At 38.9% G+C, this 105,020-nt stretch overlaps 5 protein-coding genes and 2 pseudogenes across 8 annotated transcripts; 3 read left to right on the top strand and 4 right to left on the bottom strand.

Annotated features, from left to right (window-relative positions):
• Nucleotides 1–14,555: 14,555 nt before the first annotated feature.
• Nucleotides 14,556–19,198, bottom strand: LOC132173562 (elongation factor 2). Its single transcript, XM_059585077.2, has 4 exons — nt 19,086–19,198; nt 17,962–18,040; nt 17,778–17,865; nt 14,556–17,216 (listed from the first exon to the last, which is right to left on the bottom strand). Exons 2-4 carry the CDS (start codon nt 17,962–17,964, stop codon nt 14,776–14,778), a joined length of 2,532 nt encoding a protein of 843 aa, XP_059441060.1. The 5' UTR covers nt 17,965–18,040; nt 19,086–19,198; the 3' UTR covers nt 14,556–14,775.
• Nucleotides 19,199–23,308: 4,110 nt separating this feature from the next.
• LOC132176631 (Per1-like family protein) lies at nt 23,309–59,953 on the bottom strand. Of its 3 annotated transcripts, XM_088514650.1 has the most exons (7): nt 59,833–59,953; nt 59,049–59,111; nt 57,506–57,600; nt 34,541–34,802; nt 34,255–34,451; nt 24,064–24,251; nt 23,309–23,811 (listed from the first exon to the last, which is right to left on the bottom strand). In XM_088514650.1, the coding sequence occupies exons 1-7, from the start codon at nt 59,833–59,835 to the stop codon at nt 23,525–23,527; spliced, it is 1,095 nt and encodes a 364-aa protein (XP_088370776.1). In that variant the 5' UTR covers nt 59,836–59,953; the 3' UTR covers nt 23,309–23,524. The 3 variants fall into 3 exon arrangements, with proteins under 3 accessions (XP_088370776.1, XP_088370777.1, XP_059444874.2); XM_088514651.1 differs by lacking the exon at nt 59,049–59,111 and having other exon boundaries at nt 34,537–34,802; XM_059588891.2 differs by lacking the exon at nt 59,049–59,111.
• Nucleotides 37,795–39,034, top strand: LOC148586869 (uncharacterized; annotated as a pseudogene).
• Nucleotides 59,954–63,409: 3,456 nt separating the features above from the next.
• Nucleotides 63,410–74,311, top strand: LOC132174247 (F-box protein At3g07870-like). Of its 2 annotated transcripts, XM_059585935.2 has the most exons (4): nt 63,410–63,498; nt 69,087–70,332; nt 70,447–70,490; nt 74,224–74,311. In XM_059585935.2, exons 2-3 carry the CDS (start codon nt 69,773–69,775, stop codon nt 70,460–70,462), a joined length of 576 nt encoding a protein of 191 aa, XP_059441918.2. In that variant the 5' UTR covers nt 63,410–63,498; nt 69,087–69,772; the 3' UTR covers nt 70,463–70,490; nt 74,224–74,311. The 2 variants fall into 2 exon arrangements, with proteins under 2 accessions (XP_059441918.2, XP_088370640.1); XM_088514514.1 differs by lacking the exon at nt 63,410–63,498 and having other exon boundaries at nt 68,998–70,332.
• Nucleotides 74,303–82,412, top strand: LOC148586868 (UDP-arabinose 4-epimerase 1-like). The gene is made up of 10 exons (XM_088514515.1): nt 74,303–74,385; nt 74,681–74,805; nt 76,878–76,991; nt 77,088–77,195; nt 77,293–77,384; nt 79,116–79,257; nt 79,512–79,602; nt 80,789–80,922; nt 81,559–81,703; nt 81,805–82,412. The coding sequence occupies exons 1-10, from the start codon at nt 74,325–74,327 to the stop codon at nt 82,029–82,031; spliced, it is 1,239 nt and encodes a 412-aa protein (XP_088370641.1). The 5' UTR covers nt 74,303–74,324; the 3' UTR covers nt 82,032–82,412.
• Nucleotides 82,413–85,253: 2,841 nt separating this feature from the next.
• Nucleotides 85,254–92,143, bottom strand: LOC132176573 (coatomer subunit epsilon-1). Its single transcript, XM_059588822.2, has 6 exons — nt 91,819–92,143; nt 91,427–91,578; nt 87,135–87,270; nt 86,905–87,060; nt 86,402–86,481; nt 85,254–85,560 (listed from the first exon to the last, which is right to left on the bottom strand). The coding sequence occupies exons 1-6, from the start codon at nt 92,071–92,073 to the stop codon at nt 85,467–85,469; spliced, it is 873 nt and encodes a 290-aa protein (XP_059444805.1). The 5' UTR covers nt 92,074–92,143; the 3' UTR covers nt 85,254–85,466.
• Nucleotides 92,144–103,181: 11,038 nt separating this feature from the next.
• LOC148586867 (uncharacterized) overlaps nt 103,182–105,020 on the bottom strand; it is a 2,100-nt pseudogene continuing 261 nt past the window's right edge.

Below are 105,020 nucleotides of genomic sequence, written 5' to 3'. Positions count from 1 at the left end.
CCACTACTTGGTGGTGTCCCCATCAGCCATAAGCTCAGCTTTAATCCGAGAAGAACAAGGAGTGCAAAAACCCATCTACTTCATTAGCAACTAGGGCTGTTAAATGAGCGAAGCGTCTCGTGAGCAAGCTCGGACTCGGCTCGCATAAGCTCGGTTCGTGCTCGACTCGAATTTTAAATGAAGCACTTCATGAACACAAATCCTGGCTCGAATATTAAACGAAGCAAGCTCGGCTCGACTCGGCTAAGCTCGTGAACAGCTCGTATAAGCTCGAGTGTGTGTGTATATATATATATATATATATATATACACACACTAAGTAATAGATAATTAATTATAAATCTCATAATTATTAAAACCTTAAAATTGCATTTATATTTAAGCGTTAGAGAATGAAAATTTCTAGCATCTTCGTGATGAAAGAGAGAGAGAGAGCAATCATTAAAAAGACCTCGATTCAATTAAAGCAGATCCAAACGAAAGGAAGAAGAATCAAGTAGAAACTATTGAGAGAGATTGCGAAAGGCATAAACTATTGATGAATCAAACAGACCCAAATACTATCACTACATGTCTAGTGAGTGAGAGTGAGAGAGTGGGAAATGAGAGTTCAGGTGGAAGATCCGTTGTGACTAGTGAGGGGGATTGAGAGAGAGACGTTAAAAAAATATTTTTTTGTAGGGGGCGTTGTCCCAATGTAGTCTGAATCCAACCTGTTAACTTGTCCCACATTGTTAACAAAACATCAATCTCCAAGTTTGCTTATATATAAAAGGATGCATATCCTCTCTCTTTGAAACCAAATGCCTTATTGTATTAACTCAGGCTCCATACTCGACTAGCCAGGCTAAGCAAATACTCATATGCAAACTAACTTCTTAAGTCGTTTAAGAGTACTTGAAGTTAAAAAAATTATTTAAAACAAAAACATTAAATATAAGAGCCAGCTCGCGAGCTGGCTCGGCTCGACTTATTATTAGCTCGAGCTCGAGTAAAATTTAAACGAGCCAAGCTTGAACAAGGGAAGCTCGCTCAAGCTCGGCTCGTTTACACCCCTATTAGCAACGCCCTCCACAGTGCTTAGGAACGATACCCATGGATCGAAAAGCTAGCTTTCGCCTTGGTCACGTCCGCCTGGAGATTAAGACCATATTTTCAAGCGCACACCATCAAGGTACTAACTGAATATCCTTTGAGGAAAATCTTGCAAAAGCCAGACTTATTAGGAAGGCTGATCAATTGGGCCATAGAACTCGGGGAATTCGACATAGAGTTCCATCTGAGAACATCTCTAAAAGGGCAAGCAGTAGCTAACTTTTTGGCCGAATTCTATGATGCCTTCGAGGAAGAAGAAATACATCCAGAAGAAGCATGGGTAGCGTTTGTAGATGGGTCCTCAATTCAAAAATACAGCGGGACCGGGGTTGTACTCAAAGGACCAAGCGATGAAGAATGCGAAGCAGCTGTGCAGTTGAAATTCACCACCACCAACTACGAAGCTGAATATGAGGCCATGATTGTTGGAATGAACATGGCAAGGGAAATGGGAGTGAAAAACCTAGAAGTCAGAAGTGACTCCCAAGTAGTGGTTGGGCACGTTTGGGGAGAATATGAGGCTTGGGGAAACAAAATGAAGAAGTATTTGGCGAATGTAAAGGAGATCATGGAGTTCTTCGACATAATAACTTTTACGAAAGTACCAAGAGAAGAAAACTCGCAGGCGGATGCCTTAGCTCATATGGGCTCCGCTACCGAGGAAGAAATCACAGAGGGTTGACCATCCAATTCAGGAGCTAACCGAACCCTCGATTGTCCAAGCGAAACAAGTGGCGTGCATTGAAGAGAGGGGGCAATGTCCAGAATTGGGCCACGATATATTCAATTTCTCAAGAAGGCCAAGCTGCCATCCGATAACAAGTTAGCACGGAATATTTGCATCCAAGCAGCACGCTTTACACTAGTTAACAAGGTCCTATATCGGAGGGGTTAGACCCTTCCTCTACTAAATGCCTATCAAAGGATGAAGCCACATACATACTCAGAGAAATTCACGAAGGGGTGTGCGGCAGCCACTCGAGAGGAAGAATGTTAGCTCACAAAGCTATCTGAGCAGAGTATTACTGGCCAAGAATGAATTGAGATTCCCATGAAATGATAAAACATTGCGACAAATGCCAATGGTTGACAGAATATTAGCCAATCCGCCCGAGGAATTAAGCCCGATTTCGGCCCCATGGCCCTTCGTACAATGGGGGGTCGACATAGTAGGCCCACTTCCAATTGGAAAAGGAGGATGCCGGTTTGTCGTGGTCGCCGTTGATTATTTTACTAAGTGGGCAGAAGCTGAGACGTTAGCTACTATAACCACTGGGAACATAAGGAATTTTCTTTGGAAAGTAGTCGTTTGGCGATACAGCATCCCGCATGCTTTCGTGATCGACAACGGCAAACAGTTCGATTGCGAACCTTTCCGAAGTTGGTGTGTCGAGCTTCATATCAGAAACTACTTCTCGTCTCTCGGACACCCTCAGGCCAATGGTCAAATAGAGGCAACAAACAAAACTCTGATGAAAACTCTGAAGAACAAGCTCGAAGACAAGAAAGGAGCATGGGTAGAAATCCTTCTAGAAGTACTATGGTCACACAGAACGACCATCCAAACGCCGACGAGAGAAACCCCTTTCTCTTTGGCATTTGGATCCGAGGTAGTCATCCTGGTAAAAATCTGATCGATCAACTTCCGAGTGAAGCATTACAAGCACGAGATGAACGAAGAAGGAATGAAGTTAAGCTTGGATTTGCTCCAAGAGAAGAGGGACAACGCTCAGACGATGATGGCAGCCTATCAACAAAGAACGGTCAGATATTTCAATAAAAAAGTCAAGCCGAGATAATTCAAGACTGGGGATTGGGTCCTCCGGAAGGTTAGCATAGCCACCCGGGACCCAGCAGTAGGAAAACTCAGACCAACATGGGAAAGACTGTACAAAGTCATTCGAAGTCACCAACAAGGAGCCTATTACTTACAGGATGCGGAAGGAAAGCCACTGCCAAGACCCTGGAATGCCAATCATCTGAAAAAATATTATCATAGCCTCGGAAACAAGGGAGTAAACCCTTAAAAAAAAAAAAAAAAAAATCCTAGCCTCGGAAACAAGGGAGTAAACCCTTAACGAAAAAAAATCCCTAGCCTCGGAAACAAGGGAGTAAACCCTTAACGAAAAAAAATCCCTCGCCTCGGAAACAAGGGAGTAAACCCTTAACGAAAAAAAACCCCTCGCCTCGGAAACAAGGGAGTAAACCCTTAACGAAAAAAAATCCCTCGCCTCGGAAACAAGGGGGTAAACGCTTAACGAAAAAAAGTATCTCGCCTCAGAAACAAGGGAGTAAACCCTTAACGAAAAAAAATCCCTTACCTCGAAAACAAGGGAGTAAACCCTTAACCAAAAAAAATCCCTCCCTTAACAAAAAAAAAATCCCTCGCTTCGGAAACAAGGGAGTAAACCCTTAAGGAAAAAAAATCCCTCGCCTCAAAAACAAGGGAGTAAGCCCTTAACGGAAAAAAAAAAATCCCTCGCCTCGGAAACAAGGGAGTAAACCCTTAACGAAAAAAAATCCCTTGCCTCGGAAATAAGGGAGTAAACCGTTAACGGAAAAAAATCCCTCACCTCGAAAACAAGGGAGTAAACCCTTAACAAAAAAAATCTCTCGCCTCGGAAACAAGGGAATAAACCCTTAACAAAAATCCAACCAAAAAGACTGAGGATTCATCAATAAAGACATTCAAGCATGGCAAAACAAACAAAAAAGCCAAGAAGATGATTCATCACATAACTCCAGCGAAAATCATGCTAGAAAAGCAGTATGCAACACAGCAAAGGAGTCCAAGTAAACGTTTCATTGAAGATTTTTACATTATAGGAAGATTCAATTACAACAACCACAAAAGATCAAGCCAAAATAGTTACTTGAAAAATCAAGCTACAACAGGCATTCAGCTGCTTATGAATCCAACTATCACATCCGGGCTCCATCTGGTACTTTACGTCCGAAGAGACGTACAAAGAATCGCATTTGGGCAAACACCCAGGAATATGATGAACAAGAAATTTAAGGCCTTGGAAGGGTCATTGCCATTTATATCGATGGCTACTCTCGGTGACCTTCACTCGGTGGACCATGTTTCTCAAAAGCCCTAGCCTTCCATAACCGATATTTTCTACGAAGTCTCCGGTACTTCTCCTCCTCCTTCAAAAACAATCAAGTGGAAGAGTAAGTGTCAGAGGCTTTCTTCCGTCTATTTTCATGAATACTGACAAGATAAGCCTCGAGATCCGTGTTGTGCAAATTTATTTAACTCGCAAGTGCACGGATCAATTGTAGTTAATGGATTACAAGTGCGAGGTCGAACCCACATGGAATTATATTCTTGAAAGCAATTTTAAATCTAAATTAATTAAACCGTAATCTAGTTCCAAATTTTTGAGATATTTTTTTGTTTTAATGAAAAAGCAAAAGCATGAGCAATTGAAAGTGATTGAAATCTTATGACGAGACACTAAGGTTTTGGAATCTGCACTCACAAATTCATAACAACATAATTTCATGGTCTATAATATTTCCCAAAGTTCTCACATATAAATCTTAAGTTTGTTTTACTATTGCTTCAAAGAATTAATCAAAAGGTCTCATGTATCCATTCATAACCCAAATCACAAAATAAATCCAATATTCGATCAAATCATTAACTGTATCTGTAAATCACAAGAAAATATCCAATCTTTATCAAAACATTAATTGTATCCAGAGAATAAATCACAAGGAAAATATAATTTTTAACATAGAAAACCAAGCAATCAATTGCATTGAATAATCTTAAATCATCAAGTGTATTCTTGAATCACAAAAGATATCCAAGAATTATTCAATCCAATTGATTAGAAGTAAAACAATTAGAGCAATTAAACCATTAAATTGGAAAATATTACATACATGAAACAAAATTGCTAATCATAAGTGAGGCTTCATCTTCAACCTTAATTGAAGGTTTAGCCTCTCATGTTATTGAAAGACAAAACAAGATTAATTGAATTCATAATGTAAAATTGAGTACTTACAAATAAGAATCACAAAGTTGAGATCCAAAAGGTAGGAAAACCTTAAACTCTCTTCTTTCTCCTATGCAATCTTGAAATTTGTAGCCTCCCAAAACTAATATAATAATTCTCTATTTATAAGCCGAAAACAAGGGTTTACAATTTGAAATAGACTTAAATTCGTTGCCAGATTGGACAGTGCGCTCGATCGCACACCTTTTGCGCTCGAGCGTACTCGGACTTGCCACGCATGCATATGCGTGCGCTTAGCTTTTAAGAGGGCGTGATTGCGCTCGATCTTGGGGCGTTGGCTCTAGCGCATGTGCGCTCGAGCATAGTAATCTGCGCTCGGTCGTGCTGACATATTTGCAAATTCCTTTCAAATGCAACTTTCACATAAAAACCTCGGCTTTCTTTCAGCAACCTATGAAATACTAAAAACACAAAACTAACCCAGAACATTATATAACAACACATTTAAAGGATTAACGCAAGTAAATTTTGGGGTCCAAATATGCAATATTTGACATACATCGAACACCCCCAAACTTAAACTTTGCTAGTCCCTTAGCAAAACAAATCGAAAAAAAAAAAACAAAAAACAAAAAACAAAACATAAATCCTCTTTCGTGGGAGAGACGGTTGCATTTAGCATACGCAACAAGCCTTTTAAACTCCTAGGCATCCCTAGAGGACGAGTGAAGTCTCGTGAGGGCTTAACATGAATGATACCTACAAACATTGTGCACTATGTTGTTAACAAGAAATAAGTTTCACATAAACCATGGTTCTCATTCATGAACAAACTTAAAAAGACAAATACCATCATCACAGCCAAAAGGAAATCTAGAGTCAAATCACTCACAAATGGACAATTTAGACCTCATATGTTCTGAAAAGTGTAAAGTATAATTAGCATACAATCATGAAGCTTTCAGCTTAAACTCAAGACAAGTTCCATAAAATTTGTAAGACTCCCTAACAAATGAAATAACAAAGGCAAGATATGCCTTTACTTCTCATAGGCTCTGCAATGTCCAACTCCCTTAAGCTTTCTAATTGATCCATTTAACAAGTGTTAGGCTAATGACTCCCGAGCCAGGTGGCTTTAGGGCACTAAATGTAAAACATCCGTAAGGGCTTATAACCTTAAGTTAAAAAGGCTACAAAGCTAGACTAGCCACATCATAAATCAACACTGAACTTCACACCTTTTGACTCGAACACTCAATGCTTAATGAGGCAAGAGGTCCAGTTACTCAGCGGAAAACTTAACATGATCTTTCTTTTCTTTTTCCTTCCTTTTTTTTTTTTTTTTTTTTCTTAATATCTTCCAAGTCAATGGTTATTCATAAATAGATCATCCAACAAATCTCAAAGAGAACAAGCTTAAGTTCAAACACCAAACCTCACAGAAAACATGCTAATGTGCTCATAAAAATTTATATCAAAACAAGTGAAATCTCTTTTACCCAAAAATAAGTCAAAGGACTGAGACTCCTAATGACATAGTGATGTGTTTAACCCTTTAAGCACGCTAATGAAATGCCAATCACAGTTACAGTTTAACTCAAACTTGACAACAACAAAGCACAAATATATATATATATATATATATATATATATATATATATATATATATATATATTAAGTTACTATATATATTAAGTTATATATTATGTTATAATAAAAAATGTGGATTTTGCCACCTTTTTAAACCACTTTATTATTATTATTATTATTATTATTGTTACACATAAACCCATCACTTGAACCCACGAGTCAAATGCCCAACGACCCAAGAAAGTCCGATACATCCGAATGAGCTCTACGAATGCAACCCAGCATAAAACAATGGATACATCGTCGTTTCTTACACTCTCGGGCGACCAAAGACCGACTACTTTATCACAATGAATCTCCTACACTTAACATCCAGATGCATCTATCATAGTCAGAACACAACTCGGCTATATGAACAACTCACACATAGCAAGAACATCGGAACGGTTATGATCTTGCTCTTAAAAGACTCCTCACAAATACGCGCCATCCTCGGAATCCTATCAATATATGTAATGGCCTCTTACCAATCATAATGATAGGAGATACGAGTATTAACTCTGCCGGCTGTTACGCCCAAATCCCGGATCCTCCACCTAGTCATCACAGCCACCTCCGCATGATCAACTATAAAAGACCTCACTCCAAAAGTACAAGGACTCTAAGAGATATATTGAGTTTACATAAACATTGCATTAGAGGAGGAACCGCCGGCCAACACCCGGCACATCCTCTTAACGTGTGCTCTAGTTTTGTAGGTCTGGCAAAAAGCGTGAAGAAGAATATTGTAGCTTGGAGGCTTGGATCCCCTTGAGTTCATCGTACCGGAAATTGCTTCAACAGTTTGGTGCCGTCTGAAGTTGAACATTGGCTGACTTTGACTCACTAAGCCTTAGCTTGCTCTCAAATAGCTCATTCTCCTTCTCTGCCAGCAGACGGCGAAGATTCTCCACCTTAGAATTAGGATCCTGAGAACCAGAGGCCTCTTGCTGATTGCTCATCTTCTGAACTAAATCTCGAAGAGTGGCTCTCTCATCAGCATACTCCCGCTAGCCTTCCTGAAACTCTTTGTACCAACTCGCAATGAGGGTGGAGCACTACACAAAAGAAAATCATGTTAGAAACAACAAAGATACTCAAAAAAGGAAATGCAAACAACTTACCGAATAATGACAATGGATCAGCTTGTCCACAAACATCTCTGGAGCAAGCCGACCTTCTCATCGGGTATAATCCGCTGGAAGCAACCTGGTGACGGCCGACAAAGGGTTTCCTCCCAAACCCGAAGCCAAGGACTTAATTATCGGTGAACTCCTCCCAGAATGCCCCCTAAGCGGTTGTCCATGATATACGGGAGCCTGGTTGGATGGTTCAGCTGAGGGGTCAATAGGCCTATCCTCGGGAGGAGATGGAGCGTGGGTCTCACGTCGAGTGGTCACTGGCTCCCCCGACTCTCGAGGCCGCGCGTCCAAAGGAACTATGTGGAAAGGAGCAGCTTCCGCTACAGAAACGGGTTCTGAAGCTTCATCTGAGCTGCGAGGAGAACTGAAAGTTATCAGTACAGAATCAGACCAAGCAGAAGACAACACACCTAGGAGATCCCTCGATTTGCCCACACACCCTTTATTCGAAAGCGGCTCCAAGGGCACTTTGCCTTTGTCAGCTTTTCTCTTGGACACCAATGGGTTTGCCTTAAATATGGAGATGCGATGGCTTAGAAGCCAAATCCGAATCTAGAGAATCAGGAACCGCGGCAGCAATCGGCTTGCCCGAAGAGGAGACATTCTTGTGTGCTCGACTCTTTTTGCTTGGGGGCCGAGCAGGCAACTTCGGAACCATTTTGTCGCTTGTTGAATTTGGTCTCTTAGGATTCCCCTAACGATCCCATATAGCCTTGTCCTCCGGAATCTGGTACCCTAGACGTTCACGAAGAGTGGAATCAGTAACAATGTTACCAAAAAGCATCCGGTTCGCATTCTCTAGAAGGTGAGAATATTCTAAGATGTAATCAACTTGGCCTTGCTACTCCGAGTTCAGCATGGGTCACTCCTTCCCTGCCAAGCAAAAGGAAATAAGGGCGTGTAAAGCAGGACAAAGAAGAAGAGAGGAAGAACCGAGAACACTTACAGCTCTCTCGGGAGACACCCCACTCTCTGGGAACAGAATGCTGCAGAGGCAGAGCCTCGGATGTTGACACCTCCCAAGCTCCGAATATGTAATATAACTGCTCCGCCCAATGCTTGTTGTTGGAATATGTCTTCCCGAGCTATATAAATTGGTTCTTCCTGCGAACCATGAAAGTAACCGTCTCGGAAGTAAGGTAAAAATAAGGCCCATATATGTTTAGAAATTCGGGGATCAACAGGATCTTCCCTGGAAATACAGAAGGCCATAACAGAAGCGTAGCCATGAAATAACGCCAACCGTTTGACATCAGTTGTACAGGAGCCACTCCTAGGAAAGATAACATTTCTCTCACTATGGGAGAAAAGGGTAGGCGAACCCCTACCATGAACATACGTTCATGAACGCATACGTCTCCAGGCCCGCCAACCATTCTGGTGGAGCCATCTGGAAAATGCAGAGAAACCGACAAGGGAATGTCATAGTTGTGGCAGAGCACCCTCTCATCCTCCACCGAGAAATAGGATCTTTGCCGACGCAGAAAGTCCAAGTGCAAGGATGAAGGAGACGCTTCACCAACAGGATGCACTCTGACGGAAGAACCACCTGAATGGCGAATCAGAGGAATCTCCGGTGACTGCTTGTCGACGATCTCACCAGCCTATGTTGGAAGTTTTTTAGAAGACATGATCACTAGAAAAATCAAAACGCACTAAGCTTCGGTAAGATGGATGGAGATCTAGAAGACTTAAACAATGAAGGTCAACAACGAAATCTTTATAGAATGGGAAACCTCAGACAAGGCGTAGGGTATTTAATACAGGGACATCATGAGCCTGCAGTCACGCCCGAACCGAAGAGACTCAAGCCATCTTTCCTTTCAAAAAAACGCAACCAAAGGCGCCGTTCACAAATCGACGCCTGTTTTGTCAATTTTCAAACCATGTCCAGAAGAACACGTGGACAAACGACGGTGCATTTACGTGGATAGAGACAAAAGATTTGGAAAATTGTAAGATTGCAATAGATCTCAGAATATCCAGAACGTGCAAGTGTCAGGTTCCATAAATGGTTAAGACGCTAAAAACAACGGCTATAGGGAACCGAGCAGGAAAAAGCACTTAAACGGTCTATCCTCGAGAAAAGAACACTATAAGAAGATCGAAAGTTTGAATTCTCTCCTCCCGAATTCTCGACAGAAGGAATTCGGGGGGTAACTATTACACATAAACCCATCAGTTGAACCCACAAGTCGAAGGCCAAACGACCCAAGAAAGCTTGATACATCTGAATGGGCTCCATGAATGCAACCCAGAATAAAACAATGGATACGACGTCATTTCTTACACTCTCAGGCGACCAAAGACCGACTACTTTATCATAATGAATCTTCTACACTTACATCCAGATACATCTATCACAGTTAGGACACAACTCGGCTATATGAACAGCTCACACATAGCAAGATCATCGGAATGGTTATGATCTTGCTCTTAAAAGACTCTTGACAAATACGGCCATCCTCGAAATCCTATCAATATATGTAACAGCCTCTTGCCAATCATAATGATAGGAGATACGAGTATTAACTCTGCCGGCCGTTACACCCAAATCCCAGATCCTCCACCCGGTCATCATAGCCACCTCTGCATGATCAACTATAAAATACCTCACTCCAAAGGTACAAGGACTCTAAGAGATATACTGAGTTTACATAAACACTGACTTAAGCATTGGAGGAGGAACCGCTGGCCAACACCCGGCGCATCCTCTTAATGTGTGCTCTAGTTTTGTAGGTCTGACAAAAAGCGTGAAGAAGAAAGGTGTAGCTTGGAGGCTTGGATCCCCTTGAGTTCATCGTACCGGAAACTGCTTCAACAATTATTATTATTATTATTATTATTTTCAAATGGATGCCCAAATATAACACTTTCCATGATTTTGTTTAAAAAATTTATGTGAAATTTGAGGTCAAATGCACTTTAATAAACGAATTTTATGCACCAAATGACCTAAATAACCAACAATACATTTTCCTCTATTTTAACTACTCACTTTTTTAGAGCACCACAGCAGCCTCACTATTTTAATTAACAATTCATTTTAATTAACTATATATTCCATTCAAATATTATTTTTTTAAATATTTGTTTATTTGTTCTCTAACTATTAAAGGAAGAGGGGAGGAAATAAATCATTTTTCATTCAATTAGCGAGTGAACAGTATTTACTATTTTTTTTCCCAACAAATTGGTGAGGCTAAAAAATAGAGTACGTTTTCAAACATTTTCAACAAATTTACCAAAAAAAAACAAACAAAATGTTGACATGTGATGCGGCTAATGGTCATATTTTAGACAGCCATTTATCATATTTTAACGGTTATAACAGTTATATTTTTCAAAAAATTTCTATCAATCATTTTTTTTTTTTTTTTTTTGGGTTGAAAAAAAAAATGGTACATGTCAAATTGACATGTCACCACTCAGTGACGTGTCAAAACTAACACGTTACCAATTACCAAAGAGTAACATGTCAATTTGGCACATTACCAATTTGACACGTTATCAAAAGGTAATGTGTTAGTCCAACACGTTACCAAATTGGTAATGTGTCAGACTGAGTTAAAACGACACGTGACGTTACCAAAGGGTAACGTGGCATTTTCACACGTTACCACTAGGTGATGTATCGATTTGACACGTTACCAATTAGGTGACGTGTCATTTTAACACGTCACCTAGTAGTAACGTGTCAATTTGACACGTCAAAAAAATAACACTATATTGGATTTTTTTTTTTATTATTATTGTTGAATTAGTAACATGTCAAATTTTGACACGTTACTACTAGGCACGTCACCAAATGGTGACGTGTCAGTTTTGGCACGTCACCAAATGGTGACGTGTCAGTTTTGACACGTCACCAAATGGTGACTTGTCAAAATTGACATTACCTTTTTTTGGTGATGTGTCAGCTACTACCACGTCACAAAATTGTGACGTGGCAAAAAATGGTGAACAGTCTACACGTCACTAATTCTTCAATTTTTTGTAGTGTATAAGGCATGGCTAGGAAGGGGAACACCATTTGTGTGTGGGATGCACACGCCGATGCATGAGAATCATGTGCTAATGCGTGGTGGTGCTTGGACATCAGGTGGAGGCGCGGAGACCAACAATGGAGAGCTGAAAGGCTAACGAATGAGGTGGAGTGGTGCGTTGGTGGACGAGAGCGACAAATACGAACATATTTGACTTGGAAGGAAGGGGCGACACTGGGTGGAGGTTTCCTGTGGAAAAGATGACGCTGAGTGGAGGACCGGGGTGATTGTATAGAAAATGAAAGACAAAATTAATATTTTGATTATAATGGTTTTTGGTGTTTTTTTCAACTATTTTCATTTTTTTTTTCTCTGGAATAAAAAAATTAATAAATTAAATTAAATATATTAATAAATAAAAAGCTCTTCACTCATCTCTAGCTTGGAGAGAAAGGGGGCTTTTTTCAGAGGCAAGGTAGTTTTGTGAGAGATATTCCCGCTCACATTCTCATATCTTTTAGAAACTTTTTAAGGGGTCAAACTTTTGAGTTTTTTTTTTTTAATAAAATAAAATAAAAAATATTTGAATATTGCATATATACCAATAAATCCATTTACTAGGACTATATTAACAAAACAAAACCAAATATATGTTGAAGAAAAAAGAACATCTTTCACAAGAGTAATGCTACATACCCATGACACCATAGTTTTTATCTGATAATTATCCCACAATGATGATGTGATACCATAGTTTTTATCTAATAACTATCATAGAATGATAATGTGACACCCCAACCAGCTATTAAATAACTCATTGTTAAAAAAATTAAAAATAAAACACTAAAAATTGGATGAAGATGCTACATCACTGCATAAGATAATTGTGAAATAAAAATATATTATATAACATTGCTTTTAGGGTTAAATACTTTATTAGTACCTGGGTTTGCACATTTATATTTTTTTCCACCTAGTCTCCAAATCCTATCATAAATGGTACTTAACGTACGGAAAAAGACCAACTTAATACCTCTGTTAGTCCAAACTAATGAAATGTCGCGTCCTAAAAAATATTAAAAATATATATATAGTAAAAAAAAAAAAAAAATTGAAAATTTATGAGGGTGGCCGAACCACGCCCAAGGCCTTTGGCCACCCCCCATATAAATTTTGAATTTTTTTTTTTGTTACGTTTAGTTATTATTATTATTATTATTATTAATTTTTTAGGACACATGGCAATTCTATGTAATGACACGCGTGACAGAACCTAATGGAAGTATTAAAAGTTGGTATTTCCCGTAAATCAAGTACGATTTATGATTTAATGTTTAGGTGGAAAAAAAAATATGTGCAAATCCAAGTACTAATAAAGTATTTAACCTTTACTTTTAATCAAAGAGTAAACTGAAGCATCCCTTAACACTATGAAATCCTTTCTTGTTCTTTTAAAAAAATTACGAAAATTTTACAATTAACCGTGTATTTGTTGTATCAAATTCACATCAAAAAACCAACTAATTGTTCTATCTTATGAATGTAAATAACAGTTATGTTTTTTCTAAATCCTCTCTATTTGTAAGTTTTTAGTCCAATACAAAACGAAAAAGACAAGGACAAAAAACACCCAAAAAAAAAAAAAGAAGCATATTTTTTTTTGTCCTTTTCCTTGCCACATGCATTTGTAAGGATTTTTTTAAAAAAAATTCTTTGTTAAGTGTAGCAATTCTCAAAAGTCAAAATGTTAGAAGTTGTAATATACAGCTCGCTCCATACTTCCATAGCAGAGATCTACACGATACAAAAGAAGGCACCAGCCCTAAGAATTTATAGAATTCGTTGCCGACACAACAGGCGGGCAAATTAACCGCCTACCACTACGACTGAACCGAAATTAACCGTCAACCAACTTATATTAATCAAAAATCAGTATGAATTTTTTATACCAACATCAGTTCAGTTTGATTAATCGGTATAACATCTTGTTGTCAATTAACCGAACCGCCAAATTTGACACAGAATAAGTCTTTAACGGATTGGCTTTGCAAAGTGATGTTTTGTTAAGTATTTGGTAAGTTTTTTGCATCTTATGTTCAATAACTTATTTTAGCCAAAAAAACAAAAAACTAATTAGGACCCCAAAATAAGTAAATTTTGGCCCATTTAAAATAATATTAACCCAATTAAAAAACCCTACAGTTAACCAATTATCAAAATTAATTGAAAATTTTGAAATAATTTGTTATCAAAATGAAATTGGTGATCTTGTGTTCCTCTAAAAATGATATATACCTTTTAAAATCATCATTAAACTGATCACACTATTAAATTTTTGATCAAATAGTAATTTTAAAAGTCAATCTCATTTTTCAAGAAACAGACTTCTAAAATTATTCATTCCAATAGTGTGAGTTAGACACAACTCGAGAAGAGATAACTCCTACCAACCACGCAAAGCTCAAATAGGCATAGATACCAGTTCAAAGGAAACGATTCTTCTGCTCATCTTATGTTCGAAGAAGCACACTAGATTGAGTAATGCTATATACATCACCTCCATCCTCCTATCATCACATTATCTGTAGTGTGGTCGCGGCATAGAATTATGTTTCTTGGTGCATGAAAATTGGTTTATTTGTTGTGGAGACCACGCCACATTAGATTGGAGGGATAGGAGGGAAGGTGACGTAAAATTACTCTATAGCAAATCATAGATACCCCATCCATAAAACAACATATTTGAAGATCAAAAATAGCATATCTCAACCATCAGTTTAAATAGTTCAAAACATAGCAATGTAACACCAAAGAACAATTACATACTCCTTGCAATGCACGTTAAAAACAAAACTAAACGAATATGATCCCGTGCAATCTTACCCAGACTATAATATAACCGTCTCCCTGAAGTAAATCGACTTGAACAACAATGATCACATGAATTTCTTACAGCTTGTCCTCAAACTCGGAAAGTGGGGTCATCTGCTCCTTCAAGCCCTTTCTCTTGCGGATGTCTGCCACAAGTTGAGAAGCCTGGGATCCAGCTTCCAATGGATCCGATGCCATCATGTCCCAGTGATCAAAGACACATTGAGGGAAAGCTTGCCCTGAGGTTGCAGCCCTCAAAGTGCTTGAGAATCCGAAAGATTCAATGACAGGAAGGTATGCCTTGATGTTGTACAGTGGGGTACCAGGCCTCTGAATTTCCTCAAACACATGCCCACGTTTCTGGTTAAGAACACTGTAGATACCACCAAGTGCCTGCTCAGGAGCTTGGATCTCAACCAGGTATACAGGCTCAAGAAGCCTGGGCTTGGCTGTAATCTGGGAAGCATAAATAACCCTCCTAGCAGTTGGAATCACCTGACCACCTCCTCTGTGAATGGCATCAGCATGAAGAACAACATCACAGACTTCAAAGCAGATACCCCTCATGTTTTCTTCCGCCAATGCACCTTCCTTAGATGCCCACTGGAACCCTGCAACAACAGAATCCTTAATTTCATTCAGGTACTGAACTCCCTTACACATATCAACCACCATGTTAGGGCCAGTGGTCTCAGGGCCAAAACACCAGATTTTCTTCGCTAGATCCTTATCCCAGCCAAACTCCTCGGACAAGATTTTGGAACGAGCTTTAGGATCATCCCTTGGACCGATGCGGCCATCATCAATGGCCTCTGCAAGCCCCTCTTCCATGGGGCGTGCTTCCATGTACAAACGGTTGTGCTTGTTGGGTGACTTGCTCATCACAGTACGACATGACTTCTCAAGGACTGTCTCACGGAAGGAGACAACAGGATCAGACTTGATAATCTCCGCTCCACCCATGAAATCATCCTGCAAATCCTTCAAACAGATCTCAAGGTGGAGCTCTCCAGCACCGGCTATGATGTGCTCCCCAGACTCTTCAATAGTACAGACGACCATAGGATCTGACTTGGCCAAACGTTTCAGGCCCTCAACAAGCTTGGGAAGGTCAGATGCAACCTTGCATTGAACAGCCACACGAACGACAGGTGACACAGAGAACTTCATGGCTCGAATTGGGTGTGCATCAACTTCTTTCTCATTTGTCAAAGTAGCGTTCTTGGTGATATACTGATCCAAACCAACCAACGCAACAGTGTTACCACAAGGCACATCCTCAACTGTTTCCTGCTTCTTACCCATCCAGATAACAGTTCTCTGCACGCTCTTAACATACAAGTCCTTCTTTTCCCCAGGCACAAAGTTGGGACCCATGATTCTGACCTTCAATCCAGTTGAGACCCGTCCAGCAAAGACCCGACCAAAGGCAAAGAACCTACCCTTATCAGATGCAGGAATCATTTTTGATACATATAGCATAAGAGGCCCCTCAGGATCACAGTTCCTGATAGCATTAGCATAAGCATCATCAAGGGGACCCTCGTACAAGTTTTCAACACGATACCTTTGGGCCTTGGATGGGGAGGGAAGGTGAAAGATCATCATTTCCAATAAGGCACTACTTGCTGGGAGCCAGGTCTGCATCACACGTTTCATCAATGCCTTCCCCATTAAGTCCTTCTCTTCCGACTTCATGGTGACACCAAGTTTCGTCAACATTGGCCACAGTTTGTCCTTCTGGTCATTCATGCAAGTGGTGATAATCTGCTTGATAGGTTCGTAGCAAAACTGAACAAAACCACGCTTGCAGGAGGGAGAGCCAGTATTCTTGCTGGTCCATTTCTTTGTAGCAGGGTCAAAGAAGTTCTCACCCCATAGCCGTTCCATCATTTTTGACTCGTCAACTCCAAATTTGGACGCATACATCTTTGCGAAGTTGGTCAGTGTAAAGGCCCAGCCATGCAAACCAGCAGAGAAGGCAACTGTTCCTTTCTCAGGGTAAACCTGGACATCACCAAGGAGGGGATCTTCATATGTAGCCATGATGACATTAGCATTCTCAATAACCCTCTGGAACGTTTGGTAAGCCTCCTCTCCATCAACCTGGAGCTCAAGGAAACACCTGTCCATCTTGTTAACGGTCAAGACAGGCCTAATCCTTTCTCCCAAGGCCTGTCGAAGCACAGTTTCTGTTTGGACACAAACGCCTTCGACACAATCAACCACCACAAGTGCACCATCAGTAATGCGAAGAGCAGCTGTAACCTCCGATGAGAAGTCAACATGCCCAGGAGAATCGATGAGATTGATAAGGTACTCATTCCCATGTCTCTCTCCCTTGTAGCTCTTCAGAGCCTCATCAGTCATCTCATAGTAGAGGGAGATACCAGTAGATTTAATTGTTATGCCACGCTCCGCCTCGTCCGCACGAGTATCTGTCATCCGGACATCACCTGCAGTTTCTTGTGCAATGATACCAGCAGCAGCCACAAGAGAATCCGTAAGTGTAGACTTCCCTGAAATTTTATAATTAAATACATCATTAGAACTTGAAGCACCAAAACATTCAAATAACATTATAGAAGTAGCATAAGGCATACTATAGAAAGACATAGAACAAGTGCTAAAGTTACATCATCAAAATTCCGGGACTTCAACAAACAAAACAAAAGATGTTGCATAATAAGAGGCATACAAATAAAACTAAAAGTACATTCATTTAACAAGCACTAAATTAACAAAAGCAATTAGCACCACTGCACAAAGTTTTACAGCATCCTTGTTATACATACACCTAAAACTTGAAGCTAACATCAGATGACTTTTAGAAAACAAAAAAACAAAATCATGTCCATCTTGCCCCCTAATGGATGTAAAAAACCTCCTACTTATGCATACAGTCAACTGCAATGCCTCTGATCAACAAAACAGATTTATTGCTAGACAAGTCCTCTCTTGCTAGAGACAAATGTTTAGTCAGATATGCAGATACAAATTTTCACAAATGCAAAATTTACATACGAAAAATTTGATAAATAAAAATAAACCTAATAAGACAAAGGGAAATAGAATCATACCATGATCAACATGCGCAATAACAGACATATTACGAATATTGTGCTTGTAGTCCATAATCCTACGCAGCTCATCTGCTGTGAACTTCACCTGAACACATCACAAACAATTCCTCACCAATCATAAACAGAAAATGGAAAACAAAATCAGCAACCAAACAAGCCATATAAGATATAAATGACGTACCATCTTGGCTAGCCTTTAAATGACACGAAATAAGAAAGGTATTTGCACGGAGATCTTCCTCCAAGAATCAAATTAAAACCTGCCCACAAAAACAAATTTTAGTCACGGTTACATTGACACTTTATAGTTTAACCCGTATTTTATTATTTTTTTTCTTTTAACAGCCATAAGACAATTTATAGGGAAAAAAACACATTTGCTGAGAACATGGTCCGCAGAAAGTAATGAATTCTATTCAGACATGTAGTTCTCAGCAGTCACCAATCAACAATCTAAACCACCCAAAACTTCTCACAGCAGTCATATTTGTTTCAAGGATATAGCATACACAAATATATATATATACCCATTCAAAGAGAAAGAAGAGAAGAACATTGAGGAAAAATTAAAAATAAATAAATAAAAAAAGAACCAATTAGAATCAAATGAAAAAATGATAAATAAATGATATAAGAATTTTGTCATACACACGTATATATTCCACCCCCACTAAAAATCAGCAAGAAAGACAATACCATACCTTTTGACTTTTGTTAATGTGCGGCCTAAAATCTGAATTTAAAAGACCACTTACGAATCCAAAAAAGGTCAAAGAAACGAAGGTTAAAAGAAAAATGGGTACAATTAAAAATGGGTACGATTAAAAAAAACAAAAAATTGATTCTCAATAATAAGTCTCGTCCAGATCTCCATACGAACCACACACGAAAAACAGGATTATATACAAAAGAAGCGCAAAAAAAAAAAAAAAAAAGAGGCTGAAACTGAGGATTAAGGAGGAAAAAGGACATTCAAATCAGAAAACGATGCAAACCATCTATAAACATATTTATCAACAAATACAAGCAATTTCCAGCTGACCCATAAGAGAAACAATTGTGTTAAATAGTAAAACTATTTATCGGCTGAAACAATATAATCCTACAAATAAAGCCGAACAAAACAGCGAAAAAAAAAACAAAATCAACCATCTACTTCCAGATCTTCCAGAGATGATATCAGATAAACACAAATCATAGGCTCTGTTTGGTAATCAGGAAAAGAAATCGAGAACTAATTCGCAAAAATATGAGAAAAAAAGAGCTAAAATTTCCCTGATCCAATACAAGAAATGAAGCACTAACCTCAAGAAATATTGCTACAAAGCAGCGCGCGAGAAAGACAGAGAGAGAGAGAGAGAGCAGTCTCAGCCGTCTACGAATGTGAGGCAGCGAGACTGAGGAAAGGATGTACGTGAGAGAATAATATATGATGCTCAGAGGTATATGCCGTTTGTGAGACTCACCTAGGGTTTTTCATTGGGCTGGGCTGGGCTTCCAATTTATCGACTTCAGCCCATTTATCTAGTGTAGACAACATTTTTGGCAAGCATTTCTTCCACTTTTTTCATTTTTTAATATTTTTTTTTTAAAAAAAAAAAAAAGAAAAAAAAAAGTCAAACTCACAAACAATTTTGTTTACTTTTGCTCAAAAAAAAAAAATCCAAAGTCTATTTCACATTTGTATTACATCAATCATTCTTATTACTATTTTATTTATAAAACAAAAATTTGCCAAACATACCTATTACTTTCCTTTTTGTATACTAAAATAATTTCCTTTTCTTTTTCTTTTTCTTTTTTAATACAAAGGTTTTATATATATATAAAAAATCTAGGGTTGCACAAGCGGTTACGGTATTATTGGTTATAACTGCTAACCACAACTGCCTTGGGCAGTTATCAATTTGTAATAACAGCCACAACCACCTAGGCGGTTAGCAGTTATTTTATAGGGTTAGTAACTTTTTTGGTACTTGAGTTTTAACTTTTTATTTTTTTTACCCCTTAGGTTTTAAAACATGACAAATTTAGTACCTTACATATGAGAAAAGATGGAATCACTAACTCTATTAGTTTCCATTAGTCCCCCATTAACAAAAATCCACACATCACTCTCATAATACAACACGTGTCCTAAAAATTAAAAAAAATTACCAACATTGCAATTCACACAGAGCTAGACCACAATAAAATTTTACCTAAATTATTACCTCCAATGTTGCGAATAGGTGTAGCATTTGGCATCGAGGGTCTCAATTTTGGACTTCAGGGCCGAGATCTAAAAGCTCTATGACGCGATCTTTTGTTCGAGCACCAACGTTGCTCCATGAACCTAATGTTTGTGTGCTTCGATGCCAACACCTGAGACTTGTTTGCTTGTCATTCTTTTCCTGCCTACAAACATTTTTCATTCCATTGAACACAAGTTCAAAAATTAGGGTTTTCTGTAGAGATTAAAGAGATTTCGCTCTCTGTTTGGTTGTTAAACTAAATGAAACTAAAAAAGGAGAGGATGAGATTATACAATGTGTTAGATTTATTTTATTTTCCTCGATTTTCTTAACAACCAAACAGAGGAGAGAGAGATTAGTGTTTGTATTAGAGACCTAGAGGAGAGAGAGATGTTGGGGGTGGTTCTTTCTCTGCCTGCAAGCATGTTTCATCCCATTATACACAGGTTCAAAAATTAGGGTTTTCTGTCGAGATTAAAGAGATTTCGCTCTCTATTTCATTTTTTATTTTTTTAGGTTTAATTTTTTTTTATTTTTAGGACATGTGTCGCGATATACATGTAGATGACGTGGACTTCCATTAATTGGGACGAACGGAAACTAACGAAGGTAGTGATTCCGTCTTTTCTTATCTGTGAGGTACTAGATTTGTCATGTTTTAAAACTTAGGCGAAAAAAAATAAAAACATTAAAACTTAAGTATCAAAAAAGTTATTAACCATATTTTATAATCGGCAGTTAGCGGTTATTCAAAACAATTATCGGTGGTTTTATATGGGCTTTTAGGCTTTTTAAGTGTTATCGAGCAATCATTGGGCCTATTGTTTGGGCTTATTTTAAACATTTTGGGTCAAAGTCTTCCAAAAAAGATGAAAAGAACATATTGTTTTTTGGGGCATGTAATGTTTTTGAATAATGTTTGTCCAAAGCATCACATACCACATTATATTTCGCATACATACAGTCATACACGGCCAAAACGGCATTATTTTGGTGTTAAACACTACAACCGCGTCGTTTTGGATGTCATATTATAATTATTATTAATATAAAATATATATAATATACATTTATATTATTATATATAAGGGTAAATTGTTAGCGGTTATTAACCACTTTTCTCTACCCCTAAAACCGCTAACCACAACCATCCTAGACAGTGGTTAGGGTTTTTTTATAACTGCCTACCATAGCGATTAACGGTTAGCGATTAAGAGTTAGTGGTTATAAGTGGTTAACGATTGGCGGGGCGATTATAACTGCCCCGTTTGAACACCCCTAAGAGAATCCACAAGTTTTGTTTTACAATGGATATATATACTTTTGTGGGTTTATGAAAGAGAATTAATGTTATTTTTTGTTTTTTTTATATAACTGATAGAGGTATAAACTATGGCACTCCTGCTTACTTCCAGTGAAAAAATTATTGAATATATCTTATATATAAATTAATTATTTTTTCACTGTTTATTTATTTGTGTATAGAAGATTTCTAGTGATTTTTTCAGCAAAAGGAAGCCAACTTTTCTTGCACCCCACGGGTCAACAAACATAGCGAAGAACGGATAAAAAAGAATACCACTTGTTTATTCTTTGGGGTGAGAATTTCAACGTTAATAATTCTTTGGAGATTTCTTTTTGACATTTTAGAGATTAAGTTTGAAGAGTTAGAAGATCCACATGCATCCAATGCTTTGAGGAGCCATCTTGTTCAAATTTTTCCATATCGATCCTTCGTTTTAAAAGATACGCTACAATGATTCTTCAGCCACTTTCATCCTTTATATCTTATTTTATTGATTTTTCTCTCGTTTTAACCTATTAAAAAACTAAACTTTCTCTTATCTCTTCATGATTTCTCACTCTGTGAGACTCCAAAAATAAATAAATAAATTATTTTTCAAAACAAAGAATGATATGTACGTAGTGTTTTTATTTTTTTAGTTTTTATTTAAAATTTGAAGAAAATCTTTAAGGATGGATGGTAGATTCCCTAACACATCATGGAGTTATCCAAATGCTTAATAGTTGTGCACCAAACACAACAACTATGCCACTGTTATCCTCTTCATCACTACCTCATTAACTTTTTACTTTTCATATTTCATCATTAACTTTTTTTATTACTATTCAAACAAAAAACCGACTACGAGCATTCACATTAGTTTATGCATATTTTTTTGCAAAATGACTAATCAAAACCCACTTTATCTAGTTTAGCTAATGAGTTTAAATATTATACATATGTTATATGCGTTTTTTAGTGTTTTTACTAGCCATTTTGGTTAAAAGTTAGAAATAGCAATCCAATGTGACATTGTGACTGCTCTACATAACTTTTTTCATTTTTTTTACAAAAAATTTGAAAACTTCTCTCTACTTGTATCATATCAATCACTTCTTATTATTATTCAAACAAAAAATCTACCAATAAACATAACTTTTTTTCATTTTTCTTTGCAAAAAATTCAAAACTTCTCTCTACATTACATCATATCAATTACTTTTTATTACAATTCAAACAAACTAATCCCTGCACAATCCTTTACCAAACGAAACCCTTGTTCTTGAAATAATATCGTATGGGATTCCATGGTGAAAGCCTCCATTCATCTTCTTCTCCTACTTTATCTGGTCAAATCTTGCCATTCATTATTGTTGTTATCTTTTTTCTTGTTTATGATATGATCTTGTTGGGTCCTCAGCGACCTTTCTGGTAGATAAAGATTGTACGCAACACAATAACACATGATGGAGATGAAAGAGAAACTTCTGGCTAATACAATTGCCTGGTAATCAGAATCCTTACCTTTGAAATCAGAAGATCAAAACAATTCCAAATCGTGTAAAGTTTTTTTTTTTTTTTTTTTTTTTTCAATTCAGGTGATGCAAAGATCCCACTTTACTCAAAACACCTAAAGAAAATCTGATTAAAAGAGATGAGGTGTTTAGGACTCTTTAAGCACCCAACTAAGCACGACACATATAGTTCCCCATCCTAGAGGATCATGACAACGATATTTGTGAAGGTAAGAGTCACTTTATATACCCACTCCTAAAAGACAAACCCCGATTGTGTAAAGTACCATCACCATACGAATCAATTAAATTTAACTTTCGCCAGGAGTGTAACCTCAAAGAATTGTTTACACTCAAGAGATTCGAAACCTTATACCTAATAGGTATGCCCCCAAAGTTTAAAGCCTTTACCACTTATGCCAACCCTTTGGGTTAAAAGACGATGATATCTATTGAGATTACAACATACAATATCCAGGAGTTGCAACAGTATCTAAAAAAAAAATCAATCACTAGGCTCCTCAACTTTATGTTCCATTACACGGTCCAATCTACCAAAAAATCAAAAGAAAGTTCAGCCGAGTAAGATTTTAAGCTAAGCATTCTCCTGTTCTTAAATAGAAGAAAAAGGAACTGACTACATTAACAGAGACTTCTGTGTGGTCAAAGCCTTAGAAGCTCATAATGAATAACATGTCAATTTGAAAGAAGCTATTTTGCCTTCTTAAGCAGGTTAGCAGTTAGAAACTCAGCATCATCTCTTATGAAACTCCACCAGATGTAGGTTAATGGGATAGTAGTGGCATGCCAAAGAGCATGAGCATCCAGAAACCCTTTATATGGAGGGAAGTCATAAATTTCTAGGAGCATTGCAAGGCCGCCACCTACAACCACCACCCACAACTTCTGGCGAGAAGGATGGCGTGAAACACCACCCCAAATCACCCAAAGCAGAAGCTGGGCCACAGCCATTACAACACAAACCTTCATGTTCCATCCTGTCAAATTAATTTACAACAAAAGGTTAAGACTAGGAAAAGAAAAATGAATCCCACCATTAAACAGCTAGAGCAACTTCGTTCAATCAGTTGTTGGGGGAAAATACCATGGAAGCTAGAAACAATTATGTGGTAGATAGTTCAAGATAGACAAATATCTCTTTAGGAAGATAAAAACATATACACATAAATTTCACAAAAATATTAGCTTTTATGCCCAAATAATAGACATGTAAAAGTCAGATGCAATACCATAGTCTAGCTTATAGAAGTTCAGGTACATTATGTGGGTGGTCACAAAAGCGAGCAGTGGAGCAGCAACCATAACTCTGGCAGCCTCATTCCTCACATTGAAAATTCTTAGGATGGCCAGAATGAGGGAGTACCCAAGTAATGCCACTACAGATGAGTAGTCCAGTTTCTCTGTCAAATCCACATCTCTGCAATTAAATAGAACACCTTCATGACACTGAGTAATAAAGAGGAAGAAGAAAATTTAAAAATAAAAATAAATAAATAAATAAAGCAGGAATCCAAAATCCTACATTAATGCATTTATTTAGTTGTAGATAGGAGTGGCTGCTTTTTTGTTTTTGGTGGATGAACGAGGGAATTAGCAAAGTTTCTTATCCGTTCCTGTTGTCTTATGAATGATCAGCCAGAAAATTAAGGTTTTAACAGTTTCATAAATATCTAGCACCTAGAACATGATTAGCTTTCTATACTTTTGGGAGGCTGTTCAACTTTGCCTTATGTGGACAATTTGGGGAGAAAGGAACATTCGAGCCTTGAAAAATCCATTATTGAACTCCAATCTGCCTTCTTGCATTCTTTATACGAGTGATCAGTCATCATGGGAAGGGTATCTCTTCCTTCTTTTGTTGAATTCATAGATTACACTAATCTTTGATTATGATTCTTTTAGAGACTCTTGTATTTTTTTTTTATAAGTAATAATGATATAAAAAGCGCAGAGGGGCGCAACCCACATACACGGGAAGTATAAAAGAGAGCGCCTAAGAGAGAGAAAAATGAAAAAGGAAATCAGAGAAACTGATCCCTATAGGAGCAAGCCAAGCGGCTGTCCAGGAATACAAAGTAAAGAAGAAGAAATTGGTCAATTCCTCTATGGTCCTAGTGGAGTTCTCAAAGCATCTAGCATTCCTTTCATTCCAAATACACCACATAAGACACAGAGGGATCATCTTCCACACTACCGCACTTCGGGACCGACCTCCCGACCACCAGCAATCGAACAAGCCCCTCACCTGGCAAGGCATGACCCAATGCAACCCAAAACGATCAAAAATAGTATGCCAAAGAATGCTCGCTGTCTCGCAATAGAGAAGAAGATGATCGACTGACTCTCCATTCTTCTTGCATATACAACACCACTCCACTATCACAAAGTTCCTCTTCCGTAGGGTGTCGTGAGTCAAAATCTTGCCTAAGGCAGCGGTCCACCCGAAAAAAGCCACTCGCATAGCACCTTAGTACGCCAAATGCTCTTCCAAGGAAACACCTCACGATCTAAATTAGACAAGGCCTTGAAAAGTGACTTAACCTCGAACTTGCCTTTCTTAGACGATGACCATCGAATACGATCCTCAGAACCTGTGGATATCTTGCAAGAGTACAACCGGTCCAAGAAAGCAGAAATCAAATCCATCTCCCAGTCCTATACGGGCCGCACAAAAATGACATTCCACTCGACCACTCCACTCCTCCACATGAAGTTATCCTTCACCCAAGCTTCTTTCTGTCTGGCAATGTTGAACAAGGACGGGAAAGCATGCTTCAAAGCGCAATCCCCACACCAAATATCATGCCAAAAACGAACTTTTGAACCCACCCCCACCTCAAAACGGATGCCTTTGGCAAAAAAATCCCAACCTTGACGAATGTGTTTCCATAAGCCCACACCATGGGAACCCGAGACCTTCTTTGTGCACCACCCACCATCCTGATCTCCATACTTAGATTTGATAACCTTATACTACAAAGCCTCACTCTCATTCGCATATCTCCAAAGCCATTTACCTAAGAGAGCTTGATTAAACTGATGCAACTTTCGAATGCCAAGCCCGCCGTACCGAAGGGGACAACAGACTTGATTCCAATTGACAAGATGCATCTTAGGCTCGTCTCCCATCCCTCCCCATAAGAAATCTCTTTGAACTTTCTCAAGTCTTTTGGCTACACTCATAGGGATCGGAAACAGAGACAAAAAGTAAGTCGGTAGATTAGAGAGCGTACTCTTAATGAGGGTTAAACGACCTCCTTTAGAGAGATACATTCTCTTCCAACCTACCATCTGACGCTCCATTTTTTCGATCACATCATTCCACATAGCTGTATCCTTATGCGCCGCCCCAAGAGGGAGACCCAAATACTTCATAGGCAAATCGGCAACAATACACCCAAGGATATCTGCTAAACCCTCAATGTTCTCCACCTCCCCAATAGCCACAATTTTAGACTTTCCAAGATTCACTCTCAAACCCGAAACAACTTCAAAACACAAAAGAATGAGCCGCACATACCGGATTTGCTCGATCGAAGCTTCACAAAAAATCAAGGTGTCATCAGCAAATAAAGAGTGAGAGACCACCAACTCCGATAAAACCCTATTTCCCACCGAGAAGCCGGTCAAAAAGCCTAAGTCAACCGTCGCATTCACCATCTTACTCAATGCCTCCGTAACAAGCACAAAAAGTAACGGAGAAAGCGGGTCCCCTTGCCGAATTCCCCTCGAGCTATTAAAGAAGCCTTCCGGAGAACCATTCACAAGAATGGAAAATCTTACCGACGTAATACACCACTCTATCCAAGCCCTCCACCTCTCGCCAAAACCACATTTATGCAGCAAATACAACACAAAGTCCCAATTAACATGGTTGTAGGCCTTCTCCAAATCTAATTTGCAAAGAACACCTGGCACCTCTGACTTCATACAACTATCCACACATTCATTTGCAATAAGAACCGAATCTAGGATTTGACGACCCCCAATAAAAGCATTCTGAGAGTAGGATATGATCTTACCCAACACAGTTCTCATCCTGTTGGCAAGAACCTTAGATACAATTTTGTACACCCCTCCCACCAAGCTAATGGGCCGAAAGTCCTTCATCTCCACCGCTTCCGCCTTTTTTGGGATCAAGGAAATAAAAGTTGCATTCAAGCTTTTCTCCAGCTGACGTCTACAATGGAACTCGGCAAAAACAGCCATAACATCATTCTTAATAACACCCCAACAAGCTTGAAAAAAAGCCATGGAGAAGCCATCCGGACCCGGAACCTTATCCCCATCCATACCTTTAACCACCTCCCAAACTTCCTTTTCCTCAAAATCTCTTTCTAACCACCTTTTATCCTCCTCATTAATGGACAAAAAAGGCTGGTTGTCCATTCTAGGTCGCCACGTGCTTTGTTCCGAATATAAGTTTTGATAATACCTCACAATGTGATCTTTTACCTCAGCCGGATCATCGGATAAAACGCCGTTAATACGAAGCACTTCCGCACGATTATACCTGCGATGAGAGTTAGCCATTTTATGAAAGAAACGAGTATTGCGGTCCCCCTCCTTGAGCCACAAAGCTCTCGATTTTTGGCGCCAATGAATTTCTTCACACAATAAGGTGTTCTCCAAATCTTTCACCATATCCGCCTTTTGGGCCTTCTCCTCTTGGGCTAAGCCCCTTACCTCTGCCAACTCATCCAACTCCTGAATACCTCCCAACAACTCTTTTTTCTTCCTCCCAATGTCCCCAAACACCTCCTCATTCCACTTTTTCAAATCCAATTTAAGGGATTTCAACTTCTTAGCTAGCACAAAACTAGGTAAACCCTCCACCGAATAAGACCCCCACCAAGACCTAACCTTGTCAACAAAACCTTCAGCTTTAAGCCACATATTTTCAAATCTCAAGCATTTATTACCTCCGCAAGGAGCCCCGCAATCCAATAGTAAAGGGAAGCGATCGGAAATCAAGCGCTGAAGTCTTCTTTGTGACACTGCAGGGAAATGATCTTCCCAATCCGAGGATATCAAGAATCGGTCAATCCTAGACCAACTCTCATTTTCTTGATTATTAGACCACGTAAATTGACCCCCCATCATGGGCATGTCCACCAAGTTGTTCTCTGAGATGAAGTCGGAAAACTCCATCATGCTAGTGGAATAGTAAGAAACACTGGAACGCTCACTAGGAAACCGAACAATATTAAAATCCCCTCCAAGACACCAAGGAACCTCCCACACATTCATCAAACCCGCCAGTTCTTCCCAAAGGGCCCTTCTTTCCCCATCCTCATTCGGACCATACACTCCCCCAAAAGCCCACTTCCAATTGTCCTCCACATTTTGAAAAGAGCAAGCCAAGGAGAAAAGCCCCACACAATTCTCCTTACACTCCACCACCCTCTTATCCCACATCAATAAAATCCCCCCTGACAAACCATTAGACCCTTTAAACTTCCACCCCACATGTTGACCTCCCCAAAGACTATGAACCACCTCTCAGGAAATAACCTCCATCTTAGTCTCAATTAAACACACAATATCTACACTCCATTCTTTCAAAAGACCCCTAATACGCAACCTTTTCTTGAGGGCATTCAATCCTCTCACATTCCATGCTACGATGTTAAGCTTCATTGATCCACCAATGTGCCCCTCTCACACTCCTTGAGCTCCTTAATTCCTGTTGGGGCTGGAACATAGGCAGAGATGCCTCCCAAAACAGAATCACCCTGCATTCTAGAAGCTTCAATAGAGTTGAATAAAAACTCCAAATCCCCTTTCTTCCCTCCATCAGTTATGCCAATTTTAGGGCAAAAATTGAGACAATTATTAACTACCCAGCTGGAAGAAATCATCCCTGGCGCCAAGTCCTCCAACCCAGCTGTCTCTGAGGTACTATCCTCTTCCAAACCAGAACCAGGCCCAATTGGCACCATTGCCGGCATATATTCCACTCCTTTCTCTCCAACAAGAACCTGCCGACTCAAACTGCTTGTCTCCCCCCGACAAAACTCCCGCAAACAGCCCCCCCTACCATTCCTATATTCGGACGAGAGAGTATCTCCGCCGGAAACTGGACTGATCCCTCATCCGTACCTGCCCCAGCAGCTCCAGGCCCCACATGACAAATCGGCGACCTCTGAGGATTTTCTGGCAAAAATTGCGTCTCCGGCACCCTCTGGGTTGATTCCGGCGTCGACCCCAAAATCCCTTTCCACTGCCGACAAGCCACAACCGAGACTTCTACCGAGCCCATCGCGACCTCATCCCCTTTTTGCGACCCAAACCTCCTCCTCCTATAAGTCAACACCTCCTTACCCTTACCGGCAGACTGAAACTCCCTCGCCAGGATAGTACAAACCTTGTTGCGTGGCTTCTCTCCGGCCATAGTCCCATCGCACCCCCACGCAGAATTGCCGAAGACCTCTGTGGGTATATTTTTTTTCGCTGATCCAACCCCCCCCCCCCCCCCCCCCGGTAGATAGAGCCTTCTCAGCCAGCGACGACGAGGTCTCCGATTGTTCCATGCAAGGTCTCGGTTCTGTCGAGTTTTTCTCAACAACTGAAAGAGAAGCTTCTTTCGGTCCAGCTCTCCCTGGGCTATTGAGATAACCCGCTCCTAAGCCCAGCATCCCTTTGGGCTTAAAAACTACTTTTTTATTCACCTTTATCCAGCTGTTGGGCTTTGTGTCTTTACTCCCCAGCCCATACTTTTCCTTCCTTCTCCAGGCAAAAACTCGCTGGTGACCTCTAACTTTCTTATCCCCCCTGCCCAAGCCCATTTCCCTCCACCTGTTTGATCACCTTGTCTAGTTTCATCAGCCCCACATCACACTCCTGTTTCAGACGGCACAACGTCTCCCTAACATTGAGGAGCTCGAGACTTACTGCAGAGTAGGTCTGCCTAGCATGGTTCACCTCTCCCTCCCATCCCTTCAAGTGCTCAGAATCTGACGTCGACTCCTTCTGCACTGTATAAAGCCTATAAACTCTTAATGAACTATATAACTCCTATGAGGAGGATGTTCAGATTACGGAGCACCCTTGATGGATTTCATTTATATGAGCACGGGAATGGGAATGCTCCATATGAGAACTGAGCTTATTTTCAAAATACACTAATGAAAACTAGGATTAATACAGACTGAAATACATTAAACTAGTAAATGCAAAATCAGTCTTTGTGATTGCCCATAATTGCAATTAGCTCCTTGTGGTATAAAGTGGCAGTGAGCTCTATGTGGTAAGCTAAAAATACAAACAAGTCCCTGCACCCAACTTCTGTCCAATTTTTTTATGAAAACCGTCAAATGTCATGTCAACATCAATCATATTGTAGCATGTCACATACAATAAAAAAATATAAATAATAATAATAAAAAAAAAGAATCAGAGGGTGGTGACCCCCCCTTTGGCCAAATGGGGGATGGCTGAACCACTCCTAATGGCCGTCCTCAAAGGAACCTTAGACATCCCAAACACTTTTTCAAGGAAACCGGCAACCTTCACTATAAACCAAAGAACAATTGAAGGATCTAACCTTAAACAACCCTCTTTTGGAGGGGACCCACCACAACTATCTTCACTTACTTGTCTCACTCTAACTGAATACAACACCCTGAAGAAAGAGGTAAAGACATACACCTCCCAATCAAGAGCCGCTCTAGCAAAACTCGCATTCCATTGATTGAAACCACCATAAAGCTCCAAGTGAGCCGCAACTAAGGCATCCTTTACATAGAGAATGCCATAAAGATCTGGAAAGCTTCCTTAAGGGCCACATTCTCACACCATTGATTATGCTAGATTTAATCTTAGAGCCATCTCCCACCTCAAATCTGGTGTGACAAGAAAATTGCCCCTAATGTTCTTCCATAACTCCACTGCCAACGCTCTAAAAGGCTCAATAGAACACCACCCACCCCACGAGCTACCAAATTTAAGAGTCCACCACCACTCTCCACCTAGCCTGTTTCTCGTGCACATACCGCCAAAGCCATTTCCCTAAGAGAGCACGATTGAACACCAACAAGTTTTGGATTCCCAACCCTACCACTAACGTGGCATTTGACGCAACAAATTTGGACAGAAGTTGGGTGTAAGGACTTATTTGTGTTTTTGGCTTACCACAGGGAACACTTAGCCACTTTTTATATCACATGGAGCTAATTGCAACCATGGGCAATTACAAGGATTGATTTTTCAATTATCCCTAAAACTTACATCAATACTTTGATTGTTATGTATGAATCGCGATACCATATTTCCCTTAATCTAAGACCAATACTGATTTTGAAGCAGAGAGATTTCATTTCACTAAGTGAAGATTCAATGCAGAAAACGTCCTCATGAGACCTAATGACCCTTCTTTTCCTTACAAATTCCTTTTTTTCTTTTTTTGATAAGTAATGTATATTAAGAAAATGCGCAGAGGGGCGCAACTTGAGTACACAGGAAGTATACAAGCGGAACCCCTACGACGTAGAAAATGAAGCACATAACTCTAAGAAATCAAAACACGTATACACAGGCAAATGAGACCACATCCCTCTCCATTGGAATAGAGTATGTAGTGCCAACTTCTTCAACTCGCGCAAGCCACACTCACGATCTTCAAAACTTCAAGCATTTCGTTCTCGCCATAAACACCACATCACACACAATGGAATCATCCTCCATATGTGCAAAGCAAGCCGGTTACCCCTTTGTTCCCTCCAAATTCCCAAACAATCACTCACCTTTCACGGCATAACCCAAACAACCCCAAAAGGGATGGAGAAACATGGTCCACAGCTCGGTTGCAACCTCACAATGCAGGAATAGATGGTCAATGGACTCACCACCTTGTTTACATATATAGCACCACTCCAACACCACAATATTCCGCTTCCGTAAATTATCCAAAGTCAGGATTTTGCCTAGAGCCGTTGTCCACACAAAGAACGCCACCATCGGGGGAGCCTTCACCTTCCAAATACTTTTCCATAGGCCAAACACCTGTGCCGGCATAGATAAAGCCTGATAGTACGATTTTACTTCAAATACATTCCTTTTTGAAGGAATCCAACACATTTTATCCTCACCTCCAATCCTAATTTTTTGGGAATACAACACGTAAAAATTCGCGAGATCACTTCAAGTTCCCAATCATGCACAGAGCGAATAAACAAAACATTCCAATGAAGTATACCATTTGGGGTCTCCATATTCTTCTCCACCCACGCATCCTTATGACATGCAATATTGTACAATTCTGGAAATACTATCTTCAAAGGAAGTTCCCCACACCACATCATGCCAAAATAACACTTTCGAACCATCAGCTATATCATGCCACACAAGACGCGCAAAATCCTCCCACCTCCTTCGAATACTTTTTCACACTCCCACTCCATAAGTTCCCCCTATCTCCTTAGAACACCATTCACCCCTTTGATGCTCATATTTAGTTGCTACTAATTTCCTCCACAACGCATCCTATTCTGTTGCATACCTCCATAACCACTTGCCCAACAAAGCTCGATTGAGCTGAAGAAAGTTGCGCACCCCTAATCCCTCTAACTTCATTGGAGTACAAACCCTCGACCAATTCACCAAATGAAACTTAAATTCATCACCAATTCCTCTCCACAAGAAATCTCTCTGCTTTTTTCTATTCTATTTGCCACTCCCACTGGAATAGGGAAGAGGGAAAGAGCATATGCGAGTAAGTTGGACAGAGTGCTTTTAATCAACGTTAACCTGCCTCCCTTAGATAAATACAACATCTTCCACCCTGCCAATTTATTCTCCGTTTTCTCAATAATGTTACACCATATGTTGGAAGCCTTATATTGTGCACCCAAAGGAAGACCCAAGTATGTAATTGGTAACGGCGCCACCCCACAACCAAGAATTCTAGACAGCCCTTCCACATCATCTACCTCTCCTACTGGGACAATATTAGATTTTGCCAAATTTATCTTCAATCCCGATACTGCTTCAAAACAAAGCAACAAACATCTCAAGTTGCGAAGTTGTTCTACATTAGGCTCACAGAAAATTAACGTATCATCTGCAAATAACAGATGTGGTACTACTATAGCCTCTTGATTTCTCAAACCCACAAAAAATCTAGACATGAGTCCTCTCTCCACCGTCACCATCATCACCTACTAAAAGCCTCCATCACGACCACAAATAATAAAGGAGAAAGAGGGTACCCTTGGCGCACTCCTTGAGAGCTACTAAAGAACCCCTAAGGTGATCCTTTGATAAGAATAGAGAATCGAATTGTGGATATGCAATGTTGTATCCAACCTTGCCATCTTTCACCAAAACCACAACGCTCGAGCAAATAAAGAAGAAACTCTCAATTGACATGTTCATATGCCTTCTCCAAGTCCAAGCTGTTAATATTAAAATACACCAGAATTCCATACGCCTTCTCTTTTAATATTAATATTAGAATGAGGTGAGGGAATTTTGGTGTATTTTAATATTTATCAAAAAAAATAAATAATTAACTTTTAGTTTTTAATATAATAATATAGGTTAAAGCAGGTTACTGAATAAAAAGATATGAGGGTTTTGATTAGTTAGTGGCTTACGCTCTACCTCCCATTCTTTAATTTCAAAAACTCCCAACATGACAATAATGGACATGGTATTTATTTGAATAAATGGACTATAATTCTCATTAATCTAAAGAGATCCTACAAGCCTATAAATAGATCCATTTGCACAATCTTTCAATACAATATATAAATATACCAAGTCATTTATTTATTGTTCAATAATATATTCGAGGATATTAGGTCAAAGAAAGATGTTTCTTCAACGGACTTCAGGCTCAACTATACGGTACAGAGGACTTGAATCTCCTTAAAAAAGCGAAATTTGCAAGTCTCAATTGACTGGTTTTATTCTAGTAATGGTTAGTGATAATAAAAATATAACTTGATTGTATTATCAGTAACTGTTATTACATTCACAATCTAAAATACTACACCCATCTTTCTTGCATTTACCCGCTCGTACAGCTATATAGCAATCTAATAAGCAAACTCTACAGTCCTATTCTAGCAGCCTTGATGGGGTAGGCACATTGGATTTATGTTAGGACTAACAGTGACCTATGTCTTTATACTTGGTACCTAAATTTTATAACAGATTACGCGTGGTCAGCAAAACCGAATCCACAACCGAGTTTTATTCCTATATTGACTGGTTGAGAGCCTCAGTAAAGAGTAGAAATATCAAGACAGATTGTCCACGTAGCTTCCAGGAATTCATCATGTTTGTAGGGCCAGTAAACCTTTCTAACAACTGAAAGCGCAATCTAAAATACTCATATAGGGGTGTATTTATGTGTGTCTCTGTGTGTGTATTGTATACAGAAAGAAAAAAGAAGAAACTGAAAACACAAAGCTTACCGACTGTGGAATACAGCACTCCAGAACCAGGAGTTCATCGACAAAAACCCATAGATATGCCACAAACTGGCATATTCATAGTATGCCTTTTTATCTTTATTCAGAGGCAACTTATAGTACAGAAGGATGAAAAAGGATAGCCAGCCGTGAAAATGTATTGCAAGGTTGAGCGCAGAGAAGGTAACAGAAACAGGCTCCTGATACATTGAGTAACATTAAGCTATAACTATAATAGTGTCTAAACCAACTCAATGAAAATATTTAGTTACAAAATCAGAAAGCAAACCTGAATCCCATATACACGCTTGAATGGCCATTTACCATGATATTTGACTGGGCCATGACCAAATGCTTCTCTTTCTTTCTCTCTGTCAAGCATACAATAGTAACGGCAATCACTTTGGCAATCCCATTGTTTCCACTGCAAGTAAAGGGGTTCTCGCATGTACCACGGAACATCAATGGAGACACCTTCCATAGAGAACTTGCACTGTGGAAAGCATCTTTGCCCAACACATCCAGTTTCTTCACAGTTTTTAACACAAGCTCTAAAAATCAAAGCAAAAATGAATTTAACACTGGTATCAAGGAAGAAGAAAAAAAAAAACAAAACGAATCTATACCCATATGAGTGATCATGACATGAGTATGACATCACCAAAATAATAACAGTGATAAAAAAATAAAAAAATAAAAAAAGAAAAAGAAAAAGTGGTCATACTCAAGGCTGACAAGTCCAGAAATAAAAGACAAGCAGAGAAAGTCTTTTCGAAATATAAGAACCTGCTCATAGGAAGCTCTTGATGACACGTGGCTATTGAATCAAGGATGCAAAGATAAGAAGGAAATCCGCTAAAATATCTAGGACATCTATTACCATCCTATCTATCTGGTTTCTGGCCAGAGTAGCAAATGGTTTAGATGTACTGCAATTATAGAAAGCAGAAAAGCATCACTAAGGAAAAACGAAGTGCTCTGAGTCCCACATTCGGCATACACTAGATGAATTTATATCCTATCCTATTCAATTCATTCATTATTCAATTGTAAGTCACATGACCTTATTCAATTCATTCCTTAACTTCTTATCACTATCTAACAGACACTGATCAATAATAAGTTTGATTTACACAATACACTTCCCTGCTTCTGGTTGCACAGACCAAAGTCTATAACAGCATAAGAAATTACATCTCATCTATATCCTGGAAACAAAACCACACCACCCAAGACCTAATTTGAGGATACTGCTACTTATTTCCAAAAGGCCATCTCCCCATGTTTTTAGAAATAGGGAATGGAAAGTAGGTTTAAACGACAGAAAAAAAAACAAAAAAAAAAAAAAAAAAAAAAAAAAATTGTTATTAGCTTTGACTAGACCTGAAAGCAACATAATCATATCTCCTAACCATCAAAATGTAAAGAGATACAATAGAGCCCAGGACATTAAAGAGATATGGTAGAGCCCATGAACATTCTATGTTTTAAAGCAAAACAAGCCAAAATGGACAAAATATTAGAACACAAAATACAGAGAACACCTTCTGAAATCTCCAAAATGGGGAAAGCACCACAAATATATAAAAGGGGTTATTTCCAATATTCCCAAAGAATACAACATTTCAACATCTAAGCATTCTCACATTCAAATCAACACCAATCAGAATTTCGTATACATCTGGCTGTTTTGCAGTTCACCTTTTGAATAATCAATAACATGAAGAAGAAAACATTTGATGCACACTCAAAGTATCACAAGGCTATTTTGTGACTGAGAGTAAGAGAAAATGAAGAGAATTCGGATAGACATTGTGTAAGCCTTCGAGAACCTTTTGAATCACTACGAAGGTGAATAAGACCAAGAAGCAAAAGTAGAACATTGTTTCATGTCTTTGTGAGTGATTGTCCATTGGAAATGGAAAATTATGCTCAAAGTTTGTAGTGTTTGATTTATCAGTGATGGGATATTTAGGCTATTTTTAGGTCGAAGCAAAGGCATTTGATGTTCTGTCGGAATTTGGGAATATTGGAGTTTGTTTAGCCGAGAGGAGTAGAAGAGTATATCAAGCAGTGATTCTAGGCAAGTTGAGCATGATATGTTTGTTAACATGGTGGAGGAATTGTGTTAGAAAAATATATTGTATGGGTATTTTTGTCTTTGTACACTATGTTGGTTTATATATATATGCAGTATGAGGGGAGTGTGGCAGTGTGATGATTGACACAGCCCCATATTCCATTCTGTCCACATGGTATCAGAGCAGTAACAATTCTCTCGTAGCTGCTCCATATTTGCCATTTTTTTTTCTTCACTTTTCTCAAAAAAAAAAAAAAAAAAAAAAAACACAATTGAATCCAGGAATACAGGATTCTAGTTGGGCTTCATGCCCATGAACGGGGGTAGATGACGTCGATATCATCGTCCTTAAGGGTGTTGTAACACCCCGATCCCATATTGGGAAGATGAGTAGAAGCCCAAATAGAGTGGATGATTTATAGAGATAGTCATGGGTGCTAAGTTCCACATTGCCTAGTTACTAGATGAAACTGGGCTTTATAATGAATTATAAGGAAACTCTAAATTGACTAGTCCTTTTAGAGTAATAGCGCAGATGTGGCTAGCGCTTTTCCCTGGGTCGTTACAAGTGGTATCAGAGCCACCTAGTAACGCCAGGTCATGTGGTACTAGAGCACTGCATGACGTGGACCTGACGAGGATGTCAGGAGTTTAAGAGAGGGAGTTTGTAACACCCCGATCCCATATTGGGAAGATGAGAAGAAGCCCACATAGAGTGAATGATTTATAGAGATGGTCATGGGTGCTAAGTCCCACATTGCCTAGTTACTAGGTGAAACTGGGCTTTATAATGAATTATAGGTAAACTCTAAATTGACTAGTCCTTTTGGAATAATAGCGCAGATGTGGCTAGCGCTTTTTCCTGGGTCGTTACAGGTGTGATGTCGTCGTCATCGCCGCCGTCAAGCTTTTTGTCGTCTGTGTTGGGGTGTTCGTTCTGCCAGGAAGTATGAATGTGGGTCTCGGCGTGGTCTGTGCTGGTCAGTGATGCACAAGGTGGCCGGCGTACATGGTGGTCATCGAAAAAAAAAAAAATTCTTGGAGTTGAAAAACAAAAAAAAAGGTACTTTTTGTCATCAATTCATTCTGTGGGTTCAGTTTTGGTATTTTCGGAGTGGTCTGCTGCTTCCGGTGAGTGTGGATCGTCTCCGGCGAAGCTCCGGCGAATTTTTTTTTGCCGTATTTACACTGGTTCCTCTCTCTTTCTCCCTATTTTACTGATTGGCATTGGTTGAGCTGGTTTTTGCCATTTTCCAGCATTGTTGCTGTGTTGCATTGGGGTCTTTCAATTAGTTTTGAGTGGTTGTTCTCCTACTTATTTGTTGTGTTACTGTGGTGGAGTCTTTGCTCCTTTGTTGATTGATATTATGGCTGCTAAACCTGAGACTACCTTAGTTAATACTCCTATGACTTATGTGAAGCTCAATGGGAAAAATTATAGTTATTGGGCAAGGTCTGTTGAAGTTTTTCTCAAAGGCAAGGGCTTGTTTACTCACTTAACCTCGGGTATACCCAAGGACTATACTCCTAGCCTTTGGGAGCAAGAAGATAATCAAATTATCTCTCTTATGTTGAACAGTATTGAGCCTCACCTTGGATCCTCATGCATCTACTTACCCACTGCCAAGGACATTTGGGATCATCTCAGTCACATGTACTCTGGAACTGGGAATATCACTCGGATTTATGAAGTGTGTAAACAATATTTTGGGCTTGAACAAGGTACTCAAACTGTGGATGAGTATTACAACCATGTTGTGGCCATTTTTGAGGAGAGAAACTTGTACCAACCACTCTCTTCGGAACTGAAGAAAATGGAAAAGCAACGTCAAGATGTGGATGTGGTTCGGTTCCTTCTTGGTTTGAAACCCGAGTTTGAGTCGGTTCGTGCGCAGATTTTGGGTGGTTCTGAACTTCCCTCACTTCCAGAAGTCTTTTCTCGGATTCAGCGTGCTACTCTCACTAACCATGGCTCTCAAATGAGTTCTGAGCGTACTGGTGAGCGTGTTGCTTTTGTTGCTACCCATGGCATTTTGGTGGGTATCGAGGTGGTCGTGGTGTTCATGGTGGCCATGACTCTCGAGGCGGTGGTCGACTTGGTAGTCGTGAGCATCGCAAATGTACTCACTGTGGCCGTCCTAATCATTCGGTGAATTCTTGTTGGGATTTACATGGCAAACCACCCGGTTTTGCCAATCAGGCTATTTCTTTCGAGGATTCTCCAGCTATTTCTGGACCACCTGCTAGTTCAAGTTCTACTCCGGATTATGATCTCATCTCCATTCCGAAAGATGAGTATGCTCAGTTTTTGGCTCATAAGCGGGCCACTTCCACTTCCACTGCTACTCTTGCTCAGTCAGGTACTGCATCTCACTGTCTCTTATCCTCCACTCACGACCCGTGGATTATTGATTCCGGTGCCAATGAACATATGACTGGTTCGTCTACTTCTCTCTCTGATTATCATCCTGTTACTGCACCCCACAGTGTCACTCTAGCTAATGGTTCCCTTTCTACTGTAGCCGGCTCTGGCCATACACATCTGAGTCTAGATATTGAGTTGTTGTTCGTTTTACATTTTCCCGGTTTTTAGTTTAATTTATTATCCATTAGTAAAATTACCAAAGCTCTTAACTGTTCTGTTAGTTTTTATCCTTCTTTGTGCATTTTTCAGGATCTCAAGACGCGGAGGATGATTGGTAGTGGGCATGAAGTTGGTGGCCTATATTATCTGGATCTCTCATCTTCATTTCCCTCTCGTGCTTTGCAGTCGTCAAGTTCAGCTCTTCAGTGGCATTGTCGCCTTGGTCATCCTTCCCTTCCTGCGTTGAAGCATCAAGTCCCAAGTCTCCGTCATGAGTTGTCTGTGTCGTGCGAAGCGTGTCAGCTTGGCAAACACCATCGTGTTTCTTTTCCGTCAAGAGTTGTTAGTCGAGTTTCTCGTCTTTTTGAGTTAGTTCATTCTGATGTATGGGGTCCTATGAAGATCGAGTCCAATAAATTTCATTATTTTGTAACATTCGTGGATGATTTTTCCCATATGAATTGGTTATTTTTAATGAAAAATCGTTCCGAGTTATTTTCTGTTTTCCAAATGTTCCGTAATATGATTAAGACTCAATTTTCTCAAAAAATTCGTATCTTGCGTTCTGATAATGCCAAAGAATACACATCTAGTTCTTTTGCCACTTATTTGTCTGATAAAGGCATTATCCATCAAACCTCATGTGCTCACACTCCACAACAAAATGGTGTGGCTGAACGTAAGAATCGTCATTTATTAGATGTTGCACGTTGTCTCTTGTTTCATATGCATGTCCCCAAACATTTTTGGAGTGAGGCAGTCCTCACTGCTTGTTATCTCATTAATAGGATGCCCTCCTCGGTCTTAGATGGTGTTTCTCCTCATTCACTCTTGTACTCTTTTTCACCTCAGTTTGCCTTACCACTAAAGATTTTTGGGTGTGTTTGCTATGTTCATAACTTGGGTCCTGGCTATGATAAACTTGATCCTCGCTCTACTAAATGTGTCTTCCTTGGTTATTCCACAACTCAGAAGGGATATCGTTGTTATAGTTCTGTTCTTCGTCGCTACTTTACTAGCGCTGATGTCACATTTGTTGAGTCTCTTGCCTATTTTCCCGTTGATGCATCTTTCGAAGCGTCTACCCTTGAGCTCAATGTCACGTCTGTTCCGCTGCCTGTTCCATATCTCTCTGAGTCTGTCATGTTGCCTCCATGCTCTTCTGCTCCTCTCCAGGTTTATACACGTAGGCCACGTCCATCAGCTCCTGCACCTCCACCATCATCCATCCCGTCTTCGGATCCGCTGCCACCTGCATCTAATTCCTTGCCCATTGCCCTAAGGAAAGATACATGTTCTTGCACTACTGTACATCCTATCAGTCAATTTGTATCTACTAGTTCTTTGTCTCCTTCCTATTCTTGCTTTATTTCCCATCTTTCTACTGTTTCCACCCCAAAGACAGTGCATGATGCTTTATCTGACTCTGGTTGGTGGCAAGCTATGGAATTGGAAATGAAGGCCTTGCATCAAAATGGTACGTGGGAGCTTGTTCGATTATCACCTGCTAAGAAGCCTGTTGGTTGCAAATGGGTTTACACGGTTAAGTTTAATCCTGATGGTTCAGTTGAACAGTTGAAAGCTCGTTTGGTTGCTAAGGGTTATACACAGACATATGATATTGATTATGATGAGACATTTTCTCCAGTTGCCAAAATCTCCTCCGTCCGTATTCTCATTTCTTTGGCTTCTAATTTGGCTTGGCCCTTATTTCAATTGGATGTCAAAAATGCCTTTTTACATGGGGATCTGCACGAGGAAGTTTATATGGAGCAACCACATGGGTTTGTTGCTCAGGGGGAGTATCAGGGTTGTGTCTGTAAATTGAAAAAGGCTTTGTACGGTCTCAAGCAATCTCCACGGGCATGGTTTGGGAAGTTCTCAGCGGCAGTTATGGAGTTTGGTTTTCAGCAATGTCAGACAGATCATTCAGTATTTCACTTGCATACAAGTGCTGGTCATATTCTCCTTGTGGTATATGTGGATGACATCGTGATTACAAGTAATGATTCAGGAGGCATTGCTCGATTGAAATTGTTTTTACAACAGAAGTTTCAGACAAAAGATTTGGGAAAACTAAGATATTTTTTGGGGATTGAAGTTGCTAGATCCCAAACAGGCATCAATTTATCTCAAAGAAAATATGTACTTGATTTGTTAGAGGAGACGGGTCTTTTGGGTGCTCGTCCTGTTGACACTCCAATAGATCCTAATCAGAAATTAGTAAAAGATGAAGGGGAATTGTTTGAAGATCCTGGTAGGTATCGTCGCTCAGTTGGAAAGTTGAATTACCTGACCATTACTAGACCAGACATCTCATATGCAGTTGGTGTTGTCAGTCAGTTTTTGGAGGCTCCTAGGGTTTCACATTGGGAAGTTGTTACTCGTATTATTCGAGATTTGAAAAGAGCTCCTGGCCTTGGGATATTGTATAGACCGAATGGACACCTTCGGGTAGAAGGGTTTACTGATGCAGATTGGGCTGGTTCTCCCTCAGATAGGCGATTTACTACAGAATATTGTACTTTCTTGGGTGGTAATCTAGTAACTTGGAAAAGCAAGAAACAGACGGTGGTGGCACGGTCCAGTGCCGAGGCAGAATACAGGGCAATGTCTAACACTACTAGTGAATTGACATGGTTACAACTCTTTCTCCAAGAGATCGGATTTGCCGCTCCTACTCCTATCCCATTATTTTGTGATAATCAAGTTGCAATACATATTGCATCTAACTCTGTCTTTCATGAAAGAACCAAGCATATTGAGGTTGACTGTCACTTTGTTCGAGATAAGATACTCAATGGCGATATATCTACACCGTTCGTGAAGTCTGGAGATCAGTTAGCTGATATGTTTACAAAACCCTTGTGTCGGAAGCAGTTAGAGTTTATTTGTACCAAGCTAGACTTACATGATATATATGCTCCAGCTTGAGGGGGAGTGTTAGAAAAATATATTGTATGGGTATTTTTGTCTTTGTACTCTATGTTGGTTTATATATATATGCAATATGAAGGGAGTGTGGCAGTGTGATGATTGACACAGCCCCATATTCTATTCTGTCCACAAATTGATTAAAGGAGAGAATTTGAGAGAGTTTTGTAGAACTCATTGAGATGGTAGTATAGCACATGTAGTGCAGCGGTGGGCAAACAGTTATGGAAGGTTTTTGGACTGTCAAAGTACAGTGTAGAGGGTGCACAGTTCCATTATCATCCCGGAGGGTTGAGAAGGTAAGGGGCGGGGCAACTGCGTCTCTCATATGAGGAAGGTGGTGAAATATTTTGAGCAGAAAAGCATTGTTGGGTGTAGAAATAGGGAAGGTGTCAATGAAACTAAGGCAAAGCTGCAGATGGTGACTTATCAAAAAAAAAAAAAGTTGCAGATGGTGGAGTAAGGAAGGCGGAAGGGGAATAAAAACACAAAATTTCCATCAGGTGGCAAATTCTCATTGAAGAAATTACTTGGTGGACTCTTTAGTTATTAATGGGTCTATGAATTCTAACTCTACAGAAATAAGGGAACATATAGTGCAATTCTACAAGAGGTTGTATGCTAAAAAGTTTAGTTGGTGACCCAAATTAGATGGGCTGTCATTTCTTTCCATCGATGAGGATGAGAGAAATTGATTGGAAAGGGATTTTGAGAAGAATGAATTGTAGGAGGTGGTAAGGGATTGAATGGTGACAAGGCTTCGGGTCCTAATGGTTTCTTTATGGCTTTTTTCTAGAGTGCTGAGAGGTTGTGAAAAAGGACATCTTGGCAGTTTTTTAAGGAACTTCATAGTAGATGGTAGATTGAGAAGGGTTCTAATGCAACATTCGTCTCCCTTATCCCAAAAAAGGCTGGTGTTGTGGACATTAAGGATTTCTAGCCTCTTAGTTAGTGGACGTGCATATAATTTTTTTTTTTTTTTTTTTTTTTAATAAGGAAAAGAAATTCATTAGACACACCAGGGGCGCAATCCAAGTACAGAGGAAGTATACAAAAGAAAACATCAAGCAAATCAAGAATAATAAAAAAGACAACATAAATCTACATAGCTAGAGAGACGGGATAAAGCGGTAGCGAAGGTTTTTGGAAGATAGGTCCCCCCCCCCCCCCCCTTCCCTCCCCAAATGCACCAAAATAAGAAGGAATTGCATTTCAAACAATAATGTTGTCATTCTGACCGACCTCCCTATTCCAACACGCCGAAAGGTTCACCACCTATTTAGGCATAATCCACTCTACTCCAAACATTTGAAAAACCATAATCAACAGCTCTCCTGACGATAAGACAATGAAGAAACAAATGATCCAGAGTTTTCCAACTTTTTTTACACTTATAACACCAATCTATCACTATGATATGACGCTTGCAAAGATTATCTCCACGGTCCTGGTGAACAAGTTAAAATCAGGAATGTGTTCATCAAAGGTAGACAAATTTTGGATTCAGTTCTAGTTGCTAATGAATGTTTGGATAGTCAGATTAAATCTGAAGAACTAGGAGTGCTGTGTAAATTGGACTTGGGAGAAGGTGTGTATGATCATGTTAATTTGGAGTTCTTGATATATTTGTTGAAAAGATGTGGATTTGGAGAGAAATAGAGAGATTGGACAGCGCATTGTATTTCTACAATGTGGTTTTCCATTCTTATTAATGGTTCACCACTTGTATTCTTTAGAGTTCTCGTGGACTAAGACAAGGGGACTCATTATTTATCGCCATTATTGTTTGCGACTGTTATGGAGGCACTCAATCATTTGCAAATTGAAAAACGTATAACTTACACAAATAATAAGTGGGACACTAACAGCTCTTCATTATTCCTCAACCCTACAGAAAAACTAGACAGTGGATAGAGTATTTGTGTCTTCCATTATTTGAGATCACCCACCCGTGGTTTTACCACATGGACCATATTAGAAAACTATAAACATGGTTTGAAATCCCTGTTTGCAATTTCTTTTTATAGTTATTATTTGAATACCTTATGTGGGGCCTAGGTTTTGGTCAATCTTCCACTCACAAAATTGTTTTATGCTTCGTAATATAGCTATTGAAGAGCATACTTTAGGTGAGAGGGCCATTAAAGACCAGCTATGTCCTTCAGGGATTCATGAAATTATAGATCAGGAGCCAATGTTATATTTTGGCCCACACATAAGTCCAGACAAGGTAGCAAGATTTCAAAACTCTAGACTAAGCCACCACAACATAAAGGTTTCATGAAATTATTTGTGAAGCTGCCTTTCATCTTAAGGAATAAATAGATTAACAGTTGTTTCTCCACTAAATTATTAACCTATAAACTATGACATATAAGGCTGCGCTTGTTTTGCGTAGAGAAAAAAGGCTGCGTTTGTTTTGACACACAATGATTTCTATAGGTAAAATTTATAGTCAAATATTTTTGCGGAAAATCACTGATTTTTCATTATTTGATTGAGAGCCTGAAAATATTAAAAATGTTTTCCGTTTGGTCAGTGCAAATACTATTTCCTATTGCAACTGAAAACCACTCTTAATTGCCTAACACAGCGAAATACTGTCGTCAATAATTCGATCTAAAAGAACCCATAAACGGGAAAGGTGGTACTACAATGGGAGAAGGAGAGCCTTTTTTTCTTCTTTTGGAATGGGGGAGACCAAGGGAGGGTGGGGGCACTGTGAGGGGCTACAATACTAGAGGAGACTAGTAGACAAACCCACAAGACTTCAGATAATCAATAGATATTGTAAGATATACGTACGCTGGTACCCACCTAGAACCAAAAGATGGCACCCAAAAACAGTGGACCACATGTACCAACCGGTGACTGCAGAATCGCCGGCGACTGATCGGAGTGGGACACTGGAGCAACTGAAGGAGTTTCTCAGCACAGAACATGCCAATGAGAAGGACCACACGTACCAACCGGTGACTGCAGAATCGCCGGCGATTGATTGGAGTGGGATGCCGAAGCAACTAAATGAGTTTCTTGGCATAGAACACGCCGATGAGAAGGAAGGACAAGATGGGCAGGTTGAAAACAAGACAGAGATGGCCGAAGATGGCATTAGAGAAGGCCCAAACCCTATCGACTTCGTTTTCATGGCACCAGAGACGGCGCCAGGAGGCAAGGCGGCAACAGGGGTAGCTGAGTAAGGTGAGACTGACGCAGACAGAGCCGAAGAAGGGAGCACAAAACTGTTGGGAGCTATTGAAGCTATGGGTCAGTTCATGAGTAAGCTTTTGAAAATGCCCAAATTTGCCGGAAAGACCGCCAGAGACATACAAGCGACAGCTAAGGAACCCGGCAGCGCAAAAACTACTAGTGAGGCGGGTTCGGTTGTGGTGACACCTACGGAGCAGTCAAAAGGTGGGGAAGTTGAAGAAATGGTAGAGGCGAGGGAGGCCGAGCAGTGTCTGGACAATGGTGAGGGGGTTGGTGCAGTAATAGAAAGGGTCGGACTACTAGATGAAATGGGGGAGGCAGAAGATATTCCACCCCTAGCCATTATGGAAGCGGGAGAAACTCAATCTATCTCTCCGGATTGGGTATTAGAACGGGTGCTAGAATTTTGTCAAGAATTGGGACTCAAGTGTGATGGGCATGAGGAGGAGTTGCTGGCACTGTTTACTGCCATTGAGACCAATAGAGCAAATGGGCGAAGGGGCAGTGGTCAACAAGGGAATGATAAAGTGGGTTATTGAGGTAATCGTGAATTAAAGCGATTGGAAAGCACAGTGAACTATGATGTGAAGGGATCGCGTAAAGTGAATGTAAAAGGGAGGGCTGGAAAATCTTGTTAATGAAGCCAAAAATAATTTCGTGGAATGTGTGAGGTATGAATGAGCCGGAGAAAAGAGTAAAGATTAGGAGGAGACTAAGAGAGTGGAAGGCGGATATTGTGTGTTTACAGGAGACAAAAATGGAGGTAATTAATATTGAGGTGATTCAGAGTGTGTAGGGGTGTAATCATGTTGGTTGGCTATACTTGAGAGCTACGGGTGCATCCGGAGGTATTTTATTAATGTGGGATAGACGAGTGGTGGAGAAGGTTGAGGAATGTGTACGGCATTTTGAAGTAGCATGTGTCTTCCGAAGTGTCACAGAAAATTTTGAATGGGCTTTTGCGGGTGTTTATGGGCCAAATGATGCTAGTATCCGAAGCAATTTTTGGGATGAACTGGGAGGTGTAATGAATGTGTGGGATCGACCTTGGTGTGTGGGAGGGGATTTTATTGTCGTGCGCAACCCTGGAGAACGATTATGGGCTACAAGACAAACGCAAGCAATGACCGCTTTTGCTGATTTTATTTTCAAGCATGGGCTTACCGATCTTCCAATGGTAGGAGGGCGGATCACATGGTCTAATAGGCGTGCAGGGTCCAGACTTGATAGATTTTTGATTTCTGCAGAATGGGAGGAGCGCTAGCCAGATGTTGCCAAAAAAGATTGCCTAGAGTATTATCAGATCACTCTCCAGTGATATTGGAGTGTGGAACTGGAAGAAGGGGTCGTATACCCTTCAGGTTTGAAAACATGTGGTTACAAGCGGAGGGGTTTGTGGAGCAGGTTAAGAGTTGGTGGACCTCTTCTTCTTTCGAAGGTAACTCCAATTATGTGTTGGCTCGTAAGTTGAAAGCTTTGAAAGGGGATCTCAAAAAATGGAATGTGGAGGTTTTTGGAGACATAGGAAAACGTAAAAAGGAGTTGGAGGTATTGGGTGGGTTGGATAGCATAATAGAAAGTAGAGATTTAACGGAGGAGGAGACATTTAGGCGAGATGAGTGTTCCCAAAACTTAGAGAAGACACTTTTTCACGAAGAAATGAGTTGGAGGCAAAAATCTAGAGCATTGTGGCTAAAAGAGGGCGATTGGAATACGAAGTTCTTTCATAGGTTGGCAAACTTGGATAAGAGAAATAACACGGTTACGGCAATGATGGTGGGTGGGAGTAGGACCAAGGATCCGGCAGCTATACAAGATCATATTGTTCATTTTTATAAAGCTCTGTATTCTGAGCAGTGTCAGGGGAGACCAACCACATTCTTAGATCCATTGATGGAAAATCTTAATTCCATAGTGGAAGGGGAGAGATTGTGGATGGAGAGAGATTTTGAGGAAGAAGAGGTTTGGGCGGTGGTGAGGAAATTGAAGGGTGATAAAGCATCTGGACCAGATGGCTTTACTATGGTGTTCCATCAGAAATGTTGGGGGGTGCTTAAGGAGGACATGATGGCGGTCTTCAAGGAATTTCATGATAGTGGTAAATTTCAGAAGAGCATTAATGCTACATTTGTTGCACTTATTCCAAAGAAAGCTGGGGCGGTGGACATAAAGGATTTTCAACCGATTAGTCTGGTAAGCGGGGTGTATAAAATAATCTCAAAGGTTCTGGTTAGTCAGTTGAATTCAGTATTGGGGAAGTTTGTATCACATACACAAGATGATACTATTATCTTTTACGAGCCAAAGGTGGAACAACTTCAGAACTTGAGATGTTTGTTGTTGTGTTTTGAAGCGGTTTCAGGGCTGAAAATAAATTTATCAAAATCTGTGATTGCTCCTATAGGTGAGGTGGAAGATGTAGAAGGATTGGCAAGTATACTTGGGTGTGGAGTGGATTCGACGCCGTTTATATATTTGGGGCTACCTTTGGGGGCTCATAATAAGGACCCCTCTATATGGAATAAGGTCATAGAGAAGATGGAGACGAAGTTGGCAGGGTGGAAGCGTATGTGTTTATCTAAGGGTAGGATACTAACGTTGATCAAGAGTACGCTATCTAGCATACCCACATACTACTTATCGCTGTTTCAAATTCCAGTGACTGTGGCGAAGCGGATTGAAAAAATACAAAGAGATTTTCTGTGGTGAGGTGAAGGTGACGAGTTCAAGTTCCACTTGGTAAATTGGTCAAAAATTTGCATGCCTACAGAGGCTGGGGGATTAGGGGTAAAGAATTTGATTCAATTTAATCGAGCTTTATTGTGTAAATCGTTGTGGAGATTTGCACATGAAAGAGATGCGTGGTGGAGGAAATTAGTGGAGATTAAATATGAGGTGATGAGGGGTGATTGGTGCTCCAAGGAGGTAGGAGGGTCGTATGGGGTGGCATGTGGAAAAGCATCCGAAGGGGGTGGGATGAGTTTAAGCAACATGTGCGTTTCGAGGTAGGAACCGGGTCTTGAGTTTTGTTTTGGCAGGATGTCTGGTGTGGGGAGGTATAACTACAGAATTTGTTTCCCGCCTTGTTCAATATAGCATGTGTAAAGGAGGCATGGGTTGAGGAGAATATAGAGATGGTAAATGGTGCTATTTATTGGAATGTAAGGTTTATTCGGCCTGTTCATGATTGGGAACTGGAGGTTTCGAGATTTTTCGAAATGCTGTATTCCCAACAGGTAAGGCATAGTTGGGTAGATAAAATTAGTTGGATTCCCTCGAAGAGAAAATTTTTTGAGGTGAAGTCATTCTACAAGGTGAAGATTAATCCAGCCCCGGTGGACAGCCCGTCGAAGCTTGTTTGGAAGAGTAAAGCTCCTCCGCGTGTGGCTTTCTTTGTATGGATGGCGGTTATGGGGAAAATTTTAACATTGGACAACCTACGAAAGAAAAACATCATTGTGACGAAGTGGTGTTGTATATGCAAGAAGAGTGACAAATCAATTGATCACCTTTTAGTGCATTGTGAAGCTGCTGTAGAGGTATGGAATATGATTCTTCAGCTATTTGGTATAACATGGGTGATGCCGAGGAGTTTGAAGGAATGCTTGGGGAGTTGGAGAGGGCAAAGGGAAAAGCGGACAGTCATGCACCTTTGGAGGATGACCCCTTTGTGTGTAATGTGGTCCTTATGGAGAGAAAGGAATGGGCGGAGTTTTGAGGATCATGAAATGGGAACTATAGAATTGAAGAAAATGGTGCTCCAAACACTTTTCTCATGGAGGGTCTTGGGGTATTCTTCGCAAGCTTCAACGCTTACGGAATTTACAGATGTCTGTGCGTCATTTTCAGTTTAAAGCTTGTGTAATAGGCTCTTTTGTATATGTTGTTACCGTGCACAACAATGATGAATAATATACAATTGAAAAGAGAGAGTTGAGACACAGATTTACGTGGTTCGGCAATGTGCCTGCGTCCACAGGAGAGAGTGCGGCTATATTTTTCTATTCAATGATTTAGGGTTGCAACATAACACATTTATAAGAAACCCCTAATTATAAATACTTTGGAAATCCCCAAAATACCCCCCAACTACTTATTTGTCCCCAGGCCCACATAAACTAATTACACACAATGGGCCAGTAGTAGAATATGAACCACTTGTTCCAACAATCTCCACCTTAGCGAGTATTCACCTCTTTGAAGATAATCAAGTATTGGGCCTACGCCTGGAACTAATAGGTTTAGGGATGCCGCCTTCTCTCCTCTCCTTTCTAGCACCTGGAGACATTTGTCAAGTCCAATCAGTGCTTGAACTTGTCTGCGCTAACAGGCTTCGTCAACATGTCTGCTACATTCTCAGAAGTGTGAATCTTCTCAAGTAACAATTCACCTGTAGCAACCAATTCCCTAATCTTGGGAAACCTCACATCAATGTGTTTGGTTCTAGCATGATACACTTGGTTCTTTGCCAAGTAAATGGCACTCTAACTGTCACAATATAATGGAACTCCACCTTGTTGAGTACCCAGCTCCCTGACTAACCCTGTAAGCCACAAAGCTTCCTTTGCAGCCTCAACCGCCACCATGTACTCTGCCTCAATCGTGGACATCGCAACCGTAGATTAGATCATAGACCTCCAACATATGGATCCTCCTACAAAAGTGAACACATAACCCATGGTCGACCTCCTGTCATCCAGATCCCCTGCATAATCTACATCCACATATCCGACAACTGACAAATCACTCTTCTGTCTGACAAAAGTGATGTCATACTCTGTAGTACCTTTCAAGTATCTGAAAATCCATTTGACTGCATCCCAGTGCTATCTCCCCGGATTCGCCATGTACTTGCTCACCATACTGACTGCATGAGCCAAATCTGGCCTGGTACATACCATAGCATATATCAGACACCCCACTGCACTGGCATATGGGACCTTAGACATGTCTTCAGTTTCTTCAACTGTCATTGGACACTGTGAGGCAGACAAACGGAAATGATTCGCCAAAGGTGTGCTTACCGGTTTCGCATTCTCCATGCTAAACCTCTCCAACACTTTCTTCATATAGCCGGCTTGAGATAGCCACAATCTCTTGGCATCCCTGTCTCTGCGAATCTCCATCCCAAGAATCTTCTTGGCTACGCCCAAATCCTTCATGTCAAATTCTCTACTCAACAAAACTTTCAGTTTGTTAACTTCCACTATACTCTTAGCTGCAATAAGCATATTATCCACGTACAGTAACAGAAAAATAAATGAGTTATCATCAAGGCTCCTCACATACACACAATAGTCATACTCACATCTCCTGTAGCCAATTCTAATCATATAGGAGTCAAACCACTTATACCACTACCTTGGAAACTGCTTCAGCCCATAAAGTGATTTCTTCAATTTACAGACCAAGTGCTCCTGTCTAGGTTGACTGAACCCTTCTGGCTGCTCCTTGTAAATTTGCTCCTCCAAATCACCATGGAGAAAAGCTGTCTTCACACCCATTTGCTCCAATGCCATATCATAAGGAGCTACCAACGCCAATACCGCTCTGATGGAAGTATGTCTGGCCACTGGAAAAAATATTTCCTCATAATCAACCCCTTTTTGCTGTGAATAACCCTTTGCTACTAAGCGAGCCTTGAACTTTTCTCCCCCTTTTTCTGATACTGCTTCTTTTTTCTTGAACACCTATTTGCACCTTATCGCCCTCTTCTTCTATGGAAGCTTCACCAAATCCCACATTTGGTTTTTATGTAGAGACTCCATCTCTTCCGCCATAGCACCCACCCATCTGCTCTACTCTTGGCTATTGCTAGCCTCTTAAAAAGTAGTAGGATCTCCACTGCTGATGACAAGAGCATAAGAAACCATGTCTTCAAAACCATACCTGGTTGGTGGCCTGATAGTGCGTTTAGGCCTGTCTGTGGCTATAGTGTGATGCTCCTTAACTCCTGAAGTAGAGGTCTCTGTACCCTGAGAAGTGTTCTCCTACACAAGAGTCTCTAACTCCACCTGCTTATCACTGCTACTGCTTTCTAGCACCTACTTCTCTTTACCCTGAGTACTCTTCAACATGGAATTTTCATCAAATACCACGTCTTTACTAATCACCGTCTTGTTTGCCTTTGGATCCCAAAACTTGTAACCCTTAACCCCTTTCCCATATCCGAAAAAGACACACTGTCTAGACTTTGGATCAAACTCGATCGTTCTTCACTAGGTATGTGCACATAGGCTAGAAAACCAAATACTCTCAAACCAGAGTAATCTTGTAACATCCCTGCTCCAAGTGGTATGATATTGTCTACTTTGGGCCAAGCCCGCATGGTTTTATTATTGGATTTACCCCCAAAAGGCCTCATACCATTTAGAGAGAGTAAATTATATATAAACACATCATTTTTTCCATGCCCAGGCAATATGGGACGTCACAATCACCCCCTCTTAGGACCCAGCGTCCTTGCTGGCAACTCTCATGTGGGCTTGTGCACACTCCCCCCATCTCAGGTTGGGCTATGGCTCTGATACCATATGTAACATTCATACTCCAAATGGTATGATATTGTCCGCTTTTGACCAAGCCCGCACGGTTTTATTATTGGATTTACCCCCAAAAGGCCTTATACCATTTAGAGAGAGTAAATTCCATATAAACACATCATCTTTTCTATGCCCAGACAATATGGGACGCCACAAATCTACCTCATTACCTGTCCACACCTCCTCTGCAACTTTCCCATCAAGTGCTACCCTCGATGACCTGTTGATCAAGTAGCATGCCATACTCACTGCATCTGCCCAGAAAATCTTTGCAAGTCCAACATTCAACCTGAGACATCGTGCTCTCTTTGCAATAGACCTATTTATCCTTTCCGCCACACAATTTTGTTGTGGTGTCTTGCGTACTGTGAAATGTCTCTTTACACCATGCTGCTCACAGAAATCTCAGAACTTGTCGTTTGTGTACTCAGTTCCATTATCTGTCCTTAGGCACTTAACCTTTTTCCCAGTCTAGTTCTCCACTTCAGCTTTCCACAAATTGAACTTGGCAAACGTTTCTGATTTGTGCCACATGAAGTAGACTCAAACCTTTTTGAAAAAATCATTAATAAAGATCACGAAATACATATGTCCTCCCTGTAACGCTGTCCTCACTGGTCCCCAAACATCAGAATGAACATAGTCAAGAATGCCCTCTGTCTTATGTGTGGCTGTCTTGAATTGTACTCGATTCTGCTTTCCCAGAACACAGAATTTACAGAATTTAAGCTTGCACGTTTTAACACATTTCAACAAATTTCTCTTATAAAGCTCCAACATGCCCCACTCACTCATATGACCCAACCGCATATGCCACAAAATAGTACAATCAAACTCAGACTCCACAGAGGCGACTTCACCTACAACTGTACTTCTTAACAGTTTATAGATATTCTTTAAACTTTTCTGCCCCTTCATCACTACCATCGCACCCTTAGTCACCTTCATTACTCCACTTTCAAACTTATAACCATAACCGTTTGAGTCTAAGGTTCCTAATGAAATCATATTCTTTTTCACTTCTGGTACATGTCTAACATCACATAACGTTCTAATCACACCATCAAACATCTTAATCATGATATTACCTATGCCAGTAAGTTTACAATATGTACCATTACTCATAGTAACTATACCAGAATTAACTGACATATATGTATCAAACCAATCTCTGTTGGACGTCACGTGAAACGAACATGCTGAGTCCAGAATCCAAAGAATCCACAGGATGCTCTGAATTTGATGCAACAGAAAGCATATCACCATCAGCATCATCTGAATTGTCTTCCACTGCGTTCGCAAATTTTGAGGAACCTTCATTCTCGTCGTCCTTTTACTTCTTCTAGTCTGGACAATTCCGCTTCATGTGCCCTTTCTTTCCGCACTTATAACAGATGATGTCCTTCCTCCTCCTGGACTTTGACCGAGAATTCTTGCCATTCGAACCACCCTTGTTAATGCTTCTTCCACGCTCTTGGTTACCCTTTACAACTAGCCCTTCTCCTTGAGAACTTTCATCATTGATTTTCTTCCTCTAATGAAAAGCCAACAGGGCTCCTGTAACGTCCTCTAACTCCAAGGACTCTTTCCCCCATGTCAGAGTTGTAACCAAATTCTCATACGTAGGAGAAGTTGGGAGTGAATTCAATAGCATCAACGCCTTGTCTTCGTTTTCGAAATTCACATCAACCCTCTTCAAATCTCCAATTATCTAATTAAATGTGTTGATGTGTTGGCTCAGATCCGAGCCCTCCACCACCTTCAAGCCGTACAACGGCTGCTTTAGATAGAGCTTGTTCGTCAACGACTTTGACATATACCGACTTTCCAGTTTCAACCAAACTGCCGTCGAAGATTATTCGTCCATGATATAATACATCACGTCATCTCCTAGACAAAGCCGAATAGTAGCCACCGCTTTCGCCTCAAGCTCCTTTCAATCTATGTCTGCCATCCCTTCTGGTTTCGTCCCATATAATGCCTTCACCATCCCTTGTTTCACCAACAAATCCTTGACACGTCTCTGCCATAACCCGAAATTACCGGATCCATCGAACTTCATCACTTCAAATTTCACAGAAGATGTGCCAATCCCAGCCATCGTATAATTAGGCTTTGATACCAATTGTTGTTACCGTGCACAACAATGATGAATAGTATAGAATCAAAAAGAGAGATCAAGAGAGAGTTGAGACACAGATTTACGTGGTTCGGCAATGTGCCTACATCCACAGGAGAGAGTGCGGCTATATTTTTCTATTCAATGATTTAGGGTTACAACATAACATATTTATAGGAAAACCCTAATTACAAGTACTTTGGAAAACCTCAAAATATCCCCAACAACTTATTTGTCCCCAACCCCACATAAACTAATTACACCCATTGGGCTAGTAGTAGAATATGAGCCACTTGTTCCAACAATAATAAATAAATAAATACTAGAGGAGAGGGCAAAGTAGAGAGGGGGTGGGGTGGGCTACAGCCTACAACACAAAATGGATGGAGGCAATTGCAGCGGGTGGTGGGGGCTCGCGGGTTCCTTTGTGGGGCTGGGTGGTGCTACAGTTCGAGGAGAGGGAGCTAAGGGAGAGGCAGAGACAATCTTTAAAAAATGGCCAACACCTTTTTTTTTATAAGTAATAATGATATAAAGTAAAGCGCAGAGAGGCACAGCCCACATACACGGGAAGCATATTTGACAAGGTTGTGAAACCACCAACTCCGAGAAGACCCTATCTCCCAGCAAAAATCCAGTCAAAAGGCCTTCGTCAACCGTCGCATTCACCATCTTACTCAAAGCCTCCATAACAAGCACAAAAAGTAACGGAGAGAGAGGATCCCCTTGCCGAATTCCCCTCGAACTGTCAAAGAAACCTTTCGAAGAACCATTCACAAGGATGGAGAATCTTACCAACGTAATACACCACTCTATCCAAGCCCTCCACCTCTCGCCAAAACAGCACTAATGCAGCAAATACAAAACAAAGTCCCAATTTACATGGTCATAAGCCTTTTCCAAGTCCAATTTACAAAGAACACCTGGCACTCCTGATTTCATACGACTATCCACACATTCATTTGCAATGAGCACATAATCTAGGATTTGACGACCCCCGATGAAAGCATTTTGAGAGTTGAAAATGATCTTACCCAAAACAGTTCTCATCCTATTGGCGAGTACCTTAGAAACAATTTTGTACACCCCTCCCACCAAGCTAATGGGCTGAAAATCCTTCATCTCCACCGCATCCGCCTTTTTCAGAATCAAGGAAATAAAAGTTGCATTCAAGCTCTTCACCAGTTCACGTCTATGATGGAACTCAGCAAAAACCGCCATAACATCATGTTTAATTACACCCCAACAAGCTTGAAAGAAAGCCATGGAAAAGCCATCCGGGCCCGGTGCCTTATCACCCTCCATACCTTTTACCACCTCCCATACCTCATTTTCCTCAAAATCTCTTTCTAACCACCTATTATCCTCCTCATCAATGGACAAGAATGGCAGGTTATCCATTCTAGGTCTCCAAGTGCTTTGTTCCGAGTATAAGCTTTGATAATATTGCTCAATGTGATCTTTTACCTCAGCTGGATCGTCAAATAAGACACCATTAATACGAAGCGCTTCCACACCTTCGATGAGAATTAGCCACCTTGTGAAAAAACCGAGTATTTCGATCCCCCTCCTTGAGCCACAAAGCTCTCGATTTTTGGCGCCAATGAATTTCTTCACACAACAATGTATTCTCCAATTCTTTCGACATATCCGCCTTTCTAATCTTCTCCTCTTGAACTAAGCCTCTCAATTCTGCCAACTCATCCAACTCCTAAATTCCACCCAACAACTCCTTTTTCCTCCCAATATCACCAAACACCTCCTCATTCCACTTTTTCAGATCCACTTTAAGGGATTTCAGCTTATTAGCTAACACAAACCGAGACAAGCCTTGAAACGAATAAGACCCCCACCAAGAACTAACCTTGTCAACAAAACCTTCGGATTTAAGCCACATATTTTTAAATTTGAAACACTTATTACCTCTGCAGGGAGCCCCACAGTCCAGTAATAAAGGGAAATGATCGGAGAGCAGGCGTTGAAGTCTTCTTTGTGACACCGCTTGCTAATGATCTTCCCAATCCGAGGAGAGCAAGAACCGGTCAATTCTAGACCAAATCTCATTCTCTTGATTATTAGACCAAGTAAATTGACCCCCCATCATCGGAATGTCCACCAAATTGTTCTCTGATATGAAGTCCGAGAAATCCATCATGCCAGAAGAATAATAAGAGACTAGAGCGCTCACTAGGAAACCGGACAATATTAAAATCCCCACCAATACACCAAGGAATCTCCCATACATTCATCAAACCAGCCAGCTCTTCCCAAAGGACCCTTCTCTCCACATCATCATTCGGGCCATACACCCCCCCCAAACGCCCAAACCAAATTATCCTCCACATTTTGAAAGGAGCATGCCAGGGTGAAATGCCCCACACACTCCTCCTTACACTCAACCACCCTCCTATCCCATATCAGTAACATCCCCCCCGACAAACCATTAGACCCCTTATACATCCACCCCACATGTTGACCTCCCCAAAAACTATGGACCACTTCACGGGAAATAGCCTCCATCTTAGTCTCAATCAAGCACACTATATCTAGTTTCCATTCTTTCAAGAGACCCCTAATCCTCAGCCTTTTTTTGAGGGCATTCAACCCTCTTGCATTCCATGTGACGATGTTAAGCTTCATAATCCACCAATCGACCCCTACCTTGCATAGTTTCCATCTGGCCCCTGTCAATAATACGAGAACAACCGGACTCCTTTAGCTCCTTAAATCCTTTAAGAGCAAGATCATTGGCATAAAAGCCTCCCAAATTAGAATCAAACTGCACTCTAGAAGCTTCAATAGAATTGAACAAACCCACCAACTCCTCCTTTTTCCCCTCATCAGATACACCAATTTTAGGGCAAAACTTGAGGTAGCTTTCAACTACCCAGCTGGAGGGATCCTTCTCTGACCCTAATTCCTCCATCCCATCTGTTTCTGAGGTACTGTCTGTGCCTAATCCAGGCCCAATAAACTCCATCACCGGCACACATTCAACACCTTCCTATCCAACAGGAAGCAACGATCCCAGACTCATTGCCTCCCCCTGGGGAGCCTCCGGCGAACAGCCACCTTGTGAGAGGCGTAAGCCATTTCACCCTTACAATGACAAATTTGTAGTTAGACACAAAAATCATTTTGTTGATCAACATTTTTGTGCCCACACCAAACACTAGAAAGTGGGGGAATGTTTTACGCCAAAACAAACACAACCTAAGATAATATATATTCCATAAAAGATTTTTTCTCTACTCATGCTCCATTTAGTTGGCCAATCAAGCCTTTCTCTTTTTTTCCTTTTTTCTTTTTTCTGGGCGCTAATCAAGCCAATTGATGCTTTGGTTTGGTTCTTTACCAATTTTTGAAAAAATCGAGTCATCTAGTTATAGAAGGGTTTCAGGTAGGCAAAATAAGTCTAACAAGGCTTATATATTAGGGGTTCTAAAAGAATGATGAGAACATGTGGGAACATTTTGGTTATCAAGCCTCTTATTTTCATTATATCTAGAGAATAAAATGAGTAAGGAAATAAGCGTGGATGAACGGCACAAAAACAAGGGCATAATTACATGCAAATAGAAAGCTCCCCCCACCCCCCACCCCTCTCTCTTCCTGCAGCAAAAGAAGAAAAAGAACACGGGATCTTAATGTAAGAACCTCAAATGAACCTCAAAGAAAAAGAAAAAGAGATCTTGATTGATGAAGCTCCACATAAAGAATACAATAAAGCTATAGCACCATAAAACCTTCAAAGAAAATTTAGGAGGAAATGGAAAAAAAATTACCTATACTGCAGATCAGCATCACCAGCACTGGCATCTAAAACTCCCAAAAGCCATGAAACCACCATAATGAAAGCAATCCAATAGTGATCTATCATCTGATTGAAAAGGACTCAAAACCAAAAGGTTAGAATTAGATAAGTGAGCTTTAAGGTCAATGAAATGATGGCGGGAGGTCTTGACAAGAGAGCACTTATATAAGAAGAGTAGAAGACATAATAGTGTCATTCAATTCATCCAAAACTATCACCCTTTCATTGCTAACTGCTAATGATTTGGAAACTATCACCCTTTTTCATTGCTAACTGGTAATGATTTGGAGCTGGGGGGAAGAAATTATCGCAGGCAAGGTGCATGCCTAAAGAAACCAGGCAACCAGATACATGTATTCATCAAAGCGATTCTCAACTTGCACCCACTTCTACAAGATATAAGGTGCTTATTAAAGCCAAAGGTCTCAATGAAAATCTTACCCAAGGGTGTAATAATATTGACATTAAAGTTGCATTATAACAATAATAGTATATTCAACTAACAGCATGATTTCTCATTGGTGATTAAAATCAAAGCAGAATATTGTTTCAAAAGTTCAAAAATAAAACACAAATAGTGCCTTTATCTTTTTCTTTTGTCTACAGATTCAATTCGAACAAGGTACTAATTTCATTTAAACAAAATTATTTGCAAACATCCGAGCAATTATCTGAAGACCCTTGAATCAGTTACCGAGTTAACGAAAATTACCCAAAATCTCATAATCATATAGAGAGAATCATTTTTCGTTGTCACACAACAGGTACGGGAGCTAAGTAGAACTTACTGCATAACAGATACCAGAACTCTGCATTCAAACATATTGTGAAAGCATAGCAAAATTATTCAACTATTACCTATATGCTCAACATTTGTTCTGATTCAGTTACATATATGCTCAACATTTGTTTTGATTCGGTTACATATATGCTCAACATTATATGATAGCACCATGATTGAAGGCAAATGAAGGGGAAAAAGAAAAAAGAAGATAAATTATATCCAACTTCTTCCTTTTTATCCATCTCCTATTCTCAATTCCGTGTACAACTTATCAAGAGTTGCTAATATGTCAAAAAAAAAATATATATATATATATATATTGTTCTAAAAGAAAAGGAAAAAAAAAAAAAGCAGCCATTGAAGCCATTTTTTAAAATCATTGCTTCATTTACAGTTAACCAATATGACTGAAATTTCAAATTAATGAATTGAATATCTCATTCAAGCAAAATAAAGCATACCAATTTTTTTAGATGGTTCAAAATATAGCTGAGCAAACATAGAAAAAATAAGAGGGTCAATTAGTACTCTTCAATGAACCATGTTCAGGTGTCAATTTCAAGATTTTCAACAAAATGAGCTTAACATAGCATACCAATCCAAAAACCTAGGAGCAAACTGCAGGCAAGCAACATTTACACTGTTAACATAGCATTCAGATCCAAAATCACTCAAAACTACATGCAACCCAATCCCTATATCAGATACTCTTTAGGTAAGAAACTCTAACCTCTTTTACAACATCACCTCCTGCTATTATGACCCTTTTACAGGCTTGACACCTCCCCTCGAACTGCCATAGCCATTCCACTTAAAGGGTATCATAAATATGAATTAAAGGCTTTAACCCAAATCATCCATGATTGTTTCCAATAAAATCCTTTTTTTTTTTTCTTTTGTTCCATGGTGGCTCCTTTCTAAACAATGAAATTGTAACTTAACGTCATTCCAAACACAATATACACCATTTGCTATCCAATGGACAAGAAATATACACCAAATCTATTAGATTAAGCGACCAAAAAGCCCATAACACAAACTTTAGAAGTAGCTTCAAATGCAAGTGCCTGATTATCTTACTTTGCATCTACATCAAATAATCAAGAAATTAATGACACAACAATTCTCATTTTCCTGTGGGTAACTATAAAATCCTATCATGAGCAAAGGCCCATACAAAAAGGAACCATGAAGCACCAAATTGATCATTACACAATCAACCAGTCTAAACAGTACCAAGAAACGGAGGAGCCCAGAAAAGTACTAAAACAATCAATAAGCTACAGAAGCTAGTCTGCAAGATGTAACCCAAAGTCGGGGAAAGAATAGCATCAATGCACATTGAAATTCACAGCTTAACTGCTCTTTTTTTTTTCTTTTTTTTTTTCTTTTTTTGGGAAGGAAAAGATATACAAGATGCAGCATGAAAGATCACAGATTTATGTCTGGAGATTAAGAATTAAATATACGAGTAAAAAACCCAAATGGGTTTGAAAGAGGGAGGGATGTTTTACCATCTTGCTTGGCCGACGAAGCCTTTAGACTTGAAACGATGGAAGAGAGAGAATTTATTCGAAATGCGGAGGGAGAGAGTACAGTACTGTACAAAAGTAACACAACGAGCTTGGAGACCAAAAGAATGGTCTGCAATTCAGACCCTTTGTTTTTTTTTTTAAAGATATATAATTTTTTTTTCTCCAATTTTCAGTGTATTTTTCTCATTTTGACAATAATTTATTTTCTTTTTTGTCTTTTTGTTGGCCATAAATATTGATAATTTTTGATAATTTGAGGAATACATTATCACAATTAAAAGTTTTGAAGAATATTGTTAATTGAATTGTAGTTTGAGTAAAATATATTAACCTCTTTTTTATTTATTTTGTAAATTAACTATTAAATTTGTTAACCGATATATAGCATAAGGACGGCAGAGAGGGCAGAATCATTTGTAACATTTTTCTTATTTTTTAGGTTTATCTTTAAAAAAAAAAAAAAAAATGGAAGAAAAATATGTTTCTTAATTTTGAGCCAATAATTTTGGATTTTTGGACCGTAGCGCATCCATTTGAATGATCTTTATGCTACCACCATTTTATCAAATTGGTTTGTTACACTGCTTCGCAGTACACTACATCTAGATATGTTGCATTGGAGTACTGGACAAAATTTCCACATTCTCTTCGTTTGATCAGCACATTAATTAATGGGTTAAATATATCATGATTTGCACCGAAATCACATAGCCACTTAAATTTTTAAAAATATTACAAATAGTATTTATAGTAAGCAAATAAGTTCACTTGGTATCTCCGTCAAGATTCTGTTAGATTTTCTAACAGAGCACCACGTCACCTAAAAAAAAAAAAAAACTGGGTGGCCGAACCACCCAATAAATGGTGGCCAGCCACCCCATTTGACTTGGGGGTGGCTGAACCACCCACCCCCAAGGGCCAATTTTTAAAAATAAATAAATAAAAATTATTGAGGGTTTGGCCTTTGGGGATAGCCGAACCACCCCCATGGGCCATAGAGGTAGTCACCAACGGCTAGACCCCCCCCCCCCCCCCCTTTTTTTAAAAAAAAAAATTGGCCATTGGGGGTGGTTCGGACCACCCCCAAACCGACCGGCCTAGGGTGGCCGAATCACCTCTAGGCCAAACGAGGTGGCCGAATCACCCCCCAATATATATATGGGTTTTTTTTTTTTTAATTTGACGTGTGACACGGGTGTGTCCAGCAAGAGTCCATTAACAATCTCCCAAACTTCAGCCCAAATAAGTCCACAAGCCCAACAGAATGTCAAGGCCCAAATTGAAGAAATCCTGATGCAGTCTAGAGGGTTCTAGTGAGTTCAAAAACATCATAGCCGTCCAGTACTTCATCATTTCGAATGCATGCCTAGGTCTAACTTCAAGTTCAGAATCTTATCTTTCCAACTAAAAACGTTTCAGATCATTTGGAGTTGGGAGCCAAAAGTTATGACTGTTTCAAGTGGAGTGGTCAGCCTTCTCGGGAATACGCATTAAGTAGGCTGTTTTGTCCCCTTGTCTGCTGCCCACGAATTAAAGATTGTTCTATGCCTTTATTACTTGTTTTATTTCTTTAGAGACTTATCCTATGCTTAGAGGGCTGTTCTAAGCTTATATAATACTTGTCTGTGCAAGTGTAGGAATCAGACTATTGTGTTAATTTAAAACCCAGCCTTTGGCTTTTGAGAGGAGAGTTCTCCTTGTATCTCTGTATCTCTTTGGTGTGAGCCTTAGAGTGGTGAGTTTTCTAGTTCTGTATCCCTTATTATAAGCCTTTGGGTGGTGATATTCTATATCCCTTGGGTGTTATCTTTTGGGTGGTGAACTTCTATCTATCATTTGAGTGTGAATCTGTGTACTTGTTTTCCATCCTTTTTTCTGTCCGGTATCAACATGGCACCTTGAAACCCGGGTACCACACCACGTATAAGGGTGACGTGGTGCTCCGTTAAAAAACCTAACAAAATCTTGACCGAAACTAAATGGGTTTATTTGCTTACCACATGTACCATTTGTGACATTTTTGAAAACCCAGGTGTCTATTTGATTTTTGAACAAACCATAGGTACTAGAAACGTATTTAACCCTTAATCAATTAAAAAAATCTAGGGACTACTAGATAGGAATAGGATCCTCTCAATTTTATTTGAAAATAGAGAATATCCATTTAGTGTAAAATGATAAGTAATATTGTAAATTTTGTGTTTCAACTTTAATGTTTATTTATACAATATTACCTCTAATTTTACACTAAATGGATACTCTCCATTTCAACTGAAATAGAGAGGATCATTTTCCTACTAAATGACCGTATTACATATCAACAAGCCTTTAAAGCCTGATTGTTAAGAAAGCCCAAGACAACGCTAGGACCAGGACCAAGACCAATAGTTGGATGCACCTTAGTCTCCATAAGATGCACCATATGTTATCGTCTCCTTTAACTAGGGTTTTAGCCAGGCACTCGTCTATACATCTCTCACGAATGCCACACGGAGGGGGAGTGCCTCCAGTTTCCAAACCACCTTTCGACGATCATTCCCTTTCTTCGCTAGTGGTGCTCCTCCCTTGGAACCCGCTGAGGTCGCTGTGGATGATCCATAGATCAACAAATGTCCAATTGATTTGTTACACTAACTAAAAAGAAAAGAATCTTAATTAATGCATGAAGATAAACTTGTAAAAATGCAAGCTGATTAATCTGGACAAGAAAATTAATGAATTGTCCATTGCCAATTCAATTGGTTGAAGTAACTGATCAACCTTTACTACGAAAATTAGAATCAAATAATTATGAGAATTTAAAGTAATTTAGACGCGGCAACGTCAAACATATTTATTATTCGGAGATATATATATATATAATTGTATAATATGATGATATTTATCAGGTAAAAGAAATATATAATTTTGTTAAGTAAGAGTTGGGCCTATTTAATTACCATTTTATCCGTACGTGTACACATTGCCAGAACTAGGATTTTAATTGCAAGGGGATGAAACTAAAAAAAAAATAACTTATAAAAATTTTAGAGAACATGCATTTTGGTGCTTAATTAATGGGGCTTTAGTCCCCAAGCCTTTTAGTAATTTCACTCTACATGCATGTAGAGTTTTTGATTAAAGTCTGTTTGTATTAGAAAATAAAGCTTTTGTCTAAAATAAAATAAAATAGCTTTTGAGCTTAAGCCTCATTTTCAAAACATAATTTTTGAGACCAAAAAAGTAAAATAATTAAGTGGTTTTATAAGTGGGTCCTACATTGGAAAAAAAAAAAACAAATAAACAAACAAACAAATCCTCTCTTTATCTGGTCTAGTTTGTATTATTAATTCAAATTTAGGATATGTTTGATTATATATATATATATATATTTTTTTTTTTTTTGAATTTTAATTTGATAAAATATTATAAACGTGAAAAACATTAGATCAATCACTCATCCGATCCATATCTACGAAATTAGTGAATTTTCATTATTGTCAATTCACCAATTATTTTTTTTCTGTCTAATAAAGTTTGAAAGGTGACACGTGCCTAACATTACACACGATACCAGTTCCTCCTCTTTCTCGATCTGTTGTCTTTTGTCGCGTCTTCAGCTCCTCTTTCTTTGAGGCTTCCACCATGATCAGTACTATAGTTCAGGTATCTATGAAAAATGTTAGAATATAATCAGAATATATTCTGATTATATTCTGCCAATCACCATAATTGTTGATTGATATACTACCATAATTGCTGATTGATATACTTTCCCTGTATATACATTGATATTATTCTGTAATATTGTACATTAATTCCGTGATTGTATTTCCTATTCTGTCTGGCCGTATTCAACTATAAATAGGCCTCATTGTATACAGTTCTAAACACACAGAAATACAATATTCAGTTTATCCCTATATTCTCTAGTCTTCTTTAGTTATTTTAACATGGTATCAGAGCCAAGTTTTGGCCTTCTCTAGAGAAGTAGGAAGTCAGTTCGTTCAAAAGCCTTTTCGATCTTGTTTTGGTATAATTATTATACCAACAGGCTCAAAAAGGTCCGATAAATCCTGTGGAGTTATCAGATCACCGTTCTGAGGTTCAACGTGCTCTCACGCGTCGCCTGAAGTTTCTGTGTCACTATTCACGCGCCTCACGCGCCGCCTCCGGCCACCACGCGCCGCCCAAGTCAGCCGTTCTCAGAAAACTCTGCCAGAATCCAGATCGGAGGCTGCCGACCTACTGACCTACCGAAAGAACGCGCCACCAGGAGTCCCCACGCGCCGCCACAACTTTCTGTGGAATTTTGAACACGCCCCGCGCTGTTTCCGGCCACCACGCGCCGCCATTCTCAGCCGTTTTCAGAAACGAATCACAGATTCGTGATCGGAGGCTGCCGATCTGTCGAACCAGCCGTCGCACGCGCCACCCAGAGCTGCCACGCGCCGCCATGCGCCGTCACGCGCCGCCCCCTTTGTAAGTCATTCTTGAGCTCACCTATTTACTCTACAATCGGCCACACCAGATTTTTCTTTGATTTTTGAGCTCACACACTTATTATACACTCAGCCACACCAGATTTCAGCCTTTTAACCAAGCCTATATTCCTTATTATATACTCAACCACACCAAATCCTAACCTTTTAAAACAAGCTCATATTACCTATCATACACTCAACCACACCGGATTCAACTCTCTCACCAGGCTCACAGAACCTATCCTACACCCAACCACACCGGATTATATCCAAAAAAAAAAAAAAAAAAAAAAAAAGGCCGTACCTCCTACCACTCTCCCAAACACCAAAGATATTACCCAACCTATTCCTACTATTCTCGATGGCTCCAATTACCCGGCTTGGTCTCAAAATATGAGTAGGTGGCTCAAAGGACATTGTCTCTGGGAATATGTTTCTGGTGAAGAATCTAAGCCTCTTGCTGGAAAAGAGGAACCTGCTGCGGCTTTCTCTACCCGCCTCCGCACATGGAAAAGTATCCATTACAGGATTATTTCTTGGTTCTCCAACACTTGTGCTGTCTCCATCAGCATGACATTTGGCAATCTTGACAATGCCAAAGATGTTTGGGACATGTTAGCTCAGCGCTACAGCACGACTGATCTTGCTCAGCGGTTTCAGATTGTGACCAAGCTCCATCACATGCGCCAGGAACCAGGTCAGAGTATTACTGATTTTTATTCACAAATGACTTGTCTTTGGAATCAATTAGCACTATGTGAGCCAAAGTGGAGGGATAAGGTTGATGCCTCTGAGTACATCGCTTTTCGCGATAGCATGCGCCTAGCCGAGTTTCTTGCAGCAATTCGAGATGAGTTTGAGCATACTCGAGCTTCTCTTCTTCACCGCTTACCACTACCATCTTTGGAAAGTGCTCTTAGTGAACTTGTTTCAGAAGAGACTCGATTCTCTACTATGAAGTTACACACTTCTGAGATGGTCATGACCACTGCATCCCGCAATGCGCGCGCTCCTAATTCTATTCCTGCCGGATCTTCCTCATCCAATCGGAACATCCAGTGCCACTATTGCCAAAAGTTTGGCCACAGATATAGTGAATGCAGGAAAAGACTTTCTCGTGGGAATGGGAATCATCGAGCTCCTAGTCATAAGGCTGCTGCGGTCGCTCATACTGATACATCAGATATGCCTTACACCGATACTGCACCCCAACCCAGTACTCTTTCTCCTGCAGAAATTGAAGCTCTCATTCATCAGGTTTTATCTAAGTCCAATCTTAATACCGCCATGTCCACCACACTAGGTAATTCCTCTTGGTATATTGATTCTGCTTGTTGTAATCATATGATACCGAACTCTTCCATATTTTCTGCAAAATCTGTGTTACCTAAGCCTACCACCATTTACACAGCTAATGGTTCCCATCTTGCGGTTAGTCATGTCGGGTCTGTTTCTACTAATCAACTATCTGTGTCTGATACATACTTAGTGCCTAATCTCTCATTAAATCTTTTATCTGTTGGTCAACTTTGTGAACTTGGCTTAGAATTGCACTTTTCTAACCGAGGTTGTGATGTGCAGGATCCACAGACGGGACAGCTAATTGGGACCGCCTGTAAGATTGGACGTCTGTTTGAGCTTTCATCACTCCATCTTCCTCCTGCTGTGTCAGCTGCCACTCCATCTCGGTCTTCCTCTACCACCCTCAGTTTATGGCACTCTCGTTTAGGACATGCATCTATTTCTCGTATTCGTTCTATAGCTACAAGTGGTCAATTAGGGTCTGTTGAGTCTGAGTCATTTGATTGTGTTGCTTGTCAACTTGGAAAACAAAGTGCTTTACCTTTTAATAATAGTGCATCTGTTTCTTCTGCTCCTTTTGATTTGGTGCATTCTGATGTATGGGGCCCTGCGCCTATTCCCACCATGGGTGGATCCCGCTATTTTGTCATTTTTGTGGATGATTTTTCTCGATACACATGGCTTTATCTTTTACAAAATCGGTCTGAACTTCCGAAAATTTACTCTGAATTTCAACGGATGATTCAAACCCAATTTTCTCGAAACATAAAAATTTTTCGTTCTGATAATGCCATGGAATATCGTGAATCTACCTTCCTTACTACTCTCAAACAAAATGGTACTCTTCCCCATCGCTCATGCCCAAATACTTCTCAACAAAATGGTCGAGCTGAACGTAAACACAGGCACATCTTAGACACTGTTAGGGCTTTACTCCTATCTGCTTCTATCCCTGAACACTTTTGGGGAGAAGCCGCTCTTACCGCTGTTTATACCATTAATAGGGTCCCGTCTCCCACTACCTTAAATAAGTCCCCCTATGAACTCCTGTATGGATCTCCTCCTGATTACCAATCTCTCCGCATCTTTGGTTGTGTCTGTTTTGTGCTCCTTCCACCCCATGAACGAACAAAATTAGAACCTCGTTCTCGTCTATGTTGTTTTCTTGGGTATGGCATTGAACACAAAGGATATCGTTGTTATGATCCTATTTCCAAACGGCTCCGCATCTCGCGGCACGTCACTTTTTGGGAACATAGGCTATTTAGTGATATGGAGTCTTTTCCTACTCGTCCCTCTAGTTCTTCTCCTATCTTCACTGATATCTCGGTGGATTTGCTCCCCGACACTACTGATCTTGATGCAGGGATGACAAGCTCTCCAGACGACATTCCGACGGTCGACCCCAATGACACTGCCCTGCCTGTTGATCCATCTACTCTTGAGGCTGCTCCCTCTATCCCTCGTCGTTCTACTCGGGTAACATCTCTTCCTTCCCATCTTCATGATTATCATTGTTATTCTGCCCTTGCTACTCTCCATGAACCTCACTCATTCCGTGAGGCTCATGCTAACCCTCTTTGGCAGAATGCTATGTCAGAAGAACTTAATGCCCTTTCCAAAACCCATACTTGGGACTTAGTTGATTTACCTCCAGGCAAAACTGCGGTAGGGTGCAAGTGGGTATACAAGATTAAGACAAAATCTGATGGGTCTATTGAGCGATACAAGGCACGTCTTGTGGCAAAGGGGTTCAATCAGGAGTATGGTATTGACTATGAGGAGACCTTTGCACCAGTGGCTCGTCTTACTTCTGTTCGATCACTCCTTGCTGTGGCTTCTGTGCGTCGTTGGGATCTTTTTCAGATGGATGTGAAAAACGCATTTCTTAATGGTGATCTTAGTGAAGAAGTTTATTTGCAGCTTCCTCCTGGGTACGATCATCCGCCACACAAGGTTTGCCGACTTCGCCGGGCATTGTACGGTCTGAAACAGGCTCCACGGGCTTGGTTTGCCAAATTCAGTTCCACTATTGCGCAGATTGGGTTTGTTTCTAGCCCCTATGACTCTGCTCTTTTTATCCGGCGATCTGATGCTGGTCTCATTCTCCTCTTACTATATGTTGATGATATGATTATTACTGGAGATGATACTGTTGGTATTCGTAGCCTTCAACAGTTTTTGAGCCAACAATTTGAGATGAAGGATTTGGGTTTTCTCAGCTACTTTCTTGGATTGGAAGTGTCTTCTGATCCAAATGGTTACTATCTCTCTCAAGCCAAGTATGCTTCAGATCTCCTCTCACGAGCTGGCCTTACTGACTGCAAAATTGTTGATAGTCCTCTAGAGACAAATGTCAAACTTCGTGCCACTGATGGTGAGCTACTTTCTGATGCCACTCTCTATCGACAGATAGTTGGCAGTCTCATCTATCTTACTGTGACACGACCGGATCTTGCCTATGCAGTCCACCTTGTTAGTCAGTTTATGACAGCGCCACGCTCAGTTCATTATGCGGCTGTTCTTCGCATCCTTCGCTACGTGAAGGGCACCTTGTTTCATGGTTTGCATTTCTCTTCTCACTCATCATTAGACTTACATGTATATTCAGATGCTGATTGGGCAGGTGATCCCACTGATCGTCGTTCTACCACGGGTTATTGTTTCTTACTTGGTGATTCTCTCATCTCTTGGCGTAGTAAGAAACAATCTGTTGTTGCCCGCTCCAGCACCGAAGCTGAGTATCGTGCCCTTGCTGACACCACTTCTGAGCTCCTCTGGCTTCGCTGGCTCTTACATGATATGGGTGTTTCTCAGACCTCCAGTTCTCCTATCTTTTGTGACAATCGAAGTGCGATTCAAATTGCGCATAATGATGTATTTCATGAACGTACTAAACACATTGAGATCGACTGTCATTTTGTGCGCCATCATCTTTTACAGGGAACTCTTCGTCTCTGTCCCATTGCTTCCGCTGATCAGTTGGCCGATGTGTTCACCAAAGCACATCCACCTGGACGGTTCCGTGATCTTGTTTCCAAACTCAAGTTGGCATCTACATTACCACCTTGAGTTTGAGGGGGGATGTTAGAATATAATCAGAATATATTCTGATTATATTCTGCCAATCACCATAATTGCTGATTGATATACTACCATAATTGCTGATTGATATACTTTCCCTGTATATACATTGATATTATTCTGTAATATTGTACATTAATTCCGTGATTGTATTTCCTATTCTGTCTGGCCGTATTCAACTATAAATAGGCCTCATTGTATACAGTTCTAAACACACAGAAATACAATATTCAGTTTATCCCTATATTCTCTAGTCTTCTTTAGTTATTTTAACCAAAAAAAAAATAATAATAATTTCTATTTTTCAATAATAATTAATAATAAAAATTGGCTGAATTTTATTTTGCATCCTAAAACAAAACAAACCACTCTCTCTCACTCGAGAGAAGAAAGAAACACGATGTCAGACAGTCTCCCAAACGAGGTTGTCACCGAAATCCTCTCACGACTGCCGGTGAAGTCGGTGATCAGATTCAGGTGCGTTTCCAAGACATGGTGTTCTCTCATCTCCAGCCCCCATTTCATCGCCACCCATCTCCGCCGCGCTCTCTCCAACCCCCATTACCCATCCATTTCCAACCTTGTCTTGCGCCATTTCGACTACCGACGCAAGGAAGACGGCTCCCTTGCCGCCATACTAGTCCACCTGCTTTCTCTTGGTGCAGAAATAGAAAAGAGGAGCTTGTTCATAGGAGACGCTTCGGATTTCAGAAGAGACCCATCAGATTCCATTGGATCGCCTTGCTTATCCAATTGCTTGAAAGTAATTGGTTCATGTAACGGCCTATTTTGTCTCGCCCAAGGTATCGATTTAGTTCTCTTTAACCCTTGTATTCAGAAAGCCATATCCCTTCCGCGCCCTAACATTGGCTGTGGGGGATGCGGACGCTTTAACTCTTGTTGTCTCCATTCTCTTGGCTTTGGTTATGACCCCAAGACTGACGATTACAAGGTGGTGAGGCTTGTGTATATCCAAGGCATTACTTTTTCTCTGGTTGAGATTTATACGCATCGAACCGGCGCATGGCGCTCTTTTACGGCCTCCGGTCCTCCCAACAACTTTACACTAGATGAGAATGTTTTCTTTAATGGGGCAGTCCACTGGCCAGCTCGCACTCCACCGGACGAGCGCCCATTTCGCAATTTCATTCATGTCGTTCGACATGGAGGATGAGGTGTTTGGTGAAATGCCTATGCCAGAGAGTTTACAGGACGTGGAATACTTTGAATTTGATATGGCGGTAGTTGATGGGTTGCTTGCTCTTGCCCCCTACGGGGACAATGAAGATATTCCCGTGTGGGTGATGAAAGAGTATGGAAGAGTGGAATCTTGGACTAAGCAGTTTGATATTAAATTTCAGGGTGGATCCTGGTATGTGGATTGCTTCAGAAAGAATGGTGACGTTCTACTGACGGAGGGGGTTGGACATTTGTTTTATTACGAGCGTAATGGCGAACGAACCTGGGATCTTCACCTTAATTACACAACGGGGTGGTCTTATTTCGATAATTATGTGGAGACCCTTGCTCTACTGGATGTAGCAGATGGAGTTTTGGGAGTGCAGGCGACTTCGTATTGTGCTAGTAACCTCAAGAAGAAAGAAAGGAAGAGAAAAAGGAAGATACAGAGGTAAGCTTTGCTCCATTGTTTCACAACTTGCAAAATTTTCAGTTTTTGTGATTGATAGGCTTATGCCAAAATCAATTTTCTGCATTCTCTCACGTGGGTTAAATGTCTTTCCAGTTTGGGACAAATGTAAGGGATCAATTGTGAGCAAGCAGGAAAAGGTAAGATATCAGTAATCGATTGTAGTAATACGTTTGTTACCCTTCTTCTTCTTTTTTCAATGACAGGGCTCATGTGATTCATAAATGTAGAGAAAATAGAAGAAAATGTTTTTATGTTTGTGGTTGGTCAAATGACAAGAACCAGAACATCTAATTGTTCTGGAACTTGGAAGAAAATTAACGGTGCACGTATGCTCAAAGCTTAGAGTGTGTCATGTGTGTGTATCCCCATATAAGAAATAAAAAAGAGAAGAAAAGATAAAGGAAAAAACTTCCAGTAGCAGAGCATTTGAAGTTTTGCTGCCATTAGTTCATGCTGCAGCTACCTGTTTGTTTATTTGAGTATAAGTTGGGTATGAAGGAATGAAATAACTTGGAGCTAAAGAGTGAAGCAGAGGTTTTGTCTTATGGCAGCTTTAGTCTAATTCTTCTTGATCATGTTTGTAGGGTTAATTTGATACTAAAGAGAAAACTTAGATTACCTAATAGCAAGTCTTAAGAAACTAAAGGCAAAAATACTCTTAACCCTCTTGAACATACATTCTACTTGCACTTGGTCTAAACTTTAAAATGTGATACTCCATTTCCTAGAACTACCTCTTCACTATAAGTTACACTCTCAGTTAGTATCTGACATTAAAATGGATGAAGAATGGCGTCACCATAAGCACTTGGGATAATTCCTTGTAAGCAAATTGTAGATGGATAATCACCAACTAGATAATTAAGGATTAAGGAATTGTTCGCGCCTGCGATATAATTTTTGAGCTTTTAAGTACTGTGATTTGACACATGGTAGCTTGTGTAGTAGGTAACTCATAAGACAGGTTCTCAAAGGGTAGTTCTCTATTGGAGAAGTTCATGTAATTAGGAAGCTATGGATGACCCTTTCTGCAACTGTGGTATTCATAAGTTTTGCAGCCAGCATTATAAAATTTTGACTGTTGAAATTTCCACTTAAATGTTTTGCTATTTAGCTCCATGTTTGCAATGATTTATTATGATATAGTTCACCACAATTTACAGAAACCTTTGTGATATGCACATGCGAAATTTTGGTATACTTCTCCAAATTTTATTCTTTACTCCAGTATTTTCTTGATTTCCAATTCAATTTTGGTGTGAAAGTGAAATGAAGCGGATTAGTATGCAAGAGTTTGGGATGAAAGGGCCTATGTTTTACCAAGACACTTGCAGAATAGGAGATAATTAGCAACCTGGGAAACCAAGACATGACCGACTCCTTTTGAAGTTATGGGAGTGAGCAGAAAATTTTACTTTTGTGATGAAACGAAAATTAGTCTTCACTTAAAGGATCTCACCACATCACTGAAACAACAAAATGTCCAACCCCAATCTAGAAGAATTGCTTAGGCGATATGTCGAAGAAGATTTATTGATATGCAGAACATAGAATATCTGTTTGTGTGTGTAGCATGTATATTTGTCTGGATACAATATCTCCAACCTTATTCTTTATTGGTGCTATGTATCTTGCTTCTGTCATAAAAGCTGCTATAATTTTTTTCACGTGTATCAAACCTCCTTCTTTCCAAGTTAGACCTCTTTATATAGATGAAGCCTTGATGTCCATGTTAACTGGAATTTCTGCAAGTGTAAACAATTTCCTTTGTCTTTTTCACAGGAGGTTTTACTGATCTAGTCCCAAGCCTCATCTATTTAATATCCAATCAATGGAAGTCAAATCATGCTTGGTGGTAGTAGTTTTTTTTTGATTAGTATGGTTGGTGGTAGTAGTTCAAGTGACTTGAAAAGGAGTATTATCATGTACTGGTCGTACTAAAATTATTGGGTAGTTTGATAGTTGGAAGGCTTTTAATGGGTGGTAATTACAACTTCTATGTTTAATTTTGGATCCTACAACATTTGTAATCGTTTTTTGTTTGAGCAGCATTATATTATAGCTCTAACCCTACATTTGCTGATACAGGATTGTCTTGTGTCTTTGTGTAATTGTGTATGTGTGTTATGTTATTTTTCTGTTTCATTTAGGCTGCGGTTGCATTTGCGGTTGCTGTTCTTTTGTTTGTTCTACGAAATCCTTGCTTTTCGGTGTAGAAGTATGGTAGAAGGTGCTGTACTTGAGTAGAACGCGTATGTATGAGTGTGCTTGTCATGCTCATTGTGTGCGGGGCAAAGAATGTATCCATATTTTCCATGTGTTTGAGTAATTATCTTCGGCTAGGGCTGGCAAAATGGGTTAGCATGTCGGCTTCGTGTTAACCCGATTGACCCGCGAACCCATTTATGCCAACCCAAACGTGTCGAACACCTAAACTCGAACACGACACATTTTCTTAACAGGTAACACGGCTGTCCCGCAATGTTCGCTCCCAAAAAGCACATAGAAAAATTACAAATGGAAGCCGATGATTGGACAGAGACGGCAAAGAAGAATCAAACAGAAGAAATTTATAAAGAAAAAAAAAAAAACACAGAGGATTGTGAATCCTCGTCTGTCGTTGCAACACATCGACAACATGGATGCAGAGAATTCTCCGCCTAATTAACCCACCTGTCTCTCTTTCTTATTCTATATATATAGATTTATGTGCGTCCTTTTCAGTTTAAAGCTCGTGTAGTGGGCTCTATTGTATACTTCCTGTGTACATGGGTTGCGCCCCTTGCGCTTTTTATACAATGACTTTTACTTATAAAAAATATATATATATATATATATATATATATATATTACATATGCAAACACACCACTCACAGGACTCGGTCGTCCCTCTGTGTTTGTACGTTTTCCTCCTCTTTCCTTTCTCTCTCTCTCTCTATTTCTCTTGTTTCTTTCTATCTCTTACGTTTTCGATCGTCGTGGTTTCCACTCAAGTTATATGGTGGAATTTCGCTTTTATTTTTATTTTATTGTTGTGGGAATGCATGGAAGCCTTTAAATTTGATTCATGCTCTTCTTTCTCTTTCTCTTTCTGGTGAGCAATCTTCTCTCGCGCTTTCTCTTTCTCTGTCTCTCTGCTACTTCTTCTATTCACACAATGATTTCCTTCCTTGATTCCTTGATTCCTTGTCATTTTTGTTAATTGTGGGTTGCCCTCCTCTGCTATCTCTTTCTCTCCCACTCTCTTGTAGTTTGTTACATATTTTTTTTGTTATTGTAATCTGGGATGGATACTGCTCATGGGTTTTTTTGGATCTTGTAATTTGAATTGTTCTTCTTCATTTGTTGTTTCCTTTCTATGTTACATGGGTCTGTTTTATTTTCAAATTTTGATTACTGGGTTTTAATTTGTTCAATTTTGAAAAATGGTTTTCTGAATGTCTTTTTCCTCTATTTTATTTATTTGGCGGACATCTGCATGTTCTAGTTTTATATTTTGAAATATTTAGCTTAGACCGAAACAGAAACTGAACAAAAAATGTTCAAACTTTTGGGTGTTTATTTGTTTCCAATTCTTATTGGCATTTCATTTTTTTATGGGTTTTCTGCTTCTGGGTCTCTCTGGATCTAGAAATTTTTTATCTTTTTCTCTTTTTCTATCTCTGTAATTTGGGAATTGAGTGCTGAACTTTCCAGGCTATCAGTTGCATAAAAAGTTTTGATATTTCTAACGTTAGAACTTTTTGTAAACCTTTTCTTCTTTGATAGGGCCCAGTAATACCGACTTTTGGGCTTTAATTTTTCATAATTTTTAGTTTTTACATTTCTATTGTCCAAAAATTACTGTTCACTCTTCGGTTTTTATTGCAGCACGTTAAACCAAAAGAGGGGTTCTGCTTTGATCTTTGGTATTGAGGCAAAGGATTAGATTCCTGTTCGTACAAGTTGGAATTGTGGGGGCGATTTTCTCAATGCTAAATTTTGTCAGGTCCAGAACTCAGCAAAGGTCCACTAGATCTATGTCACTTGGAGGTAGGATTTCCTTTATATCTGTGATTCAAATGAATGTGTTTTGACATAAAACTGCTTGTTGATGGTTCTTTTATCTAGTCAAATGTAGGTCACTCGAAAAATATATATATTTATGATTTCATGACAAATATGTGCAAATTGAGATGTTATGGTTTCTTTCTGGTTATGCATTGCTTATTGTGTAGGTTCATTGCTTGAAACACACACATATATATATATACTTGAATATCCTTGCAGAGCTTCGAGGATTTCTATATTTATGTTTGGGTTTTGTCTGACCTTGTCATGCTTGTAGGCATGGATTACCCAGATCCGAAAAAGAAGAGCAGCTTTGTAGGAAAAATTATTTTGGCTGCTGTCCTCACAGCATTATGCATTCTGGTGCTCAAGCGATCTTCCAGTTTCAATGCTCCAAGCCCGGTAACTTCTTTGTCATATATTTTAGTATCCTTCTAATTGTCAAGTACAGTCTATGATGGTTGACTCATTTTCTATGAAATGTATGTGTTACATATATTATCCTAGGTAAAGCTCAATGCTTTGAGAATTGTCAATTTCTCTTCTTGCTATGATGTGATATCAAACCTAGGCAATGTTTGGTAACTTTTTTGAAAAGTCTTTTCGTGTTTTGATTCAAAAAGAGATTTTGATGTGATGGGAGTTGAGAAGTGTTTTTATTATGTGGGGTCCACAAAATAAAATTGTTCGGTAAACTTTTTAGTATTTAGTGTTTTCAAAGAAACAAACACTAATATACTTATTTTGAGAAAACACGTGCATATTTTTTAGGCGTGGAGGTTGAATTTTTACTTATAAGAAAGAAAAGGAGATGGGGGAGCCACTCTGACCAGGATAGAGGTGGCCTTGCTGTTACCTCTTCCAAGGATAGAGATGGTCGTGTGACCACCCTCTACAGGAGTAGCCACATGACCATTCTCTCTTTGTAGGGGGTGGCTGCATGGCCATCTCTGACTTGTTAGGGTGAATGTGCGGCAACCTTTGACCAGGATAGAGGTGGTGATGCAGCCTGACTTGGTGGTAAGCAAATAAAACAGCACAAGAAGAAAGATAGATAATTCTTAGATCTTGAGTTTATAAAAAACCTGAGAATCATTCTCAAAACTATAGCGTCTATCTATGGCTTCAAGGAAAAATATGAAAAAAACTCACCTTGGAGTAATTCTTATTAGAGAAAACTGATAAGTCAACATAAACTGTTTTTCTAGAGGCTATAAGCATATATTTATAGCCCAAAACCCTAAACCTAATAAAATACTAAATAAAGACTCTCAAAACCCTAAGCCTAATAAAACATGGAATATAGGCGGTTTAAATAAAATAAAGCTACGGCGCCCGTCCGGATGGGACATATGGCTGTCCGGATGGCCTCGACACTTAAACGACAAAAACATGAAATAACATATGGGTTCGGACTACACTCTGATCTACATCAGGTGGTTGTGTGGCCACCTCCCTAATTTTTTTTTAATTTTTTTTTCAGTAACAGGTCAATCTCTACACTTGAAAAAATAAGCATGTAGTTTCTCAAAATATACCCACAAGGTGTGCAAAGTTTTTTTAAAAAGTGTGTTGCGTTTTGTCTTTTAAAAAATGTTTCGTTTGGTAACTATTTTCTAAAAGGTGCGTTATGTGTTTGAAAAGTGAAAGCTTTTCAAAACACTTACCAAACATAGCCAGCAACCATTTGTTTATTTATTTTCTTTTGGAGAGGTTCATGGAAGGGGGCAGGTTTCATATTGCTGTAGGAAGTTGTTGAACTTTGTATGACTAAAGGCACCGATGGAACACCTATGGCTGATTGCTGCCATCATTCAGGCTATAATCCACAAAGTTAAGCAAGTCCTGTTTGATAACTTCATCCTCAATGAAGTGTGCAAAGTGGGGCTCATGATAATTGTATATCTGTGCTATACTTATGTAGTATTGGTCAAATATAAAAAATTTAATTATATTTACGTGGCTTATAACAACAAATTCATATCATAGTTTGCTCTTTTGTTTGGAGTTTATGAATTAGCATTTAATTTTAGTTCCTAAGATATATAAGACATCCCTACCAATAAGTAAGATGTTATTGACTTGTACACGACACCTGTCCTTCATGTTTCCGACCAGTTTGGATGACCACATAAGGTCTTTAATTGATTGTCACCAGCATTGTCTATGGTGCAAACTTTTTGTGTTTAAGAATTGTGTCTGGTCAAATTGTTTTTTCTTATCTAGATTTGCCTTTCACTTAATCATTACAAATTTATACACTAAAACTTTTAAGGACTACAATGTTTATTTATTTCTTGTTTGTTTGGATTTTGTTTTAACAGCTCTGAACAATGTTGTTTGACTGTTTTGGGACTGCTATTTCCTAAAAAAATGTAAACTTGGATATAAATGACTTATTTGGGTTATCTTCTCTTTTCAATTTGACATTTCCAAATCTGAAATGGTCTACAATTTTTATTCATTTCCTTCAGTTCTCCCATCATGAACATGGGGTAACACATGCCCTAGTAACAGGTGGTGCTGGCTATATTGGTTCACATGCTTCCTTTTGTCTTCTGAAGGACTCATACCGTGTAACTATAGTGGTAGGCCTTTTTGCAGAATAAGTATGAATTTATTTTATAACTATTTTGTATTTTAAGTGTCAGTGACATATCTTTAAGATTTTCCCTTTTTGACAGGACAACCTCTCACGGGGAAATCTAGGTGCTGTAAAGGTTCTCCAAAAATCATTTCCAGAAGCTGGAAGGCTTCAGTTTATTTATGCTGACTTAGGGGATCCAAAGGCTGTATCCTTATCATGCTCTCTATAAGATATATTCCACTTGAGAATTGTTACTTAATATAAACAGCCACACCTGAAGGTTTCCTTAACAGATTTTTCAGGTTCATAAAATATTTTCAGAGAATTCGTTTGATGCTGTTATGCATTTTGCAGCTGTTGCATATGTCGGGGAAAGCACCCTTGATCCACTCAAGTAAGTATTGTCGTTTGAGCAATATCTAGCCTTTTTGAAATAGCTCGCAATTGTGAGATTTGATTGGATCGAGTTTAAGCAAGTTCAAATAAAGTTAAAAGTTAGAGTTCAGTTTTTCTCCTTTTTCTCCTTTTTTTTTTTTTTTTTTTTTTTTTCTTTGGAGTTATAATATAATTCAAAAGGAAAAAGGCCTGAGCCTAGGGCATGCGGGGTATCTTTGTTTGCTTGCCTCCTATTCTTCCCCTTTCCACTTTGAAAAAAAAAATGAAAAGGGGTTGCTGTGATGTTTAGGTGTTGTGGCTGGCTTCATTATAACTACAGCTCGAATGGGTTTTTTTTCATTTTCCAAACAAACCCATCTTTTTTTATTACTATGACATGATTTTTTAATCATGTTGTGGCTGAAATAACCAAAATGATTATTCAAACATGATATTTTAAACATATCTCAATAAATTAACCAAAATGACCATGTTTGGATAGAATGGAATTCTATTTTCAGTTCAGGAGTTGGGTCCTTGAAAACAACTAACAAAGAGGAAAAAAAACCTGAATTGTAGGATTGATTTTGGAATTTTATAAGTTCATTAAATAAAAAATTAGATGACATTTCTGTATGTTTAGAGTGCACAACCATTTTGCAAATCATCAAAAGTTGGGAAATTGGAATTATCAATAAAAAATAAATAAAAAAAAGAATGAGAAACACTTGCAAAAATAGCAGAAAAATCTAGAAAACTGAAAATGTATTATTTTTATTAATATGGCTTAAAATAGGGGGAACAAAAAAAAAAAACTGGAGTTTGTTTTTCTTTTTTGACTGGAAAATCTGGTCACTAAATACTTGTGTTGGCCAGATTTTGCTGATTGCTCTGTTTGAGTTTATGATGGAAAACTCCTATTGATTATGTAACTGATGAAACTCTGAAAACTTGAAAAGTTTATCTATGAATTCATCCACATGTAAAAGAAAGTCTGTATGTAATGTTCTTTGTAGAACAATAAGACCAATGTTGTCAGTTTTTGTAGAAATGTTTCTTTGTGTGAAAATTAGTGATTGTTAATCATTATGATACTCTTTCCTTTCGATGACAGAAACAAATGATCCAATAAGTAATTAAAATAACTATATGTTTTTTGTTTGTTTTGTTTAATAAGGATAATAATGTAAAAAAGGTCATTTTGCTTGTTCAATAGTAATTTTATGTTTTTTTCTTTTAGATATCCATCCATGTCAAGTACTATAGTTTTCAACATAATCTCAAGAGAATTTGATAGATGAGATTGGGTCTCAATAGATCTTATTGCCATGTTTATATATAATTAATTTCTTAATAAATAAGCAGGATCATATAAGATTTGATCTGAAATGTCTGGTTGTGGAATGGAATTTCAGTCTGTAATTAGAAAAGCAACTTTGTATTTTAGCTTGTTGTGGATGTGCTTTATCAACCAACTATGCATGGTAGTGACATAGGAATAGTGATCAACTTCAGATCACAGGCATTTTTGGTTTGCACATGATATTAGCCTGGTATGTAAGAAACTGGTTAATCTTGTAACTCTCTCTACCTAAGGTTTTATTTCATTTTTATCTTTGCTTGATCCCCTTTCAAATGAGCAAGTAAAATGGTGCTTTACATAGTGGTAACTTGTAAACTATTTTTAAAAAGAACATAGTGGTAACTCGTATATTATGCTGCTAATTATATCTGTGACCTTGTTCTGCAGGTATTATCATAACATTACATCAAACACCTTAGTTGTGTTAGAGGCCATGGCTGCACATGGTGTGAAAACATTGATATATTCTAGTACATGTGCAACATACGGGGAACCTGAAAAGATGCCCATTACCGAAACAACTGTGCAGGTGAGGGTTCTGAAACTTGGTTTTCATTTTTGTTTCAGTTCTTATTGTAGTTTTTATTGGGAGAAAATGGTTGTGTTATTGTTAGTGATATTCTTTGTTTTGTTTACTTTCAAAATAACAGAGAAAAATATTCTTGGTTTTATTTTTTGTTTTCCATCTGAGGCAATAAAATTTATGTGGCCTGCTACAGCTATTTTTGATGTGTATAGGGTTTTATAGCTACACAGCTGATGAACCTTGTTGCATGAATACAGGTCCCCATTAATCCATATGGAAAAGCTAAAAAGATGGCAGAAGATATAATCCTTGATTTTTCTAAAAATTCAGATATGGCAGTCATGAATCATGATCCTAAGGTTGGTGTTAGCTGTATGCTTATTTTATATAAATCTGTCTACGTTTTTTTGGGGGGGAGGAGGAGGGCATGGAATCAGACGAGCAGACGAAAAGACAAGCACATGACATGAATGTATATATTTTTTATGTGAAATGACAAAAAAATGCCTTGAATTAAGATAGTGCATTTACTTAAATACCTTCCAAATGAAAAAAAATCCAAAAATATATATATTTTTTTAAAAAAGGGAAAAAAAAAAAGAGCGGTGGTTGCCATCCCTAGGGTGGTGGTTAGCGAAGCATCCGCTTGTGGTAGGGGTGGCTAAGCTACTTCAAAGCACTTTTGGGTGGTTCGAACACCTCTGAGGCACTTGGGGGCTGGGTTGGCTGGACCACCCCAAAGGTGCTTCATCGATTCTGGTAGTTGGTACTTGTCAGCATCTTGGGGCAGCATCCAATGGGAGAAGCAGGTCCGCTACTTTGCCTAGATCCATCGGTCTGGTTGCATGCCGGTCCCAGTTACTGATTCTTTCAGTTTCTTCTGGTTGAATGTGTCGCTCACGCTGATGAGGCGCAGAGACGGCATTGTTGGGCTGCCCGTCATTGAAGAAGGCCTGCAAGTCCTTGCTCAACACATATGACATCTTCAATGTGAACCAGGCAAGGCTCTTGGATGTGGTGACCTTCACGCACGTGATGCTCTTGGCAGCTTGGGCAGGCGTGAGGTACGCCATGGAGAGCCCACAGTTGACCACTTCCGTTTTTTCTAAAATGTTTTTCAAGTTTTTTTTTTTTTGGCTTAGTTTTTACTTGGAGGGCATTTTTGTCATTTTGAGTAAAAAAAAAAGAGCAAATGCATGTCTGTTGCTCATTTTTCCGTTGGATGTAACACCCTCAACTAATGAAGGGGGCTATTTGCATCTAAATGGCAGTTGAAGGAGGTCAAGTGTCACAAATGATAATTTCGCAGGTTATGAGGTGTTAGTTCATAGGAAGTAGAGTATTTTCCCTTTTTTTGTTTTTTTGTTTATTGTTTTTTACTGCTGAACTCAATAAGGGATGGCCAGACTATACTTCACCTGCCCCCATCCCCCTTTCCCCCCTGCTTCCCAACACCTCAAAACAAGTTTTCCATAAGAATTAAGAAATTTGATAAACCAGGGTTGTAACGGATCTCTTTTCCTTTTTGAAAATATCAGATATTTCATTGTGATTGGGTCAGATCCAGAAGGCAGACTAGGTGAAGCTCCGAGACCTGAACTACGTGAACATGGAAGAATCTCTGGTGCTTGTTTCGATGCAGCTCGTGGTATTATTCCTGGGCTGAAGGTACGCTGAATTCTTATTGCATGACATGTGGGTAAAGTCATAACCAGCCTGCTAAATTCAAATAATGGACACAATACTCATGTTAACTCCATCATCCGAAAGTTAGTAGAAAAAATGAAAAACAAAGAGCTGTTGGGGGATGTTTTGGTGTTAAACTTTAGATTTTTTAACTTCATCTCCTTAACCAATGGGCTTTAGCTCAAATGATACCTCTTCCCTTTGTAGTAAGGTGGAGAGTGAGGTCATGGGTTCAAGTCCCACCGGTGCTTGTCTAACTTACCAATAAAAAAAAATCATCTCTTTAAAAAGAAACCCTCAAATTCAAAGAATTAGTTAGGCCACTTTTGAGAAATCTGTCAGACTTGGACGTGGTGAATAGAATCTGTGGAGAGGTTTTGTCCATAAATTTCATCTGTTTAGGGTTTCGTCTTAACATAGTATTTAATGTTTAAACCTGTAATTCACAAGTTGACAGCCATGCCTTTTTGGTTGACAATATATCATTGTTATATCATTTGATTTCCAGAGTCGGTGTGAGAAAGTCACAATATATCTGTTTCAAACTATCCGCATTAGTCTTTTTATAATTATGCGTGTGGTTTGATTTGTTCTAATCTAGTGTTTTGCAATTTGCAGGTCAAAGGAACAGACTATGATACACTTGATGGAACTTGCATACGGGATTATATTGATGTCACTGATCTGGTGGATGCTCATGTGAAAGCTCTTGAAAAGGCGGTGCCGAAAAAAGTTGGAATTTACAATGTTGGCACTGGAAAAGGTAGGATAAACAGAAAGAACACTCATTATGCATATTGTATTGTCTTGTGAATTTAGTAGGAATCTGAGGCTGCTTGCTTCTCTTGGGATGACCTTTTTCAGGTAGATCTGTGAAGGAGTTTGTGGAGGCATGTAAGAAGGCAACAGGAAAGGACATCAAGGTTGATTTCCTACCCCGCCGGCCTGGTGACTATGCTAAAGTGTTCAGCGACCCGTCTAAGATCGCCTGGGAACTCAACTGGGCAGCGCGATACACCAATCTTACAGAGAGTTTGCAAATTGCATGGAGATGGCAAAAGTCGCATCGTGACGGATATGGAACTGCTTAGGGCAGTTTCTTGCTGAAAGGGCCACAGATTCACAGCATCATTCCAATAGCAGACCCCATGCATTGCTGCTGATTTCAGCTGCTGCGTTCTATTGCTCTCTTAGAATGGTGGGGGTGTTCATCAAAATTAAGATTTTTTTTTTTTTTCCCTGGTTAGAGTATTTCACCATGGGATAGTAGTAGGATGGGCGGTTATTCATTACATGTATTAGAACAGAGAAATAGTTGAATAATGATTGTTATTGCGCCAGTGATGGGTGATGGTAGTAAAAGCTCTGAAGGCTGTAAAATAACTGTTATAACTGTCTGAAGACAGGGAAAGCTAAATACCGTTTCATTACATTGTCCTTCTTCCTTAAATAAGTGCGCCGTTTTCTGTGTCTCTGTCTGTGTCTCTCTTTTTTTCCTCACAGTTTGTTTGTTTGGTTTCTCCTTGTCAGCGACGGGCCGGCAATGTGCTTAGAGAAGCGAAGCCCAATGGGCCAAATTCAGGTTCTGTCTAACCCACCTAAGCTATATTCAATATAACTTAAAAGGATATAAATAGTAATTTGCACATTAGTTTTCAATAAAATTAATAAATCGAAAATTTCATAAAAAAGAAATTAGAAACCACCTCAAAGTCATGACATCAAGGGTAGGGGGGTGGTGGGGGCGGGGGAACTTAGACCATGGCCTCCCACACTTTTAAAAGGGTCTATATCTTTGGACCAAAACTTTTTAGTTTGCCCCCTGATCCTCTAACAAATGTGGTACCAATACCAGAAGGTCTAGAGAAAAACATCGCGGTCCAGACTCGGACTCCTATATCAATATGAATAATGTTGTACCATTTTTTTTTTTATAAAAAGGTTAGGAGTCAACATTTTCTCTATATTTGGCCTATCTTATCTTACAAATTAACCATTAGATTTGTGTTCTTATGTGGACTCTACATAAGTCACTGGTGGACTCTACAAATCTAATGGTTGATCTATTGAATTTGTAGGAGAATATGAGCCAAATATGGAGAATTTATTGACTCCAAGCATTTCTCTTTTTTTTTTTTTTTTTTTCTTACCACATGAATCCGCTGCCACACAATGATACACGAATTTTCTTTGTTTCCTCATGAGTCACCACATTGAATTGTTTTATACCCACAAGTCACAAGTAAGCCGTTTTAGATTTTTTTTTTTTTTTTAATAATTAAAAGGACAAGTGGAGGTGATGAACTATGACTATTCTACTTGTGCGTGATCATAGTAGTACGTACCTGCTGGAAACTATACATCAGGGCGTAGATGTTGAGAACCGCAGACGTTTTCTTAAGACAAATTGAGTCATAGTATGACTTAGCCTTACCAGAATACCAGTGATTTTTAAGGCGGCTAATACTAATTAGGCTTGTATAAGTAATTCTCCATTGCGAAGAGTCGGACTCACGCCCTAATATATGCCCAACCTCATAATGATTATGTATAGATACCAAGTTCTGAAATTTTGATCATCACGATTCATTCACAATTCTAGTATAAGTTGCTTTTTGAAATTGCAGCAATTTCATTATCATGATATCATTCAATGGCAGGCGCCAAACGGTCATTTGTCAAAAGTGGTATTCATAGCAGCATAAGCAATTTCATTATCATTTATTTTATCATCCTCAATCCGACATCAATTATCAAAAGTGGCATTCATAGCACCGGCTTAAAGACTTATTTTTCTTTTTTGATTTTTTAAAGTGAATCAAACCTAGGCGGCTACACATATTTTATTTTCAATAAATTTGCTGTTTTTGTTTTATCATGTACGGTTTTGAAACTTTTTACTTATTTATGAATTATAAAAGGTATTTTCTTCCCTTTTTTTTTTTTTTTTTTTTGGAAAAAATGCAAAATCAGTCACCGTAGTTTACTTGATTTGCAATTAACTCCTTGTGATATCAAAACGAACTTAAAAGATCCCTAAGATATGCCAAAAAAAATTAGTCCTTACTGTCAAATTCAATTCATTAACTTAACAAATTCTAATATCGTGAAATGAAAAAGCCAATAAAATTGTAATACTTATACTATTTAAGTCAATGTCATACTAACGAAATCTGTTAAATTAGTGGACGAAATTTGACTGTAGGGACAAAATTATTTTTTTGACATACTCTAATGACCTTTAGAGCTAATTATAAATCAGGTAAACCACAATGACTAATTTTGCATGTTTGCCTTCTTTTTTTTGGTTGAATTTTTTTCCTTGCTTATTATTAAATATAAAGATTTTAGTATTATTCTGTTTAAGAGTTTTCATAATGTTTCAATTATGTTCATACGAATACCAGTGGAAAGAAACGACTGCCATATGATCTTTATTTATCATATTGAGATGCTATGCACTTGATTATTGTTATTCAATTTAATTAGAATTATATTATTAATTTTTTGAAAACGCAATATAAACTGTAGTAGTTATATTAAAGTTATTATAAAGCTTTTTATTATTATTATTATTATGCAGAATTGACTTTTATAAAGAAAAAATGCAAAAAGTTACAAAGTTAATGTTGGTAATGCATCCTCGCCAATCTTTGATATCCTAAATTTTGAAAATTCTCTACAAAATCTTAAAAAGTTGACGGCAATGAAATTGTATAAGATCAATGGAGCATGGTTCTATATAATTTCACTTTTGAACAAATTGTAAACAATCGGTCACAGTTTGAGGTCTCAATTGTAATTAAAAAGAATAACCATTTGTAAAATTTATAATTAAAAAAAAAAAAAAACAAAACAAAACAAAAACTGGGTAGCCCTTTTCAAATTAGCCCCCTTAATTTTTTTTTTTTTTTTTTTTTTCAAATGGTTATTTTAATATATTTTTTTAATTCTATTTATTAATAACTTCAAGTGTATTTGGGAAGAAAAAAAAAATACAAAAGTGTCTAATTTGGCACACAATGGTAGTACTAGTATATAAGTCTTCAATATCACTTTCTAAAGTTTGAAAGCATAATTGCAAAATGAGTAATAGTTTAGGGGGTTAGTATATTTTCTCTCTTTTTCTTTTCTTGTTTTGTTGTTGTTGGTTTTGGTAACAGAGGACAAAATAAACCCAAAGGATAATCCAGTATTGATGTACTAACAGACAAATTCCTTGGCATGAATCAAATCTATATGAAAATCATAAGGAAAGAGATACAAGAAGTAAGCAGTGCTGCAGCTGAGTATTCTCAATGCAAAGCCCAAAATGAATTAAATTTGCTCAAAACGTTCCATATATGAAGACAGCAACTAGATCCGAAAAGTAACACTACTATGAATTTCCAACTCTGTCACCAAATACACCTTTTTCCATTCAATTTTATATGTTCTTGCAGCTGACAAAAACCAATAGCATAGCTAGCCGTCATGAAAGGTAAAACAGACTATATATATAGAGTAATACCATTCACCTCTTTGCCTCATGCGACTGATTGAACAGCTCGGTCAAAGCTCTCATCTGCAGAGGATGCCCTTTTGACAAGCACATGGTCTGGGTGTGAAAGTTTCAACTGGCTGCAAAACAGTGACTTAAATCTGTCAATCACTGACAACAATAATTACTTAATTTTTCTATCATTGCAACTCATTTGGAAATAATAATACCAAGAATATTGAACCCTAATAGCCTTAATTTGGAAAAACAGTAGAGTAACAATACAAATTTGGACAACAACTTTGCAACGCCAGTCATCGGATAAGCCAGAAATGTACACTAGGACAGTTGCATAATAATGTCATTATATGCACTAAATTGCAATCAAAATGAGGAGTGCATGGTCGGCCTAACGTCCAATCCATGTGACAGCAAGCATCATGTCCTAAAGCAAAAACTTACACAGCAAGATTGTTAACTTCAATTTAGATTACAAAATGAAAAGAAAAAAAAAAAAAAAAAACCTCAAAAAATCTCATTATGGATACGCTGACACTCGTTAAAAACTTGCATATGTATTATATTATGTTAATATTAATTTGAGAGGCTCCTATTTAAGTGGTATTTTGTTTTCAACAAATGCTAATGGATTCTATGAGAACTTTTGCCAGCCCATTTGCTTGAAAGGTATGTTGACAAGTTCAGGAAAAAATTGTGACCGAGTGGGAAAAAAAAAATCTGAGAGCCAAAATTGTCTAGTGTTAAAATCCTCAGATCTCACTATTCTGCCCAGCATTATACACTTCAAAATCATGATGGCCCACTTTCTTCAGTTGTCAAACTGCACTTAAGTGTAGCTTTTGCAACGGTAAATAAAAACTGTGGCCATTGACATTTATGCTTTTTCATTAATTCCGTGCTAGTTTTTATAAAAATACAAGAGCAAAAAGAAACAAATGAAGGAATGAAATGATAGCATACCTGAGAAAACGGGAAGACGATTTACCAACGTGAAGACAGCATACAACCAGATTGGCTAGAGTTTCTGGATCCTTTGCATCCTGTGTCAAATCACCAAACAGCTCTTCATCACATCTATAATTCAAAATGAACACGTACCAATCTAATGCCAATTCAATGCAGCCTTTATATAAATATTTAATAGTTTTTTTTTTTTTAAAAAAAATCTGGTACGTGATATTTCACATTTATGACTTGATACAAAAATAGAGGGACTTTAGAGAAACGAGAAAAAATAACAAGAGAACCTACAAAAGTAAAGCAACACATGTAGTCAATTCAACTTTTTTCACTTTTTACCCAACCAAAATCATTTAAATATTGTCAATTCAACTTTTTCACTTTTTTTTTTTGGTAAGTAACAATTAATGGGTTGTGCAAATTGCCCAATGACTAAGAAAAAACTACTGGTCTACTCATTTAAAAGCCACAAAATCCAACATGTTGATTGCTTAGATACTTGCCTTGTTTAGTGCTTCAAGCAGTAGGGTTTCTGCTTCATCAAAGTTTCCCATGTGCATGCAGCAAACCGCCTTCCCATTCAGGATCAAACTTGTCATCTGATACTTCTCTGAGAAATCTTGGAAAATGAGGTATGCTTCCTGTATCTTGGAACCACCCTGATTCAAAAGAAAACATAAGCTTACAAACAATTATAGTTTCTCTCTCAAGGAAAAACAGACAGCGTACATACCACTGCCAAATTTAACCATGCATTAGCAAGTTGAGTTAGTGTGTGGTCCTCATCAGCCTGTTGCATGACCCTAAGCTGTCTCTCTGCATAATCTGATCTATGCATTTTAAGGAATATTTGGACATTCAAGGCGTGCCTGCAAAAGCAGAATAATTTCTATCAGGCTTATGAAAATGACAAGAAGCATTCTCAGCAATATTTTTTCCTCCACTTAAGATAACTAGTTATGTGACTTCTTATTAAAACATTGGTGGGCAAGGATACAACCCCTCATTTGCATAATGTCATTTCGATGACAGATAAATTGTTAATGGAAGGCCCGGAGTAAATTACATAAGCCGTCAAAATTGTGCATCATACAAAGAATTTTTTTTTACTTGTGTTGTGCATAAGATATGTTAGTAAGGCACCTAAGAGGACACAATCAAAGGATAGGAGAAGTACATAAAGATACAAACACTCAAGCACTAACACTTGCAATAAAAACTTTAGTTCCAAACCAGACAGGCACAAAAATCAAGCTTATCAATGTCCAAAGGTCTCTTGGGAGACCCATCACTGTGTTTCAATAGTTTCAAACCTTCTTGCCCTTCTTGGGGAAGGAAGGGCAAGAATATTGTCTGATGGGTTTGCTTCTGTAACTTTGGGGGTCTTTTTGTGGGAGCTCATAGTGAGCTTAGGGTTGTTTTGGGTTTTAGGTGTCAGGGTTTCTTTATGCTTTTATTGGTTTTTTATTTTGGGTCTTATTGTGGGTTTTCGCGGGTTTCCCTATGTATACTTTTTGTGTACTTAGAGGCGCATTGCACTTTTTAATATATACATTACTTATCAAAAAAAAAAAAAAAAAAAAGGAAAAAGGACAAAAACCATCGAACACCTCCATCATCATTGTTGTCAACCTAAGTAAATAAGAATACAACATTGGTGCAGTCAAGACCCTAAAAGGACTTATTGCCAGCCTTAGATCCTAAGAGGAGGTGAAATATCATTTCCTGACATCACCATAATCATTTCATGAAATTACGTCAAAGCAATGTCATCAGTATAGTCAAGGAATCAACACGTTTAACAAGACTAGTCAACCGCCTTGTATACAAGGAAGTGGTAGGAACCAAGTAAAAAATTGAGGGAGCAGAGAGAATAGATTGCACAGGTGAGGAGGGAAGCAAGCTGGTAACCAAAAACCAATTAACATCCAATTTCAATCAAAGAAGTTAGCTTGTTCCAGAAGCTTAGAACATGTAAGAAATCATGACACCTTCAAGCATCATTATCTGGCTTAGATTCTATGCAAGTGAGCTATGTTTGGAAATTTTGAAAGACAAAATTCAGAATGATCATACTTCTACAAGAGAACTGTATGTGTCAGATATCAAAGAAGCCATTAGTGTGTTCCACAAGGTTTAGACAATGTAACAAATCATGACACCTTTAAGCACCATTACCAAGCTAGATTCTATGCAAGTCAAAGTATCAAAGTTTGGGAATTGTGAAAGTCAAAAGTCAGCATGACCCAGTGACTTTGACAGAAGAAAACAAATACGTAAAACAAATACTTTCTCAGAAATCAAACTTCCTGGGTACAACGTAATATCTATCAAATAAATTTTACACAGAAGGAATGAAAATAAATACTTTTCAGTTTCAAAAACATATCCGATACAGCTTGTACACTATTTCACAATGAATGCACCCTCCAGCTAGAGGATACAAATTTTTTTCCTGTTAACCATAGTGAATGACTGTGCAGATAGCCTTTGGGCTAAATGGCACTTCCAGCCCCAAAAATATTGGGATAGTAGGTGAAATTACGGTTCAAGTCCGATAAGGTGTGTTTGTTATTTACGAATAGAAAAAAAAAAAAAAAAAAAAAAAGGAAAAAAAAAAAAAGAAAAAAAAGAAAAAGAAAAGGGGTACAAAGGGACAGAAAACAAACTAGAAACTACCAAATCCAGCCAAGACTAGGGGTGCAAATGGGTCAAGCAGAACCAGGCTTTGCACTTCTCAGTCTTGGCTCAGTGGGAAATTGTACAGGCTTGAGCTTAGCTTGAGCTCAAGCCTATCTCAAAGTTCTAGCTCAAGCTTAGGTCTGAAGATGCTTGTCTGAGCTCATGAACCAGCTTGAGCTCGGCAAAAATACACCAACCAAATGAACACGAAGCATCAACTTTCTCAACCCTTTCAAAAACTTTGAAATGAAATCAGGCGGTAGGTCCCCACAGAAGCACGCATCCCAATTACCAACTCAAGGTACAAGACCAAAAAGTATTCACTAACATTTCACTTTCACACGCAACACGCACAGTTCATAACAGCGACAAAAAGTGAGGGGGCTTGTAGTTTTATATGAGAAGCATGCTCTGAACTGATGTCCTTGTTGCCATTAACTGATGTGGGACTCTTTCTTAATGGCAGGAAGATTTTCCTTTGTTGGCTACCAACGTGGGATTGAACATGAGTTCCACAGTTGGCAAGCCATGTATCCTTTGTCACTTCCCCAGCAAACTAAGCACTCAGTTGACAGAAGCAATTAGTATAAGTTTCAACTATCTCGCCTAAACATGCTACCACGCTGTTTAAGATCTCTAAGATTGATTTATTCCTATTCTTTTGTACATCCGTAGCTCCCTGGATATGATAGGACTACCCCCTAGGCAACATGCAAATCTTATCCAAAGTCTAGCACGACTTTTTTTTTTTTTTGATAAGTAATGAAATTCATTACAAAGGACACACCCAAGTACGCAATCAATATATAAGATAAACAAACATCCATTGAAAGAGGGCATAGAAAAAGAAGGCCTTCAACTTTGCCACTATCCTCTCACTGTCTTCAAAGCTTCGGACATTTCTCTCTCTAAATCAATCAATATTGGAGATGTGGAGTTATCAGGAGAAGGGGAATGTGTAGAACATTTTTGTTTTTAATGATGCGGGAGCCTCACCAAGGCAAGACCTTTCAGACCCACCCTTAGTAAACCCCAAATATATGACCCCACTTGTTAGAACTGTGTATCAAGAACTCCTAGTGTGGAATTGAACCCAAGATGTCCGAATCTACCCCTCATCCCAAACCCACCCTTTGACCACTAGGCTGCACCCTGGCAGCATGGGTAGAACATCCAGTAGACAAATTGCGTGTTGTGTTTCTTGATTTAGGGCCCTCTTGTGTTGGTAGTCTGTCAGACGATGGTTTTGGAGCACACCCTAGGTCCGTTGAGTGGGCTTTTAGTGTTAAAGGGGGTAAACTAACTTCTTTGCCGGATCTTGATTCTTCAGTGGAGGATTTGCGGGAGTTCAGTGTCATCGGCAATAAGGGAAAAGGGACAGTTCTGTCTGCTTTAGTTGGGATGGAGTTGGGTAATGCATAGGGTAACAGTCAGCCAATTAGCGACCCAATGCCTTGCCTGGATGTAGATCTATACAGTAGAAATGAAGCCATGTTATGTACTGTTTTGAGTACCTGCCCCCCCAACCACAACCACACCCCCCCCCCCTGGCCGCCCAACTGTGTTTGGGAAAAATATTTGCTTGGGGCGGGAGTGTTCAAATTGGGTTTTGCAAAAAGTGAAGGAGATCCATCGTGTCATGGGGATTTCATGTGAGGACTATGATAAACAATTTATGGAAATTTTGGCAGCTATTGAAGCGATTCATTCCCAAAATAGATCAACCTCCAATTCCAAACTAGTAGATAGAGGTACAAGGGAGTTAAAAAGATTGGCATGCTCTTAATTATGACTCCAAAGGTGGTAGGTGTTCTCAGTTCTTAATGAAACCTAAGTTGTTACCTTGGATCGTGACTCGTGAGAGGGCTCAATGGGGGTGATAAACTCCTTAGGGCGAGGAATTTACAAAGAGAATGGAAGGCTGCTATTGTTTGCCTTCAGCATATTGTGAGAAATAGACATTAGGTTTACCAAATAATTGGTCTAGATAAAATACATCTCAAAGAATTATCAGTGACAAAATCACTCTTCAAGTGAGATTTACCATCCAAATCAAGATGTGATGCATTAAAAAAAACTTCTCAAAACATTATCACTGTTGACAGCTACAGAGATTTACCCATTTCTCACAGCTTATTGAAATACCAAATACTGTATATTGATGTTAAGCATTCAAACTTGAACGTTTTCGTGTTATTTTATGAAAAAAGTGAATCATCGAAGGCGGTATAAAAAAAAGCATTGAATTAAATGCCATGAAAGGGAAAACAAAAAGACAAACAAGAAATCGGATCCAAGACTCCGAACGGAACAAAAAAGGGCCAAAAAGAGCTGGAGACTCACAGTTCCATAGTGCCTCCAGCATTAGTGTGCTTAAGAGCCTCATTGTAGTCCTGCTCATGCATGAATACGATCCCAGCAATCAACCTCAAGATCGGGTTGTTCCCAATCGCGGGATCCCCCAACCACTCCTTCAGACTCGAGATCGTCGACTCCTAACACAACAATAACACTCGCAACAATCAACATTGATTTCCATCCTTTTCCATACAAAACTCGACCATCAGCAAGGTCGCGTTTGGTGGCTCAGAACTGGATTCGATTCAAAATCACAGATCCGACGCGTTCCAATTCGGGTAGAACCAAACGCGGCCTTACGAAGAAGAGCTATAAATCATAAGCTAGCGGAACAAAAAAGCAAGAGCGAAATTCAGTAGATGGGGAAGAAAAGAGACCTTGTTATCGGGGGAGGAGAGATAGAGGGCGAGCAATTTAACGGCTTGGAGAGGCGTGGCGGCGGAGGAGTCGATCTCGCTGGTGACGAGCTGGAAGCTGCCGAGGGCGATGTAGGAGCGGTAGACGAGGCAGTCGCGCTCGACGACATCGTCTGGGGAGAGATTGGGCACTTCGCTGTTGTTAATGGCCGCCTGGAACGCTCCCAGGTAGAAGTTGTTCCGGAGACTGAAGAGCTGATCTGGTCCTGCCGCCATTTTCTTTTCTTTTTTTGATTTCGCTGCAGATCTGAGAGACACCGGGCGAGGGAGAGGAAGAGAGAGAGAGACAGAGTCGTTAAAAAAGATATCCAACACTTCGGAAGGAGTGAGCGTGGGCCGGGTCAACAAAAAACCCAAATTGAAACATTACAAACCCGACGAATCACAAACGGGTTGACCCATTTGTGTCTATGGCCGCGCAAAACATTAGTGTTTTTTTTTTTTGTTTTTGATATGTTTTCAAGAGGTAGCCTAATCGGATGTGGACCACGTGGAGGCTAATTCTTTAGAAATAGGAATGGTTATTACTTGTTACTAATTATAATAAGCTAAAATAGAATGATAACTCCTTGGTTTAGAGACAACAAAATTGGAATTGAATATTTTTTTCTAAAATACCCCAACTCTAATATTTTTTTGGGAGAAACTTCATTTTGGCCCCTGAACTTCCACGTAATTTGACAAACCTCTTTCAAACTTTCAAATCTCTCACTTAGAACTCCTAAACTTTTAATTTATATTACTTTAGACCCATCTATTAGGTTTCAACGTTAAACTCAAACGAAATGAATTTTTATGCCCATTATACCCTCACCCGGAAACTACACCATTTTGGGCCCCAAAAACAGTACCCACCCTAGCCCAAAATGACACTGTTTTGGGCATTAAAATTATCTTTTAAAAAGAAAAAGAAAAGGAAAAATATTAAAAAAAAAAAAAAAATCAGGGTGGCCTTGGCCAAAATGGGGTGGCCACCCCCAAAAACCTAAAACCCATTCCGTTTTTTTCTTCTTTTCTTTTCTTTTTTGGCCTTTTGGGAGTGGCCGGACCACCCCCTTGACCATGGGGTGGTTCGACCACCCCCAAAAATGGGGTGGTCTGGCCACCCCATTTTGGCCCAGCCACCCCGATTTTTTTTTTTTTTTTTTAAATAGATGCCCAAAACTATGTCGTTTTGGGCTAGGGGTGGGTGCTGTAATTTTGGATGTTTTCGGGATTTTAAGTGAACTGGGTGATGATATAATAGGCATAAAAAGTTAAATTGTTTGAGTTTAACGTTGAAAACTAACAGAGGGGTTCAAAATGATAGAAATTGAAAATTCAGGGGTCCAAAGTGAGAGATTTGAAAGTTTGAGAGGGGTTTGTCAAATCGGCTGGAAGTTTAGGGGGCCAAAACTAATTTTTTATTTTTTATTTTATTTTTAACATTCAAAATAACAAGAGGTCGCCAAAAGTTCATAATAGCTACCATAGGGCCATCAAATGTTCATGGTGGTCACTATAGAGTCTCCAAAAGTTCATGACAGTCATATACGTTCCTTGTGGCCACCATAAAGCTATCAAAAGTTTATGGCAACCACCACAAAATCGCTAAAAGCTCAAAGTAACACCTCAAGCTGCCGAAAGTTCTTGTAGGTCTATGGCCACCGTGGGATTATAAGAAATTAATGGTGATCACGACGGGGCTGCCGGACGTTCATAGTGAATATTTTTTGAGAAGTATTTTATAAAAAAAAATAGAATTGGATTTAAACCAAAGAAAATTTGTTCCTACCTTTATGAATTGATTTACACTCTGATTTTTTTCATCTCATATCTGCATACAAAAATAATAATCTCTTAAAAAAACTCGTATATAATAATAATAATAATAATAATAATAATAAAACTGCATATCATATTTTTAAATAAAAAAGGTAAACTATGTCTATAGCAGACGATAAAACTTTTGTATTCGAAAGGGAAGTCTTTTTTAAAGATTATTTATAGATATGTTATTTTTCTATATAATTATAACTTATAACTTAATATGAAATTAAGTTCAAGACTTGTCCAGTTTTATTTTTAATAAACCACACGCACACACATAGAGATACTATGTATATATGTATTAATTTATTTATGTATGCTTAGGCCCCTTAACGCAAAAAAAAATCTTTGGGTTTTCCCTTAATTGTGCATAGTTTGTGGAATTGCCAACAGTGGATTGGAGTTTTTTAGATTCAAGAGGGGCTTCCGATGGGATTTTATTAATGTGGGATAGGAAGGTGGTGGAAAAAATCGAAGAGTGTGGAGAGCTGACTGCTACTTGTTCTTTTAAATTTGTCAAAGACCAATTTACTTGGGTTGTTGCAGATGTTTTTGGTCCCAATTCAACATGTGATATAAGGTTTTTATGGGATGAATTTGTTGGTTTTATTTTATTTTATTTATTTATTTTTGACATGTCCACACAAGGGAAGTGGGAGGGGGGATTCGAACTAGTGACCTCCGCTTCATTAGACATGGTTCATAGCCGATTGAGCTATTCCTTGGGGACAATTTGTTGGTTTTAGTAAATGGTGGAAGTTGTCATGGTATGTTGGGGGATATCTCAACATCATGTGTTTCCCTAGTGAGAGATCGGGTGAGCCCCGTTTTGTCCAACTATGTTGGAGTCCTCATATTTCATTTTTTATCAGAAGCTCATGGATATCTCTCTTGTAGGCAAAACTTTTATGTGGTCGAACAATTGGGATCCTCCATCTTTGTCTAGATTTTATAGATTTCTCATTTATCTTGATTAGAAGAGATGCCAAGACTTTGCTCGAATCATTTCCCTAATCTTCTTTATTGCAGATGCCTTCGTGAGGTAGAAGGTATTTCAAGTTCGAGAAGATGTGGTTAAAATTATAGGGCTTAGTGGAGAGGGTGAAAGTGTGAAACAATGGTGGACTTCTTACTGCTTTCAAGGTTCTCTAAGGTTCATTTTGACTTGACAATTTAAGGCGTTGAAAGCTAATTTAAGAGTATGGAATGATGAGGTGTTGGCAATGTAGAGAAATTGAAAAGGCTTATTTTGGATGATTTACGAGGTCTTAATGGTAAGGCTGGTAATCCGGGTTGACATGCCAAGTTCATGTCGACCCATTTGACTTGCCAATTCGTTAAGGATCAACTTTGATATGATTCATTTAATTAAATGGGTTAGACTCCTCAACCTTGATACAAACAATTTAAATAAGTGGCTGACACGACACGACACGACCCATTTAACCCATTTGATAAATAGGTCGTGTTAAGTTAACCTAATATGACCTGACCCGCATAACTCATTTAATAATAAACAAGTCGTGTTGGGTTGACCAAAACACGATCGTTTGACCAACCAACCCATTAGGATTTTTTTTTGTAAAGGAAAAATACAAATATGATTTTATAAGTATACTAGTCAAATGGGTCACCCATGGGTTAAGCAAATTGACCCAGGATTGACCCGTTTATTAAACATGTTATTTCAGGTCGACCTAAATTGATTCTAACCTAAAAATTTCCTGTTGGGTTCACGAGTACTGTAAAAAATCGCCAACCTTACATGATGGTTTAGAAGAAGAAAGAGCTTTTTGTGGCGAGGGGAAAATGAGAAAAGATAAAGCTATTAGTGATACAAAAATAACCATTCTTTTGGAGGAGGTGAGTTGGAGGCAAAAATCAAGGGTGACAAGTGCACAAAGTTCTTCCATCAAGTGGCCAACTCAAATTGAAGAAAGAATTCCATTGAATCTTTGTTGGTTAATGGCGCAGTCTCATTCAATCATACTGAGATCAAAGAACATATTGAGCAGTTCTATAATAGCTTGTTCACTGAACAATTCAGTTGGTGGCCTGATTTGGATGAGAGTGGCTCCCCTCCAATTGGGGAGCCTTCTCTTTCCTCCCATTTTTAAATGTGGGGAAGCCTTCTGTTTCCTCTCATTTTTAAATGGGAGGATCGTATGAGTTAAAAAAATGCATGTGTAGGTGATGGTTTAGCCACAACCTATTTTTAAGAGAGCTTTTAGTCTAACCACATTAGATCCCTCGACCAAACACCAACCCTCTTCCTCTCCACGCCCATAGTTTCTGCTGCCAGCATAATCCTTCATGGCGCGGGAGAGGTGTGCAAGGGTGGAGCTCTCCACCCCGCCCTTTTGTGGGAGTCGATCTCCACCTCCGTCGCACCTCAATGAGGTGGGCAAGGGTGGAGACATCGCCACTGCCCCTCTATGGGGCATAATCATCCTCCATTGCCTCCTTTTGTGGGTTGGAGGGTGGAGGTAGGGTGGATCTCTACCCTAAAAAAAAAAAAAAAGGGTAAATATCTCCGTAGAAAGCTAATGTATATTTGGATACACATTATATTTTTCATTGGTATGAAGTAAACAATATGATAAGTTATTTTCATTGGTCTAACATAGACAATTTGACAAGTGATAAGTTTTCTGTTAAAGACCGACCGAAAATCTAATAGAAAGATATATTTGTTATTCGATCAAAACTTAGGACTTTAATTGTTAAAATTTCAACCTCGGATCCTTGTCACATCGCATGCATAGACAAAACTCTGAGAACTTTTTTCCACCAATTTCCCTTCTTTTTACTGCCTGTGTACTGGTCTTTTGGGCTCAGTTGAGATATTGAAGTTCTGACAGCTTATAAAGTGTGACTTCTGCACAACATTTCAAAGATTGGACATTGAAATTTAATTTTCTTAACATTTTGACTGCACTGGTTATAGTTTAGGTTCGAACAAGCAAGTTTAGCTGATTAAATTTCCACATAACTAGATGCTGCTCTCCTTAAGCAAGGTTAAACAAACTGTAGTTCTTTCATATACCCCCAGTTCATGAATCTAATGAAACAAGAATAGTAAGAATGAATCGTAAAGAATTTTAATTTTTCTATTTTTAATTCAATAAGCTTTTTCGATGCTCATAACTACAGTCCCGATTGCACAAATCCATCGGTTTCTAGATTCACGGTGTATTTTTTTTTTTTTTTTTTTTTTTTTTTTTTTTTTTTTTTCGGAATGCTCAGTCGGATTGGCTTCCCCCATCTGCACTCATCCGGCTAGCACAAGCACAAGAAATGGAACTATGCTAATATTACAAATCTCACCCAATTCTCTATACATATTTTGCCATATAATGAGAAGTGGACCGTACTGCCCTTGTGGTAGCTCAAGGCTAAGGTTTGGCCCCTTAAATTCGAACCGGCAACCCAAAATTTTGAAAAGTTCTAATTTCCCCTCAACGGCCAGCAGTTACAATCACCAGACCCCAGGCTGGCATGTTTTGGTTTACACCATTGGAGAGATCCACACTTAAACTAGGACTGCTCCTGTTCCTGGTAGGTAGAAGAAGTTTTTCCTCCTGCCATGTTGCCGATATTCTATCAAAAAAATAACCATTTGATGCACTAGATATGGTTCCATGAAGAGGGCTATTTGAGTAGCCGGATGCAGATTGTGAACTGCTGTTAATCTCCTCCACCGGTGTAGGAGGATGATTGGCTGTGGAGACCTCATCAAGACTCTTGTCTAGCCCGTTCTATTCCTCGCAGTACGCGTCTTGTAATCCCCAAGAGTCACCCAAGCCAGGCCAGGGGATAGCCGCTGTTACATCTTGGCAATGGAAAAGTTCATAAGAGTGTGTTACAGTTACACCTTTGGTTCTACTAGGCCGGGAATCAGCTTCATGTTTCCACACATACACATTAGAATCCTCACTGGCAGAGACAACATATTTTCCATTTGCTGTGAGAGAGGTTGATATTTGGCTGTTTGTGTTACGAAACCCTGTCACAGAATCGACACCAACTTAAGCTGTGCAAATTATTCAAGTCTGAAATTGCATATGCCAATGTGGTAGAAGATATTGTTCGCGAGTAACCGGAATGCATACATAAATACACACATAAAAAAGAAAGAAGAAGATATCTTGATCACGGGTATCCAGCAGAAACAGAGATGCCCTCAACAAACTACTTTTAATGAAGCACACAATGCCACTCAATCATTTTGCTGTAGATAAAAATAAACTTTTTCACACAACTTCTGTCCCTGTTTGTAGCACTCACAACTTCAATTTTCATACAATTTCAAAGGAAATTTTAATTATGCACATTTGTTCAATGACTGAAAACAGAAAATAAGCTTGCAGCACTCAGTTTCCAACTATTTCTCATCTAAAGATTGTACCCTATTTTATTGCAATTAAACATTTTTCATGTCGGGTCTCACCTATTAAGTGGTAATTTGAGCCTACACGTGTTAGAATATAAATTAAATGATTAAATTTCTCTTTTCTATTAGCTTACACTTTTGAGATAAGTGATGATTTAATAAACCTCCCGTCTTTTTTTTTTTTTTAAATAAAAAAAGTGAAAATTGTGATGACCCACGTGGGCCAATCTAAGGCATTTTATTTATTTATTTTTGATTTATTTTATTTTATTTTATTTTAAGAAAGGGGATATTTTGGACATTTTAACAAAAGATGGGTAAAATTAAAAGGAACTGAAACATGGGATACCGACTTTGCAAGTTTTTAAACTTTGATATTATGATTACAAAACTGCTTCTTCAGGGGGTGTAACCATGCAAGTAAAATATACCATAAAATTTAAGGCATGGTTTACAATATTCATTGGGAATAAATGAAAACGATGTGCATGAAAGTGGAGCAGTGTGCTAGTGCCACATAACATTGGAATACCCCAACTCGGTGCCCAATCACCCCAGTTTTCAATCATGATATAAGATCAATCTAATAAGGTACTCGTGAACATCTAATCTAGTCCGGATCTGAAAATTGCCTTTAAACCCATGGAGACATCTCTCACTAGGCAGCTACCTTCCAATACTTTTAGTAAGGAGAAAACTGTTTCAAGTTGTCAAATGACAATACAAATACTTAGAAAGCCCTTTTTTATATAATGACACAAGTTTCGAGGATTGGGAGGTCGTTAGAGAATATTGTATTTTTTATTTTTCAATACTTTGTATTTGTGGACGGATGCATATGTGTCTCCTCTGACATTTAGTTATAATGATTTTCTTGTTCTTTTTGCTAATTCTAGTTAAGGGTTTATATATATATATACTTCCTGTGTACTTAGGGCCCCCCTTACACTTTTAATAATATTTGTCGATTGCTTATCAAAAAAATAAAAAATAAAAACTTAGAAAGCCCTTTTCACAGTGTTTATAGGTTAGGTAGCAAAATAGACTAGAAATTGGGATCTAAGAAATCAAAAACCATATTTAAGAGAGTGCAAAACACAACAGATGGACAACCACAACCACATCCAGTTAGAAGTTTCACCCAAAGGCAAAATACTTAGAGCAGACGCTAGAAAAATCTTTACTGGTCAGTCAATGCAAAATTAACATATGAACTTTTTATGGTGAAAATTTTCAATTCAGATACCTTCTAACCTAAAGTTCTTAGATACGTGATTTCACTCCATGAGATGGTACAAAATAGGTTGAAAAGATACACAGATTATATAACTCAAGTAGGTAGGATTCAATATAAGACAATCCTCTCTGAGAATCACCAAGTCAATCACAACCAAGCTACACCATATTTCCAAAGGCCAAAGGTTTAGCATATTTAATTAAAAAGGCAACCATAAAGATTCACAATAGGTTATCATAGTCCACAATGGTGTTTTACCAAAACGGTTAAGAATATGTTATTGTTGTTTAAAACTACTGAATTAACCATGATCCTTCCTAGAGATCAAATTGTCACAATCTTTTGAGTCACGAGTCAGAAATATACCAGACTTAATCTAAGAGTTAGCCTTAAAGAGTTAGGGCTATCAAGTTCAAAGAAATGTTTTTACCACTGTTTGCATTATGAAAATACTATTTAAGAACTTCGGGAACTAAAGAATCATATGCATCAACTTTTGGCAGTAGCATCATATCGATCACCAAATCAGGTTTAAGACAAAAAGTTCATGTATCAAGCACTTTCATATAGCTAAAATAAAAATAATAATAATAAGGAAGAAACCATTTGATATATTTAATTCTTACCTTTGAACTTGTGAACCCGATCAATACCATCAATAACTCGAATTCGTGAATCTGCAGAAGTGATGAGAACTTCTGATGAACTTCCTGGAGCAAACTGTTCATTTAAATTTTAAACTGATCAGCAACTAAAAGGATCATGCAAACTTTATCTCAAAGTAGACATAAAAACAAGCTTTGCAAGGGGAAAACTGAGTTGAATAAAGAGAGAGTAAAGGAAATAAATCACCCATGCTCCTCATAGCTGAATGTATAAAAATCTCATAACATGATGGAGAATCGCCAAATTACCTGGAAACCAATGATTTTCATGTGATGAGATTTCTTCTTCTTATTCTACAGATTGATCTGATTTTTTTGTTATAATTTATTTTCTCGAAGTATGAACAGATATAGTTATTAGTAGTTAATACGCAAAAACCTTGACTGATCCAGGCACACGCATCACACACAAAAGCAGAGAGAGAGGAGCTTTATAAACTCGTACCAAACGTATTGTACAAACATCAACTCCTCCTGTGTGAACCAACTAGTGCACCCTTCAGAATCCAACAAATCACCAAAGTTTCTGAGCTTATCGAACAATTTTATCTTATATAAATTGGACTTTTGTCTACTACAGAAGGACTAAGCAAATTATCTACAACCAACCTGACCATCTGGTGTAAAGCAAGCAACAGTGACCATCTCACGTACATCATTCCAATCAACAACTTGACGATCGGGAATGCTCCATATCCGAACCTTAGTATCCAGAGATCCACTGATGAAGAATCTATCATCAGTAGGTTTAAACTGGATGCAAGTCACTGTTTCAAGGCAGATCCAAGAAATGAAGTGTAATTAGCAATACAAACTAGTTCACTGAAAAGGAGGAAAAAAAAAACTTTATTTCAGATAGAGCAAAACCCTCACTTAAAAAGAAATCAGAAAGTCATACTTTCAACTAAATTAGATTTTATTTATTGAACAGTAAAACACTACTTTCTTTATAAACCCAAAAGCAAAACTAGGTAGTTCCATGCTTTAGATGATATTAGCGAGCCCTTCACTTTGTAAAGGAGTATCCATATCAATAGTGTAGCATTCAACAGGTAGTAAATGAGACACTAAACAAGGAATTTAAGTGCAAAAGGACAGTGGGACATATTGACTTACCATAATCATTGTGCGAAAAAACTTTCAAACAAGACTTGCTAGACAGATGCCACAGCCGCACTGTTTTGTCCATTGAAGATGAGAGCAAGTGCTGACAAAAAAGGCACATATTTGTTAAGTCCTATCTTTGGCTCAAAATCCTACTAGAGATTTAATTACTTATCTTAAAGGCACATATCCAACTTTACTGAGAGTCCAATACTTAATTATTCAAGAAAACCTCCCTTGAGATTTTTGTACCTCATCATCTATTACCTCTCACATCAAAGTTTAGAACACTAGGAGGTTAAAATCTGTGCAACCAGGGCACTTCACTCTAGCAGCCTAGGTACATGCATGTTAACAGGATATTACCTGGGATAGGGTATGGCTACCAGACACCTCAAAATGGTGATCATTGGAAAAGACGAAAAATACTTAAAAGTCTACTTGCACCCAACAGTCATTCCCAAGTCCATAACATCAGCAAAACTAACCATATATCTGACAATTAAATACTAACTACCAGTAGGAAGTCCACCTTTCTTAGGTCACTCACGGCCACAAGCTTTCCAGCGCCACCATTTTCGTTTGAAGAAGTCCTTACATCTTGAACTATAAACTGGCAAATAGTCCCGCCAGTGAGGCTTTCTAGGACATGACCTTTTTTCCGAAGGGCTGCCCTGATATCAGCAGGAACTTCTAAGTGGTTGCCACTCACAGTTGTCCAGTTCTCATAGTATACAACATTAGGTATCAGCTGGTTAAAAAAAATTGTGTCAACATAAAAAAAAAAAAAAACAAAAAAAAAGAAGCTCAAAAATGGTAAAATTAATGCATTTTGCTGCAGGATTAATATGGGAACAAGAACCCCGAAAACGAAATCGAAATAACAGCGTGCTCTCCAAAACAAACTTTTCTATAGGCATTGATGCAGTCTTATAGTATTATATGGAATATTTGAAACCTCGTCAAAAATCTCAGTTGGTTAGGTGACTCAAATGATAATCATGGTTTAGTATTTTTTTTTCTAGATGCACCAAAATTCGGCTCCATTCTCATACTAGGAGAACCTAACTCACTGAAGGATTAACCAATCCAATCAGATGTCTTTAGAGTTTAGACCTACGCGGCAACCTTCTCAAACACAATTCCAAACATGCTTTAAGTGAATCTCGAATCTGAACTTGCAAAAAAGGTGATCTTTATCGACTGCCGCATTGCATTCATCATCAGTGCATCCTCTTTTTAGCCATTCATTCGTCGGATTGCAACACATATTGCCATCATGGGACATCACACTATCACAGAACCATGTTTAATGCCGTGAAGATGTCCAGGGTACATCACAAAGAACATCGAATGAAGTTAAAAGCTTTCCAATGAGTTTCTACCCAAATAACATTTGAAGGCAAAAAAATACATGAGCCTAAACGTAATGCTACAAAACCAATTCAACAATAACTCTCTCCATGGCCTTGTGACATCCACAAATACACAACTCTCAGCATGACGCCGTAGGTAGTACTAAGAAGAATCGCATGAAGCCACACAAACAAGAAATACAAGACTACTATTTACTCAAAACCTCAATACAAAGGTAGCTGTGAATGCATTGAAATAAAATAACAATTTCAGTTATTGGAACAATGATTGGTACAATGACAGGAGTTCATTCAAGAGGTCTTGGGTTCGTAAGTTTTTGAATATTCTTGAATAATGAATTGAGCAAATGAATTGAAGCTGGTTAGCCCTCTTCTGATTCTACACAACAGTTCACACGTCAGAACAAAACTAAGACATAACTGGTTTGGTTGATAATGCTCTTTGGGTTTGCTTTTTGCCTTATTTTTAGCATTAACAAACAATTTCAGTATAAAACACCTAAAACTCTACTATAACATTTACGCCAAATCAGAACACTTTTTCAATTAAAAAGCAACAAGCACCACCTAAATAGCATTATCGAACCCAATAATCCTAGATTTAAGGACGCGGTGTCCCCTCCAGTACATTAAATCAGCCTACTCAATTCACATTGATATGAGAAACACATTTGCCACAGCATCAGTGAGGTAAAAACAAAGAAAAAAAACTAGGTGAATTTGGTATTTCTTAGACCATATCAAATTTCTTGATGATATAGCAAGCATGTCCCCTCGATGCAGTGATGAGATAATGAATAAGAGCAGATATAGATACTCTTCATACCATTTATGGCTTCCATGTTATCTTCCTTGTAGACACCAAGGGGTGAGCCATGGACAGATAAAAGCATCTCACTAGGCATAGGCAACCTCAGTGTTTTCGGTGTCATCCCAACAGACAGCCTTTGGCTACTCACCTGCAAAAATGATCATATGTAACTTAGCATCTCAAGCTAATTTGATAGCCATCCACCAAAAAAATAATTTGAAACCTAGCTGACAAATACTCTAGAAGCAATCTCAGCCCTTTAGCAAGCTTTATTTTTCTCACTCAATTCCAGTCACTAGCTACCTATCCTTATATATTTCTCCTTTTACAAATAAACTGTTTTTGTTATTTATAAATCATAGACATTGGGATAAAATCTCAAGCACCGACACCAACTAGTGACAACAGACACAACACCCATAAATGTTTTTTTATGTACTTTCATTGGAGTATATGTGGTGCAATGGTAATTGTTGGTAGGCACTTTGTGTTGCATCAGCTGAAAAGCTCCTTCAAGGTCCTGGAGTTGGACTACAGCATTTTAAGAATTCGAACTAACTAGTGCCCTTCAGTAAACTACTTGGCCCTTCTACTTATTTCGACAAATGAGACGAGTTTGGTTCCAAGGTATTACATAAGTTATGTTTTAGTAAGAGTGAAACTTTATGCAAAGCAATATAAACCCAAGTGACCAAGAAGAGACAAACCCTAGGAGTTCGTAGACCATCTTGCATCCCAAGCATCTGAGTATCACATGGCTCCTCTAAAACCTACAAAATAGATATTTTAGTAAGATAAAAGGAAAGGAAACATGGCATTTTTTTGTGAATATCAAAAAGTCTAGGGATTGTGCTTTAGGGTCAATTTGGTTTTGCGCTTTCAAAACATGAGATTTCAAAAATGACAATCTCAAAATGTGTGATTTGAACAATTTTTGAAATACAGTTAAGCTTTTGGGAAAATTTCGATTTAGCCTTTAAAATCGTGTTTTTCTAAAAATGCACCATATTACCTGCATTTTGAAAATGTAAATTTTTTTAGGTTTTCAAACCACTCTTTTTTAAAAATTAACTCCCAAGTAAGACACTTTCTACGATTTTGTTTAGAAACACACTTTTAGCTTGCGAAATTGCATGGCCAAACAAAGACTTAATAAGTTTATCGCATGAAGTGCAAAATAAAGACAATTTCAATTGCATTTAAACAAACTCAAAAGAAACCATCCTTTGTTTTGGTAATTAGTAATATACGCATCCTGAAACCCTTAAATTTGTTCGCATGAAATATAGATAGATAGCAAGAGAAAGAGTACATACAAAGTTACTTATTTGCAGATTAGCAGCACCTACAAGGCTTGTCTTCACTGCCACCAATCAAGCACCCTTGTGAGATACAATCAATCAAAGAATACAAGTTTAAGCATAATTCATCAAAAGACTGAAATTCACGAATACCCGCTTTGCTCGAAAACTGAAAGCCACCCAAAGATGCAATAGCAGCAGAGCAGTCTGGATAAGCCATGGACAAGCGGCGCAGAAGAGACGTGTGAATGTCGCTTCCATCACCTTGGTTCATGGGCAAATTACCGTCTTCATTGTTCCATTGCATTTCACATTGTTTGTTTCCTTCATTTCGAACAACCAAAAGATTCGGAAGGTTTTCATTGAAAAATTTCTAAGCTGAAGTTCCCAGTTGTTCCTCGCTGAAATAAGAGCGAAGCAAACGCACTTCGGTCAGCAAATGTTCAATTTCCACATCACGAATAGCC

Source organism: Corylus avellana, chromosome 3, assembly GCF_965113065.1.
Source record: "Corylus avellana chromosome 3, dhCorAvel1.hap1.2, whole genome shotgun sequence".
In the NCBI taxonomy this organism is placed as follows: domain Eukaryota; kingdom Viridiplantae; phylum Streptophyta; class Magnoliopsida; order Fagales; family Betulaceae; genus Corylus; species Corylus avellana.
The sequence above is the reverse complement of the archived record's forward strand: the minus strand, read 5'-3'. Positions and strand labels throughout refer to the sequence as shown.

Bases quoted from the DNA above. Each gene is read 5' to 3' on its own strand.
- LOC132176631 (XM_088514650.1), bottom strand. The intron at 34,452-34,540 runs GTTTGCTTTCTG...TCAATGTATCAG, and splicing joins AGCGTGTATATGGGATTCAG to GAGCCTGTTTCTGTTACCTT. The intron at 23,812-24,063 runs GTATTGCATCTG...TTAATTTGACAG, and splicing joins CTTCTATAAGCTAGACTATG to GATGGAACATGAAGGTTTGT.
- LOC132173562 (XM_059585077.2), bottom strand. The intron at 17,217-17,777 runs GTATGATTCTAT...ATAAAATTTCAG, and splicing joins TATTGCGCATGTTGATCATG to GGAAGTCTACACTTACGGAT.
- LOC132174247 (XM_059585935.2), top strand. From the start codon at position 69,773: ATGAGAATGTTTTCTTTAATGGGGCAGTCCACTGGCCAGCTCGCACTC.
- LOC132176573 (XM_059588822.2), bottom strand. From the start codon at position 92,073: ATGGCGGCAGGACCAGATCAGCTCTTCAGTCTCCGGAACAACTTCTAC. The intron at 87,271-91,426 runs GTGAGTCTCCAG...CTGCTTTTGCAG, and splicing joins GCTGGAGGCACTATGGAACT to GCACGCCTTGAATGTCCAAA. The intron at 85,561-86,401 runs GTATGCTATCAT...ACTGTTTTGCAG, and splicing joins TCGTCTTCCCGTTTTCTCAG to CCAGTTGAAACTTTCACACC.
- LOC148586868 (XM_088514515.1), top strand. From the start codon at position 74,325: ATGCTAAATTTTGTCAGGTCCAGAACTCAGCAAAGGTCCACTAGATCT. The intron at 74,386-74,680 runs GTAGGATTTCCT...TCATGCTTGTAG, and splicing joins TAGATCTATGTCACTTGGAG to GCATGGATTACCCAGATCCG. The intron at 80,923-81,558 runs GTACGCTGAATT...TGCAATTTGCAG, and splicing joins GTATTATTCCTGGGCTGAAG to GTCAAAGGAACAGACTATGA.